This window comes from Eschrichtius robustus, chromosome 18 (genome assembly GCF_028021215.1).
Source record: "Eschrichtius robustus isolate mEscRob2 chromosome 18, mEscRob2.pri, whole genome shotgun sequence".
Taxonomy (NCBI): domain Eukaryota; kingdom Metazoa; phylum Chordata; class Mammalia; order Artiodactyla; family Eschrichtiidae; genus Eschrichtius; species Eschrichtius robustus.
Window position 1 is genome coordinate 31200692 of NC_090841.1, and position 144179 is coordinate 31344870.

General features: G+C 34.4%; 1 protein-coding gene across 1 annotated transcript; it reads left to right on the plus strand.

Annotated features, from left to right (window-relative positions):
• Window positions 1–16754: 16754 nt before the first annotated feature.
• On the plus strand, window positions 16755–117109 carry PCDH17 (protocadherin 17). The gene is made up of 4 exons (XM_068526837.1): window positions 16755–19325; window positions 51340–51398; window positions 51532–51704; window positions 116427–117109. The coding sequence occupies exons 1-4, from the start codon at window positions 16755–16757 to the stop codon at window positions 117107–117109; spliced, it is 3486 nt and encodes a 1161-aa protein (XP_068382938.1).
• Window positions 117110–144179: the final 27070 nt, after the last annotated feature.

Consider the following 144179-nt stretch of genomic DNA (forward strand, 5'->3'; position numbering starts at 1 on the left):
CAAAAGAGGAACAGGAACAATTAGCCCTGCTTTTGTGAGAGCCATTTGTAAATGTCTATTGATTTTTATAAATTTTTACTTGGAAATAATTTCAAACTTACAGAAATGTTGCAACAATAAAAGTAGTACAAAGAGCACCTATAAATCCTTTACTAGATTTACCTTTTGTAAATGTTTTGCCCCATTTGCTTTCTCTTTCTGTCTCTCTCATCTTCTTCTCTATATGGCACATGTATATAATCATATGCATCTATATAAGCATATCTGTATATACATATGACTCTGTGTATACACACATACTTTTTCTTTCTGAATCATTTGAAAGTAAGTTTTATATAGCATAGCCATTTACTTCTAAATATTTTAATGTATATTTTCTCAAAATAAGAATATTGCCTTACATAACCCCAAGTACAGTTATTGGCATGAAAACATGTAACATTGATACTTCTTTTATCTGATCGACTATGTGTATTCCAATTTTGTCATTTTATCCAGTAATGCCCTTTATAGCATTTTTAAAAAGAACAGGATTCTGTCTAGAATCAGGTATTACAATTAATTGTCATGTTTCTTTAGTCTGCTTTAATCTGAATTATTTCCAAAGCCTTTCTTTGTCTTTTATGACATTGACATTTGTGAAGACTATAGCTCCCTTAACTTTCTAGTACATTATATCTATTCATTATTAAAATATGTATTTCTTTGGACATAGCTAATTAACTTCTCATAAATTAATTTTATGTGAAAATATTTCCACATGTATAGAAAAATATATTAATAATTGTGTAAATTTCAATATTTTAAAATAAAACATAAGAAGAAATCTATATATCTATTAAGAGAGAATTAGTTATACACATGATTATGTGTCTACACAATGAAACCCTACATATTTATTCAAAAGCTTACGGTTTTAGTATGGAAAGATGTGCTTGATTTATCATTACTGGGAGAAAAATAAATTATATAAAATAGTGATTAGTACTGTAATTACATACACACCCTACCTATGTGGTATATCTTACCTATGTGGTAGGGTGTTGCTGCTTTTATAAATACTATCACTGAACCACATTTTGAAAAATTTTATATTACTATTATTTTGTACTAAATACTGTTTCATATCAAACACACAAATGTAGAATATTTTTCAAATTATATTTTAATTCTAATCTAAATAATTAAAACCTTTCTTACTAAAAAAAAATTAGAAATTTCACTATTCAGCAGTTTTCTGACATTAGATATCTATAAGAATTTTAGTGACATCTAAAAATACTATCATAACCTCAAATATTTTATGCATCATGGGATTTCTAATAGCAATTCTCTTTACAAATTCAGAAAAACTGTATCCACTAGTGTTTTGGAATATGTAAGGTTATTATTAATTAATTTAACTGAAAAAATTTGGCAACATGCCTAGTATATAGTCCAAATTACATGCTGAAGATAAATGTCTATGTGTTAAATATCCAAATAAAGTGTAGAAGTTATCTTTTGAATCAACTTGTAGACATTCCGCCGAGAAAGCCCCATGTAGAAATGCCCTCACATAATCAAGAAGCATGTCAATTTCCCCCCCCACACACACCAAAATCATGCAATAAGCAACAGAATATTGCTGCTAATTGGTATATGTTCTTCTTCTAAAAGTGAAAATTCTAACCTTTTACTTGACAGATGTTTGGGTAAAATGCCTGTAACATTCTGAGACCTTATCTGTGCTCTTTACAGTTGTGTTTATACTTCTACACATTCAGGAGCAAATAAATGAAAAAGTAAACAAAAGTAAAAATATGACCTAGTTAGCTATTTACCGATAAACATATAAATCAAAAGCCAGTTAATTTCAAATATGTAAAACATTTAGTATATTAATCAAATAAAATATCGACCTAGAAAGCACATTTCTAAACATTTGGAACATTTGAGAACAAATGGCATGTAGGATGGTCAAGAGATTAGTAATCGTAAATAAACAAAATTCTGTATTTTTAAAACAAATATAATTTTTTTAACATCTTTATTGGAGTATAATTGCCTTACAATGGTGTGTTGGTTTCTGCTTTATAACAAAGTGAATCAGCTATACATATACATATATCCCCATATCTCCTCCCTCTTCTGTCTCCCTCCCACCCTCCCTATCCCACCCCTCTAGGTGGTCACAAAGCACTGAGCTGATCTGCCTGTGCTATGCGGCTGCTTCCCACTAGCTAGCTATTTTACATTTGGCAGTGTATATATGTCCATGCCACTCTCTCACTTTGTCTCAGCTTACCCTTGCCCCCCCCCCCCATATCCTCAAGTCCATTATCTAGTAGGTCTGTGTCTTTATTCCCGTCTTGCCCTTAGGTTCTTCATGAGCATTTTTTTTTTTTTTTTTTTTAGATTCCATATATATGTGTTAGCATACGGTATTTTAAAACAAATATAATTCTTAAATGCTCACTATACCCGTTTTTGTTATAATTTAGCTACAAAATGGACTAATACTGTAATAGTTGTGACAACAGTTTTTTAGAGTTAGTAAAATCCTTCCCAAATATCATCTGGTCGTCAAAAATTTGGGAAGGAGGAACATCAGGTGTTTTACTAGTATTTCTGAGACGATAAAATTTAGTCTCTGGGAAGTTAACTGATTTGCCTACTGGACCAGATGAAAGCAAAATCTCCCAGTAACACTTTCAAGATCATTAATGATGCAGCCTATGCTGAACAGCCCACTCCTACACCACACCAAGGCTCTCAGAAACTTTTAGGCACATTTAAGACTGCCAATGATCCTATGTATTTTATTATTCACTTTGGTTATATTTATGAATGAATGTTTTGTTGAATAAATTTATTTATTAATGCTTTTGTTGAAAATGCTCACTAAGAGTACATCAAGCAACTAGCTTTGTTTAGTTCTTTTGTCATAGATATCTTAAACCCATCAAGATGAATGATAGGTGTACTTAATAGGGCAGAAATGAAGACAACTTTGAGTTTCAATAATTTAATCCACACATTTATAAGAAAAATAGTATTTTATTAATGTGGCACTCGTCTAATTGATTCATTAAAGAAACCTATCAAATATTGGACCTTACACATACAACAATATTGAGACATAACAATTAGGATGCCTTATCTGAAGACTAAAGTCACAAAAATAAAAGTGGAAGGTACTAATAAATCTTTCCCCTTTGAAATATTATGTTACAGCATAACAAGTCAATGGCTTCTTATTTCATGTACCTATAAATTAATTCTTCTCTTTAATGTTGACTGGTTTCCCAACAACACACTAAAATAAAATGCAATATTAGTCATGAACCTACCCCAAAGATCATGCTTTTCTACTTGAAGATAAATTATGAAGAATGTAACAATAGAAAACAAAAGAAAGTAATTACAAGCAATCAATTGCTTCTTGTGGAACTCCAGTGTTTTGGAAAACTGAGTGATCTCTGTAAGTAAAAGACTTGCCAGGTTGGAAGAAGAACAAAAGCAAACATGGAAATTAATATTGTGTATATGAGAGAGAATGAAGTGATTGAAATTAAGACACTGGTGAGGGGAAATAATACTACCAGGTTATTAATGCATTTTCTTTAACATAAATTATTATGTCTTCATAATAGAAAATTTATAAAATTGATGATAGTAAGAAGTCACCCACCACCCAACCACCCAGACAAAAATGCCTATCTCCCCATTTAATTTTATGTACAAATGTGTATATACAAGTTTTAAGAAAGTTGTAATATTATATATACTGCCTTATTAGATGCTGTTTAATGTAAGTTTTTGTGTTGTTCTATTTTATTACTTTTTCTTATACTAACTTTTGAGTAGAATGCTAACATACAGCTGTTCTGTAAATTATTTATCTAACCCCATTGTATAAATCCCTTTGGCAAAATGCTCTTCCCAAAGATGTTCACATCCTAATCCCTGGAATCTGAAAATATGTTACAGTATGTGAAAAAGGGGACTTCACAGGTGTAAATAAGGTTACAGACTTTAATTTGGGGAGGTTGTCTGAATTATTTGAGTGGACTCAATCTAACATGAGTCCTTAAAAGCAGAGGATTTTCTCCAGCTGGAGGCAAAAGAGATGCTGCAAAAGAGGAAGTCAGAGAGATTCAAAGCTTGAGAAGAAGCTGGCTTTGCTACTTTAAAGATGGAGAGGGCAATTTGACAAGGAATGCAGACAGTCTTAGGGAACTGAGAAAAACTCTTGGCTGACACTAGCAAGGAAATGGAGACCTCATTCTCACAGTCACACAGAAGTGCATTTGACCAACAACCCTAAATCATGGACAAAGGCCTTCACTTGTCTGCCTTTTTCACTATTACGATTCCAGAACCTAAAATGTACATCTCGTTTGCTAAATCAATGAATGAATTATATTTCTGCATTTGTAAATTGTTCTTTAATATCACTTCTACAATTTTTTTGGTCTCTTGTGAGATGACTTTTTTTTTTTTTTTTTGATTTGAAGGAGCCAGAAGTTCTGTATTAAATATGTAGTATTGTTAGAATGAGAAATTTAGAAGAAGAATCTATTTTGTAGGAGGAAAAAAAAATGCAACAAAGTGAGTTACTAGAAATAAAAAGAATTCATTTAGTAAAATCAGGAAAGCACTGTATTGTTTAGCTAAACTTACAGAAAGAGAAACAAAATAAGGAGAAGAAACATGCAGACTGTGGAAATTGCCCATTTACTCTGGTACAGGAGGGAAGAAGCAAGAATGCAGGACAGCGAGTATGAGTATATGGAGTCAAGGTTTTATTCAAGACTGAAGAGTCACTCCTGGTTACAGAGAGGAGTGTAGAATGAGTCTGTGTAATAAAAGGAAGTCATGAGGAGAGAAATGTATATCATTTGTAAAAACTTAAATTGCGTCCAAATGCTGAATAGCTTCTGGGATGCTGTAGAGCTGTGTTTTCTACTACCGTTTAGCTGCAATATTTGCCTACAAGTCAAGGAATTCTGTTTTCCATGCTGTATTGCTCCTCTTCCCATCAACTTGCTCTCCGAAAATGTCACTTATCCTAGAAATAGCAGAAGCCCACCCTTATGTTGACCAGTGGGTTTGGAACTTGAACAAATGTAGCAGCTGCTACTCATTTGCTCTCTTAGCCCACAGGGTGGAGCCCACCCAGAGCAGCATGGGAGAACATCACTTGGAGATAACACTTAACAATGTTTTTTCATCATCCTTGAAATTCAAAAATTAAAGGACTATTTCTGTATTGGCTTCTACATTTGGCTTGGTAGTCAATAACCTATTTTAATTAACAAAACTGGGTCTTTGTTTACCCCCAAACTTTTTCCCGCATATTTTTATGGTTATAGATCTTCCTTGTTTTCCCATTCTATTCTGTTCTCTCTTTTACAAGTTCTGTTATTTATTATTGTGTTCTGTTAATGGATACCCTGCACCTGTCATTGTATTTAGTTTTCTCTGATTTCATTTCTCTCCATGGGCCCCTTTCCTCTGAGTTACAGAAAAATATCTGATTTTTTTCATGTATTTCTCTACATTTTTTTCTGCAATATTATTTCTGCTGTTGACTGCACCTACTGTAGTTTTATATTTTGTGGTTGTGACTTGTCAAATTTTATACTATTTCCCTTTCATGGCTACCTCTTCAAGTTTCTTGGATTCACTATCCCCCAAAATATTTTTGAGAATATGAACTAAAATTTTGGAAAGACTTTCTGCATTAATTCCACTTCACAAGAGAATATATGCTTCCTGAATGTGGTCCTGAAACTGCCCTCCTCAGTACCTATCTTTCAGGATGATACACTTACCCTGTTCACCTTCAAAGACAGAGATGATTGAGGGTAAAGACAGTTTGCCCAAGAGAATGATCAGATCCCCAGATTTTGATCAGATCCAGACAAAAGTAAAGGCTCAGTCATCTGCTGCACGTCCCAGAACTACTGATAAAACAAAATATTCAACCACCCTCTCCTCACAGCCTACTCTTTTGGCTTCTTCTCTCCAGTGTATAAGATATTTATATTTTTCCTAAATCTCTTATTCCCAGGGAAGTGGCTCTGGGGAGCTAAAATTTGAGAAGTTTCTTTCCATCTAGTTCCATCTCAACTTTATCCATAAAACACTCCTCATTATTCAAATATGTCATCATTGCCCTTTCCACATGATGCACAATTTTCTTTATCTTTTCTTTATTTTTCTAATGAATTTTCAATGACGTTTTAGCAAGGTTTGAAGTAAGGGAGGGATAAGTGACATCTGCACATGTCACCAATTCACTTTGAAACTAATATTTCCAATTAAACAAGATTTTAGACTTGGATTAATCAGAAATATTTCTGTCTTTTAATGTATGTGTGAATTTCAAACAACGCACTTTGATTACCTTTTCTTGAGTGTTTTCATTCTTAACTGAAACTACTTGGAGTGACACACTATGCTGTCTGCAGTGCTCAAGAGTCTTCTAATCTGGAGTCCATGGAGCACAAGGAATTCCATGCGTTGCTTATGCGTAAATGCTCCCTTAAAAATTGTGTTCTATTTTCAGTGCATATTTTTATATACAAATGTACTGGAAATCAGTTCTAAAGCATTCAGCAAATTCTTGGAAGGGCCCATGACTCAACAGTCTAGTGACCACTTTTGGAATATTGTTAATTTATACTTGTTGAAATGGCTGTCATAAAATAAACTTTTAAATCCTCACTATGTACATGCCCTTCTCTGACTGCTTTTGCCTGTTCACAGAAACACTGCCTTTTACCTCTAACTAGACAGAATTATATGTCCATCTTTCACCAGTCAGAGTGACAAAGATCTCTATATCTCAATGGCCTTTTGGTTGCTAAACCTCAGTAGTAAAATGAAGAGGCTGTTCCCTAGGCAACCTTTTACTTCCCTGCTGCTTGTGAGATTCACTTGTATCAAAATAGTTATAATCAATTAAGCTTTCCACTGCAAATGAGGCTTCTGATCAAAGTACAGGAAGCTTTTGCTTTTAAAAAATGGATTTTTCAATTATTAAAATATATCTCATATAGTGCAGTGCATCACATAAATTCTTCTCACCTCTCTTAAAATTTTAATTTTAGCAGAGCAAAGTTGCTTTTGGCTCTTTTTCCAAAACAGAATTCAGTATTTGTACACAGTGAGTTTGCTAATCACATATATAAAATTCCTACAAGTGTTTGTGAAAATATTTGTACAAACCAAATTTATAGATCACCATCAAACTTATTGGAAAGGGGTTCTATAGCATTCAGCAGATTCTCAAAAGTATCCTTGTCACAAAAGAGTTTAAGTAACACTGTACCTTATTGATACACCTTCAGAATATTGTCAATTTATATTTGTATAAATGGCTGAACAGTGCAATAATTTTAAATTCTTTAATTTTTTATGCTTTTCTCTGGTTCCTATGCCTCAATCAAATCATTTAGAAAGAAAAATATATATATAATCTCAACTCATCTAATTATTATAGCCAATACATTCAAGAATTTAATCTGTACATTTTCTAAGATGAGTTGGCCAATATTTAAATGAGTACTCAAGCATTTAAATTCCTTTTGTTTAATACTATATTTATGGTTGTCACATAACAAACTTACACTGTGATAACCAATTTTAGTGAGAAATAAAGATATATTACTCATTTACTGCCAAAGTTGGATTTAAGTTGTTCAATGTTTAATTAAAATATTGCACATCATTATATTTCTATTTTAGTATTGGCAGTTTGTAAGTGACCATGGCCTTTTTTTTTCTCTCATCTTTTCTAGAAACAGTAAACACTGACTCAGAAAGATGTGGACACTCTCTGGGAATCTGATGTTAGAAATTAGGTTTCAGCAGCTCCAAAAATCAACCCAGCCATGGTAATTTTAAAGATGATTCATCCCAGTGATTCCTCTTACTTAACGTTTAACATGATTTCAGAAACACCACCTGAGTAAGAGCAGAAATAATTTTATTGGATGTGTACTTGTTTATGTATATTTAGGAGGGAAAAACTAAACAAAGGTGCTCTACCTAAAACAAAAGTCTGCTATTTCCAGGGTGACAGACAATAGCTCTTTAACAGTGCTTGATTTTCAATTGAACTGCTCCGAATATTTAAAAGATAAGAGGAAATAATATGCCTAGCTCACTGAAAAGAGGCATTTACATAAGTAGATCATAATTATCCAAGTAAGACCTTGTTGCTGAGACGTGGGAGGGTTAATGATTATGATGATAATTAAAATACAGAGGATTTGTATGGCACTTATTTGCTTTCTGAAGAGCTCAGTGTACTTCTCATATATTCTATTCTTCTCATTGATCTCTGTGCGACAGCTATACAACAAGATGTTTAAATACCTCAGAATAATGGAAGGAAATGTCTGACCTGTTATAACCATAAATGATTATAATCTTTTGGGTTTTGCCTCACCTGAAAGGCAGGACCTCCAATGACATAGCTTTTTGAAACATCACTTCAGGTCATCACAGCAAAACTGACTCTGAGGAAAGAGTGCCACCTACTGAATCAAATTGCCCGGGTTCCCTCCAAGGGCTGGTCTCTCAGTTTTAGAATTGTCCTAACATGCTTAACTATAAGAAGTAATGGGATTGCTGCACCATGCATGAAATACTTATTATTTTTGTTTCCAGCTTCAGTCAATTTATTTTAACAATCCACCCATCACATCTATAAATTAACCATTTCATTCAAAAACTTTCCATTTGTTTTGAAAACTAGTATACAAAGATTGAACAAATCTAACTTTGTTCTTTAATGAAGGGAATTTCCAAAATAAATACCTGTCTTTTTTATTGTCGAAGTGGCCACAAGGGGGAGCTAGCATGCAACTTCTTATGGGGCAGGAGAGTTGAGGTTTCATAATTAATTGAACCCTTTTATTCCTGGCTAAAGCAGGAGAAGATATAAATATGCCATTTGAAATTTATGAAACTCAAGATAATTTTTCTCAGAATTACATTTTTCACAATGCAATCCAACTCCCCCTTTTAATATATGCTAATACATTAGATACAATGTAACATTTTTTAGTCTGATAATTCCTGTTTCTGCATGGCCTAACTCTCAGGTACTATACACACAATTACACGCACACAGTTTGTTTAAACCACACCAAATAATTTTCAACTGTAAAACTTAAATATAAAAATTTTAGATTACCTCTTAAATTTGTCTCAATATTTTATTTTATTTTTTTAATTTTTAATTTTTTTTACTCTAGTACTTGGTATTTTTATTAGTTTATTTGTTTTTTGCTAAAAGACAACAAAAACCAAACAAATAGTGTATGCAATCAATTAAATTGTTGAAATCTTTAAGTGATTGCCTCACTGATTTTCCATCTTTGGAGACACATACACAAACACACACACAAAAATGAGATGAGAATTAGTGATAAGAAAAGTCTGGAACATATTATCCGGTGGGGGAAAAAATAATATGTTGCAAGCAGAACTATTTCTAGCATAACTTTCAATATTTTAAAATAAACATCCTGATATGTGTCCCAGTTCAAAAGTTGATCATTGGTGACTAATTTATGTTTCCTTCCGATTTACATATATTTATCATGCATAGCACCAGTTGGAAATTTAGTTTATTTACTGTGTGAATTTCAAATTAATAGAACTTCCATGTTTTTGTAGGGCTAATCCTGTATTTAATTTTCATTGTTCATTGGGAACTCACTTCCTATGTGTGGGAGGAGGGAACATGTATATGAACATGTTATATTGTAACATAACATACATATCATATAGAAGGGACTTGAAATATATCATTTCCTGATAAATATTTTTTAATAACAAGATTTAATAATTTTAATAAAAATGAGAAAAAATTAAAATTTAACTTAATATACTGTTTATTTATGGATATAGTTTACACTTTTTCTTAGTTGTTATATAGGAGAGATTTAGTTCTCAAAAATATTTTTAATTATAAACAATTTCCCCTGAAACTTAAAACTTATAGTTAATTTACATTACTTTATTAAAATTCATATTTATCATAAAGGGGAAAGATATGTTTTAGGGATTGTCCTGTTAGAAGTGTGAATTTGTCATTTGTTAAAAGGGAAATCTTTGATTAAAAGTCAGCAGGTGGCTAATAGCTGTGTGTTAGAAGTGAGCCTCAAATATCTCTGAAAGACAATGGGAACTAGAACTAGATGTGAATGAAACACTATCCTTCACCTGTGGATTTAAATATGATACGGCAACCTTTGATACATATTACATCTAAAACATTTAGCTGTTAAAGTTATTTTTGAAAAATTCTCTGTTAAATAAAAATATATGAAATCAAGTAGTGAAATAATGGTAAAGATGATGGAAAAGGAAATAGTGGAGAGAGAATTTTTCAGTCATATAAACAGTGTCTGTGTTGAAAATATCAGCAACAGAAATTTCTCTTAGGAACTGTATCTTATTGAATTCAAGAATACAACAAACAGGACAAGTTTTGGAAGAATGTTATAACTGCTACCATTTTGGCTACATACATAAACTCTTGGGGCTACATGCATAAACTCTTGGAACTACAACTACAGCTAGTCAATATGAATTTTAAAGAGTCTCTCAGAGGCCAAATTAAATACCTTATATAACAAAAAAGTCATAAAATAGCATTTTAAGATTATTAATGATATTCAATTATTGATTCAATGTAACAGCATTAATCAGCCTTTATCAGTCTATAAAAATAGACCTTAATACTTCTCTGTTTGAAGCTGTTCCAACATAATCAATTTATTTTAAAACTCACCTAGAGTAGCATAATATCTTATTAATGAAATAATGTTATGTTTGTATGAGTATTTCTCAGTACTTTTTCTCAATGAGTGTGCATATATTTATATTTTGATGGAATCACACAAGATTTTTGGATGTTCAATATATGTATAATAATAAAGGAATAATATAATTTTGGTTTAAGGTTGAGACTATCATTTATAATTACAACTCATGATTATCAACCAGTCTTTTCTTAGAAATATGAGATTCTAGGTATCGTGAGCTACACTCAACTCTGTGGTCCTCTGGATTCCTCAGCTAGAACTCTTATGTCCATAGCCTACTATGGTATAAAAACCAGTGGGATCTTTGAACTGTTTAACAATATTTATATCAACTCTTTTTTTAAAAAATTGAGCTCAATATTTTAAGAATAGTTAAAAAGAAATTACTCAAAAATGGTATCTTAAACAGAAAAATTGGGGAAAAATAGAATTTAAGAAAGGGTTACAAATTAGGAGTGATCACAGTTTTAAAAATTGTGTCTGGCTAAAGGGAAGTCAAACAATTGGAAGCTGATTTCATTTCCTTTAAAAGTGAAATAGGGATGAGACATAAAGATTAAAATTAATTATTGTGGGTACATGTCGATCTTTAACAACAGAACTCAATACTTCAAATTAATATATGAGTAAGGTATCTAATATGTAGTAGTAGTTCTGTTTTGCTCCCCTTGGCTGAAACTCTGGGGTATTCACCATAATCATGGTAGTTCTCTCTATATACACTAGGGGGAGGTGTTACAATTACTCTGGAGGGGTGGTGGGCAAATTGATATCTATGAGTATGTGTTTCATATCTCTCACTGGTCTCTTCTTAGACACTGTGGTTTTCCCCTCGTTTGCATAACAGCACTTCTAATTAAGAATAATCAATAAGCCATATTACCTTTTCCTTGGAAGTTTTCATCCTTTTGTTTTTGCTCTATTGTAAACCTCAAGTAAGGATATTTTATGACTTTCCTTGAATTAGTATGTATTGCAAAAATAAAAATCACAGATTTTTCATATTTAAAAAATAATGAGGGGCTTCCCTGGTGGCGCAGTGGTTAAGAATCTGCCTGCCAATGCAGGGGACACGGGTTCCAGCCTTCGTCCAGGAAGATACCATATGCCGCGGAGAAACTAAGTCTGTGTGCCACAACTACTGAGCCCGTGTGCCACAGTTACTGAAGCCCGAGGGCCTAGAGCCCGTGCTCTGCAAGAGAAGATACCCCAATGAGAAGTCCCAGCTCCCGCAACTAGAGAAAGCCCACACGCAGCAACAAAGACACAACACAGCCAAAAATAAATGTAAAAAATTTAAAAGTAATGATTAAAAATGAGTGTGTGTTCTCTACTCTTGATTTAAGTTAACAGCTGCTTTTAAAGCCTCTACACTTCAGATTTCAAGGTACATGCATTAGGACAGAGATACTAACCCCTGCCTGAGAAATGTAATGGTGAGGTTTCATGCGACAGTGCGGTTAGGCACCCACTCAGCAAAACAACCCAGGTGTCAACAAAGCTCTAGCTCCCCTGTTTAGCAAAAGTATGTGCATGACAAACTATTTAAAAAATATAAAGACATTTTAGGATTTGAAGGTCTGGCTGTAAAGAGCACCTCTTTGAATTTTTAAACTGTTAAAGAGAGTCTCTTAAGGGAGTGGTGAATTTTGGATCCAGATCACACTGCAAATTCAGACTGTAGGTTATCTCATTGAATCCTCTGGGAAATAAATAGCTCCTTTACCTGAATCTTTAAGCAATTATCCCAACAGCAATCATCAGAACTTTCTTGTAATTGGTCTGGATTCGATTTTCCTTGAATTTTGAATGATTTATGTTACAGACTTATACGTTAGTCATTCACAAGTTATAAATGGCAACTTTACTTCAGTATTTATGAATAGCGATCAATACTCTAGCAATCAAAACACTCACCTTTTCTATTTCAATACTTCAATTTTCTTTTGCGTTCTTTCCCAGAATGGCTGGATCACGAACAAAGCAGTCATCTCTTGTGGATGTTTGTGATAATAGTTTGGGGAGAAAGAATCTCTGAGATTAAGAACTGCAGAAGAAGAAGTAGATGAATCAGGAGTCTCTCTCTCTCTCTCTCTCTCTCTCTCTCTCTCTTTGTGTGTGTGTGTGTATGTGTGTGGTGGTAGTGGTGGTGGTATTACTTAGAAAGCATGAATCTTTTTTTTTTTTTTCTTTCTTTATTAAGGTGCGTTATCGGTATCTACCAAGTTAGAAAGCATGAATCTTAACAGATCTCCCACTGATCGGTCTTCATGGTTATGGTTCAGTTTCTACGCAAAGAAGCTTTGGCAGATGTGGTCATCAACACTTATTTGATCTTAAGGATATAACATTCAAATTTCCATATGGACCTTTGATAATAAGATCGAGGTAAACAAAACCCCTCGAAAACTATTATGAGTGCGTGTATGGATGTCCGCTTTACTTTGAATCTGGGCTGAGAATGCTGGCGACTGAAAACGGTAAAGCTCTGGTATTATTTAGCCAGATTTGAGTTTTAACAAGCTACAAAGCTTTAATTGACGGTAAGCCTTTCTCCTTAAAGGAGAGGCGCTTTTCCTCTGGGGAGACACGACCTCTCTTTCACTGGGCTTTTGCTTTCTTCTGAAACACTGTATAATCAAGTGACTTTCCTTGCCGCGGTGCCTGGGGACAGCTGATTTTTCTCCGAGGATAAAGAAAGTTACATATTGATTGCTGTTGCTCGCGGTGTGTTGGCAACAGCGCGGGGCAGAAGCGGGCGCGCTAGCACCCTCGCATTTACACACACTCACTGAAATACACAACACACACACCGCGCCTCAGAAACACACACACACCCCACATACATACACACACATCCCTCTGCACCTCATTTAGATGGGTCCATGCGCAGGCAGAAGATCTGCGCCTCCCTTGGTGTGAGTGAGTGTATGGTGCGCGGGCGCGCGCGCGCGCGCGTGTGTGTGTACAGAAACCCATCAGGAAGACCGCAGCTACCCTATTCTGCAAGCTCGCTGCGATTCCGGTTTCCCTGTACATCGGATAAAACAGTAAATAAATCGTTGCCAGACTTTTTTTTTTTTTTTTTTTTTTTTTAATTCTCTCTTTTCCAGAGGAAGACGGTGGAGGCGTTTCTCCCGGTACTTAAAGACTCGGGAGACCCTGCGGCGAGGCCCTGGGCGCAGCCGCCGCAGCACGCAAGGGGCTCGGCTAGCCCGGCTGCTCTCCCACCAAACTGATCTAATCAATGGCTCTGAAGCTCTGGGGCTCCGGGCTCCGCCCCCGCCAGTCTCTCCTCCGCCTTCCATTGGGCGCGGGCCGAGGAGGCAGAGCCTTGCTCCTCGCGCGGATTGGCTGGCAGGAAATCAGTATCAATGTTTAAGCGGCGGCGTGAGGTGAATAGACTCAGTCAGCAAGAGGCGCTGGGGAGAAAGCAGGGACTGCGAGCCCCGCAGATGCGGCAGCGCGGAGGGCGGCTGGGGAGACGTTACTACAACTGTTGAATTTTCACCTTTCATTTCCACCGATGCTTTGCTTGCGGAGATGGATATATTTGCTTTGAAATCCGTACGTCTTTCGCAGGCCGTGAGCTGATCGTGACAGGCACCAGATTGAAAGAGACCACCCGTGACAAAAAAGGAGGAAACCCCCCCAAAAAACAAAAAAAAACAAAAACCTCCACAACGGACTGCACAATTAACTACGCACACCGGTGCTGGACTTTGTTAATAGAGAACATTGAGAGGAAAATCGTGAAATATGATGCGGGGCTAAGCTGTGAACAGTCACTGTAATCCAGATTTTTTTTTTCTTTTTTCCCCCAAGACTCTGAAAGATTTGGGGGTTCCTTACGCCTAACAAAAAAAGGAAGGTTTTTTTTTTTTTTGGTCGTTGTTTTGTTTTGGTTTTGGTTTTGGTTTTGGTTTTGGTTTTTAAATAAATACACCTTGCAAGACAGACGCCTTGCTATCCAGAGCCTCGGACTCCGGCAGAAAGAGGTAGAGTAAAAGTGCTGCTGGATTCAGCTTCACCTCCCTCCTTTCCTCCCTCCCTTTCTCTCGCTTTTTCTTTTTCTCCAAAACATGAATCTGGCTTTTCTTTCTGTAGAGTGAGTCAGAGAAAGCGTTAGGAAGAAGCCACAACTAATGTCTGTGAAGGGAGGAACATGAGGCGAGAGTGAATACGATTCGTTCCGCTACTTCTGACTCATCCGGCAGATCGGAACACCTGCATTTCTGGATGTGTCATTCCCGTTTGTCGAGGCGCCTCAACAACCCGAAATAGTGTGTAGACAGACCCGTGCCTAGCATCCCCTGGGCGGTAGCTACCCGGGGAGGGCTCCCCCGGCTGGACCGCAGCGGCCGCAGCTCCTCGCCCGCTGCCCTCGCGAGTCGCCCAGAGAGACTGCGCGAGCGAGACTGCAGAATGCATCACGCCAAACCTTGATGCGTTCCTTTCATCCAGCTCACTCCTCCTACTATAGAAAAAATTTAAGAAAGAAAAAAAAAAGCCCGCACTTTATTCGCTTCAAATATTCACCACTTTTATTCCTCGCCAAGGTTTTCCTTTCTAGATGAAGAGGACTGGGAGGCAGGGCCATTGGAAGGAGATGCTGAATAGAAAGAAAAGAGAGGCACTTGACAGCCCAGCCCTGTGAATGCAGAGACTGTTTCCCTTCTAGCGAGAGACAGGGAGAGTGTGTGTGCGAGGACTGGGAGGGTGGCTCCCCCTTCTTTTTTATTCCGCCTCTCCCTTCCCCTTCAGATCTGCACATCCAACCATGAGTTGCCTGTTGATTTCCTTTCGCCTGGGAAGAAAAGCAAACTGGAATTAAACTGCATCGAGAGAAGTCCTTGCTCGTGGGGAGAGAATGGGATGGTAGCGGCGGCTACTGGCTCAGCGTAGAGAAATCACAGAGTGTGTTCTACCAACAGAGGCGGAGATACATCTATACATTTTTTCCCCTCCCAGTAGACCCAAACCGCAAATGCTGATCAGGCTGTGGCTTTCTTGACTTGGGGGAGAGCCTTTTCCGAGGAAGAGAGGGAGGAGCCTCGTGGAGGGAGGAAACTACAAATCGGGACACTAGTTCTTTGCGCTGCATTTCCTCCCCTCCCTTTGGCTGCTCGGAAAGGAGAGAGAGAGAGAGAGAGAGGAAAAAAATATATATATCCTTGGCTGGGAGATGCAGCCTGCCGCCACCGCTGTCTCAGCCAGCAATGCAAGATTAGATCTCTAAATGCAGCGAAACACCGCCTGAAAACAGACCAACTCGCGAAGCAAGCAGGCAATTCACAGGGCTCCGGCTATTTTGAAGCTTCAAAATATATCTGACTCTCTCTTCGTTGTTCCTCATTCCCAACAATTTCATCACAGGAGAGGAGAAACAAGTAAGGATTTCACTTTCTGATCTGCCTAGAGACACACCTCCCCGCTCCCTCCCCCACCCGATGTGAAGAGTATTCCGGAGGCAAAAAGCTGGAGTGGATTTGCAGCGCCCTAGCGGGAGCGAAGAAAACCTACGGATTCTTTAGCTCATTATCATCCTTCCCAAACGCGATTTCCTTTTTATCCCTGGTCTCATCGCTCAAGTTTCAGTCGCCCGAAGTCCGGGCGGGAGAGACAAAGCTCCGGGCTCGCCCCCAGCTGCAGGGAGCCGCCGCCTTGCTCAGTGCCCCTGCAGCTCTGCTGCACCGCTGCTTCTCGCCCAGTGCGGATGCTGTAGATCAACAGGTTCAGGGAACTTGAGGGGAATAAGGAGAGACCGCCGGGTGCCGCAGCCCGGGAGCGGAAGGAAGGAAGGATCCATAGACTTGTGGCTTGCGTCGGGGGCGCACGCTGCGCCTGGGCCCCAAGCTGGCGCGCGCCCATCCACTCGCCCCTCCAGTCCGGCTGCTCCTGCCAACACCCCACCGGTCTGGGATGTACCTTTCCATCTGTTGCTGTTTCCTCCTATGGGCCCCTGCCCTGACGCTCAAAAACCTGAACTACTCCGTGCCGGAGGAGCAAGGGGCCGGCACGGTGATCGGCAACATCGGCAAGGATGCTCGACTGCAGCCAGGGCTTCCGCCCGCAGAGCGAGGCGGCGGTGGCGGCGGGCGAAGCAAGTCGGGTAGCTACCGGGTGTTGGAGAACTCGGCGCCGCACCTGCTGGACGTGGAAGCCGACAGCGGACTCCTCTACACGAAGCAGCGCATCGACCGCGAGTCCCTGTGCCGCCACAACGCCAAGTGCCAGCTGTCCCTCGAGGTGTTTGCCAACGACAAGGAGATCTGCATGATCAAGGTAGAGATCCAGGACATCAACGACAATGCTCCCTCCTTCCCGTCGGACCAGATTGAGATGGACATCTCAGAGAACGCGGCCCCCGGCACCCGCTTCCCCCTCACCAGTGCGCATGACCCCGACGCGGGCGAGAACGGGCTCCGCACCTATCTGCTTACGCGCGACGACCACGGCCTCTTCGCGCTGGACGTCAAGTCCCGCGGCGACGGCACCAAGTTTCCAGAGCTGGTTATCCAGAAGGCACTGGACCGCGAGCAGCAGAACCACCACACGCTCGTGCTGACCGCTCTGGATGGCGGCGAGCCGCCGCGCTCGGCCACCGTGCAAATCAACGTGAAGGTGATTGACTCTAACGACAACAGCCCCGTCTTTGAGGCGCCCTCCTACCTGGTGGAGTTGCCCGAGAACGCCCCGCTGGGCACCGTGGTCATTGATCTGAATGCCACCGACGCCGACGAGGGTCCCAACGGCGAAGTGCTCTACTCTTTCAGCAGCTATGTGCCCGACCGCGTGCGGGAGCTCTTCTCCATCGACCCCAAGAGCGGCCTGATTCGTGTCAAGGGCAACCTAGACTATGAGGAGAATGGGATGCTGGAGATCGACGTGCAGGCTCGAGACCTGGGTCCCAACCCCATCCCGGCCCACTGCAAGGTCACTGTCAAGCTCATCGACCGCAACGACAACGCTCCGTCCATTGGTTTTGTCTCCGTGCGCCAGGGGGCGCTGAGCGAGGCCGCTCCGCCCGGCACCGTCATCGCTCTGGTGCGGGTCACTGACCGAGACTCGGGCAAGAACGGGCAGCTGCAGTGCAGGGTCCTGGGCGGAGGAGGGGCGGGCGGCGGCGGCGGCCTGGGCGGGCCGGGAGGTTCCGTGCCCTTCAAACTTGAGGAGAACTACGACAACTTCTACACGGTGGTGACTGACCGCCCGTTGGACCGCGAGACACAGGACGAGTACAACGTGACAATCGTGGCACGGGACGGGGGCTCGCCTCCACTCAACTCCACCAAGTCGTTCGCAGTCAAGATTCTGGACGAGAATGACAACCCGCCTCGCTTCACCAAGGGACTCTATGTGCTGCAGGTGCACGAGAACAACATCCCAGGAGAGTACCTGGGCTCGGTGCTTGCCCAGGACCCTGACCTGGGCCAAAACGGCACAGTGTCCTACTCCATCCTGCCCTCGCACATCGGCGACGTGTCCATCTACACCTATGTGTCTGTGAACCCCACCAACGGGGCCATCTACGCCCTGCGCTCCTTTAACTACGAGCAGACCAAGGCTTTTGAGTTCAAGGTGCTTGCTAAGGACTCCGGGGCGCCCGCGCACTTGGAGAGCAACGCCACTGTGAGGGTGACGGTGCTAGACGTGAATGACAACGCTCCGGTGATCGTGCTGCCAACGCTGCAGAACGACACGGCTGAACTGCAGGTGCCGCGCAACGCCGGGCTAGGCTACCTGGTGAGCACCGTACGCGCCCTTGACAGCGACTTCGGCGAGAGCGGGCGCCTCACCTACGAGATCGTAGACGGTAATGACGACCACCTGTTTGAAATCGATCCATCCAGCGGCGAGATCCGCACGCTGCACCCTTTCTGGGAGGACGTGACGCCGGTGGTGGAGCTGGTAGTGAAGGTGACTGACCACGGCAAGCCCACTCTGTCGGCGGTGGCCAAGCTCATCATCCGCTCGGTGAGCGGCTCTTTGCCCGAGGGGGTTCCCCGTGTGAACGGCGAACAGCGCCACTGGGACATGTCGCTGCCGCTCATAGTGACTCTGAGCACTATCTCCATCATCCTCCTAGCGGCCATGATCACCATCGCCGTCAAGTGCAAGCGCGAGAACAAGGAGATCCGCACTTACAACTGCCGCATCGCAGAGTACAGCCACCCGCAGCTGGGCGGGGGCAAGGGCAAGAAAAAGAAGATCAACAAAAATGATATCATGCTGGTACAGAGCGAGGTGGAAGAGAGGAACGCCATGAACGTCATGAACGTGGTGAGCAGCCCCTCCCTGGCTACCTCCCCCATGTACTTCGACTACCAGACCCGCCTGCCCCTCAGCTCGCCCCGGTCGGAGGTGATGTATCTCAAACCGTCCTCCAACAACCTGACTGTCCCTCAGGGGCACGCAGGCTGCCACACCAGCTTCACCGGACAAGGGACTAATGCGAGCGAGACGCCGGCCACTCGGATGTCCATAATTCAGGTAGGAGACTTTTAGCATAACTGGGACTTCACGTTTTGCTGGTTTTGGAGCTGTCCTGAAACCTTTGGAACAGGACTTAGCCAAACTGCTAGCAGCAGTGAGAAGGGAACTTCTTTAAATGAAAAGGATTTACACTTTTGCCACTGCGTGTACAACATATTCTATACATAACTCCTCCCATTTAAATAGTCAAAAATCCACAAGATGTAAATGTCTTACTTTTGCATTTTTAAAGTTTATTTTTATAGGTTTTAAAATGTTACCAGGGTTCAATATGTCATAGTTTATTTTACTTTATTTGTTGGTCTGCATTTCTCTCCAAAACAGATTACTAGAGAGAGAAAAAAATTGTTTCAGTTAATTGACTTTAACATTTTTTTATTTCATTAAAAAAAATATGATGGCAAAAGAAAGAAATGTATACCCCAATATTAAGAAGTAAATTACTTGAAGCACAACATAGCAACCGGTCAGAATTCCAGAGCCTGAATCAATTTGAGCTAAGGTTTCACTCCCCACCCCCGGAAAAATACCAGTTTTTATATTTAAAAAGTGTTTTATATTTAAAAGTGCTCATGAATCTCATTTATTCTTAACCTTATAGCTTAAGGTTTGGAAATGTGAATTATGCTCTAAAGATCTTTCAAAAGTTTGAAAAAATATAGGCTCTGGATAATGACTAGTATCTATCTATGAAAAGTTTATATTTATTTTGTCCTGTGATTTTTTCCTGGTCTTCTTCCTTGGAGTCATTGAGGGATGAACAGAGTACACTAGAGGGGTGTACTCACTCTGTGCTATTGAAAACAGGATGCAAAGTTGCACTAAAGGCACTTGTGCCAAAAAGAATTCAAGGATGCATTTAGTTTGCATACTGAGTATTTTCAGTATATCTAAGTGATATTTAATATATATTAGATAGTGTAATTTAAAGTTATTGGTATATGAAAAAAACTGACCCAGCATGGACGCTAGACTCTAACAACAGCAGGTGACTATGCTGTGTCTAGTTACTACCTAGTTTCTTTTTTTCACATGTTGAGTTGTGTTATGAAAAAAATGTAATTTTTGCTTATTATGAATGCATGTTGCTACAAGTTACTCTGGATGAGCAATACTTGAAATTCAAAATTGAGTTTAACTAAAAGTGACATTTTGGGAGGAAGATTAGTCTGGGGCAAATGAAAATAATTTGTTCACAGTTTTGTGCTTTGAAAAAGCAAATACTGTTTTTATTATTAAAACAGAGTAGTACAATTTCATAATCTTATACTTTTTAACATAAGTGTAACAAATACTAAAACTCAGCAGAACATTTTCTTATAATAGGGTAATGTCCTTGTAAAACAGACTCATACTTGACGTTACCGAATACTAGAGTATCCACTGTAGTATTAAATCCCACTTTTTACAGTGTTTACTACACACCAGTAATCATGATTTTTTGGAGGTCTATATAAAACTGAACAAGATATTCCTCCCATAAAAACTGTAGTTTCTATGAAAGTCTATGAGAGTGTAAAACTGGTATTTATGATAATTTCTTTAGAGGGATATATGTTAAAATATATATATAGATCTTTTGCAGTCATTTTATAAATATACATTTGTTATATACCTTTCTTATATTTTTACCATTGAAAGTTAAAAAGATATCACAGAGGGTTAATGCTTAATCTTCCACTTCAAGTACTATGAGTTGAATTCTAATTCAGGGTGCAGTAAAAATGAAGTTTGTGCAGTAGAATTCTCAGCAAGCCTGATTCCTGGTCAGATTAGTGAGGAACAATGTTGAATAGAAGTATCCAGGAGGTTTTGAGGGACAGGGGTCCCTATACAGTGTTTACACCATACTGTTCTTGAAGCTCGTCATTGCCCAAGGGATGGATGATGATGATTCCTCTCATTAGCAGTAAAACTTGAGCCAAAGCAAATCTCATACACACACACACACAAAGGGAGAGAGAGAGTTTAAACAGCAAACAAAGGAGACAAGCTTCCTTGCTATTCCCTTTCTTCTGGAATCTTAATTCATTCCATAAAGACACAGAAAATGTTTAAGTTCTTGAAATTGTTTCCATAGTGGCTCAGTTGCCCATATTGCTTCTGCCCTGGAAATATCCTCAATATAAAATGTTAAAACAAGCTCTTTTTTTTTTTTTTTCCTATTGAGTTTTTGTTGTCCTATAAGGGATGCCTTTTAAATTCCTAGTATGTTAATTTCCTTTTAAATGTGTCAGGTTTTTCTCAGTGCCTATTATGAAGAACAGAGTAAACTGACTACAGTGACCTTGCTGTCTTTCTTTTTTTTAAAACTAGTGTGCTGCAGTTTGTGCTGACGTGAGATGCCCAAATTAAAGTGTTCAGGGATCCCATATTCTTGTTTCAAGTGCATTTGTGTGTGTTTATTTAACACAGCCTGCTGAGGAAACACACTATTAATCTCATGTATATTTCTGAAGGAAGAATTTTAATTCACAGTGCAACTGGGCTGGCAGCTACTAGGTCTGGTTTATCTTTATTTTCCAGCATCTTGGGTGCTGTTTAGAATATTCTCAGTGTATTTCTATTGATGGAATGAAAATAATATCATAATTGTTTTGAGATAGAATGGTAAAGAGTGGTGATATGAAACAGGAACTTTAGGACTTAAAAGACTCATGTTACAGCTCAAATTCAAATTTCTCAAAAGATTTTGTGTGAATCGCAGGGTCTAAAATTTTAAGATTAAGATATATAGGTTTGGGGGCATAAGAGTATTTTTAATGAAAATGGATACAGAACAGTCATGTAAACTGGTGTAGAAACAGTGGTTCAGGAGAAAGTATTTTATGGCAGATTTTCTTCAAGTTTCTCAGCCCAAGTAAAGTCAGTCTGTGAAGTGTTTAAACAATTGACTAGTGATTAAAATATCCTCAGTAGTGTGAATCATAATATAGCATTGTTATAATGAGATATTTTATTTATTTTAAAGCTACAAAAGTGATTTGTGAAAAATAGGAACACAGATTTTGTGATAGGTAAGGCAAATACTACCAAATTTATAAAAGCACTCTTCATAGGAGCAATTTCCATGTGAATTATTCCATAGGTTAATATGAGAATCTGAAATCAAGTAGAGGTCATTACTAATTGTCATGAGTAACTTCTAATCGTGGTTTATCAAGAATTATTTGTCCCGGGGTAACTTTTCAACAGGTGTTTTCAATGAAGGTCATGCTGAGAAGAGGGAGGAGGCTGGGGACTTCTCACTGGTGGGAGAATTTCCAGTTTTGTTGGAACATCTGTATTTTCAGATTTTTTTTTTTTTTTGTAGCACGTAAAATGTAGTCATTTTAATATGCTGTCATACAAGAAAATATATTGAGCCAGCAGAATAAGATCTATTGAAATAAATTTTTAAAAGGAATACATTCTTACACAGTGTTTTACAGTTCAGTTTTAAAAGATTCACATTTTGGTTGACTTTAGATTTTTTATGCTTGAAGAGGAAATCCTTTTGATATACCTAGATGGCCTTTTCAATAAAAGCAAATTAAACACATGATAATACTTATAATCAATACAAATATATAAAAATGAGATTGAGGAATAGAGGGCTAAAGTAACATAGTGTAAACAATAAACTCAGTATTTTAGAATGAAAATGTGAAAGAAAGTCTTTCCTAGCAACATTAACCATTGTCTGCCTTGTTCCTACTTCTCTAATACAAGAGATTCTTGGCTTGGGACTCAGATGAGTTTTCAAGACCATGATCTTCAAAAATTCATGCTCTAGTATGTTAGTGATTTCAGTAACAAACACAAAGTGTGTGAACAATTTTTTCATTTACGATTTTAAAGAGTTTTTACCGTGTTATTCCAATATGGCACAGTTTGATTAATTACATGCATTTATTTACATAAACTTGATATACATCTCTATTTCTAGGGGTTTGGTGGGCTGAGAAGGAAGGGGATATCCTTTTCTTACTGCATGCCTCCAGCACTATCTTGTCCACTCTTCTTTTTTTAAAAAATTTTTAAAAAGATAGGATTAATTTCTACTTCAAATTAACATGAGTACACAATCATAAAACATATATTTCTGTTTTACCATATATTAAAAGTAGTACAAATAAAGTGGAGGTAAGTTTAACTAAAAAGATAACAATTAAAGTGGTTTGAGTTTCTTTGGAGAAGAGTTTAAAATCCAAATTATTATAATCATTCTTAATATATTATTTTTATTCTTAGTTTTGTGTGCACCTATGAAAATCTCAGCTGCAATGTAAATCTCTGTGCATTTCTCTATTTTATAATAATATGAAAACACAAAATGCATAACTTTTTTACTCTATGAGTTAGAAACCTGAGAATCTCATTTTTAATATTAGTTGATCTAACTACTCATGAGGTATTAACTTCTTTACAGATTAGTTTTTAGTTTTCAATACAATTCTCAAAATATTAGCTAGGTAGTACTTTATCATCCTTACAGTCTTATCCTTACATCTTTATCAGTCTTTTAAAAATGTAAGAGTAAGATGATTTTTAATTTTACTTAAGGTCTTTTAGTGAGTTCTATAATTTTACTTGAATTCTATGACTGAATTTTATAATATCAATAAATATTGTCATATAGAAATCTGCACGGATGACTTTGAAATTTTATTCTTGGCCTCATCATGTTATTTAAGGCTGTGTGCGATCATGAAAAATATCAGATCATAGAAAGGTATGCCCTAAAATTCCTATCTCAACTTCTTGAACATATTTTTTAGTCAAGAAAAAAAATGTACATGTTCTAAAACATTATCTATTGCCTGTAACTATATCGATCAAGCCACACCCAAAAAATAAAATAAAATAAAAACATATTTTCTAGAAACTTTTCTTTATAAAGTTGATATTATAATGCATATTATTCACTGTTTCATGGTACACAGATACACATTTACATATGAGGTTAAAATAAATGAATTATTCTTAAAATAATCCCAAATATCATCCCTTAAAGAACTAAGAAATATACATATTTTAAAAGAGAAACACCTTAAAAATCTCCAGATAAATATTTAATATTGTTGAAAAATACAGTGTTTGTACTTTATAATGTTTCACTACCATTGTCAGGTTTCAAATTTTACACTGTTATTGCTCCTTGTGCAATATAATGCAGTAAAATATATCTATAAATGATGTAAGTTAAGAAAGTATTAAAAAATTTTTAAGATTAATAAAGGTTTACATGCATTTACTGCAGTGAAGGTCATCTCTGCCCATATTTATGAAAATGTGAGGAATCAAACTTCCTGGCAAAATTAACATATGTGTATACGTATGTATATGTCTTTATATTTTCAGTATAATGCACATAAATACTCAAGCACAAATATTAGCCCATTTTTATACATTTTTAGTTCAAAGGTAGTTCTTCTCTTATTAAGGATGAACTCAAACCTTTATTTTTCTTTGAAAATATTTTAAAACTTGATGACTCACTGTTTTAAAGTTTCAAACATTTTGAAGTTCCTTAAAGTAGAGCTAGTTATTCCAGAGCAATTAAGGAACACCTGATCTTCAGTGGACAATAGGTTGGAGTTTATGTAGATTAAGAGAAAAAAAATTTCATGCAAGTTTCTGATTCTTTGGTGAGGATGGTGAGATGGCTGGAGGCACTGTGAGAATATATGCCAGGAGTCTGATGATGAAACAACAGGAAGAAGGTGAAGCCACTAGAACAGAGCTCATGCCAGTCTGGAAGTGAAGCTTAACACCCCTATGCTGAGAAGTCTTGCAATACACTCAATTCTTACAAATGCACCTACTAATTATGATATTAGTCATTGCTCCAGAATGTATTCCCTTCAGTGATGCTTCCGTTTAAGAAATCCCACAGGGCATTATCTTAAAGCCATATTTTAGTAAAGCCATTAGGGAAAGTTTTGGGTTTTTTTTTTTTTTTTCTATTGAATTCCTTCAATCAATGACTGTATATTTGTATATTTGAGAATAGTGTCAAGGTCATTTTGCCTATCAATTTGAAGATAGTGTGACTTCTGCCACCCACCTACAAAACACTTTTAAATCTTCATCAGACCTACACTTATCTATTGTCAACCTATTTTAGCAGAGGAGACGCTGACAAGAATTCCCTTCAGTGGCACACAGTATTTTACAGTTAGTCATAGCTTTCACCAGTAGCTTTGATGGTGATATATTGCTATCCTTCGGTCTCCTGAAATAAAGTATCTATAATAAAGGAGTCCTTAATGACATCAACATTCCCTACAGTGACTAAGCAGAAGCCTGCTCTCACCTCCTTGCTACTACAGAAGTATAAATTCAATATTTTTTAAGGTAAAGCAAAAAAAAAAAAATGTAACAAAATACAAATGCAAAGTTGCGGCAGTGTAGGTGGCATTTTTCACTTGTGTGCCCCATGGTCTTCCAGTGAGAGACTGTAAAATTGGTTTCAGACAGTGTTTGAGAAAATCTATTGATATACATGTGACACACTTCTATTTGTTCTGGTCCTAGTGACATTCTGATTACTGGTATTTGTAGGCTCTGCCCCGGATATATTCCAGGGAGCTTTATTGTAGTGAAATGACTCTTACAGTTCATTGAGCATCTAGCATAAATGTACTAAATATGATTGGCACGTTTGCATATATTTATGCAAAAAATAAGGCAGTTAAACAGCATAATTATGGGAAAACGAATCATGACAATAAAAGACCATTTAAGTTAACAAGCTTTGTGATCAAAGGATAAATACAGGTTGGATAAATTAGACTTTAGATGTAACTAATCTACATAAATAGACTTTGGTCTGATTAGGGGAATGGAATATATTAAAATAATTTAATGGTATTAGAAATGCATTTTATTTCAGACATTCTGAAATATTTAAAGACTTGAGTTATTTTCTTTATGTTTCTATTCAATGAAATGGTCATAAACCATATTTGTATTGAATGAAAAATGGACAAAGTAAAGATGACTATCATCTTTGTAAGCCCCTGTTTGGTAGAATACACCCTGTCCAAACAATATTTATTGTTTTTTAGACTTGTGATGTTTTTGATTGATTTTTAATTAGTGGCACATATTAAAGGGATCATTTAAAGGACAGTTTCTTGTTTACTTCCTTTATCAGCTAAAAGCAGCCTTTGTAAAATATGAAAGTGTGAGCATTAAAAGTCTATTTCAAGTTTTCAAAGCTATATATTCATAATTGTTTGGTAGATATATACTGTTTTTAAGAAACACTAGATACATGTTTGTAAATTATATTAATACTTAATGTAGATAATGACTTTATGTTCTCAAATTTTCTAATGCTATTTTGATGGCATATATATGTTTAAATAACAGATTTAACTTAGGTGACTCAACTAATTTCTTTCCAACAACTGTGGTGCTTAGGTATGTTTTCTTCAGCTTCATTTAGTGGTAACTTTTAAAAAATGTAATTTAAGCATAAGTCATCAGTTGGTATACTTCTTTACAATATTTCTACCTGAATCCTTAATAATCATTGTTAAGCAATGATTGGGTTGTACTTATACCCAGAATTTTTATGTCCTCCAATTCAATAAAACTCAAATTGAAATATATACATATATCCTAAATTTTGATATCTTTCTTTTATGATGCAGAAACACAACAAATATTTTATTGTAGGCAGACATGTTCACGGGGTCAAAATTTCATTTTTTATTTTTATAATCCAATTTTAGACAATCAATGTCTTAAAAAAATTCTTAAATTTTTATTTATTTGCAGTACGAACACTTGTATCAGTTTTGAAAACTAAAGTTATAGTTTTCACTCTCAAGATATATTAATTCCTTTTCTCTTCACAGACCCCAATATAAATACCTTTGCTGAAAGCTCTTCATTTCATTTATCACAGAATATTTTACCAGAATATACTGAGATTATTTTAGGACTGAATATTTGGTAGACTTTTGCTATTTTTCCACAACACCAGAGCAATTGCATATGCAGAGCTGATATTTATAAAGGCAATTCACCTATTATTACCATGAGAAGGATTATCTAACCACAGTGTAAAGTGACCAAAATGCGCTTTTACTGATGTCCCCATTTCAGTAGATGAGGTAACAGTAAGAAGTTAGAATGCTTGAGAAATAATATGTTTAAAATCTTAGCAAAACTTACTAGGAAAAAATGTTATCCTTTAGTATTTGGAAAAACAGGACTTAACTTTAAAAGGGGATATTTTCCATTTCAAACTTGATAATTGCTTAGTGATACATCTTTATATAAATATGAGGCACAAAAGTTTTCTGAAATTTTGAAATTTGAAAAATAATTTGCTTTGATTTCAATAGTTCTATCAGCAAAAGCCCAGAAGATTATCTAAATATTGGTGAATTCTATTACCGTGTCTTCTTGAGGCACAAAATTCTCTCTATTTTGCTTTGGCAGTTTTGCCTCTATTTTAAAATAGTTTATCCAAATTAACTTATTGCATTAAGAATGTGAATAAGAGGAGTTATAAGTCATGCAAAATGAAAGAGAAATCAACCATCTATCATCACTAACATTCCCATTAAGACAGAATTAAAGATTACATGCAAACTTGCCTTCACATAGTTTGAAGGCAAGACACTTGATTTCTTTATTTTTATTATTATTTTAGCTTTGCATGACCTTGTGTAACATTAATGAATTGTTTTTTCTTTTTATTTTAAGCCAACCTTTACTCTCTTATTTTAATCTTCATTGATTAAATGAGAAATTTCTGATTAATGAGAAATTTTGGAGATACAGTTGACTCTTACTTGGCATGGTATATGCATGGAATGCATTTGTAATTTTAGGAACTATGAAAATATGTTGGTGCTAATGCATGAACCTAAATGTAGATAAAGACACAGGATGACTGAGAGTAGATATTGTATGAAAAATAGGAAATATTTTAATACAACACATATATTGAAAAAATAGTTTATAACCTTGCACTTTTAGTGTTGGCAGATGCACGGATAGTAATTATTAGCTACATTTCCAGATCCTGAACTTCTAGGAAAGCTACTATTTATTCCTGGATAATAATAAAGCAGGAAATAAGAGAACTATCCTACTAAACAAATCCCACTCACAGGCAAGATAAGGGTTATTGACAAAAGCTTACTCTGCAGTGTGGCCCTGATATCAGATGTGCCAATACCAACAAATGAAGCAAAATGGCTAAGTTGGGAGAAACTAAATGACAGGGAATATATTTGAAACATTTTTTTTCTGATTTTGAGCGATAGACTTTCCATGATTTTTTTTTTTTTTTTATAATTAAGGCAATTACATAGTTATTTGGGTTAGAATGCATGCCCAGTTCCCTATCTCAAAACGCTATTTGTTACCACCTGTGGCTATTTCTATTTAAAAAAAAGAAACATAATTATTATGAGTCTCAGCAGTCTTAGAGTAAATTTTTGCAATTACAATGCTTGGGCAGATGTGTGAAAATGGCAGATTAATTCCTGCCAGGATCTTTCTGTTCCTCGTGCAGTTTTAGGTTTGGTGTTGCCTGCTTATTAGAGTGGCTCTGTTTGCTCTGGTTAAAGGTTATGTCAGTGTTTCCATAGTAAATCTCTAGAAATGAAGATCCACAAGTCAGCCATTAAATTTTGCCTTAGGTGAAAAGTTGACATGTAACGTCTCAGCAAAGGAGTAGATAATATTTTCCATCGCACTCCTCTGTTGTCTGGTTAAGTTTGAAGTAAATGGTAGTAGGACCATTTGACAGTGTTGAGAAAGCAGGACTTAGACTAGCAGGCAAAAAGAAAAGTGCACTCTTTTGAACTATAAAATAATATCTAGTCAACAGCAGTGGATGGAAGTATTTTAATTCTGTGCTTGATCCTAAAGCTACTTAATGCATAAGAATTTTAAGGAGCCACAATAAAAATATATTGAGGCTGGATGGCTAACGAGATTTAACATTCTATCAATTTCCATTCATTCCTTCTTTTGATTGTGATATGTTAACTCTATCCTTTTTTTTTTTTTTTTTTAATTGGGGTATAGTTGCTTTATAATGCTGTTAGTTTCTGCTGTACAACAAAGTGAATCAGCTATATGTATATATATGTCTCCTCCCTCTTGAACCTCCCTCCCCCCACCATCCCACCCATCTAGGTCACCACAGAGCACCAACCTGAGCTCCCTGCTCTATACAGCAGGTTCCCACTAGCTATCTGTTTTACACATGGTAGTGTATATATGTCAATCCCAATCTCCCAATTCATTCCACCCTCCCTTCCCCCTGCTGTGTCCACACGTCCGTTCTTTACATCTGCGTCCCTATTCTTAATAAAGATCTAATTGATCTACACACAAAATAATGTTATTAAGTCTGAACAGTTTTAAACCTCTGGGTCAGTGTTGTAACTCTTTATTAGTAAAGTTAATTTGTCACAAAGTGGTCTAGATAGGAGAATGCTTGAGGACAGTGACCACATCCACCTTGCTTGTCGTTATAGTTGAGAGAACCTAGCATGGTTTCTATTGCATAGTGGGCACTTAAAATATGAACTATTTGTAATGTCTTGTGATCACTGATCAGATATGAGCCAGAGCTTGGATTCAGAATTAGAAATTACTAAGGTCAAACCTAAGATATTACATACAGAAACATGCTGAAATAAGGATCTGTTGCTAAATAATTTATTTGAAGGTGGCCTATTTGATAATTTTTATTTATAGTTGTTACCTTTTTAATAACTACAATGAAAATTCCTATACATTTCTATTGATAATATTACCAATTCATGGAAAAAAACAAGTGATCAAGGTTCACAATTATGAACATCAATCTTTGCAGAGTGTGTTTATATTTATGTGTATATATGTAAATCCATATATATATCCATAAATATATTTACATTGTATCAAGAGAAATAGTGTTGGTAAGAGAGTATCTTTCATCTTTGTTCTGTTCCTTGGTATGGTTAATAAAATATTGAAACTATGCAATTCAGGTGTTACATTAAGGCTTTGAAAATCACACAGCTCTAGTAAATTAAGAAACTAATGTGATTCTGTTTTAATTAATTTTAAGATAATTATATTTATAGAGACTTCATAAAATATACACTTATTTTTTATATGAATTTTTAATGAAATTATAGATAAACCATAAATAGTAATTTTGATTACATTTATTTGTATTTGTTGACAAATAAATTTATTTGTATTTTTTATGATTTAATCACTTTTGTACCAGAAATTTGCCATTTGATGATGGGAAAAGAAAATCACCATGGGCAGTTATCAAATGTATGTAATAATACAAACTCAACTTACAAAACTTTTCTTGAAATTTCAGAATCTATCTTGCGTAGGTAATAGGAAATTTCAGTGCACATTTTGGGGAAACATAAACTACATGTTCATGTAAACAGTATTTTCCCATTTCAGTATTGTTATTTAAAATACATTCACAACCTGAAAAGTTGTTCAATCCATAATCATTAATTCAAGAATAAGTAATGAAATAATTTAAAGAGCTCTTCATTGAAATACTTTACTACTTTTAAGCTATTATAGGACTTAATTACTATTTATCTGAATTTTAAATTTTGATAGCAAAATTCAAGTCAAATAATAAGGAGGCTTGGTAGAATAAAGGCTTCAAGCAGAATGAGCTTTCAAACCATATTCAAAATTTAATTATCCTCATTTGCCAGAATAGCTGAGATTCAAAATGATGGGGAAAAAAAAAAACAATAGAAAGGAGCATAGAAATATAAATTTAAGAAGTTTAGGATTCATTGTCAATTATCATTTATAAAGAAGAGAAGAACTTTTGGAAAGATTAAACTAATAGTGTCAAATATTATGTAAGATTAGCCTACAAATAACAAGTTCTCAATGGAGACATATATATCCACAATTATCTAAACATTATAGTTCAAGTTCATCTGTAAATTCAACCTGGAATATTTGGCATTTTGGGGAAAGAAAGCCCATCAGCAGTCAGAGCTGCTCTCTCCAGAAGGAAAACCAGGGTGGGTCTTGGTTTCATGGCACTACAAGAGGCCTGTGTATCTGGGGAAGATATTCTTTTAGACATAATGGATCAGAAGCTGGACCTGTAATACTTCATAATCTGTCTGAATTTTAATTCTTTCTCAGAATGTGCTTGTTCATGAACTATCATACATGTGTTTTTCTGTTTTTGTTTCTGTTTTTTTTTTTAGAAAAAGAATACAGCTGAGAAATCTTCTGGAAAGGTGGCTTCCAGATAATGTTCGTAGAATGTGAATGTTTTGCAGATATACTAGTTTTCATGGGTTTAGTCTTCACATAAAACCGTATAATCTAAACACATGTATCATCTGCTTAAAGTTTTCAAAAGTTGTTTATATAGCTGAAAAGTATCATCAAAACACATAATTTGAGTGAAGCAGATGGAAAGGAATTATTATTTATGTCTTATACTGACCTGTTCTAATTCTTTTCTTCCTATCTTTGCCCTCTGGTCTGTTTTCTGTGATATCTATTCAGAAAATTTATTTTTACAGGGATACCTTAAGAACCTTGCACATTAGTATATAGCTTAAATATTTTAAAAGAATGTAGATATATATGTTGATGAGACCATGGTGGTATTTATCACCAGATTAATATTTAACTATAGAGTTTTCCCTCAGTATCTGTGGGGGATTTGTTCTAGGACCTCCGTGGATTCCAAAATCCAAAGATGCTCAAGTCCCTTATGTAAAATGGCATAGTATTTGCATATAACCTACACACATCCTCACATATACTTTAAATTATCTCTAGATTACTCACAATACCAAATGCAATGTAAATGCTATGTAAATAGTTCTAAATACAATGTAAATGCTAGGTAAATAGTTGCCAGCTTGCAGCAAATTAAAGTTTTGCTCTTTGGAACTTTCTGGAATTTTTTTTTTCCCCAAATACTTTCTGTCTGAGATTGGTTGAATCTGAGGATGTGTAACCTGAGGATACGGAGAGCTTGACTACATGCACATTTGGACTTGAGATTATATAGTTATTTTACATAGTGGAGCTATATGGGGTGGGTTCGATTTCAGATGGGTTGGATTGATAGTATTATGTTTAACATTATTAAAATGCATTTAATAGACAAGAAACATATTTATTTAGTTAAAACTAAAAAGCTTCTTGGATTTCCCTTAATCTAGACTTGAGTATATATTTTAAGAAGTAAATTATTGATGTTCTTTTTTGTGTAAAAACAATAAAATAAACCTCTGTACATGACTCCCTCTTTTTGTTCTTCAGGCAAGAGTGTTCTCTATTGAGATAGAGTAGAGAAAGTATCCTCCATCTGCCACTCCCGAAAATAGAATGCTTAGTTTTTTACTTCTGGATAAATCTTCTTCATATATTTATGCCTATGCAGGTCAGAGAAATAGACTAACATATCAGTTCATAACATAAGGAAGGGAAATCTATAGTTAAACTTCATCAACAAATTCATTAAAATTATTTTCATTTGAAATTTTCCATTAAGCCTCAGTGAACTTCAGCTTTATTTAAATACTCATCGTTTAACTAGAGAAATTAAATCTCCAAGGACACATCTGTTATTTAATGATATTATAGTTTGGGTTTTGTTTGGTGAAAGCGTGGGATGGTGATGGAAAGGCACTAGGGGTTGGAGAAGGAAAGGAGCTCTAATTCAATATCCCCAGGTAATATGATATAAATAATTGGAAAAAGGAGATATTATTTCAGTTGGTTAATTGTAATAAACCTATCTTGTTAGAGCATTAAGGTAGAATCAACATGTTGGGAAACAGATAAAAGGTGCATGAAAGCATTTAAAATTCAATCATTAGGTTTTATTACACCTATCTGCTCCCAGGAAATGTAATTGGAAATTTGATTCATTGACCTTTAGCTGCCATTTTGGATCACAGTTCCAAAGCCTAATGTTTTCAAGTTGGACATTTGAAGTTAATTTGATAGAACCATATTCAGTACATTTTTAACCCAATTATCTTTTTGAACAAAATTTCAAAAAATAAAATCAGGCTTAATGGGCTGGTGTGTATTTGACAAAGCATCAGCATAGTTATTTAATCCTGAATCTGGTTAAAGCAACTAATGTTCAACTTAAGGTTTCTATTAACTAGAAGGACTGGCGAACTTTTTACTGCTGTTTTATTCCCGAACTCCTGCTTCTCATTAATTATTCTCTGGATCTATATTACACTACGTTTATAGTTACAACATCCAATTACACGAAAATTACTTACCATGACATAAGAAAAAAAGCAGTATTTAGTATTACAGGTGATTATTCTTAATTTCAAAAATTTGGGCACTCCCCAACCCCTTTCACCAACATAAGTATGATACCACAGGACCCTCCTAAAATATTTCTTATGTCTTCACTCAGAAGGGTGATATATGACAAAATTATATGCCTAACAGGAGAAATACATTATGCAAATTGATCATGATTTCTTGTCAGCGTTTGTGTACTGCTCTGCTCACTGAAGTCCATGTAACTTGGAAAAGAATCGTGATTAGATGGGTGTTTCTTCAGCCTATGAGATCAGATTTCTGAAATGTTTATATAGTGATGAGCCAGATGTACACAGCTTAACCTTATAATCCCATTTCACAGCTTTTCCAAATACTTGGAAACTTGTTAAGTATGAAGCTGATTATTTTGGCAGCATAGTTCCATTAATAGGATTCGGATCTTCCTTATTTACAAGCCAGCACTGTTAAAATAATCTAGTATGTTAAATTAACATGGAAACTGAAAAAAGAATCCATTTAAGGGCTCGTTGACAGGGAAACTTTTCTCTAAAGCTTTTTAATGTTTTTTTTTTGTTTGTTTGTTTGTTTGTTTTTTTATTGACCATAATATTAGAACACACATGGTGCAGGTGAATGATGTAAAAGTTTTAGATACTATGCTACCACCACTTTGGTGTGAAGCAATTACTACTCGGATTTCTCATACTTCTATCGTAATCTTGATAAGCCATATAAGACCATGCATCTGCCCTTTACAAATATTCCTTTCAGCATTATCTCAGTTGCAAGGCCTTGCATGTCATTTGACATGTGAACTTATTTTAAATGCACTCATCCTTTTTTTTAATGAATAGAGGCAATACAGAATAATGTAATAATGTGTCATGATTTTCATTATGCTTATTTATAGGTTCTGCAGTAATAAATGGAGAGCATATTGTTATGCTTTCAGTTTGAGCTATTTATGCACCATGCTACTAGGTGCACCATTTCATATTTTTGATGTTCTGTCCTCTCAAGAAAAAGGGTATCAGGATCCTTAAATCAAATTAGACTGGGAAGAGTTTCATACTTTGTCTTTTTTATATTAAGTTCATAGTTTTATAAACTACCTGACTCTGCTTGAATAAACTCATGCTCCTTCAGAGAAAGGAAAAACCTATTTTTCAAACTATATATTACAACCTGATTCTCTGTTTTGTAAAGAAGGAAAAAGAAAACAGACTGTCAGTGAAGAGAACAATTCTTCTGCTTTTTTATCTTTTTTGGGAGAATTATCTACTTTGTGTTTTATATTTACACAAAAGTGTGTCTAATGGACCCAAAATACGGAGACATAATATTCTTAACATCTCTAATCATCTGGGAAAGGCAAATCAAAACCACAGTGAGATATTACCTCACACCCATCAGAATGGCTACAATCAAAAAGAACACAAATAACACATGTTGGCAAGAATGTGGGGAAAAGGGTACCCTTGTACACTGTTAATGGGAGTGTAAATTGTTGCAGCCACTGTGAAAAGCAGTATGGAGGTTTCTCAAAAAACTAAGACTATAATTACCCTATGACCCAGCAATTCCACTCCTGGGTATATATGTGAAAAAAACCCAAAAACACTAATTTGAAAATATATATGCACCCCAGTGTTAATAGCAGCATTATTTAAAATTGCCGAGATATGGAAGCAACCTAAGTGTTCATCAACAGATGAGTGGATAAAGATGTATTTTATATATATATACACACACATACAATGGAATACCACTCAGCCATAAAAAAATGAAATTTTGCCATTTTCAGCAACATGGATGGACTTGGAAGGCATTATGTTAAGTGAAATAAGTCAGAGAAAGATAAATACTGTATGATTCACATATATGTGGAACCTAAAAATTATAACAAACTAGTGAATATAACAAAAAAGAAGCAGACTCAGAGATAGAGAACAAACTAGTGGTTACCAGTGGTTGGGTGGGGGCAGGATAAAGGTGGGAGTACAATCTATTGGGTGTAAATAGGCTCAAGAATGTATTGTACAACATGGGGAATATGGCCAATATTTTGTAGTAACTGTAAATGGAAAGTGACCTTTAAAAATTGTATTTAAAAAAAAAACAAACCTTACAGCTCTAAAAGTAATCAAAAGGACTTGGAAAGAAAAGAAAGTCACTGTTTCTACCAGGAGAGGCACTTAACCATTCTTCATGGCCAAAGATACTGAAAATTAATTTCCATATTTATCTACACAAGTCTGAAAACAGATATTCTGAAAAGCTAAGGAACTGGCATTTGTCAAGGTAAACCGGAGAATATTTGTCCAGAAAACCCGGCATACCCAGAAATTATTCAGATAATGACATTAAATAAAGTTGTAAGAATAATTGTACATTTTAATAAACTATGCATGCAAATCCCTACCAAAAAACCCACATAGAATTAGGTAACCTCTAAAGAAGAGCTCTTCAAGGACAACTGATATGTAAATATGTATTGAATAATAAGATTTTTGGACCCTTATTTTTTGTGTGTGACATATTCCAAAGATGAAACTGCTTCACTGAGACTGTGCGTTTAGACCTGTGTGGTCATTGCTGGTCTAGTGTCTTTTGGATTTCAACTACTGTACCATCAAACTGGGAATTTGTAGTCAGCCTCCAGGGGTGGATTGGCTTCATTTGACCACCGGGCCAGTTACTCCCTTCCTGCTTGATTTTAAGCAAGTCAACAGTTTTCTTAGAAGAAGATACTTTACTCTTGAGAAAAACAGCTATTACAAAAGCCTGATATGCAGAAATTGTTTTATTCATTAAAATAATTTCAAGTTATTTTCCAGTATATGTGACTTTGAGTTTCTCTTTTCATTTTTTTTTATACTGACTATATTTTTTCCCTAATTTTAAGAAGAATTCTTACTTATTGCAAAAATTCCACTATAAAAGCCATACCTAAAACAGTGTCCAGTATATAGTTAGAACTCATTATATACTTGTGGACTGAAGGTAAAGTTGAATTTCAAAAGTTATAATTGCTTATAGTTTAGAACTCAGAGGTAGCTATTGCTAACTTTTTTGGTTCACATCCACAAGCCCTTCTCTAATTATGAAATCTAAAGGACTCCGGCCTGTACAGATTTAAGGCTATTTTAAATTTTTATTTATTCCACTTAGTGTTAATATCAATATTGTTTACCGCTGAAATATTAATATGTTTAATTTTGAGGTGTTATACCAGTCCCCGCTGGGATGAGTAATACGTGACATACACACACGCACGCACACACACATATAACTAGATTTTTACAATAAGTGGTTATACTACACAATACTGTAGCCAACTATATTTCAATTTTAAAAAGTGGTACATACAAAACATAATATATTAAAGCTGCTTTTTCCTCAAAATTATATAAATGTAGCATAGATATCTTTCTATGTCAATGATGTAGTTTCATATAAATAGTGGAATTCTTGGCCAATTAATGGATATATTATAGTTCATTTCATCAGTTACTCTCTGACTGACGGATTCTTTACACTGAGATTCTATTCCCAATGACTTGGTTTAAAAATAAAAAACAAACTTGCTTTTCAGTCCAGAGCAAGTTGCTTAACTTCTTTTTACTGTTTTCTTATTAGGTGTAATAATATTTGTTACTCATAGGGCTGTCATAAGTGTCAAGAATGAAATATGATTGTGCTTATAAGTAATATTGACGATGCTAAATTCTGAAGAAATATTAATATGGTATTATTATTTTCGTTAACAGCAAAAGACATAAAACATTCTGGAGCAGTTAAACTTTAGGGTGCTGATATGTAGACATATTCCCTGTAAAAACAAAATTTCAGTTGGCCTCAACGTTAGCATTTGTACAAGAGTATAGTTTTATCCCAGATTACTTATGCTTATAAAAAAGTAATTTTCCTGGAATGCAAATGTATTTTACTGTACATTTCTATTTTGATTTCTCGGAACCAGAAGTGATCACTTTTGCTTTAATGTTAAATAGACATTTTAAAATGTGACTGATTTTTGATAGACTATTTTGTGAAAATTGGTTTCTAGATGTCTAAACATTCCTAAACTACCAAAGTAAACTCTGAAGTGGATAGATGTTATTAAGTCTTCCTTAAGAACTGTGCTTTTTATGCAAGGAGACCCTGTAGGAAGAAAAACTCACACTAGGTAGAAACTGAAGAGAATTTTCCACAAAAGAACTGTTTTAGGGCAATGAATACTAGAAAGTTAGAGACATTTGACAGCGCCTGATTTCTTTTACACTTCTTTTCATGTGAGAAAATTGAAGCACAGAAATGTTACCGCAGCTTGCCAGGAATAGAGAACTAATGTCATCTGACTCAGAGTTTAGGGTTTTTACTCCCACACCAGTTGGGATATCATATTTGACATTCATTTCTATTGAGGTATCTATAGATTATGGGAACATCTTGTAGCATGAAAATTGCTGCAATAAAGTAATACAACTTAGTCCCTAGACTGCAGGTCAATTTAGAAGAAAATTCTTTAAGGTTTCCACATAGGTTTTCCACTCTGCTGGAGCCTATGTACAACATGTTGTCACAGGGTCTTTCAAATGAGAAACCATCAGTAGTGTCAAGATGTTCTGTAGCTTTTCCTATAGTATTTTCATTTGTAGTGAAAATACTTCCAAATTTTGGAGACTCCAGAAGCAGCCCTGGATTCTCAGATTTGATCACAGAACTGGCTTTGATTCTTTTATTCTAATCAAAATTGTCCAGTAGACGTCATTGCTTTTATTTGTGTTTAATTCAGACCTGCCCAGTTATAGGAATAAAGCCATTCAAGGGGCTGTGACCTGGTATTAGAACTCTGTAGGGAGTGTTGATTAACAAGCATGATTAGAATGAAAATAATCTGTAAAACACGACAGACAATGATAAATAGAATAAAATAGAAAGCAAAGGGCAATACATACAAAAGCAAGATGAATCATATAGCACTTGCAGGTTTTTTATTTGAAAGAGTGCAAAATGTTGAGTCAAAGTATCTCGTTCATATTACTTACTCATATTGGAACCTCCGGCTAGCCTTTCATGAATTCCACAGGCCTCAGCTTCTCCATCCATAAAATAGAAATAATTATAATGGCCCCATCCAGTGAGGCTGAAAGGAAATAATAGATTTGGAAGAGTTGAACTACTGTGACGACATCAACCTCTAAGATATGTAAGGAAGCACAGGAGACAGAGTTCTCAGAACTGAAGAGTTCTTTTCTCTGGGAATGAATTGGTTACTCTTATTCTAAGTGCACTCTAGAGGAACTTGTAATACAATTCAGGAAACTTCACGCATCTGAGTGCATTTTGTTTTAGGTGTTCCCATGATGGTACTGTTTCCGCAGTTTTAAGTTGTTTGGAATTGAATATAAACATGCTATAAATCACCTAAAACCTAAATCACTTAAAACTATAAATCGTTTTTTGATCAGGTACCTTCCAAGTGCATATTCTGTGAGGAAGTCTATGTCCTTCAGAGGATGAAAATGACGTGTTTTTTTTTCCTAAACCATGACCTAATTAAGCCTAGTGCATATGTAAAAATGCCTCATTACTATTTTATCTACAGGAGTGAGTAGAGTAAAAAAATATTAATTATATGGTTAAGAACTGAGACTTCATCTTTCTAAGTCAGGAACCTGCAACTTTTTTTTTTTTTTTTTTTTTTATGAAGGGCCAGAGAGTATATATTTTAAAGTTCAGGGGTTGTACGGTCTCTGTCACAACTACTCAACTTTGCTATTGAAGCATGAAAGCGGCCATAGACAACATATAAATGAAAGGGCATGGCTGAGTTCCAATAAAACTTTGTTTTCAAAAACAGAGAATGAGCCCCATAGCCAGCCAGGGTTCACCAACCAATTATGTAAGTCATTACTAACTGTTAATAATATTTCTTAATTTTTTCCATTTGAGTGTTTGCTAAAAAACTGCACTATGTAGACTTTAAATAGTTTCTAACAAAATCAAAATGATTATCTGTTATTTCAAAACCAGTTATTGGAGGAATGCTGGCTTATTGTCTCATGAAGTGATTCTCTAGATAGCATTGCTTCTTTCACTAGAGGTGAAAAATTCTTAGGATTAAAGTCTTCAAGCAAAGAAAGAACTGGGGATGCTTGAATTAGATATTAAGTGACAGTCTGATAAAGAGTAGAGATATTTCATTTCATTTTATGCTAATGTTTAAAAATATGTTAACATTAGTAAAGACACTTAACTTTATTTAATTTCAGGTATGAACGCCAACCTGAAATAGCTATTTCCACTGAATCATGCATTTTAAACGTGATACTCGTATTTCAGAGGGAAAATGAAAAATATTCTAGTAATCTAATGCTCACAAATTTGATTAATAATTAATTTTTCCTCTAATTTAGGAATTTCTTTTTCTTTTTCATATTCATTTCTGAGGACAACTCTTCCAAATTCCTTGTATGTTATCTCCTAAATTTTCATAACTGTGCTTTCAAATTACTCTTGTTTTTAAGCCAGAAATTCAAATCTAAAGGGTTATTTTTTTAATTTATAATTTTATGTAATTTTTATTTTTTGGAAAGGGTTAGTAAATTATCTTTGAACCTCATGCAAAAGGTTGGGGACTCAAAATTCCCCCAAAGTATATACTAGTTATTGTAAAATATGATGGCTGTTTATCTGGTTGGCTGAATCGTTACTTATAAAGAGTTAAAAATTCTCTACGCCTATCAAGATTTAGAGGAAGGAAAACATTAGAAAGCTGCTGATTTATTCAATTTCACCTTGAATTCCTCCTATTTTTTCTCCTATTAAGAATTGGAATGCACCTATATAGTTGATGACTTGGAAGGCTGATGCAAAATCAGATAAGAAACAGATCTTGTTGATAACTTTTTGTTGCATTTGCAAAATGTAATCATTATTTAAATAATAATTGACTATCTTCTGATCAACAATTTAATGTTTTGAGGAGCAAGACTGGTGAATTGTGTTTACCAAAATCAGTGCATTCATAAAGTTTTTGATTTTAGTGTATTGTAAAAAAATAAACTGATGAAATGGATAACAAGCATACAGTTTGATTTACTTTTTAAATTAGTTATTTGTCTTTTAGGAATTTCACATGATGATCGACTGAATGTAATACCTTAAATTTGCACTTTAAAAGTGAGTGTTCAGAAGTGCCTATTTTGGCAATTGGTAATATATGACTATAATGATGGTAATTATACAATTAAGCCTACTGTATACATTAGTATATTTGATAATAAATTACCATTATTACCTTTTTATGTTATTGACCAAAGGAAAAATCTAGTCATTAGAGTTAAATATAATATTAAGCATATTAAAATAATTTAACGTGAAAGTATAAAAAGAAAGGTAAAGTGCATAAAGAGCCATCTTGTTATTAGGGGTAATAGTAGTGCTATTTTGCTTAGTATGTAACAATAACTTTTAAGATCATTTCAAGGCAATTCACATTAATTTCTCATTAACTTATTTCTGAAAATATTGGTATGGATCATTATTTTTTCTCTATTTCTCAGAGAAGCAGTATATTAACTGACTGGTCCTGGCAGTCTCTGGCAAGTGTTATTGTTCTACAGTGAATTGGGTATATGACAAGCACCCCTATGAAAGTCAGCTGTAGTTTCTCTGTTTAAAAAAAAATGTGGACAGTAATAGTATTGTGTCTCCTAGGGCAATTGAGAAGAATGAATAATAAATATCAAAAATACCGCTTTGTAGATCCTAATGTAGGACAGCATACTTCAAATCTCCAAGTACAGAATAGACACAGTTATACCAGTTACGTGTATTTAGATTCAGTGAGGTATAGTTTCAAAGCATGTCCAAATTAGCTAAGTGAATTGGGCTAAAGACTGGCTTGAATCTAAATAATTCAATTTCTTAAAATTTCCATATGCTTATTAGCAAGTTTCTTAAAATTAATAAAATAAGATTTTAAGGAAATATATTTTGCCGAAGGGAGCATTCAAAAGAACGTGTCACTAATTTGTCTCCCTCTCTTTTCACTCTTTCTCTTCATATGTGGAGCATTCCAGAAGTTCAGGCTTGTAATGAATTTTTATTGGCAATGTATAATCTTTGAGTTGTTAGTCTTAGAGGCCCAACTGCAGAGAATGTAGTTTCAGATATTCCCTCCAGGGGGAAAATCCTTCTGCATTCTTAATAGAGATGGGAAAAGAACATGATAGGAGGAAAGCAGAGGAGAGTTTCCTAAGACTAAATGTCTGGCTAAGAGTTAGCAAGAAAACAGAAAAGAACTCCAAACTTCCCCCGCCACTTGGAAGAAAAAGGGAGGACTGGGGTATTGGATAGGGTTGAGATGGAGAGGCTTACCATACTGAAGAGAATGGATTAATTAAGGATGTTGAAATTAGCAGTTTTCTAGTAAGTGTGGATTATTTTCCTAAGATATCTGCTCATGGCATAATGTGCTGCTGTTGCTAGTGGGAAAATACAGCTAGCATTCAGTGGTGCCTCGGTGGCCTCTGGGCTCCAACCTTCAGCAAATATATAAAAAGAATGTGCAGCATTCGTTATTTTGTGTGCTTTTATAGATAACAAATAGCTCTCATCTTACCTTTTGAGTATTTCGATTTTCTTCTTTCTTGTCAAAGATGATTTTCTTTAAGATTCACAGATTACATAATTAAATTCTGGCACACCAGTTATTACTGAACTTATCAGTGCCATTTATAAAAGGGTTAATTTTAACATTTGCAAGAGGTTTTCAGATACATCCACATCACTTTAAAAATGCATCTAAGTCATCCGAATTGAGCAACAGACTTGAAATTCTCACTTAACAAGATATGGCTGTTCTTGTCCTCCCATTTTATTTATTTATTTATTTATTTATTTATTTATTTATTTATTTTTGGCTGTGTTGGGTCTTCGTTTCTGTGCGAGGGCTTTCTCTAGTTGCGGCAAGCGGGGGCCACTCTTCATCGCGATGCCCAGGCCTTTCACTATCGCCGCCTCTCCTGTTGCGGAGCACAGGCTTCCGACGCACAGGCTCAGTAATCATGGCTCACGGGCCCAGTTGCTCCGCGGCATGTGGGATCTTCCCGGACCAGGGCTCGAACCCGTGTCCTCTGCATTGGCAGGCGGATTCTCAACCACTGCGCCACCAGGGAAGCCCTTGTCCACCCATTTTTAACTTAATGTCAGTTTTTGCTAAATGTGGTAAGAATTTCTCACTTTTTTTCGTATACCTTTAGTAACATAAGTGTGGACCACACTATATCTGTATAAAATGTATTATTTTGAAAATCACTGACAAATACAGTTATTGCCATACCTCATGCACTTTAGAAATTTCAGAGCTATAGGTGCTGTCAGATAATTTTATAAGTGGTGGCTTAAAATGCTGTTGGTTACTTCAGCAATGTGGAAAGAACCGCACCATATATTCCGTTGAAGGCAGAGCTATCAGAAGCAATGTCACTATGAAAAAAGCTTAAAGTGAATTATTCACCTCTTAACACTCCCTTGTGTTCAGAGTGCTGCAAAGAGAATACTGTTATCAATGGGAAAAGCAGTGCCTTTGAATTAAGGGAAAAGTTCAACTTGTTTCATTTTGTTTGCAACCCAGTGGCATCAATATATGCAATCAATCTTCTCTCCCTAATTCAAAGGAATTTTCAAAATTTCACTCCCCTGTTCCTCTGGATTAGGAAAACACTGATCATCTAAGTATAACTGAAGCTATAATGATGTGATTCAACACCATAACTACACATCCGACCCAAAATTAGTCTGTGAGAAGTTTTATCTTAATGATGACTTCAAAGAGTCAAATATACACTTTCATTTTTCTTCAATAATTCCAATTCTAGATCAATACCTCTAGAATGAAAGCTTTCTTCGTATTTGTATTGCAACCTCTGGGAGAGCCTTTTTGTATTTGACATATCTGTCTGCTCTCTTATATATTACAAAGTTATAAACAGGATGTTGACTCAAATATATAAAGCTTATACAGATAAACATAAAGTAGAAATTTAATATTAAATATATAATTGTTGAGACAGATGCTTCTAGAACTTGGTGCAAAATGCTACATCTTTTGTTCCTCATTGTCTAATCTGTTGTCAGTCTTATTCATTGTATTTTTAATTTCAAATATTATAGTTTTCACTTTTAGAAGTTTCATTTTGTGTCTTTTGGGCCATCTATTTCTCACCTTTAGGCCCAAGATTAGGATACTGCAAGGGAGGTTCTTGGGGCGCAAAATTTGAGGCACTTACTCTCAGGGTCATGCTTTTACATTCCTGGTCATATTTCCAAAATTCTAATAGATTTTAAGGTCCTTATTGGTTAATTCTGTCATCTTTTTCATGTCTAGGTCTGTTTTGTTTTGTTTTAATAAATTTATTTATTTATTTATTATTTTTGGCTGTGTTGGGTCTTCGTTTCTGTGCGAGGGCTTTCTCCAGTTGCGGCGAGCAGGGGCCGCTCTTCATCGCGGTGCGCGGGCCTCTCACTATCGTGGCCTCTCTTGTTGCGGAGCACAGGCTCCAGACTCACAGGCTCAGCAGTTGTGGCTCACGGACTCAGTTGCTCCACGGCATGTGGGATCTTCCCAGACCAGGGCTCGAACCCGTGTCCCCTGCATTGGCAGGCGGATTCTCAACCACTGCACCACCAGGGAAGCCCTCTGGGTCTGTTTTTATTGATTGATGGGTTTTATTGATTGATGGGCTATACCCTGGGCATGGGTTATGTTTTCCTGGTTTACTGCATGCCTTGTAATTCTTGATTGAATATCAGATACTGTGAATTTTACATTGGTGAATACTAGATTTTTTATATTGTGCATGGTTTGAATTAAATGTGTGTTTGTGGAATGAATTTATCTGCTGAGTCTCTGTCCCAAAGGTCTCCTCTTAGATAAGGAAACAGATGTAGAAAAGCAAAATAATATCAAGAATGCCAGCAGTTTATAAACTACTGTCTTCTCTGTTTACACAACAATGATTCTGGAAATGCCAGAGCTGTTTGGTTTGTCAAAATTGTTCTCTCCATAGGAAATTTCCTGACTGTCTCATGACTCTGTAATGGGAAATATAAGGTAATCTTGTTAAATAAAACCGAGGTATTGTGCATATATTTTTCACAGTTATTGCACTAACCACAGATTGAATTCTAGAAACATTTACTTAAACAGTATCTATGATGGTGAAAAATAACTATAGAATCCAGTTTCCTAATGCTCACAATATTTTTCTCTGTTCCTTTTGCAGGGATACATTTGGAGAATAGTACTCTGATATTTTTCTTAGAAATTCTTTAGAAATGAGACTCAAAAAGATGAGGTCTTTGTTTTTGTCATCCCACAGTTATCTTTTTTTTAGAAATTCAAGTATTGTTTTACAATTTACCAGACTTTCATCCAGTTATTGTTATTTCATGATCATTACAGTGCTGCTTATAAGATTAAAAAAAAATTTAAAAGTGGGAATTCCCTGGTGGTCCAGTGGTTAGGACTCTGTGCTTCTACTGCAGGGGACCTGGGGTTTGATCCCTGGTTGGGGAACTAAGATCCCACAAGCTACGTGGTGCAGCCAAAAAATAAAAAAAAATTATTAAAAAGTAAAAAATTTTAAAGTTATAACAGGAATGGTATTTTATAACTAAGAAATTTTCATATATTATCTCATATAAAATATAAAACCACACAACTTAGATAATATTATCCTAATTTTACCATCAAAGTTGTAAAATTATTTTGACTCTTCTGTATACACTTTGGTGCATCTTAGATGGTAATAATTTCATATTCAATGTCTTTAGTCTTTACAAGGATATTCTATTCACTTACTTACAAATGTAGCATCGATTTCATGAGGTATTCTCCAAATTAAAAAAACTCACCATTTCTAAGGATGGTTCCCAGTTCTTCATGATATAGCCATATTTTTTCATGCATTGAAAGGAAAAGCTACTTCTTTGCAATAAATGCAGTCTGAAATCTTTATTTAAAGTATCTATTTTATGGCTGGGTAAATGAGAACTGCACACAAGAAAAACATCTTCGAAAAAATATGAAAATTGAGCTCAATAATTCATATTTAACATGACTGTCTTATAGAGTGTTGCTTGGGTTTGTTAGTATGGCTAAATAGAGCTTTATATCTCAAATCCATTTGTAATCTGTCCAAATGAATATGGGATTTCTACATAGTGTTTTGAAAGTTGGCTGTGTATAATTTTAAAAGACAAAGTTCAGAAATACTCTTTATTGAGACTAATGAAATAATTTGTAGTTTTATAATTCTCCGTGAGACAGAAAAATCCTCAGTGTATATGAGATGTAGATGATCACCTTATATATATGTTTGTAATTACTTTTCATTAGCATCCAGTAAAATGAACCTTTTTTGGAATGTAGAGTTCTGTGGTTTTTGTTTTTTGTTATTTTTTTCATATATAGCTTCATGAAACTAATACCACAATCAGGACAGTTCTATCACCGTAAAAAGCTTCCTCATGCTATATCTCTATAGTCAACCTTAACCCCTGGCATCCACTGATGTATTCTTTGTTATAATAATTTTTGCTTTTTTGAGAAATCTTATAAATGGAATCATACACTGTGCAATTTTTTTGAGACTGGCTTCTTTCACTCAACATAATGCTTCTGAGATTCATCCAAGTTGTTGCACCAATAGTTCATTTTTTTATTGTTAAATAGTTTTTCACTGTATGTATGTACCACAGTCTATCTGTTCACCTATTGAAAGATATCTGGGATGATTCCAGTTTTGGCAAAGAGATCTCTTGAAATATTCATGTACAAATCTCTGTGTGATTATAGTCTTCATTTATTTAAGGTAAATACCAAATTATTGGGTTAATTTTGGTCTTTTTTTATTTTTTATTTTTTTCTTATGAATGATACTTTTGGTATCATGTCTAAGAACTCTCCCTAACATTAGGTCACATAGATTTTCTGCAGGGTTTTCTTATAAAGTTTTATAGTTTTATGTTTTTCATTTAGATCTATGGTCAATTTTGAATTTTTAAGTTTTTGTTTTGTTTTGTTTTTATAAAGTGTTCATTTCTGTTGAATTGCCAAGGTTCATTTCTATTGAATTGCCTTCTGCAACTTTGTCAAAAATTAGTTGGCCATATTTCTGTCGGCTTCTGAACAGTCTTTCCTGTCCCACTGATCTATGTGTCTTTTCCACTGACAATACTACACTGTCTTGATTTATGTAGCTTCATAGTAATTCTCTAAATAGGGTAGTGTGATTCCTTCAAACTTAATCTTTTTCAGAATTATTTTGGCTATTACAGTTCTTTCTGTTTTAAGTTCTAGAGTCCTCTTGTCTATAGCTATAGAAAATCATGCAGTGAATATGAATGGAATTATGTTACATGTATAGATTATTTGAGGAACATTGATGTCTTTACCATGTTGAATTTTTCAATCCATAAACATGATATACCTCTCCATTTATTTAGGCCTTCTTTGATTTATTCCATCAGTTTCTGTAATGTTCAGTATACAGATTCTGTACTTATTTTTTTAAATTATCTATTTGCTTAAGTATTTGACTTTTAGGGACATATTATAGATGTATTGCTTTGGATATTTAAGTTTCCAACTAGTTCATTGCTAGTGTATAGAAATATGATTGATTTGTGTGTGGTGACCTTGAACATGGCAACATTGCTTAACTTATTTACTCATTCTGAGTTTTACTTGTTTGTTTTTGTTTGTCTTGATTCCTTCTTATTTTCTGTTTGAACAATACTATTATCTGAGAATACAACATTGTGAAAAAAATTTTTCCTCCTTTTCCAATTTGTATGTCCTTCACTTACTTTTCTTGCCTTATTGAACATATTAGGACTTTCAGTGCAGTGGTGAATAGAAGTGGTGAAGCTTTCAGTCTTTCGAGAGTGATGCTGGTTATACTCTTTTTTGATAGATGCTCTTTATGCAGTTGAAGAAGTTTCCTTCTATTCCTATTTGCTGAGAATTTTTATCATTAATAGATGTTGAGTTTTGTCAAATGCTGGATATATTTTAAAATTTTCTACTTTTACTATTCTAAGAGTAAAAAAATCTATTTTGACTCTTTTTGCTATCCATTTTCAGATCAACTTCTCTAGATACATGTAAGTGGTCATGTCAAATTAATCTACTTCCACAAATAGAGCTTTCCCAATTTCAGGCAACGTCGTTCAGCTTCAGTAGGTGCTTTCTTCTGGTCTTTTTCAGAGACACTCATTTTTAAAATCATGATGTTTTTAGAGTCCTAATAGATGAGCAAGTAGTAGAAGATGGCACATCTTAGGAATAGTTTATTATTGACTACTGCTGATAAAAATTATGATTTCAAGTATCATTTATACATTTACTACAATTTGCTGAGTACTAGAAGAGAAGGCATAAAGATAAATAAAGAAACCATTCATATCATACAGACTTTATCCACTTTGTGTGTTTGTTTACTTGATTACTTGTTTATTTGTTTATGTTCTCTGAACAAAGGAAAGAATATCTAAATTTTTATCTTCGTCCAAAAAATAACAAAAAAAAAAAATCAAGCTAGGAGGGCCATTCAGTTTTATAAGTTAGTTCAGATTTAAGTGATCATTATGAGCAAATGATCATTTAAAAAACAGCAAAACATTTGTCTTTTTATTTCTGAGTGAAATAGATTAAAAAGATTATCATATCCTACAGTTTATTTCAAAGTGTCTGCTTTAGAAATTTTTTTGTGACTAGCCGTCAATTCCAGGGATCCATTTTTTTAAATAATAAACAAATGATATGTTTTAAAAATAAAAGTTAATAGTTCCTGTGTTCAAGTTGTGTTTGAAGGGAAAACATTCTAATTTTATCCTTGTATGGAAAAGGATAAAATTTTCAAGAGTTATATTTTAATTACTCATATGAATATTTTAATTACTCATATAAATATTTTAATTACCCTGCTGAGACCTAAAAATCTACAAGTGTCTGACCTCAAATTTTACTTTCTTTCTAGACTTAATGGTTAAGAATTATAAATGTACAAGATAGAATTTGATTTTTAGAATACAGTATTGGAAAATAGCTGAAAGCCCTTATATTTCTAAATTAAATGATGCTGTAATACATTCAGCTTTTTTGTCTATTTTTTGTTTGTTTTTCTATGTAAATACTGTTATTTCATTTTAGATTATTTGAAATAAGTTTTCAGACATCCTTGGAGCCTGGATAATGAAATTGTTATTTTCTATATTAAAACCAGTGTGGTTTTTATAGTGAATTAGTCATATGTTTATTAAAGGCCAAATGGTTATTTCATTATGGTAATTATAAACAGACACAGCCTCTCACATTCCTACCTATTTTAATGGATGAATGCTGGCAGACATTATTAATAAACTCTTGATACTCTGCTACTGATTAAGTTGCAGACTTCTCAAATTATACTTTGTGAAATTGTATAATAATAAATCAACTTTCTTTAGCCTTTTTTTACCACCCTCCACCCTCATTTCTCCTCCTTTGTATATCCTTTTGTTTTTCTCTTCCTCCTCTCTTTCTATTTTTCCCTTGCCTTTCTCCCTGCCTTTCTTTCCTTTCCAAAATTCTTTTTTTCTAACTTCCTATTGTTTTTCTGCTTTCATCAGAACAATATTTGGTAGCATTACCATCGCCCAGTGCTCATCAAACACACTGATACATAGATAGAAGCATACATAGACACGTGTGCACACACACTCACATATAATTTAAAGCAGCTCTTCACTCAATAGGAACTTAAAGTATCTTATTTTATAAGAACTGCCTAGAAATTTGATATTATGCAAACATTTTTAGATACTGTCCCTATTAGGACAAGGGAAGAAAAGTTTTCCCAGTCGGTCTCCCTGTGTCTAACTGAATAGGGATCCACATCCTATGAGGTCCCACCTAATCAAAGCCATTAAAATCACAAGATTACTTATAATAGCCCTTATATTTTCTAACTAGAGTTTACACTTTCGCTTTACATTTTGCTCTCTCCTTAATACCCCGGATTCTGTTTTTCTGAAGTGTTCTAAGATACTCAGGCTTAGCTTTTAACTGACAGCAATAATGAGTTGATGCATGTTTTTGACCAATTCAAAAAATGAACTAGATGATTTTAAGTTTAAATGTGGAGTTTCTAAGTAATTTTAGTTTTTAAAATTGGCAAAACTCTTTTGCAAACATTTTTGCTTTTGGTGTTGGTTTCCATTATTACTTTTACTAGAAGATAAAGTTATCCTTAAAGATAGATAGTTTGTTATGGAAACAATTAAGGTGCTTCACAGAATCTGGAAATTAGTAAAAACATGTTAATAAAAAACGTCTGCTACCAACTCCTAGTTAAAGTGGGTTAGAAGTAAGAAATTAATCTACCTTGTTTACCTTCATCTTTGCATTTATTTTGACAAAGGTCATTTGAACAACAGCAAGTAAAGATTATAGATTAAGAAATTTGTGAGGGTTTTTCCTTTCCTCCAACTTATAAAAGACAGTGAAACTTAGATAGTAGTTTAAGCTATTCCTTTTAACATGTTTTATCCAATAATAGTTTAAAAAGCAAAATAATTTAAATTATTACATGGGATAAAAAAAGAGTCCTGTTAGTTTAAATTAGCCTTATTTATAAGGAAAATACATACTGCTCTACATTAAACCTTACCTTGGTCCCTCTGCTTCATGAATTGCATGCTCCTGTGTCACTGATAGTTGCATGCTGGATGATCTTGTAGGAACCCATAGTTGCTTCAGAGCACAATGGTGTGATATGAAGTGAGGCAGAAAACAGGAGAACCTTTGTCGCTGAGTCAGCTGCAAGAAGAAGTAACGTGTATGAATGTACAGTATAGGGAAACCTATGAAAGATCTACTCTCTTTCTCCCAAAAGACTCTGTTCTACGGTACAAGGAGAATTCAGTTCTATTTGGCAGACCTCCACATCAGTTTGGAAGCAACAAAAACAAACACAAAAACAAGCCTCGTTTCTCAGTGTCTTTACTCCCAATGTTTTAAGTAACATTTTAATTCTTATTTTTCTTTCACTTTGTTTTTAATAACCAGGAAGTAACACCCCTTTCCCTTTTATTGAGTACAATTTCCATAGTAGGGATGAAGATAAGGATGTACTACAGAGATGAGTCTGACCATAGGTGCCATGTCTGTATTTGTTACTGGTAAAATTTGAAGGAAAGGTCTTATATCCCTTAATTGAGGAGTTGATGACTTTAAATGATGTTATATCAAGAAGGGCAAAGAATCCCAGCAGATGATGTAATTATGCTTAAAAATGAGTATTATTAAATAATTCACGCTTTTAATATAGAGAAATTAGGTCATTTTTCCACTCCTCCCACAAATATTCAATCTTGATATCTAAGTAATGAAACAGCACAGACAGTGTTATCCATCCTGGTACGAACGGAGAATGCCAGTTATGACAGGCTCATTGTTTACTTTAACAGGTAATTTGTGGACCAGAATCATTTAATTGTTCTGAGTACATAATTACATGTCAGCAATTTCCAATTTAATTAAAATGTACAAATTTGAAGATTAAGGGAATATTTGAATTATTAATCATTTTTCCACTAGGAAATCTTGTTGCTCTGCAGGAGATTTGTCCAGTGTACAACTATACGTATTTTTTTTCCTTCTCTTTCGCAGACAGACAATTTTCCCGCAGAGCCCAATTACATGGGCAGCAGGCAGCAGTTTGTTCAAAGGTAAGGCCTATTAAATAACTTTCTCAGCTTCCCTATTTGCATTCATGTCAAAATTGCTTTGCTAGAGATTACACTTCAGATTCAAACTCGTAGAGACAACACTTTCTCTTCTTTTTCTTTATATGTATTTCAGTAGCTCCACGTTTAAGGACCCAGAAAGAGCCAGCCTGAGAGACAGTGGGCACGGGGACAGTGATCAGGCTGACAGTGACCAAGACACTAACAAAGGCTCCTGCTGTGACATGTCTGTTAGGGAGGCACTCAAGATGAAAACTACTTCAACTAAAAGCCAGCCACTTGAACAAGGTGAGTGAAGTCTTCCAATGCTTACAAAGTGTAAAGCTTAAGCCATCATTAGAAACCTCATAGTACTAGAGTTGTAGTTTATCACCTTGGAATGGACCATTGACGATATAGCAAAAGAAGCAGCAAATTCTGAGGTTGCCCCAGACAAAAAGCAATTATTCAATACCTCAGTAACCACAGAAAAAGGAAGGCCATGGATTTTGGTCTGTAATCTTCTTAAGATGAGAACTTGGCCAAAGTCACTAGATTGTACTTATCTTTATGAACATTTTCCAGCCTTTGCTATTTTGCATTTTATTAAAGGAATATATAGCATATGTTAGCTAGATATGCACATTTTAATATACTAATATACAGATTAAGATGAATAAATTCAACGCTTTTAGGTGAAATGAAAACTCAATTGGAACTGTATAGCTCTTATCAGTGTTGGTGTATTTTTAGTGTGGATTTTAGCTTCAAGATAGTTTTTCAAGAGTCAAATAATAGCTAAGTCAGAGTTCTGGCTCCTTTTGATTTATGTCTAAGTCTTTCTGGATATCAAATAAACATGAACTTGTTTACCCTGATAGAGTTAAAAAAGAAATACTTCTTCATAAATACATATGTTTTTTTCTAAAAGTCTATATTAAATTTATTAGTTTGATATGCCTTTTTTAATTAATTTTGTTATTTTTATTGTTTCAAACACAATAGAATATTTACTAATGATTTACCCAAAGAGAATTAAGCTACTCTTACGTGTGAGACTTAGATGTTGTGAATAAGCTTTTTTTATGTCCAATCATAAGAAATGAAAAGAACTGTTGTATAAATTGAATTTCAGAATTACAAATGCATATTATATTAGTTAATATTAGTTTTCAAAATATTAATAGTATTTAAATATGTTTAATATTTATTTAAGTTTTTATGAGAGACTACGTTTAAGATATATGGACATATTCATTTATTCTTCTAAGTCATTTAATGATTGGTGATTCATAGAAAATAAATTTTTGCCTCTAGTGCAGTCAGTCCTATCACATATACATCAGCAGATAGAAAGCTTTTTAATTTCTCTATTCATGTTGAAATTTGAGTTCAAACACGCACACACATACATTCAATACAGAAATAAATTCATATATATATACATATATATAAAAGTTTCTGCACTAAATATAATTATGCTGGCTTTATTTTAAGGATAACCTCACAAAAGCCTTCTTTTCTAAGTAATAAGTGTTAGATATGTCTTAGCAACTTTTTGCGTAACAATGCAATATTGTTTTAAAAATTATTTTAAACAAAAGCTATTTGAATACTTATCTAATATTCACAGTTCCTGCACATCTGAATGTTTACTTGAAGTGACTTAAGTGGTCTTGATGGATTTGACTATGCAATATTATAATATATGAATATTTTAGGCACATTTTAAGTAATGCGTTGTTGGATCTTGATATGTGAATGCATAGCCTAACAGACTAATCTATGTATGTGATAAAGTGATTTACAGGTAATTCACTGGCCACTATTTGTAAAGCTGCATAGAGTAAGTAAAGAGTTTGCATTTATTGTCCTATTTCATGAGAAACTTTGTTAATTAAAAAAGCCTGCTTCTCACTATTAACTTTTAAATTCCTTTCCATCCACTGACTGAGCAATGTATTTGATAGGAATGAAAAAAGACCCCTATAGAAAAGTGAAATATATGTCTGAAAATGTAGTTTATACTGAAAAGCTGTTTTTTCTCCTATTTTGATATCAAAAAGTAATATCATAGAAAGGTGGCTATTGTTCTTAAAAGAAAATGTGGTCAACACATATTTTAATTAATATTACACATAAAATAATAGCTAGTCTATGAGTGAGAATGCCAATAGATATATCTCCTGTAAAACAAGTAGTTTCCACATATCCTTATTAACAAACATGAGAAAGTTATGAATCTGAAAGCCATACTTAGAAGGTAATCTCTGAATTTATAGGAGAGAGACTGACTTCTACTTTAAAACATGATTTTGAAGGAGTATTTCATTGATTGATAGACAGATTTGATTCATTAATTCATTTATTTAATAAATATCTATTAAATGCTTTCAATATGTAAGGAAAGTTAGATTCTTCAAGAACATCAAAAATAAATTTGACATGAAGCCTGCCTTCAAGAAACTGTATGTAACTAGTTGAGGTGGGAGACCTTTCTCTGTTTGGCTCTCTCTCTCATATCTCCTCTCTCATCTACCTTTATCTGCCATCTATCTCCCTATCTACCTCCAATCTGTCTTTCTCTCTCCATCATCTAGATAATCTTTTTGTCTCCCTCCATCCCTCTCTCTCTCTCTCTCTCTCTTTCTTTCTCTTTCTTCTATGCATATTATGCATACATCTATCTATCTACCTATCTAGATTCAGAGGAGGAGACTAGTATTTATTGAGTTTTTACTACTTACCATAAACTGTGCCAACTTCATTTCAACATTAGCATATTTAACCTGCAAACTCTAAAATAGTTATCATTTTTATCTTACGTGTAAGAAAACCGAGCTTAGGGGAAATTTACTAACCTGCCAAGCAGGTTGGAATTTTATCTTAGGTCTAGATATGACCAAAATTTGTGTCTCTTCTGTACAACTTTATCTCCAAATGGGAGAATTTGCTCAAATATACTTTCTGATTCATTGCTATGACTAGATATCAAACAAACATTGAAGGGTAAGTTAAAACTTGAGTTCATGTATGCGAACCTTGAGGGAAAACATCAAAATAGGTTATATGCATTGAATTATTCAGTGGTTAAAACATAATATCCTATTTAGTTTTCACTGCACTTATAGATAGGTGACTACTGTTCCTCTCACATTTAATAGTTGTTAAGAAATTTTCTCAGTGTTCTGTGCTGTAAGTAGTGAAGTCAGCATTCGAAATAAAATAGCATGCCTTCAGGGTCTGCCCTCTTAATCATCACTTTATACTATTCACATAATGAATGGTTTACTCAGAAAAGAAAAAAAAAATAAGTGTTTGAAGAAGCAATCAGCCATTGTCTTGGTCAATGTCCTCTTAATTTATTTGAAAAGCATCATGAGAGCCAATGCCATATTAGTTTAATGCACACCTACAAAGAATAATTTTCTTTACAGATGAAAGAAGATGACAGCCATATTCAAACAATTATCTCATGTCCAAGTTTCATATGTTAAACCCTAATTTTTAATGCCTTTAAAAATCTCCTAAAAAACAAAAACAAATTTCCTTTAAAACAAAGGCTAAACAAAAAGAAACCTGTTATCAGTCTTTTGCTTGTCCTAAAAACTTATAGTAGTACCTTAATAGTTTTCAATTAAAAACTCAGTAGCATAATTATATTTTATATTTTTATATTAGTTTAGTTGGCTACTTTCCCTGTTTAAATTATCTCTATTAAGAAAAATAATGTTCTATTTCTAAATTAAAATACTTCTTTAACTTAGAAATTAAAATCAATTTTAAAAATAGTCTTCATATTTTCAATGGAACTTTCTATGCTAATAATAATTTTCCTTTGCAAATAACTTAGTCCATTTGAGATTTTATTTTATTAGCTTAATTTTTACTGTTTTTCTTCTCTTTTGTGCTGTTAGATTTTTTCCATTTATTCTATTCCTGATATTTGTGTATTTTTGCTACCATCAGTTTAAGCATCCCAAATATACAGCACTAGTATGTGTTGCCCATTGTTTTAGAAAAAATATTTGAAAGGATTCAGTAGTTAAGTGAAGGTGTGATGTAGTGCACTACAGCTGAAGATAACTCTAAGGATTTTATGTTAATAAAACCTATAATAGAAAGAGGTTATTTTAGCTTCTCTTAGTGTGATTAAAAAAAATCTCAAAGAATGTACTTAGCTTTTTTTCTATTTGAGTTCAGTTTTGTGCTCTGCCTCTCTGTTTGTCAATTAGATTTTTCCCTATACATTCCCCATCAAATATTAAAGGTAGGTAGGTAGGTTAGTGGGTAGATAGAGAGAGAGAGAGGGAGGGAGAGAGGGAGATAATAGGTAAAACAATCCATATATTTTGGAGTGTGTATGGTGCCATAGTAGCAAATTCCTTAGAAAGGTATATATATATATATATATATATATATATATATATATATATATATATATATATATATATAATATTATATTATATAATATATATATTTCTATTTAATACGTCATTATTTATCAGAAAATGACACAGAAAATTGACCAAAATACATTTTATCTTATTCTGCTGATTTTATATTTTGGAATGACAAAACCTAATTTATATCAAGAACTAATAAAAATAAATAATGTTACTTCTGTAAAGAATAGTCACATACAGTTTTATGCAGAACAAAACTCTTTCAAAAGTTTTTGCGGGTAACTTACTCTTTATACCTCAGAATACTATTTATACTTTGACTTCTTTATTTCTATCCATCAGAAGCCCTGTAGAGTATTTTGGTTGTTAGCAATAAGTGTTTTGCTTTTCTTTTAAAAGACGTAATAAGCTTTCCCCAAAATTCAGTAGTCTCTGTTGATTCCCAAATAATAAATGTGCAGTCTTTATAAATGCAGACTGGCAATTTTCTGAGCTTGTTATTGATAGCTGAGTGACTGTTCTCAATTTTCCAAGGATAACCAGTCTTCTGATATCTTTATAATTAACTGAAACCAAGTCTTTGAATTGAACTCTGAAGCTAGTGGAGTAGCATTGTACATCGTGAGTACTGACAGCCTGTGCTAGAGATTGCAGTGGAAGCATCATCAACACAGGATGTAATGCCCCGTGGGGGCCAGATGTTGGTCCCTTCCCTGGTGACTGGATTCCAGGACATTTCTGAGCCTCAGGAGTTGCTCCAATCAAATTCTTTTTCATTTTTCATCTTATTTAATTGCCTTATAATTTATTTTATTCTATTCAATTCTGTGCCTCCCCCGTTCTCTCTACTGCTAGAAAAATCTGACTTCTTAAATTCCATTCTGGATTCAAAACATTTCACAATGGAATCCCTGATTAAAATCTAATAAAATATAATCAATAGAAAGTTGAGAATAATGGAAATAACAAATAAGCTAGGTTTGCTCCAGTGAATTCAGTTTTAAAACTAAATTGTGTTCTTAAGGGTTACCTTCCCTCTTCCCAGAGGACATTCTAGAAAACTACAAAAACTAAAGCTAAAGAATTATTTTTTGCTGTCGTTCCTTTTTTTATTTAAGTCAGTGTTTGAATTTTGCTTGTGGGCTCCATATTCAAAATAGGATTAGGCTAGTTGGAACAACTTTAGTATTTGTTATAGGATTTCAGAGTTTGTCAAGGCTCTGAGCCCCACTTCTTCTAATTTTCCTCCCTAATTCACTGCATAATGACTGCAATTTCACCATATTTCTAATTATGTCTGGAAAGGAAACAGTTTAATGTTTGTACAACCTATACTTTACCATGAAGGAGATATTTATGAAAGCAGTAGTAGGGAAATGGGAGAATGGAAGTTGAGGTCCTTGTCCACGGAAGTGAGGGTGGAGCCATACGTTCAGGATTTGGGAGGAGGTTATTGAGACAGAGGGTTGGGATGCTGAACACAAACTTGACCTACCTTGCAATTTCCCCTAGAACTGACCCTGAATAGAAAAGTACTAGCATAGTACTTTTATATTCTCAAGCTTCTGTTCTGTTTTCTCTTCTGCATTATGGTTACTGCAGTCTGAACCTTCCAATCAAGCAGTGTCTTTTCCCAGGCCTACCCGTAACAGGCAACAGCAAATCCACTTCTGCGGAAGCAAGAACATGAAGGTGGTGACTGTGTCCATCTTCTCAGCAGCCATCTGGCGATCTCTGAAAATAATTTTTTAAAGAAATGTTGCTATAAACTTATTAATAGGAAATTTGTCTTAGGAAGGAAATGGAAAATTACCGCCATATATTGGGGGTGGGAAGGAACTTTGAATATTTAATGCCAGAGAGGAATCATTTACAAATTTTTAGAGGCACTGCTGCTTTATGATTTGCATACGTGGTATTTAAGAAATTGTATTATTTGCCAATAATTCATATTATTTTCAAGTCCTGTAAGTTCTTATTAGGCTGCATCTATCCAAGAGCAGGGTAATATCAATTTTTTCACCTCCCTGTGCTATCTTTTAGGGCCTTCCCAATTCATCTGGCCTTACATTTTACTAGACAAAATATTTCTCAAACTGTGAGCAGTTTCACTTTGTTTTTGCTTACCAGGCTTTGCAACTGTCCCATAGTTCACCTAACTTTAAAAGTTTCAATGACATCTCTTTTTCTCGTGTGCAAACATCTGCTTCCAGAATCCAGCATCTGGTATCATGAAAATAGATTTTATCACCCTCACATTTGTTGCTCATCGTAAAGCCTCTCTAACAAGTGTTGCATGATTTACTATAGACTCACTGTGATTTTGAGATTCTCTTGCTTTTAGTAAGCACAGCAATGACTTTTCCTGAAACATTCCAATTGGGAAATGTTGGAACAGTATTTCCCAAACTTTTGACACTCATTTTGCCTTATACATGGGGCAGGGGAACCCTCCCCAGCCTTAGAATTACACACTCTCTCAAATATTACCAACCAACCAGAGGATTTTACTTTTTGTATTTTTTATAATATAAATAATGACAATTTTTTTCATTTTTATAAATAAAATTCTATACTAATATTACATACATTTTTATGAAAGCAGGAGTGTGTCCATAAATTCTAAAAATATAAAATAGTTATCATCTCATCTGTTAACTAAGAACTGTAAGAAAATAATGTTATTAGGTCTAAAACTTCTCCCAGCAATTTCCTGTTATTTCACTTTAATAGCATATCTAATATTGCAGGTTCTCTATTCTTTTGAAAGCCATATTACAAAATATTAGGGTAAGAATCCTTGAAGTATAATTCCCATATTGTGTAGATAAGAAAACAGATTAAGTGATTTCCATAGGGTCTTCAAGTTAGTGACAGAGGTAGCACTAGTTCCAGGTTTATAATTTTCTATCTAGAGCCCTTTCCATCCTTCTGTGTAATTTCTGTGACACATTGAGACCTCGAAGTCTCTGAACAGGTACTTCAGATTTGTCGTCACACTTCTTTTCCTTATTAATTTGAAGATGTCACCTGCCAAGCTTCAGAGCTTCATTCTTGATTCTTTCATATATATTGAATAAATATTTCACATATTCATTTATTTAATATATATTGAATAAAAGCTCCAAAAGGTCAATTAAATGTATCATTCCAGAAGTTAGACACTGACACTACTGGATTATTTGTCACTAAGCACTGGGATGTAAATATTTCTTCAATCTGGACACAGCACCTATACCTCTGCTACCTGTGGGTCCTTGATACTTTCTTAGAGTGCTGAGGAATGGTGGTGCCAAGAGAGATTTTTCAGTCATTCATTCATTTATTCAATCACTTAATTTTTCTTCTAATAAATGACTGTGCCCGGGATACAAAGATGCACTAAAGCACAGGCTGGGTCCTCAAGAAGCTCACACTGTATTAAGTGAGTTTGACATACAAACCATGAGTTTTGTGCAGTGAGAGAGAGATATGTCCTGATTATTAATGGAGTCAGGAGAATGGAAACCTGGCCCAGATTTGGAGGCTCAAAGAACATTCCTGGAGAAGAACACATCTGAGCTGACTCTTCAAAAAATGTTTGGCTTACTTGGCAGAGTGAAGTTGGGAGAGGGAAGATGATGGGCACTTTCAGAAACATAGGTGAAAGGAAGCAGTGCATGGCAAGCTGTTGTTAGAGACACGTGAGTAGTGATGTGTGAGAGTGGGAATGGCAGGTAGACACTGGGGAGGTAAGTAGAAGCCCAATGATGGGACCACTGAGAGGCAGCCCTTGGAGGTTCAGGAGGTGGCAGTTCAAACTTTCATTTTAAAGGGATGATTTTTATGACAAGGTCTTGGGAGATGGGAATACAATTAGGAAGCTGGGCAAGTAATACATGGCAAGGCAAAATGAGGCCTACAGTGGTGAAGAGGTAGTAGGAATGGAACAAAGTGAAAGATTAAAAACTTCTTTTAGTACACACCACTACTTTTATGATTCTAATGAATTGCTTAGAAAAAAATCATTTGATGCCCAAGTAAATGGAATAGCACTTGAATTATTTAATGCATTTTAATGCATTTAAGTAAGTTTTTATGTAATATATACCACATATATTAAATTAACACATAAATATTTGAAACTTTTAGCATTTTCTCTAAATGACCAATGCTTATTTCTATATAGGAATCGATTTAATAAAGAAATTTACCATTCAAGGATGCTGGGGAAAAAACAAACAAACAAGCACAAAACTTCAGTTAACCAGATCTTTGAGAAAACTTTCAGAAAGCAGTAAGGTAGTATAAAATTTGCTGTGATAAACATTAGGATTGTGATTTGGATAACTGAGTTCAGTTTACTAAATGGTAAAAACAGGGTGAGGTCATCATGGGGAAAGCATTTGGGAAGTAAAAAGAGTTTAGATGAGTAACAGAAGAGCCAACTGAAAGTTAGTTTTGTAATGGGAGGAGAGGTGGGGGGTATAAACATAGAAGCCATTGATATGGGATCATACTTAAAGTAAACTGATGACAGGGATTATTGGGAGAAAAGAGAATAGAGTACAGGACAGAATCCTTCAGAACACAACAGTAAGAAGTTGGAAAGGAGAAAAGTTCAACAATTGTTCAAACTGCATGAGACATAATCAGTATGTTGTGTGACAATCCAAAATCTGGAGACCATCTAGATGAAGTATTTGACTGAAGCCAAGAGTTTTTAGATTTCATTTCCAGACAACATAATTGAGAGCCAAATTAAATCAATTCATTAAATCAATCTGGACAACTCTGTTTTTATTTAAAACAAAATGATACTGAGCTTGGTTCTGTTTTATGGTTCACAAACTAGTTCTGAGGACAGTCCCAAATATGTAATCTGGCATCACTGGCATTAAATGTATGACTTCCAGATCTCACTACTTCAAAAAAAGGAACATTTACTTGGAATCATATTCTTTTGTTTTAAATAAATCTATTTATTTATTTTTGGTTGCATTGGGTCTTCGTTGCTGTACGCGGGCTTTCTCTAGTTGCGGTGAGAAGGGGCTACTCTTTGTTGCGGTGAGCGGGCTTCTCATTGCATTGACTTCTCTTGTTGTGGAGCATGGGCTCTAGGTGTGTGGGCTTCAGCAGTTGTGGCTCGCGGGCTCTAGAGCACAGGCTCAGTAGTTGTGTCACATGGGTTTAGTTACTCCGCGGCATGTGGGATCTTCCCGGACCAGGGCTCGAACCCGTGTCCCCTGCATTGGCAGGTGGATTCTTAACCACTGCACCACCAGGAAAGTTCAGCAATGTGATTTTCATTGGTGAATTGCAGTGCAAATTATTTCCTCTTATGTCAAAACTCTGTTTATGAATAAGAGAAAGAAAGGGGGAAAAAGTAGCTAAAGAAGGTGGTATTACAGATGGAAAATGCTTTAATTATTCAAGGTAGCTGAGTATCAATATACTAAGGTAAATGATCCACCTAGAGGAATTATTGAAGGATTGGATGAGATAGATGTTATTCCAGTATAATGGGGATGCTAGCTTTAAAGTAAAGATAAACTTTTTCTATAAAGGAAAGAAAGGAGAAATAAATTTGAAAAGATAAACAGTGATGTGGAGGCAAAGGGAAAATAATTGTAGGTGATTCTGATCTTCTCTATAAAATGGAAAGCAAATTTCATCAATCTCATTATTTCACAAAAAACACATATTACATAAATGACACTCAGATTCACGAAAAGCCAGAGGAGCTCATACAATTGCCAAGATAATCTATTGCAAGATGAACACCTGTAAAAAACAGATACGGCTATTATTTCATATTTATATTTGTTAAAAAAATAAGAAATAGGAACATATAATGTATCAAACCAAATACATTAACATATTTAAATTAACTCCTCTTTTACTTTTCAATTTTATAGCTCCCAAGGAGTCTTTAAAACTGATGTTTTGATGTGTAGGCCTATAGTATAGATGTTTTCTAGAATTAAATTTTTTTCAGATTTTAGAAAGGTGATGTATTGCATATACCATGTATTATGTAACATCCCCACTGGGAGGTGTACCAGTACTCACAATGAAACACATGATCAGTTTTGTAGTGAAAAGTCTAAATATCCACATTAAATGGAATAAATGAATAATATAGATAGCCCATGTCAGTTCAAGTCAATTTTACCACCGAATGAGTAGCAAAATAACTTCCAGACCTGAAACTTTTTTGGATTTCAAAATGGACAAGAAATTTAAAATTTTTACTTAATTTGCATATTGGAGCTTTTCCTTCCTTAAATTCTTGACAGTTAGTTATACTGATGATGATCCCAGTAGTAACATGATGAAAAAAAAAAAAAATTATCTACCAACAAGAGAAATGATTTAATCTAGTTTCCTATTAAGTCATAATAGAAATCTGCAGTGGGGGATGTCTTAAATCAAATATAGACAAAAATATTCTATCACCCCTGTAATCATTTTAATGTGATACATATTTACTTCGGGAAGATCACTCAAATGTTTCATCCTGGAACATTTAAATGTTTAATCATGTCATAAGAACATTTTGAGTAGTACTTTTAGGATTTGCAGACAGGTAACAAATGCACTCCCACCTCTGATACACGGTATATTTTTGAAACAAAATATATATTTCATGGAGATTGATTCGTCTGCCCTGGATTTTATTTTCTTTGAGGTTTTGAATATTCATACTGAGGGATGAAATTTTGTTTCATTTTTGTCCCGGGCCATTTCCTTCCTAATTTTAATGACTATGTTTATTACATAATGTCCTTTATATAGACATCTGACCTTTTTCCCCTCCAGGCTAACATTTTTAAAGATATTTAAAAGAAGGATGGCAAGAAAACTTCAGAAAATTTTAATACATGCAGAATGACTTCCTGATGTACATAGGTATTACTCCACACTGTTAGAAAACAATAGAAAGTACTTTGAATCTTAAGTAAATATATGTGATAATTTTTTTTTTTTTTTTTTTTTTTTTACTCATGGAGTGTATTGTGACTCTTGCTCAGGAGTGACTCTCATTACCATTAAAATATGAATAAATTAATTCAGTGCATATTATTTCAGTACCTATGTATATGACTCTGCCTTCAAGGTGTTTGGTTTTTGAAACTGTCATTCCTCTATCCATCTAGCTATAGTTCCATTTGTTAAATACTGTAATATATGTAATAAATAAAAATAAAATTCTGCTAGAGAAATGAATAAAGAATTACTTCATGAATTAGATGTGCCTTTAATAGGGTCTTGAAGGTAGAGTAGGACTTACAGGACACAGATGAATTGAGTATTTGAATCTGGGATAATAGCATGATCCAAGATCATGCTAGAGATATGACAAGTCATAGCATGATCCAGGAGTGACAAATAAGTATGGATATTTTTATTGGAGTATGACGTGCAGAGTTATAATGGAGAGAAATTGGACCAAATAAATGGACTAGGGTCTGATTATGAAATACCTTAAATGCCATACTAAGAAGTTTGAATCCGATTATATAGACCATTAAAAACTTTATTTTGAGTAGAGTTAACTGATCAGAATTTTGTTTTAGAAGATTCAATTAATAATATACCAGAGGAGCGCTGGAAATCAAAGGAGCCCAACGGCCAAGACTGATCATTCATCAAATTTCAAAAGGGCAGTGGCATGTTTAATATTTTCTAATTTTTGTATATTATAATGTAATTTAATTGCTGAGCCCAAGAGTTTTTATTGAAATCATTCTGAGCAATAAATGTAACTCAAAAGAAAGATTACTCAGTTCAAAGTACCATCTATTTGTATTTGTCAAGTATGATCAATGTTGATTTTTCTCTTTCATTTTTATTTACAGCAGAGCTGAAAACCCTACCTTAAATATGAATCCTAATGAAACCCTTAAAAGATTATAAATATATAACAAACTGTGTGGAATCATTCAATCGGATAACAAAAGAACAGCTAATAGTTACAGGCAATTAAAAAGAAAAAAAAAAAAAAATTGAACAGCTACTTTATGTCAAGTACCGCACCAAGCACCTTTAAGCAAGTTTGTCCTCATGGCAAGCTGAGGAGATGGCTATTATCTTTAATAGATGAAAAACCTGAGCATAAAAAACTGATGTAACTTGCCCGTAGTCTAGGCCCTCAGCGGTGTAGCAGTTGTCTGCCTGATGCCATGACTGTGCTCTCTTCATTCTAGTTCCATTTCCTTATTTACAGTCTTCAATACCACTGTGCAAAGGAGAGTTCACAGGGAAGTTATACTAATATTTCTAAATTGAAAGTAGGGTTGAAATTAGAGTTGAATGTGATTATTTATGCCTAAGTGAATAGAGTTATGAACAGTTCTTCAGTACCATATATAGTCATCTCATTGCCATTATTTTATTATTATTATCTTTGTGACTTCCTCTGCAGCAGTATCTAATACTGAGACTATTGTTTTTTGATCCTTATATAGATGATTTGCCTTTACCCCAAATAACCTTTATTTCATTACTATATATTGTGCAGTTAACCTAGGCACTGGACAGAAGGCACAAAACTTGCCATGCTAACATGTTGATACCAATTGGAAAATACTTTAATTTCTATATACTTCTAAAAGTCACCTTCATATGTGAGGGTCATTTTATTAAAGTGTAATCACTGTTAAACACAGAATAGAACAAGATAGTTCTAGATATATGTTCTATCTCCCCATTCATTTCCATTAAGTTTGATAAAAAGGTACTTTTGCTATTTTTGAGTAATAAATAAAATACATTTTGTTTTTTAAATGCTGTCTGTATTAAGCTCTAACATTAGTTTACTTTTAAACCTATGACAGACTACTTAGAGTTATGTTATATACACAAATTTAATCCCACTTTATTCATAATCTACATTTTGTAATACACTGTAGTCCATATGTATTCTTAAGAAATGTCACAGTTCTCCAAGTATTTGATCAAATTTTTTGTTCAATTAAAATGGAGCAAAAAAAAAACTTGAAAAAATTCCATTTACCTCATTTTTTTCCACCCCAAAACTGCCAACACATTTTTTTTTTCTACTTTCTCAAGCCCTCCCAACCAGCCCTTCTAATTCCAGTTATTGGTACCACCATCTACCTAGTCACTGCAGTCAGAAACAAAGGAACTCCTCTTATTTCCCTTCTCTTCCTCATCCCAGCATGTGCCATTAAGTCCTATTGTTACCACGAGCCAAGTCTACTTCTTTGGTTCACCTCTAATGTATTCCCCCATCAGAGGTTACCTCTTTTTCACACCACCATACCTTCCCAGGAGAGGTGGTCACCTGCTTCCCTTGCTGTCTTGTTTGAGATGTAAGTTCAAACATTTCACGTCAATTAAAACTCTTTAATGGCTTCCACAGAGTACTTGAAAAAAAAAAATAAATTAGACTTTTAACCTTGGCCAGTAAACCCTCCCCTTTTGTCAGTCTCCTACTAGCACACTATACACCAGCCATGGAAGTCTTCTTGCAGTTTCTTCTTTTCTTACTCAAGAAAGAGGTTTCTAGTGTGGAAAGCTTTCTTTGCATTAACTTGTCTCCCTCAGGAATCTGCATGCTCCATGTGCGATGGAGATACTTTTATTCTCCAATGTATTCCCAATGTTTGGTTTAAAAAAAAGGGTTATCAAGGATTAAAACTACAGATTAAGAAGAAGATTTTAGGGAACTTGAAGTCATTGGATAAATGTTAAAGGATCTTGATCTGATAAATAACATGATATTGAATTAATCTTTAGAGAAGCCAGTTCTACTATAGTTAGAAACAAATCCAACAGTTAATGACTTCCAGTAATTGAATTATGCACATTTAAATTGAATCATCTCATTTACCATGCACAATTTTAAATAATTTTATAAGATAGGCATTGCCATTTCCATTTTGAACAGAAGAAATGACCAATCTAAGGGCATCGAACTTTTATGTGGCCGAGCCAAAATTTTAGCCTAGGGATCTGACTCTAATTTCATTGGTCTTTTCATTTTTTCACAGTAGCAATGGCCACATGAGAAGTAACAAAGTTGTAACCAGTCTAAGTGATAGTGAAAATAAGAGGGAGTCATTGGGATGAAAATACTTGGAGAATAAACATCTTAACATCTGGGTAAGGAGTAAGAGACAGTCATCAAATTTTTCAATGTTAAAAACTTCCATCTTGTCTTAACAATATGGTTGGGCTATTTAATAGTATTGGCTGGCTAAAGCAGCGTGCAAAGTACATGGTGCAATAGGAATGGGTGAAAAGAGAATTGAAAAAAGTGAGTACAATCTATTTGAAACATATGATTGCTGTATTTGAAATATGTGACTGCAGGCACTCAAAATATACTGTAATATTGAGGGAAAGATGGGTAAATTAGGGTTAGTTTTTGAGTGTCCATTATTAATATCGTACTATATATACAAAAATTAGAGCAAGTAGATAAACTGACATGTTAAGGAAGATAGTAAAGCAAATTGCTACTTTGAAACACAGGAGATAAATCAGTAAAATGAAAGCTTATCTTGTGAGTAAATTCAACAACAGAACCTTAGATGAGGCAGGTAAAGATTCCACAGGGCTCAGAAGTGTCCTTCATATTATTGGGCCCAGAGTTACATTTGCAATAAAATAATTAGATTTGAATCCCAGCAAATAGTGTTCATTTATTTGTGAAATACTGATACTGTTGGCCACACACATGTACTGATTTTTAAAATTGTCAATTTATATAAGTCCATCTAAAGTAATAGAGGTATGATAAAAATAATAATGAAAATGAAAGCTTTTCCAAAAGTGATAATAGACAATACCGAGTAAAGGAATAACTGAAAGTACGCATACATTGAATAGTTACTAAAAAGAAGGATAAGTGTACTACTTCAGGGCATGACGTAAGATCCCCTTGAGTTTATACTTTAAGAAGAACATATATTTAAAATAATAAAGATTAAAGAACCAACACTCCAGAAGCCAAAACTTTCCAGATTTCTTCCTTGAATTTTACTGAGAACACCAGTGCTATGTTTTTGCTCCCTCTTTTCTTCTATAACATATTGAGATTTAAAAAAAAACTAGGCTACATAAAACTCCAGAGGTTAGGAAATACATCTCCTACTAGATTTGTTTTTGTGAGACATAACTCTGACTTTCTATATTTTGATTATTAAATTTATTTATTTTCTGTTTTATACCCACACATATTTATATGAAAACATACATGAGTTTATATATTTGTATATATATTTTCAAAATTTGAATGACAAAAGCTTAATTTTTTTAAAAATTACACTTAACCTATATCCACTAGAATATCATTAACTTCTCCAATGTATTGTAATTGTGCCTGGAAATTGCACCAGGTTACCAGAGACTTGTCCTTGAAATTACAAAATGTATCAACAATATATAATAATGCATTTTCACATAGATTTATTAGCACAAGATTATTCAAAACCCATTAACAACCTAATTATTTCTGTGTTCACATGACAATATTTTATTAACCATCCTTTAAAAACTTTTGAATGTTGAAAAGAATAAAAGAAGCAGCTTTTTAAAAAGCCATAATCCAAGTTATTTGTTTTTAGGTTATGAGTAATATGTTCTTATGAATAGAGGTCACCTATTTCGCCTAATTTGCTTTTGGAATTGTGTATGAGTATAAATATGTACATTCATTTCAGTATATTTATTACTTACATATCATCAGTTCATTTGAACGCTCGATACATTTGTTAATACCATCAATGTTTGAGTGATTTGCTATCATTTTCTTCAGATGTAACCACTTTTTCTCTGATATCAATTCAATAATGTTAAACTACTCAATTTTTCTTTAGTAATACAGCACAGTCATTAACTCTGTCTGGAGGAGAACCTATGTGCCTCACGAATTACTTTAAAAAGAATTCAGATTTCTATTTTGATTCAAAGACATACTGAAATTCAAATGAGTCAATAGTATGTTGCCATATAAATCCTTATTAACATCTTCAAGGATAAGTGGATATGATAGACAGTAATTAGTATGTTATCTATAATTTGCTTCTAATTTATTTAAGGGAGAGTAAAAGTAGTTTGTTCCCTTAGAACTGTTAAGCACCCCTTTATAATTGTGTTTATGCTCTTAATGTGCAATATCTATTAAAAATATTTGACAAGGCTGAAAAATCTACCTAGTAATAATTATACTGATATATAAAGCATTACTGATGATTCAAAGTGGCATATATATTTTCTACCCTCTTAAATATAGTTTACATGAAAGGATTCAATATTTATTTGTGCCAGACATTGTACATGGCACTAGGGAAAGAAATTATTCACAAAACAAACCTATGGCTAGGGAAAGAAATTATTCACAAAACAGACCTAAGTCCTGATCTTTTGTTGTTTACCTCAGTAGATGTTTGTGTTATTCAAAGCTCTTGGAGCATCTAATTTCACTTTTTGTTAATGAAGCATACAAACAAAAGTGTTTTGTTAGTCTGAAAACACACCTTAGATCTACCATATGAAAATAAATGAATATGTGAAAGTAAATTTTAAAAATTAGGTGAGATAAAAATGTACCTTATCTACAGCTGTGGAAGTTGTAGGATGGAATTTTTATTCCCTTCAAACAGATAAAAATATTGAGGAATGATATCCTGCATGGAATCCTTGAACAGAAAAATGACATGAGCTAAAAACTAAGGAAATGTGAATAAAGTATGGGCTTTATTGTATCAATATTGGTTCATTAATTGTGACAAATGTACTATATGAATGTAAGATGTTAAAAATAGGCCAGCTGGGTGTGAGATATAGGGAACTCTCTGTAGTGTCTTCTCACTTTTTCTGTAAATCTAAAACTGATCAAAATTTTGAAGTTTATTTTAAAAATTAATAACTTTGGAAGAAAAAAATTGAGGATACCAAATTGTGCAGAACTTTAGATGTTAACTCAAGTATTTGAGCACATTTAATGATCAGTAGGAAGCCAAATATGTGGGCAGGAGCCTAACGTAATTAATGTAGCCATTTAGGGACACCTTTTTCTACGACTGCACAAATTGTAGGAAGGGAGCGGTGGCTTCCAGGAGACCAATCTGATTCAGTAATTTCCCTATAGAGTGATAAAGGCAGAATTCATGTGGTGGTCAGTGTGAATGGAAAGATAAAGATTTGACACACTACAAATTGTAATTAACAGTATTTGGCAGTTTATTGGATATGAAACCTATCAGAGAAACAAAGTCTGGGTGATTTAGAGGAGCGATATATAATAATAATAATCTATAATAATCTATAATAAACTGACTATAGAATAAGAAAGTAATATGTAGTTTAGACTTAGAAACTACAGTTGCTGGTGTTGTATTAGATAGGGTAAAAGAAGATATATTTGAGTTCCCAAGGTTAAAGGAAAGTTTAATCATTTCCTCCAGGAATGTCTTATGGTTAAATAATCTGAAATCTCTTGAGCAACGAACAAGGAATGTTTGGAGGTTTTGAGCGCAGAATGTCACTGTGGTCTGTTTCACAACCTTTTTTTGTCATGATAATGATTGTGCTTTTATTTTAAATGTTAACATTTTCTCAAAAGCACATAGTGAACCGTAACCTCTTAATGGATAAACTAAGAATTAGGAGTAAAATAGGAAAATTTCCAGCTGCCAGATATCTCTTAATCAGTAATCTCTATTATGTATTCAGAATATTAATTAATGGTTATAATAGAAGTCTAAGCATGGCACATTGCTCCAATTCCAAATTCATTTGACAAAATGAAATTTTAGGTGGTTAACTTTTATTTTATTCTCATTTACATTTCTACCCTTGAACATTGAAAGTAATTTTATGTTCTGTATTTCATAAGTGGAAAATAAATTACTTCTGAAACTTTTACAGAAGGGTAAATGGTTGGAATTATCAAATTTGAAAGTGACCCACAAAACACCAGTAATGACTTGAGAGGGAGCACTGAAACATATTCCCATTATGTGGAACGGTCCCCTTGATGTCAGTGGAGGTTCCTAGAATGTTTTTGTAGGCCTTTTGAAGTCTTCAAATTAGAAATAACTGTTTGATTAAACACAATCTCAATTGGATTTAAATTTGCATTTTATAGACTTGACTGACTCTTTAGGGTCATTCTTATTGAAAGAAACCAAGTCTTCATTAGCAAAACTTCTAAAATTGTTTCATCGAAAGAATAGGTATGCAGTAACTCTCTGGGTGGGGGAGGGGGCTCACATTCATTGTTGATGTGTATTGTGCTTTTCATTTGGATTCAGTAAAGTGTGACATAATTTTATGATTAAAATGGATAAAAGATGTATACATTTGACTGCTAATTTGACCATGAATACCTGAAAAGAATAATGGGATTTTTGTCCACACAAGAGGATGGGTTACAGACTCTCTTGTGAGGCACTGTTCCCTTATATACCACCATTGGTATGTCTAAGGCTGAATCTGTGGAGGGAACTCCCTCAGGGGAGGGAATCCTGGAGCATGATACATTATTTTCCCTAATCAGGTTAAATATAATCAGGATGGTTAGAATCCCGTGAGAGTATTTGGTCAGGATACACTGTGTAGAGAGAGATTGTTCATTTAGATCACTTAGAGTGCAGTGGGGTACAGACAGCTTTGGAAATTTTTCCTCTGCTGAAAAAGCTTAGTCCATTCACTCCTCGACCCCCTTTCCATTTTCTCCAAAACCTTTAGGGTCGTGGGCTTCTCTTTTTGCACAGTTAGGTAATTAGTGCATTTTTTTTCTCTTTTTTTAAAATTTATTTTTTATTGAAGTATAGTTGATTTACAATGTTGTGTTTAATTTCTGCTGTACAGCAAAGTGATTCAGTTATACATATATATGTATTTCATATTCTTTTCTATTATGGTTTATTATAGGATATTGAATATAGTTCCCTGTGCTATACAGTAGGACCTGTTGTTTATCGATTCTATATATATTAGTTTGAATCTGCTATTCCCAAACTTACAATCCATCCCTCCCCCATTCCCCCTCCTTCTTAGCAACCAAGTCTTTTCTCTATGTCTGTGAGTCTGCTTCTGTTTCATAAATAAGTTCATTTTTGTCATATTTTAGATTCCACATATAAGTAATATCATATGGTGTTTGCCTTTCTCTGTCTGACTTATTTCACTTAGTATGATAATCTCTAGTTCCATCCATGTTGCTGCAAATGACATTATTTCATTCTTTTTTATGGCTGAGTAGTATTCCATTGTATATATGTACCACATCATCTTTATCCATTTATCTGTCAATGGACATTTAGGTTGCTTCCATGTCTTGGCTATTGTAAATAGTACTGCTATGAACATAAGGGTGCATGTATCTTTTTGAATTATAGTTTTGTCTGGATATATGCCCAGGAGTGGGATTGCAGGATCATATGGGGATTAGAGTTCTCTTCTACATTTTCACAGGGCAGGGACCAGGGTGAGGTCAGTGAGTCAGTTGCCTGAGGCATAGAATTCAAGGGGGCATCAAAATTCTCAGAAATCCAGGTAAACTATATTCGAATGGAATACTCTTCAAAAATCAAAATTCAATGCACAAACCATGATGAACAAAATATCAAAATTTTAGAGGTCAATGCCATGCTGAGGCATCTTAGAGCCTGAGGTTAAAGGAAAAAATGTGCTCCTTTTAATAGACACAAACTCATCAGTAGTATTTTCAAAATATACCTTTTACTTATTTAAATTTTTATTGAGAGAATTACCATATTTGATCATTTCTCCTGTCCAAGGGATAATTTTGAATAATTTTGAATTAGCTTAAGCTTATGTAAAATTATAATAAATTAGGTTTGGGTATAAATAAAACACTTAAATTAAAAATAATATTGTGAATTTTAATACACCAACTTTTCAATTTTTCATTATTTTTTCAACTACTTTAATGTTCTGGGAAAATTCACCATTTAAAAAATACACAAGATCGTGTATATTGGGGTACACAAGTTTTCCTTTCCTTTTGCCTCAGGCTTCAATATGGTTCATATTGAATATGGCTGATACTGCTTTTTCACTTACTTAGTTCAGAATTTTATATTAGTTAACTATTCTTTTTTTCTGAATTTTATTTTATTTTTTCATACAGCAGGTTCTTATTAGTTATCTATTTTATACATATTAAGCAGTTAGTGCATTTAAAAGTTCTTTGGGAAAAGTGTTTTTATACAACAAGTATAATAAAGTTTCCATTTTTGTACTAATCAACACATAATAACACAATTTTTATTTATCTATTTTTTTGGTCAGGGAAGAGCAAGGTTAGTGACTATTATATGTGAGGCTGATCTTTCTCTTTAATTCAAAATTTTCTTTTGCTTTTTGCAAATACTACTGACATTTAATTATCGGTTACAGTTGCCTAAATATTTGCAGAAATGCTGTATATTATATAAAGTTGCTTTAATATATCATCAAATACACAGAAGACTTGAAACTTTCTACAACTTCATAATGGATGTTAGATCAGGAATCAGTGCACTCAGTTCTAGTATTGGTTCAGTAGTAATACCAGTTGCATATCTGTGTCTTTGGCTCTGACCTTAACTTGCTGGTTCTTAAATGCCTTATCTGTAAATGGAAGGACCAAACCAGATTATCTCTAATATACCTTACCACCCTATAATGTTCTATTATACACAGACATAAGGAAACTGAAAATTTTTGCCACTGTAAGACTGATTTTGCAGCCTCTACTTGAATTCTGATGATTATTTTCTCAGTATAGAAATACAATTAATTTTACATAGGTAATAGCAATAAGAATTCATTAGTGAGGGAATTTATTTGTACCATCCCAAATTTTCATCAACCCTGTTGTTGCTAAATGATAAGGATGATGACATATTAATAAATATTTCTGAGCAATAAGGTTCATTTACGTAACATGTTTTTATTGAGTATCTAGAATAAGCCAGGCACATTGTAGAAAGAGTAGACAGGAGTCCTCATGGAGAATATGGCTTTCTAGCCACCATGTGAAAAAAATGGGGCAGTAGAGCCATGAAGGAAATGAGGAAGTACAGCCAGGTAGCTCTCTGGAGAAGAGTTCCAAGCAGAGAGAATGACCAGTGCAGTTCCTGCTAGTCTGGCGTATTGAATAAAAAGCACAAATCCAACATGGCTGGGGCAGAGGAGGTGAGATTGAGGCAAAGGAGGTGTCAGATAAGGAAGAGAGAAGGTGGTAGATGGACAGTATTAGAACCATAATGGAGAGGACACAATTCCTGCTTATTTATCTTACTGATGATGCTTATGATCTGTTTATTGAAAGAATCATCAAAATAGGGTTCTCTTATAGTCAAATACAAAATTTTGTGGGAATTATAGATTATAATCAAACTTGCCTGGAGATAACCTTTGCAAACATATTTGCATAGTTTCTCGTTAGGTGTCTTTGAATGTATCTATCTCTATTTCTGTCTATATCTGTATCTATACCTATATCCCTTAACATCTAGCAATATATATTGAACAAACCCCTGATCACTTAATCTCTTCAAAAGAAGTAGTCTGATTCACCTCAGCATTTAAACTCAAATTCAAAACTCTGGTTGAACAATTCTTTATTGAAGCATAATTCTATTTTGGGAAAATTGTATATAATACACATACACACATGTTTTATAAATATTTTGATAAATAATGCACTATTCCAATGATCTCACGGGCAACATACTGTTGAAGATATCTTTTACAATAATATCATTTATTATTTTCCTAAGAAGTGATCCTAGGAGCAAATTATTGTTTCAGAGAATATAAATGTTTTTTAAAGTTCTTGATAAAAAATAAAACTTTATAGGATTTAAAATAAAATTAATAAGCTATAGATTTCTCAAATTTTTCACATGCAAAACCTGTCCATTTTCCATGATATCCATAAAGGAAATATTCTGAAGGAAATATAACTAGTTTTTCATATCTCATATTTAACTAGGTTTCAGGAATCATGTATGAAAAAATAATTATTTTAATTTTTAGACCAGCATCTTAACCATATTCCTGCTGGGTTTTTATTATATTGTTGGTATTATTTGGGCAAAAATGTTTTCACAAATTAGTTTTAAGAATTATTATAATATCAGCTTAGTGTAATAGAGTTTAGGGGATTGTGTTCAAAGGTTCTTTATCCAATTAGAATGTAAAGAGATCATTGAATGAAATAAGAGACTTTAATTTTTAGATACTGCAGTTTAGAAAACCTAAAATTGTTACCATAATATTCATGAAGGAATATACCTTGTTTTATCAAATTATGCAACTGAAACTGAATGAAAAAAGTGAAGATGACTAAAATCATTAATTTTTAGTAGGTGAGAAATATATTTAGTCTGTATCTACGATCAGAGAATTTGACTTCTGAGTAAAACTGAAAATACTCATTGGTAGACTAAAAAATGATTCAATGCATGAGCCATAATACAAATCCTTATAATACATATCCAAATAGTATCATTTATGCGTGATGATGTGTAAATTGTGAAGTCTTTACCTCTTACCAGCTACAGTCTTCAAAATAATCTAACAAGAGCATGTTCGCTAATTGCAATACTCTTACTAGCTATATTGTATGTCCTTCATTACACGTATAGTATAACTATATAATCTTTGAAAATGGTGTCCCTTGTGATTTTTAAATGCAGTATCAGTATTTTGGCAGAATCATTTTGTAGGCAGTTAAGTTCAATGCATTTGAGTTAAAAACTACATCTTCTGAAAAAATGTCTGCAATACACTTTTAATTTTCATCTTCTCTTTCTTATTGGAGTTATAATAAATTAATTATTCTTTGGTGACTATTTGCCAAATCATTAATCAAAAATGTTTCTCAAATTAAATACTGAGAAATTATGGGCAAATATTTAAATATTTCAGCAAAATTCTATTAAATTAATAAAATAGAAAGAAAATGAAACAAACATTTTGTTCATTTGAAATGAACTTCATTCACTCATTGATTCATAACCATTTTAATAGCACTTAGTGACAGAATTTAATGGGACGTTCATACTATTTACTATCCAATATGCCTCATTTTTTTAGGATGAAAGGGATATTTAAATGCACTTTTAATACTATACTGAGAAGATTTTTCAGGACAAATACGAATTTATGGTCAGCCTAATATACAGGAATTTTTTAAAAATAATGGGATAAAAAGTGATTGTGTAGGAAAATCAAAATATAAGTAGAATAGAGAGATAAAAAATTGAGAAGTAAAAATTAGAGTATTGTTCTATTTGGCTCCTCTATGATTATTTTTTAAATGTTGAAGTTTTCAACATTTGCATTTTAATTTTTAATAAGAATACTAGCTTTTTTGTTACTCATAGATGTAGAATGTGTACACATCAATTAAAAGTTTAATAGCTTTATGAAAAGCTTTACACATTTCCCTATGTATTTAGAAGTGAAAATGGGTGGTTTGAAAGGGAATCCGTGAGAGAAAAATTATTTAGAATTTAATTAATAGATAAAATGGCATGTCTAGAATAATTTTAGCTGCTACCAAAATGAAAGTATATTGTCCTTACATATTTTGCCTTTGCCTAAATCAATACACATATTAATACTATGCCAACTAATAAGGGTAATTTATTTTTGAATTAAAGGCAAACCTTTATTTGAATGCATATGAGACTTTCTTTGAATATATACTAGAGCTTAAATTTTAATACAAATAAACCAATTTAAGGTGACTTATGGTTTAATAAATGCCAGTGAGAACAGGAAGTTAAAAGGCTTATAAAATTCAGGAAGATAATTTCAACTTGATAATATCTCATGATGAAGACTGATAAAATTTCCTCTTATCATTTTGATTCATCCTCTATTTTATTGTATCCAGACATTGATATTTAGCATTTTCATGCTTTGAATAACAGTTTTATGCTTATTGCTGAATTGTCTGCAATTTTATGGATAAATAAATGAGAGATCCTCCCTTTCTCTGTCATGCCCAGGAAGCATGCTGGCACTTTCATTTCCATACATCAATTGAATGTTGCTTTAACTAGCTGCTCTCTTGGTTTATCAACAATTAAATTTATTTGTATTAGTTTACTTTTACTTTTTACTATTTTAGTATTGTAATATCTTTTGAGGTTAACTAGGCTGATATTTGGTAATCTTATTTACATTGAAATAAGACGTTCAAAGCGTTTTATTAAAATGAGTTAAAATAAACCATGAACTGGTTCAGCTACTTCTAGAGTAACTTAAATATAATATTTTATTTAATATAAAAGAATTACTTCTGGGAATTCTAAAATGATGTATGTATTTCATATCTGTTTGGAACATCTCTAAAAATAGCAGTATTAGATGAAATAATCTAGAATGGAGGGAAAGAACACAGGTTAACTTGTATTTTAGCATTCACTTATTTTAGATTATTACTTTTCTATTTTGTTTTCTTTTTAGACCCCTTTTCAAAGAGGAGGAAAAAAAACCTTTAATTTTTTCCAACTGAGATTATAAAAGTAAATCTCACTTTCAAAATGACTATTTCAATTTTAAAAATATATATACATATATATATATGTATATATATAAACATATATTTGGCAGTAAGGTGATCTGTATGATGCAGTCTGAATTTATATGAACTTATTTTACAGTCAAATTATTTTATGTTCATTTCTCTCATAAATAAACAGATATACTTTTAAGAACTTTAAGGATTTCTTCAGCTGAAGAAATAGTGTCATTCAAATTTATTAGCTTTCCCATAACCAAAAAGAAATCCATGATGCAGCTTGAATTGAGGCTACAGTTCCAGACGCTTCATCTCAAGGGATGTGCCTGTTGTCAGCACTTCCACTTTAAGATATTTCCACAATTTTCAGGTACCAAGAAAGCTAGTGCTCTTAAAGTAGTAGAGGTGAACACTGGAATATAGATCGACATTTTTTTCTATTTCAATATGATAACTTATTGCTAACTGAAATAATATTTAAAGTAATTTTTTTCAAAAAGGAAACATACATTCACTCTCATATTTTCTCAAATAGTATTCAAATTTCAAGATTCAGACCTACTAAAAATTTTGCATTGCTTTTTCATATTTTATTTTTTAAAGTTTCAGCATATTACTAGAGGAATTGCAGGTAGATCAGAGTGGATTCTGTGTATTTTATTCAACAATAGTGAATGAAATCAAATTGCTCAAAAGCACTTGGATTTATTACTTTAAATATTATGGTGAGGAACACAATAATTCAACATTGGTAATTGCTTTATTTTAAAAATTTCAGCTACACAGAAAAATATTTTAAGAAGGGTTAAACTATTATATGGAACTTTACTCCAGTCAAATGGTACTTTTCTCAATTATATAAGGTATTTTATGCTGCCTTTCTCACATTTTGTGATCTCTTATTGTCTTTGGAAAGTGTACATGTCAGAGAAAAACTAACGCAGTTTCATATATCCCTGATTTATAGAAGAAAACCTAAAAAACTATTAAGTTTTTGCAGTTTTATATCCAATATTCTTTTATAACAATTCAAGCCATGTCTTCAGAGACCAATTAAAGTCAAAATAGTCTGTAAGAATACTTCCAATTTATAAACTGTAGATACATAAATTTTAGAGATCATATTGCAGCATTCAGTGATTTCTTTTTAGGCAATCTACATAAAGAATGGCATATCAGGGAGGTCCAGATAATTGATCACAACAGGTCTTGGATATTTTATAGCCAAATTTTAAGGTTTTTTTTCCAGATCAAGGTAGATGCAAAATGAAATCAATCCTACCTTGATGTGGCGAAAGTTGACTCAATTATTAAGATGGGAATGCTAGAAGTAGGTAAGCCAGTCCAAGTACATAAGTCATATGCTATGTTTTCTCAGCAAAAGATGTTTGTTGTTAAAAATGCCTGAGGGAGAAGGGTTATCTCTGCAATAGATTTTAGGGCACAATCTAATTGCTACATTATAATAGCTACCTTCTTATCTGTAGAATTATGTCAGCAATGCCTTGCATCCTTACCATAGAGAGCAATTGTTAGAATACAATAAATAATGAATATGAAAATGTTTTGATGAGAATGAAGGACTTTCTTCCTGTTCAGTCTTGCTCTTACATGCCAGGATTTCTCCTATGAAAAGTGTATGTACAGTATTAGGAAAAAGTGTTATGAAGCATTAGCTAACTCAGAATTTAGAAGCAAATTTTTTTTTTTTTAAACACTATTTTATTTATTTTATTTATTTATGGCTGTGTTGGGTCTTCGTTTCTGTGCGAGGGCTTTCCCCAGTTGTGGCAAGTGGGGGCCACTCTTCATCGCGGTGCGCGGGGCCTCTCATTATCGCGGCCTCTCTTGTTGCGGAGCACAGGCTCCAGACGCGCAGGCTCAGTAATTGTGGCTCACGGGCCCAGTCGCTCCGCGGCATGTGGGATCTTCCCAGACCAGGGTTCGAACCCGTGTCCCCTGCATTAGCAGGCAGATTCTCAACCACTGCGCCACCAGGGAAGCCCAGAAGCAAATTTTTAACCTTCCAAAATGAAATCTGTGCGAATTCATTTATTGTTGAATAAACACACTTAATACTAGTTTCAGTCCCTAAAATAAAATCTATAATGATAAATTTATATTTTTACATGTCCTGAAATGAAATCTCTCCTCTTGAGATCAGCGTTTGATTATTTAAAAAAAATTAACCTTTTTAAAAAAATTTTTCTGCAAACTGAAAAACAGTAACAATATATAGTAGTATAATTGCTCCATTTTAATAGAGTCTATTTTTTCCCCAGTCCTCAGAGAGCTCCTATGTAGGCCGTTGCCAGATGTATCATTCTAGAGTATATTAATCAAGGATCTGAATCAAGATGGCAACCCCTGTGTGTTGAAAGAGCTGGGTCAGCATGTTTCTGTAATTCCCTGATGTGGAATAGAAAGATATTGGCCTTTTGTGCTATATAGACTTTAGTGTTTTCTATTTTATTAACCACTTGATTACTGCTAAGTGTACCTGCTAAGTAGGACACACTTTTTTTTCCAGTAAGTGAAAGTCTTATTGTACGGTTGAATATAATTTTTAGAAAAGTTTCCCACTGGCTGCAAAGAAGTGAAATAAACTATGTTTTTCCTTTCCAAATACATTAAAATCAAGTGTATGAAAAGGAAGGGAAAGTTGAGTTGCCTTTTATCTATTATAGAATATCTGGTATAAAACAATGGCTCCAAGTATGTTGATAATTTACATCTTAAAAAATTAACTAACTCATAACAAAGAGGGATACAATCGGGTTTAGTTTGTTTGTAAATCATTGCCTCTTATTTAGCAATTCTAGCCTAATTCCTAGAATCTGACACGCTGCCAGAAGCACGGCTTTTATGTAAAAACATACAAGATAAGGTTGAGATTACAAATAGAAGAAAAGGAAGAAAGAAAGAAAGAAAGAAAGAAAGAAAGAAAGAAAGAAAGAAAGAAAGAAAGAAAGAAAGAAAGAAAGAAAGAAAGAAAGAAGAAAGAAAGGAAGGAAGGAAGGAAGGAAGGAAGGAAGGAAGGAAGGAAGGAAGGAAGAAAGAAAGAAAGAAAGAAAGAAAAGAAAGAAAGAAAGAAAGGAGGGAGGGAGGGAAAGGAAGGGAAAATATTGGTTTCTAAAAGTAAATTATGTCTTCAGGGGAAATTGTATTTACTACAATTATTTTGATGAAAATAACCTATTTTTAAGTTATAGTCTGCTGATTATTATTTTTCCCATCAAAGTAATCTTCTCTGCAGTATGGTTAATTTTGGATAGAAAAATGAGGTTAAATTTAAGAATTATGGACCAGTGCATTGGGATACATATCTGCCATTTACCACCTTCTCTACTTTGTATCCAACCCTTTACATATATCAACACTGTCCTCCCAGATAAAAACCTCTGTAATTTAAATGTAAATCTCAGGTTACCAAAGAAGAGATTATGGCTCAGCAATTATTCTTGTACTTAAGTCTGCTCAAGATATCTGTTTTGTTTCATGAAGAAATAGACATGAAACAGAAAGCCTGGGTTCTGGCTTATTTTTGCCACTTGTCCCTTTAACTCTAGATTTCAGGACTGTCTTCTGAAATTCAGAACTAATAACAACTGCCCCAACTTCTTTAAAGATGAAGTTTAATGTATTGATGTATGTAAACACAGTTTAAACTCTATACATATATGATGTTATTATAACAACTGTTCTTAGCAAGAAATAGGAATAGATTGTTGATCTTTATATTTTATTTGTAATTATTATTTTGGTTTTCCAGACCTCTTAGCATTTTATGAAAATACTATCTTGATTCTAGAATACAAAAAGAAGACCACAGATTTTATAAAATTATTTAAATCTTCAGTTTTAGAGGGCCAGATTCTCCCTACTTTATACATCGTCAAAACAGTAAGTTTGCAATTTTATATAAACTAATTGTATTTAGTCCTAAAATTTTAAGAAAGAAACCATAAAAACTGAAGAGAGAAACATATGAAAATAGAATATCAACAGAAAATGTCAATGTTACTATAAATTGATTATTTTAACAAAAGAAAATACACATATATACCTTTTGCAAACAAAAACATGAAAATAATTGGACTGTTTTTAATTGCCTAAGAAATAATTATTTGCACTCTATCTTAAACTGTATCCACCAAAATACACTACATATTTCAAAGCATTAATAGTGACATTTAAATTTATTTTTCTCATTTACACTGGGTAATGGAAGTTAGCAGTTCTCTATTCCAAGCAAAGTATAAGATGTTACACATTTTGAGTATTAACAATAAAGATTAGATAGGAATTGTAAATTGAAATTCGTGATAAGGAAAAAAAAAATTCCTTCTAAATGGCAGTGAAACTGCTAAAGTTTTTCTATGTTGTTAGTATGAGAAAGGAATCAAATATGAAGGTTGGCAGTGTTTTTACCTATTTAAATTCCTCCCACATTCACAGTTGATTGACACTCTCAACAAACTGATAATTGCCCACTTTATTTGTTTAAATAATTCTTAATTTTTTTGGATTTTAAAGTAGACTTGAAGAAATCATTAGGAAATACTTGCATCAAGTGTAATCATTTGTGTGTGATATTTTATCATTTATTTATCTATTTATTATTAAAATTCTACTTTTTTAGAGCAATAATTTGATTTTTTTTTTTTTTTTTTTTTTTTTTTTTTTTTTAAGGTGGGAGAATCCATCTCTTAGGAGACAGTCTTCCATTTTTTTAGGCACCTGCTTACATTTTCGGATGGTTCTCTCCCCATTGAGCTGTATGTACTTATTTTTATTCAGTGAAAACCCCATGAATACAGGCTGGTTTTCCACTCTTTCTAGAAGGTGATGGCTATACAGAGTAGTCCTTATTTATTCATGAAATAAATGATTTTTATGCATATTAGCCATATTGCAGAACTGCAATTTAGCAAAATTTTGCATGAGTGTTTTGTGTTAGAAATCGAAGATACTTTTTTTATTCCTGAAGATGCTAGTTTTTCAACCTATCTTTATTTTTTTTTTTAAGATTGATTGATTGATTGATTACTATGTTGGGTCTTCGTTTCTGTGCTAGGGCTTTCTCTAGTTGCGGCAAGTGGAGGCCACTCTTCATCGCGGTGCACGGGCCTCTCACTATCGCGGCCTCTCTTGTTGCGGAGCACAGGCTCCAGACGCGCAGGCTCAGTAGTTGTGGCTCACGGGCCTAGTTGCTCCGCGGCATGTGGGATCTTCCCAGACCAGGACTCGAACCCGTGTTCCCTGCATTAGCAGGCAGATTCTCAACCACTGCACCACCAGGGAAGCCCTAACCTATCTTTTTAGATTTATGTTAGTTAACATGTTTAACATCGAATATATACAACTTATATAGAAAAAATGCAAAGATCTTGCCAAACAAGTAAAATAGGGAAAATCATGTTAAAAAGCTAGTTGTCTCATATATCTAACATGAATAGCTCTGTTATCTTCTATGCTATATATTTAGGTTTATTATAACATGTTTCTACCAAAAGTGAACTATGAAAAAGTTGTCACCAAATTACAAGGTGATAAGAATGATTGCCAAAAAAAAAAAAAAAAAAAAAGAATGATTGCCTTTATATCCTCTTACAGAGTATCAAAAGTCAAATATTCTAGAATGTTGTTTTTTTAAAAAAAATCGTATAATACTAATAATGAAATGAAACACAGAGTCTATTTGTTTAGCATCCTCATCCTATACCTCAAAACAAAAGTGATTTTTTTTTAAGTCTACAAAGAGAGTTGGAAAAGGGGTCAGAATCAACATAGAATCAAGACTCCAAGTCTGGGGTACTTCAGATTAAATGAATTTAAAATATCTTTTGTTATGTGTAATCAAATAGATAATAATTCTACTTTGGATTTTCATCATTCTTTTAAATATATTAAAATATAGTTTAGTATTCCATATATTCTTCAGTTTCTTCCATGGATAAATGAGTCATAGCAATGGAGCATCTAAATTCAATGACACTAAAAACCCGTAATCTTGGTAAAGCAGTAAAATGTATATTTTGGGGTGACAGTGTATAGAAAGATTTCATCAGGTGGATTTTTACCTTGACCTGATGTATTTTGTGACATCATAGACCAATAAAATGTTCTGAATTGATTGAATTATTGCATTTCTTATATAAAAATTGGAGAGACTATATAGAGGGATACATATAAAAAGAGGAGAGGGTTTTTTGTTTATTTTATGTACCTTTTAATAACAGAAGACCCTTTGTTCATATGCTTATTTTCAGTACCATTACTGGGAGATAGATACTTGTGGGAACAAACTTTTCTTTTTGACCCGATAGAGAAATTGAGGCTACAGAGCATATAGATGTATAGAGTCACAGTTTTGAAGTAAAATCAAGGTTCAAATATTGGTCTTTAGTGGATTATAAATATCATACTGCTTTAATCTTCCTGATAAATTGATGCTGATTACAGGGTTCTGGTAATTATTCCTGTCCATGTTATTGAAAATAACCAACAGCATATTATGTTTTCCACAATTTCAATTAGTAATTTTGAGCGCTATGTAGTGAATTGAATTTATCTGTTTTACAGAAATCATTGAATAACGTGACCCTCTTGAAAAATATTACATATTCTCTTTCATTCTGAAGCTGATTCTTTTAGGTCATAGAGAGAAAATTATCAGAGATGTTGCCTTGCAGAAATGCCTTGAACACTGCCAAAGCCGGCTTTCAGAGCTCAAGAACTCAAATAAGCGGCCACCTTCATGTTGTAGAGCATATATTTCTGAGGAAAAACAGTGATCTTTGGCACCTTGTAGAAAATCAGTATGAAATATGCCAGCTAACCATTTTATGCTGACAATCGAAAGGCAAAAAGAATAATTAGAAAAGCCTTGACATCTTTTTTCCCCCACTCTGATTCATTTCTATGTAAACAGAGTTCCATTTTGACAATTGTTTAGCTCAAGGCACAGATTTGAAGTATTAGAGATAATGGCAGGTTTATTAGATTAACTTTTGCTGGGATCTTTTAGTGTCCTAGATAATTACTGTCCATGGTACATCTGAATGGTTTCAGCTTGTATAATTGTAATGTGTGCATTCCCTTGCAGGCATTGATGCTGTGTCAAAAGAGATATTAGAGGTCTATATTTAGTTATGTTTCATTGATTTGTATTTTTAAGGTTTGTGTCTGTGTGTGTGTGTGTGTGTGTGTGTGGAATAATTCATATCTCTGGTTTGTTTCTTCCCCAAATTAATAAAAAAGGGTGAAAGTTTCTTCCTATTAATTTTCTGAATTTTTAAGAAACTATTCTCTTAGCTATCTATCTAATTTTAATTATTGATCTGTTATTCTTTGATTACTCAAGTGAGCACCATCAGAATTCCTTCATCAGATTTGCACATTATAGTTCTCCCTTTGTTTTGTATGATTAATCGACACCGTCTCTTTGCATACTTGCATTTTTATTCTGGATCTAATGCCTTTTTATCCTTCTTTTATTTTTATATGTTGTTCTTTACTAGCTGCCTTCTCTATTAGATATTTTACAAGATATGTTTTTATTACTACTTTTTTATAAATTTTAATTTGATTTAAAGCTTTTTGATTAGTTTAATATTTTATACGGATTTTTTCAAACGTTCCCCTGTTTTTGTTCATGGTGGTGCCTATTGTTTCTCACAAAAGCAATAAAGATTTTTCTACTGCGTTTTTCTGTGTACATGGATGAAACATATTTTAATGCAGTCAATAAATGTACAATTATTTTCCAATTTTAAAAGATAAAGATTCATATTATTATCTAGACAAAATGTTGATTACAGATCCCAAATAAAATTTTTGTCATATTTTTAAATAACCTTCTTGGAACAAATCAAAGGATTCTAAACTTGTCCTTTCTTTACTTTCTGGGTAGGTTATCATATGCCACGGTTTACTCAAAAGAATCTCTGTCTATACCTGTTGTCCAGGCATAATTATTAATAGTGGACTCTATCACTTTCAGAGATACCCTAATGTGGAAAAAGAACTGTACTTGGGGTCAGGAGAATAATTTTTGTTTTGCCACTACCTATTCTGGACCTCAGTTTTCTTGCCTGGAAAATGAAGACATTTTTTTGAATGATCTCTAGCATTCCTCTCATTCCTAAAATATAAATTGTCACACATAATTACATCTCCTTTGAGATTTAAACTGCGCAAAGATTGTGTATACATATAAACAATAGTTGCAACGAAAGAAGCTAAGATGAATATGCTTGATTTAAGAGATGGCCTGATTGTAGGAGTGAATATTTGCTTTCTTTTGCTTAGAGTTATGTTGATATTGCCCAAGTACCTTTGGAAAATATAAAATAAATTTATTAATGTAACTATCATTCTGTATGTGAGCAGTCAGTCATACACATGGAAACCTGAACTAGATCCAAGGAAAAGTTCAGGCCAAGCAATTCTATAAACAGAGTTCTTTCCACAATGTTCAATTAAGAGTTAATGAGATGTAATTTTCTTGTGTCACCATTTCTTTGAATGTCAATAAACCATAAGTAAACAATGAATAGAAGATCAAACTAAAAGTAAACCTCCCTCATTATTTAATTCCAGTATTAAAAATCTAGTGGAAAAGAATTGTTAAAATGGAATTTAGTTTACTAAAAATATCAAAGAAAGCAAAAGCTAGCATCACTTTTTCTGTAGTTTATTAAATTACCTTGTCACAGGATTGCTTTATCTCTTTTGACTCCCTGATTTTTGTCATGTAAATTGTAAAAGTGGAGGGTGGGGGGGAAAAAACCTTGTATTGTAGACATGGGACATTCATTCTAACCTCCAGAAGGTCTGCTTCTAATTTGCATGTGGCCCATGTCAAATCCTTCACCTTTCTGGTATTTCTCAGATGTTTCCATTAAAGGATCTCTAAAGGCAGAGGACAGTAAAGGCAGAGGACAGTGAATGTATAATTATGAGTCATCGAATGACTGCTAGGGGTGTTTGATTCTCATGTTCTAATTTTAAAATACCTGTAATTTTGCTCTCTGGTTTACGATAATATTTGCTTTACAGAGAAGTAATGATTTAAATTACTTTGCATCTATTAATATTTTCCTTCAGGAACATGAATCTTGCCTATTTTTGGTTTTGCGTATCTTGAACACACTTTTTTGTTAGAGAAGCATAGAGATACATGATCAACAGCTCTGGAATTCTGATTACATCATTACAAAAATCATCTAGAGAGAAAGAATAGTGTGCATTTATGACCATTTCACCTCAATTGTAAATTAATATCACCGTCACAAAATTATGTGTTTTACTTATTATATGCTTAAATTTAGGGTGTTATATTGAGTGTATTAAAGACAAAAGCAACAATAACTATATGTTTTGCTTTGTGATGCTAAAACAGAGTCCCCAAATGAGTAGCTTTTACTTGAAAGAGGCTCTGCATTCAAACTGAGGTGTACAAATTGTATTGTACTTTCTTTGACTTGCCAATCCTGCCGTAGCGTTATAACCTAATCGTAGCATTCATTGAGTGGTTTTCGTGAACTAAGTGTTTTGCATGCATCTGCTCATTTAATCCCCACAATAACCCTATGAAGATATTTCCATTTTACAGATGAGGGAGTGAAAGAATATAGAAGTTAAGAGATTTGACCTGGAACACATGTAGTAAGTCCTCAGATCCAGCTATAGGCTTTGCCAAATTCAAGTTCTGCCCTTCCTTAATGGTCCAGCTGCCAAACACGATTTATACTTGTAAGAATCCAGCTCTAGAGATTGAAATCTTCAAGTCCCCTAGGGATGGTATGACTGTTCTCTCTTAGCCTCCGTTATGCTCTCTGAGTACTGAATGCGCTCAGCGGTATATATGCAGCTGCGTGTAGCAAGACAGGTTGTCTCTGACTTATAAATGACCTGGGACAAAGTGAGAGAGTGGCATGGACATATATACACTACCAAACGTAAAATAGATGGCTAGTGGGAAGCAGCCGCATAGCACAGGGAGATCAGCTCTGTGCTTTGTGACCACCTAGAGGGGTGGGGTATGGAGGGAGGGAGGGAGGGAGACGCAAGAGGGAAGAGATATGGGGACATATGTATATGTATATCTGATTCACTTTGTTATAAAAGCAGAAACTAACACACCATTGTAAAACAATTATACTCCAATAAAGATGTTTAAAAAAAAAAATGACCCACATACACGGAAGAACACTCTCCATTCCTCATTGTCTTTGCCACACCCTGAACCCCTGCTTCTGACTGCATTCAGAAAGTGGGGAAAGGAAACAGGCACAACTAGGGCTGCTGGCAGACTCTCATGTGACATTGCTTTTCTGTGTCTCTGCAGAACTATGTATGCAAGTGTGTGCAGGTGCACATGTGTATTTGTGTGTTCTGAATTGATTTGTTTTTATATCACCAGTTTACTTTTATTAAAAATTCACAATTGAGACATTTAAACTAGTTTTATAAGTGTTCTCATTTTTGTAAAGATGTAACCTCTTTGGCCAGGAAGCTGTTAAACAGTTAAGCAAAAGTGTCTTATTTTTTCGTAAATTTTGAGAGAATTAGAAGTTTATTAAGTCACATGAATTTGGATATAATTTAATTGTATTGCTTTTAGGTATAACATACATGAGGTATGAACTGCTTGGCATGAAAGGAATTCTCTTGAGGAAGGAAAATTCTATAGGTAATTTGCGGGCATAGTGAACTTACGGGAAGAGTAAATTGGCCAAGGTGATATTTCCCAATTGGGAAAATAAAGGAAGTTTAATAAATTTAGGGACGAGAGAAAGAGTGTTCAGTGGAGGAAAGATAAGGAGGGAGAGTAAAGGAGATTGGAATAAAACCAACTCGTTTCATATATCTTCATGGAATCACTTCTGTGTATAGGAAGGAGGGAAATAGCTGTTCTTCCTCCACTTCCTATTATATTTTATTGTTCCCTATTGCTAGAACTTCAAATTAAAGCCAGAGTTAGCATTCATAGTACTATAGTTCAGCCACCCTGTGACTTTAGTAGGTTTTTGTAAACTAAACTAAAAATCTATTTTATTATGACTTTTTAACATAGTAAAATACATTTTGAATTCCCAAAGTGAGAATAATGAATAAGCTTTCAGAACATAACTCATTTGCAATTGTGGAATATATATATATATATATATATATATATATATATATATATATATATATATATATATATATATATATATATATATATAAAAGCTCAGTATTTTCTACTGCATGGATATTCAGTAGTGATGTTTGCTTTCTGTCATAAGAATGCTGACTTATCTTTTTCTTTTTAATGTCATTGTTATTGTTTTTGAGTTAGGGAAATTCACAGAGAAATTTTCAGATAAGATTTATTCTGCTTTAGTTGGATATTTTAATACTCTTAGATACCTGTCCTCTGATTTCAAGACTAAATGGATGAGAATTCAGCCATGTAGGTTTGTGGTCTCTGAGATTTAATCACAACCCAGCCTGTACTTGTCAGTGTGCCATTTTGTTTTATCATCAAAGTAATATGAATTAAATGATTTCCCTTTTCCCTTTAGCCATCGTCAAGGATAATGATGATTATCTGGCCATTATGCCTTCCTGACTTTTTGGTAGGCATTACAGATTACAAAATCTACTCACTAAAGCAGTCCAGTAGTCAGCAGAAATTTTGTAGGAAACCCAAAGTGTATTGAGCATTTTCCCCCTTTGATTATAGTTCTGATAATATAAGTCTGTTTCTAAAAACTAATTTTGCATTATATTTCCATGTCAGTATAAAGATTGAGAGCCAAATATCAGGAAAAAATAATAATTTAATAGCTGTTTACTATTGTAAAGCCTGGTTCGGTAACTCAAATTCCTACTAAGAGCCCACTGAAACCTAAAATGTAGTCATGGTACTTGGAAGACATTATTTGAAACAAAGTGACAGGGAGTAATTTGCTATGCTACAAAAAAAGCATGTATTGATTTTTCATTGAAAGAAACTGAAATAACATGGCAGAAAGATTCTACAGTGAACAATATCACAAACTGATGTGATACTTTCTTGCATTGTGTGTAAGATACTGATGTCACTTTTTACACATCCTTAGATTCAGTGACTTTGAGAGATATTATATAACTTGGATGGATTGATACTTAGGCTTTACACTTGCAAAGCGCAGATAAATACCCAATAACTAACACATATATGCTCGTGTATATGTATATACATATTTATATGTATATATATAAAATGTGTCATTTTTTAAAAATTCTTTGTTAGTTCCACAACAGACCAGTTGAAAAATTTACTCAGTTTCTTTCTAGAACTATGACTTTTAGTCTTCACCCCTTCTAAAACATTTATTTTATTTCATGAAGTAGAATGCTGCTATGGACTGAATGTTTGTATCCCCCCCCAAAATTCCTGTGTTGAAACCTAATCCCCAATGTGATGGTATTTGGAGGTGGGACCTTTAGGAGGTGTTAGGTCTTGAGGATAGAGCCCTCGTGAATGGGATTAGTGCTCTTATAATGGAGGCCCACTTCCTCCATGTGAGGACACAGGGGAAAAACAGCTTTCCATGAACCAGAAGGTGGGTCCTCTCCAGACTCTGAATCTGCAGGTACCTTGATCTTGGACCTTTTCTAAGCTTCCAGAACTGTGATAAATAAATTTCTGTTGTTTATAAGCTCCCAGTTTGTAGCAGTTTGTTGTAGCAGCCCAAACAGACTAAGACAAATGCCTTATAAAAATGATTTATTTATTTATATTTTAAAATTCTCCTTCTTTTTAAAAATTTCTTTTGGCTGCTCCATGCACCTTGCGGGACCTTAGTTTCCTGACCAGGGATGGAACCTGGCCCCATGGCAGTGAAAGTGCCAAGTCCCAACCACTGGACTGCCTGGGAATTCCCTAAAAAATGATTTAATATTAATATATTGGAACATAAAGCCCTAAAGAAACACAGTATGCATGTGTGTACTGTGTTAAAAAGAAATGCCTTTGCTAATAATGCATATACCTATTGCTAATGTACAGTATATTTTAGTGAAATTCAATATCATATTTCTTAAAGGAAATATATTTCTGCCTTCTTTTTTCTAGCTAGATGAAAAATGCAGTCAAATGCCTTTTGATAAGTGTATAAAAATTGAATATTTTAATGTTTATATATTCATTTCCCAAAGAAGTAGAAAAATACATTAATATATGGCTTGAGAGAATGTTGAGTATCTGTGGATTTGAATCACCTATTCATGCTATCCATAGTAAGTTTCTCACTAAAAATATGCATGGTTTTGAAGCTACATTTACAAATATGGAGATATATTTTCTTGTAAGAGACTATTTTTTCATTGTTAATCCAATTATTCATGCACATATGTGCACATACGTACAGTCACACATTTTGTTTAATAGTCCTCTAGTATACATAGAAATTTTAAGCAAAGTTGCCATGCAGATGGTATTAAAATGTGATTATTATACATATAAATTAAAAGTAATGCAAATTGAGATGAGAAATTCTAGAAATCTTAGGAAATAAGCACAAAGAACTACTATTTTGAAAGAATTTAAAAAAAAATATTCTGTTTCAAAGTTTTTGGTAAGATTTGGAACAATCTTACATACACACACACACACACACACACACACATTTTTCCTGGGTGATTTCAATTTAGTCTTATACTCCTGGCGTCAATTTTATTGACTTATGCACTTATCTCTTATGCTAAATTTAGTTTATTTATGAGCCATAATATTGAAGACATTTTAATTTATTAATATCAATCTTGTTCTACTTTTCTGGGATCTACATTTTAATTTGTCCCATTGTCATTCTCGACAGCTATCTGGGTACTTTATATTTTTGTTTGTTTTTTTGATGGTATGTATTAGTTCCCTAGGGTTCTTGTAACAAAATATACTAACTGGGTGGCTTACAACAGCAGAAATTAATTCTTTTACAGTTCTGGAGAGCAGAGTCCAACATCAAGCTGTCAGCAGGGCCGTGCGGTCTTACAGCTCTAGAGCAGGGACCTTTCTTGACTCTTCCTAGCTTCTTGTGGTTGCCGGCAGTCCAAGACACATCACTCCCATGTCTGCCTCCATGGTCATATGGTGTTCTCCTTGTATGACTGTCTCTGTGTCTCCTTTTTTCTTCCTATAAGGACACTATCACTGGATCAGGGTCATCTTAAGTAATTATATCTGCAAAGATTCTATTTTTAAATAAAATTACATTCTGAGTTTCTAGGTGGACATGAATTTTGGGGGGATGATAATTTAACCCAGTCTACCCTCTGGCCCCCAGTTCATGTCCATCCCACTTACAAAATCCATTCACCCCCTTTCAACATCATCCCAATGTCTTAACCCTTTCCAGCATGAACTCTAAGTCTCAAATCTCTTCTAGATGTCAACTCAAGTAGTCCCAAATCTCAGCATCTAAATCAGGCATGGCATGGTCCATCCCGGAGCAGGATTCCTCTCTTTTCACAGACCTATCAAACTAGAAAACAAGTTATCTGCTTCTAAAATACAATGGTGGAAGAGGCACAACCTAGACATTCTCCTTCTGCAGGAGAAAATAGCAGGAATAAGGGGTTACTAGTCTAAAGGAAGTTGGGGGCACAGCAGAGCAATTTCCATTAGGTTTCAAGGCCTTAATTGTGTCTTGATGCTCTGTCCTTTAAGCCTTTCTGACCCTCCTCACAGTAGCCCACACTTCCTGGTCCCTGCATCTGTGACTGTGTTCTTGGAGTCATTGTCCCTTCATTTCATCCCATATCTGTCCCTTTCAGTTCAATTTGGCAATGTTTCTATTAGAATGAAATTCTCAAAAATTTTGTTCATCTCCTGTGGATGTTGAGGGGATCCATGCCATTTGATAAGCATCCACAGATTCTTCCTTGATAATCCCATCCCATCTCTAATCCTGACTTCTCTTGAGATGGTTGATTTGATCCATAAACCATATACCAAATCTCTGTAGCAAATGACTGTCCACCCTTGTCCTTATTTCCAGAGCATGCTATTGGATAGGCAGCGAATTTTCTAAATCACGTGGCGATTCCTTTTTGCTTAAAATTTAATTCCTCAGTTAATCTTTTTCCTTTCACACTTTACTGTAACCAGCAAGGAGAAACCAGGCCACACCTACTATACTTTGCTTGGAAATCTCTTCAGCTAAATATCCAAGTTCATTGATTCTACTTTGCACATAATAATTTGGCCAGGTTTTCTGCCACTTATAACAAGGATTGCCTTTCAGAGTCCAATAACATTTCCGTCTGAGCTCTCACAAGAAGCAACTGTACTGTTTATATTCCTATCTACATTCTGTTCGTGATAACCATATACGTATCCTCTAAGATGATAGATGCTTTCTCTAGAGCTCTCCTGGCTTCTTTCTGAGCTCTCAGCAAAATCACCTTTAATGCCCATATTTCTTCCAATAGTTTCCTTAAGGTAATCTAGGCTTTTTAAAATACACACGTCTCAAAACTCTCCCATCTTCTATCCATCACCCAATTCCAAAGTCACTTTCACATCTTTAGGTATTTGTTACAGTAACACCTTACTTCTGGTACCAGAATCAGAAGTGGTTTCCTAAAGCTGCCATAACAAAACTAATAAACAAAGTGGCTTAAAATAATAGAAATTTATTCTCTCCCATTTCTGGAGGCCAGAAATCTAAAATCAAGGTGTCAACAGGGTCATGCCCTCTGATGGCTCTAGGGGAGGACTTTTTCTTGTCTCTAGCTAGTTTTTGTGGTCGCCAGCTATCATAGACACAGTACTTCAACCTTAACTTCCACTTTCACATGGTGTTACCCCTGTGTGACTATCTCTGTATCTCTTTTTTCTCTTATAAGGACACCAGATTTTGGAGTAGAGCCCACTATAATCCAGTATGGCCTCATCTTAAGTAATTACATTTGCAAGGACCATATTTCCAAGGTCATATGTTCTGGGTGAACATGAATATTTGAGGGACAATTTCCAACCTAGTGCACAACCTATAGCTGTTTTTTCTCCAATTTGGATGAACTGTATTTTTATGAATAAAAAAAAACCTACACCTTATATGTAGGTTATATGACTTTGGTTATACTATCTCAATAATATAGGATATATTTTGAATATACCGGAAAAATGTTAGATATTGATTTCTGAGTTTAGATTATTGTCAAGTGAATGTAAAAAGCCTTTTACATAGTAAATTGGTCAGAGGATAGCAAAAAGTTCAGTTTCTTGTAGGACTGAAAATTTAAGAGAATCATGTCAAATGCATAAAAGACAAATGAATCTGGTAACAAAATAAGAATAAATGAAGGCTGTAGACTAACTTTTTCTCATATGTCTTCAGCAAGAACCAGATTGTCTCTTCAGAATTTTAAATTGAATATAGTAACAAGATGACTTACAGATTAATTATTTTCTTTCCCCTAAACAAATATTCTGTGTGTTCTGTGTTCTCTTTACTGTGTTAAATATCACAATAGGCATTATTTAAACATGTGCAAGAGGCAGACTTATTTTCAGGTGTTTCCATCTGTTGTGGGAATATACTTTAAAAATAGGAGAGAAACATACACAAATTAAACACGAAGCCAGGGGAAAAAAAGAAAAAAAATGAAACATTGGCAGGGCAACAGTGTGAAAAAAATGTTTGAGCTGCATGTTATTAACAACTCAACCTGTTTTACATTGGAATTCTACATAATTACATTCCAGGGGAGGGGCAAATGACAGATGTTGAATAAAGGCTAAAAATAAGAAAATGAGAGTACTTAGAAAATAAAGCAACGTTTGCTCACCAACAGGCATTTTTTTGGCAGAACTTTTAGAAAGCAATCGGTTTCAAATATTCACTGCATATTTCAATAACATTAATACCAGCAAAATGTTCTTTTTTTAGTGTAAGAAATTGATCAATTATACACTTCCATAATATACCTAATTTAATTTAAGGTTCAGAAAAAGCAAAACAAAACCAAAAAAATGCTGCATTTCCTTAATGTCATATTAAATAACTTCTTTTATGCTGTGTGGAAAAAGAGCAGAAATTGTTATAGAAATATATATAATTATCATTAATACTGTCAGTGCACTTTTAAAAATTGAATGATTATAGGCAACTGAGTAAAGCATTAAATAAATTACAAATAGTATGTTGTTTTCAAGTTCCAGACAATATACATTGTGTAACTAACATGAAGGAAAAAAATGCAGTAAAAAAATTATTAAAGCCTTGCTCTCTTGCGAGTTTAATTTTGGTCCTGCTTGTTTACATCTTCTGCTCACTATTGAAGAAAAGTATTTTATTTAGGAAAAATGAATCCATCATCATCATGAGATTATTTTCCTCATTGACCTAGGCATTCATATAGTTAATTTGCATTGTTTCTATCTCATCTAAACTGAAATACTCCAAAAAAAAGTAATCTTCTTCCAATAAGACTAAGTCTTTTTATCTGGAGAAATGCCAAAAACCATATGTTTAGGGATTGATCAATCTAAAGAATTTTAATATAAAATTTGAAATCAATAGAGAAGGATTCATCATTCAGTTGGCCCTATTTTCCCACTTGGTTTTTCTATTTGTTAATTTAAAATATTTTATTTTTCAAGCATTCCTGACTTTGCTTTCCTTTGCTATCCTCACCCTACACACCATCATAAGTAGACTTCAGTCTGTTGATCCGCTTCCTCCAGGTGAGCAATTTCTTCAACTGCTAGCTTTCTTCTCTTTGATCTGAAGTTTATTTGTTAGATGATGACACTCAGAGGACTATACACACATACATTTTATATATATACATATATACATATACGTATATAAACATATATATATGTACACATATATATCTATGCAGAACTTGTAAACTTTATTTTTAAGGGAAAATAGCATAGTAAATAAGTATTGATAATTTATCCTATTATATCTGCATTGGTACTGTTAGTATAACAGAAAAAGCTGTGAAATATTAAGGGTTCAAAAGAGAATCTAAATGTTTATTTATATTGGTTTTTTCATATTTATTATTGAGTTTAAGTGGCTCAATTCTTAATTATTTAATATAAAAAATCTACCACTTGCATTAATTTCACTTAGGGGATTGTGTAGGAAATGCTAAGGAAGAAATAGATGGAACGAAAAGTGGGCTGGGACAGGAAAGCGGAATTGATTTTTTTTTCTTGGATGTTGTGGGTATAGAGCAAACTGCTTCACTGTTCAACAGCCTAAAGAACTGTGTTTCACCTGAGAAACTGGGTCCCCAAATTCTTTTTTCCTTTTGGACAGGCAATTATACTTTGTATTAGATAAGTGTTATTTTGCAGAAATATTTTAAAGGCTGCTTTACACATTACTTTGTAAAATCTTTGCACATCACCCTAATATAGATTCACATATATATGTATATATATTTATACACATATATATTGCTGTGCTTGAAAAATATACAGGTAGGTTATAGCAATCTAGCAATCACTGTTATATTTATTTATGTAGCTTTACTCATGCCAGAAAAAGAAGAGGTAGCATTATTTTTGTATGGAAATGAATGGAGTTTGGAGAGAAAATAAAAGCAAAGACCTTAGATACATAGAATCAAAAACTTTATATTTGTTCCTGATTTTGGAGGGTAAGCTGGGAAGTTTGACAATGAGGGCATGCACACACACACATGTACACACACACACACACCTGTATACAATCTTTATTACTCTTACATAGTTGTGATTCCACGTTCATTAAATTATAATCAGTTGGGAAAAAGTTTTATTTTTCAATTCTATAAAAATCAAATCAACATTTATCCCCATAGAACATTTTAGCTTTTATAATGTAAATTTCTATCCATTATTTTGTGTATTCTTAAAATTTTCTCTCTCTTAATCTGAGATCCATTTTCTGTTCATGTGCACGTGTGTGTGTATTCATGTGCTCCCTGTGTGTGTGTATATATATGTACACACCTGAGCTTTATTATGGCCAGCTTGCAACTTGAAACACAGAGCCATCTGGGCGTTGTGACTGAGCACCAGGAAAACCAGTAGGTATGGTGAGGTGGATTAAGCCTTTTTTGTTTAATATCCACTAAATAGATTTTTGCCCTTAGGCTAGGCTCCTTCTATTCATTTCCATCTGGTACAAGAATGACGTGTTTTTTCATCATGTGTACAAAGGGTGCATGCATAAGTGTATGCATGCTTGCTTTTTAGTTGTATTTCTTTGTTGATATTTATCTGGCATATTGGAGTTACCTTACTATTTCAAACTTGTATAGTTTTTTAAAGTATCAAGCTAGTGAAGCTAGTGAATATTTTCCATTAGCATATATGCTGTCATAGAATTCTTCAATTTAGAACTCAGTTATTGGACCTTACTGGATGTGATCTTTTTCTATTTATATACATATATATATTTCCTTGATTATTATTATAATAGAATTATTATATATAATATAATCATTGTATATGTATGTTATAAAATAATCAGAATAACTATATCTTTCTGTTTAAATCACTATCTCCAAAATATGTGGTTTCTATAGCTACAGTTGTTACGTTTATGGTTCAGTGAGTTAATGTTAGACTGTGTACTTTTAAAATAAGTGCTTAATCTCACAACACATCATTTGTATTTGGAATTTTATGTAAAATTATGTACAGATATATATGTTTTCAATAATAAAAGAACCACCCAACAGATAGGAAGGTTCTATTTTCCAAGTACTTCTTAGTAGTTTTTCCAGTATGCAGTAGTACTTACCACAATGACCATAATTACAGTAATTAGCTAGGTAATTTTCTTCTGTGATCATGTATATTTTTATCAATTCAATGAATAAACATTAAAATAAATATTTTATTAGAAATTTGCCAAGTCAAATAGTTAAATTTAATTTTAATTTAGCATGGAACTTGTATTTTATTTTATTTTATTTTATTTTTTTTAACATCTTTATTGGAGTATAATTGCTTTACAATGGTGTGTTAGTTTCTGCTTTATAACAAAGTGAATCAGTTATACATATACAATATGTTCCCATATCTCTTCCCTCTTGCATCTCCCTCCCTCTCACCCTCTCTATCCCACCCCTCTAGGTGGTCACAAAGCACAGAGCTGATCTCCCTGTGCTATGCGGCTGCTTCCCAGTAGCTATCTATTTTACGTTTGGTAGTGTATATATGTCCATGCCACTCTCTCACTTTGTCACATCTTACCCTTCCCCCTCCCCATATCCTCAAGTCCATTCTCTAGTAGGTCTGTGTCTTTATTCCCGTCTTACCACTAGGTTCTTCATGACCTTTTTTATTTTCCCTTAGATTCCATATATATGTGTTAGCATACTGTATTTGTTTTTCTCTTTCTGTCTTACTTCACTTTGTATGACAGACTCTAACTCCATCCACCTCACTACAAATAACTCCATTTCGTTTCTTTTTATGGCTGAGTAATATTCCATTGTATATATGTGCCACATCTTCTTTATCCATTCATCCGATGATGGGCACTTAGGTTGCTTCCATGTCCTTGCTATTGTAAATAGAGCTGCAATGAACATTTTGGTACATGACTCTTTTTGAATTATGGTTTTCTCAGGGTATATGGCCAGTAGTGGGATTGCTGGGTTGTATGGTAGTTCTATTTTTAGTTTTTTAAGGAAACTCCATACTGTTCTCCATAGTGGAACTTGGATTTTAATACTAGATAATCTTAGATCAAGGAACACACTCATCTGAACCTCAAAAATTAAGTCACCTAAAAATTTAAGGTTAGAGTTATACTTTCTCAAATTCAAGTTTTCTCTCCTTCAGGCAGACAAGTTATAATCCCAACTATGTGTCCAGTAACAGGTTCTGCATTCTCCAACTGACTTAAATCCTACAGTGCTCTAAACGAATTTTAGAATTCAATTACAAGATTGCTGCCATTTTCCTAAAGATTACAAAGAAATTTGCTGTGAAAGAATGTGTACAAATTTGACTTGCTTTTTTTTTTTTTTTATGATAGTATTGTCTAGCAAATATCTTTGGGTCAGATTAAAAAGGCCCAAAGTAGTCCAGATTATGACTATTTTCATTATGATCATGGAACTGTTAAGCAGCTACTCAAAAATGACTTTTACAGCACAAAGGATCACTTCTTTCTGAGACTGAGCATACATATTTTTAAAGGGAAAAACTCAAACAGAACATGCCTGAATTAGAAAAGACCGTCTCGATGAATTCTCCCTGTTATGTCAATATGGATTTTCTTTTAGATTAGTTTAGATTACAAGTCTGAAAATTAAATAAATTCTCAAACACTTATGTTTATTTCCCTGTTGTTATTACTCATGGGAGATGCACTTTACTTTTATTATCTGTTCTTTGCTTTGGGTATGGTTATCAGAGCTCAGAAAGTGCTCTCCAAGATAAGAAAGTATTTAAAACACCACTGTAGACACATTTTGATGTTTATACTGCATTATGTATGGATAGACTTCATATTCTTTTAAAACACCTTTTTATCTTTGCTCTGATTCAAGGATAGCCTTCTCCAATAGTGTTTTGACCCTCGGTTACATTACATAGCAGGGTGATCCAGAAGGCCTCACATCCTCTCCTTCTATATGTGAGTTTCACGGCCTTTTTTCCCCAATTTCTTCTATACTTCAGTGTGTTTAATGATTACAAAATATTAAACCTGTTAGTAGAAAAATAGCTTGTCATTGCCAGTAAAACCCATTACAACGTACATTTCTGTGTATTTACTCTAGAACATGGATATTGAGTTTATTGATTTTGCTTAAATTTTCATTCTTGAGATGACCCACTCTTACAGGGTAAAAAACACCAGCTTCTGATAAAATTACAGCACAGTAAAGGTAATAAGGACCGAATGGTTTTTGAGAAGTAATTTCGAAAACAAGTTTATTTAAAATGTCAATTAAAATGTCACTCTCTCGTTTCCTACTATTCATATATTTTTGAACTGTAATAATAGTAGCAACAATATGCTATGGTAAGATTTGTTTTAGTAAGATAAAGGCCAAATTGTTTTTGTTCAAACAGCCTATATTTTATTCTAAAGTAACCTTTGGGACACTATCAATTTTAATACTTCTCTCAGAAAAGTTTCATTTCACAGGAGGCATTTTTGGTGAAAACACATATTTATTATCATTTGTGTATGTGCGTAGATGCACACTGAAGATATTTAGATTCAGTTTATTTTTTAATTTTTTTAACATCTTTATTGGAGTATAAGTGCTTTACAATGGTGTGTTAGTTTCTGCTTTATAGCAAAGTGAATCACCTATACATATACATATACCCTCCTAGCTCCTCCGTCTTGCGTCTACCTCCCGTCCTCCCTATCCCACCCCTCTAGGTGGTCGCAAAGCACAAAGCTGATGTCCCTGTGCTATGCGGCTGCTTCCCACTACCTATCTATTTTACGTTTGGTAGTGTATATATGCCCATGCCACTCTTTCATTTTGTCCCAGCTTACCCTTCCCCCTCCCTGTGTCCTCAAGTCCATTCTTTTTTTTTTTTTTTTTTTAATAAGAGGAATTTTCCCATTCACTTTTTTTTTTTTAATTATTTATGTTTATTTATTTATTTGTATATGGCTGTGCTGGGTCTTCGTTTCTGTGTGAGGGCTTTCTCCAGTTGTGGCAAGTGGGGGCCACTCTTCATCGCGATGCGCGGGCCTCTCACTATCACAGCCTCTCCCGTTGCGGAGCACAGGCTCCAGACGCGCAGGCTCAGTAACTGTGGCTCACGGGCCCAGCTGCTCTGCGGCATGTGGGATCTTCCCAGACCAGGGCTCGAACCCGTGTCCCCTGCATTGGCAGGCAGATTTTCAACCACTGCGCCACCAGGGAAGCCCCTCAAGTCCATTCTTTACGTCTGAGTCTTTATTCCTGTCTTGCCCCTAGGTTCTTCAGAACCAATTTTTTTTTTTTTTTTTTTTTTTTTTTTAGATTCCATATATATGTGTTAGCATATGGTATTTGTTTTTCTCTTTCTGACTTACTTCACTCCGTATGACAAGCTCTAGGTCCATCCACCTCACTACAAATAACTCAATTTCATTTCTTTTTATGGCTGAGTAATAATATTCCATTGAATATATGTACCACTTCTTCTTTAACCATTCATCTGTCGATTGGCACTAAGGTTGCTTCCATGTCCTGGCTATTGTAAATAGAGCTGAAATAAACATTGTGGTACATGACTCTTTTTGAATTATGGTTTTCTCAGGGAATATGCCCAGTAGTGGGATTGCTGGGTGGTATTGTAGTTCTATTTTTAGTTTTTTAAGGAACCTCCATACTGTTCTCCACAGTGGCTGTATCAATTTACATTCCCACCAACAGTGCAAGAGGGTTCCCTTTTCTCCACATCCTCTCCAGCATTTATTGTTTGTAGATTTTTTGATGATGGCCATTCTGAATGGTGTGAGATGATACCTCACTGTAGTTTCAATTTGCACTTCTCTAATGATTAGTGATGTTGAGCATTCTTTCACGTGTTTACTACTGGAAATCTGTATATCTTCTTTGGAGAAATGTCTATTTAGGTCTTCTGCCCATTTTTGGATTGGGTTGTTTGCTTTTTTTAAATATTGAGCTGCATGAGCTGCTTGTAAATTTTGGAGATTAATCTTTTGTCAGTTGCTTCATTTGCAAATATCTTCTCCCATTCTGAGGGTTGTCTTTTCATCTTGTTTAGGTTTTCCTTTGCTGTGCAAAAGCTTTTAAGTTTCATTAGGTCTCATTTGTTTACTTTTGTTTTTCTTTCCATTTCTCTAGGAGGTGGGTCAAAAAGGATCTTGCTGTGATGTATGTTATAGTGTGTTCTGCCTATGTTTTCCTCTAAGAGTTTTGTACTGTCTGACCTTACATTTAGATATTTAATCCATTTTGAGTTTATTTTTGTGTATGGTGTTAGGGAGTGTTCTAATTTCATTCTTTTACCTGTAGCTGTCCAGTTTCCCCAGCACCACTTATTGAAGAGGCTGTCTTTTCGCCCTTGTGTATTCTTGCCTCTTTTATCAAAAATAAGGTGACCATATGTGCATGGGTCTTTCCATCCTGTTCCACTGACCTATATTTCTGTTTTTGGGCCAATACCATACTGTCTTGATTACTGTAGCTTTGTCGTATAGTCTGAAATCCAGGAGCCTGATTCCTACAGCTCCATTTTTCTTTCTCAAGATTGTTTTGGCTTTTGGGGGTCTTTTGTGTTTCCATACAAATTGTGAAATTTTTTGTTCTAGTTTTTTGAAAACTGCCATTGGTAGTTTGATAGGGATTGCACTGAATCTGTAGATTGCTTTGGGTAGTATAGTCATTTTCATAAAGTTGATTCTTCCAATCCAAGAACATGGTATATCTCTCCATCTGTTTGTATCATCTTTAATTTCATCAGTGTCTTATAGTTTTCTCCATATAGGTCTTTTGTCTCCTTAGGTAGGTTTATTCCTAGGTATTTTATTCTTTTGGTTGCAATAGTAAATGGGAATGTTTCTTTAATTTCTCTTTCAGATTTTTCATCATTAGTGTATAGGAATGCAAGAGATTTCTGTGCATTAATTTTGTATTCTGCTACTTTACTAAATTCATTGATTAGCTCTAGTAGTTTTCTGGTAGCATCTTTAGGATTCTCTATGGATAGTATCATGTCATCTGCAAACAGTGACAGCTTTACTTCTTCTTTTCCAATTTGGATTCCTTTTATTTCTTGTTCTTGTCTGATTGCTGTGGCTAAAACTTGCAAAACTATGTTGAATAACAGTGGTGAGAGTGGACAACCTTGTCTTGTTCCTGATCTTAGAGAAATGGTTTCCGTTTTGCACGATTGAGAATGATGTTGGCTGTGGTTTTGTCATATGTGGCCTTTATTATGTTGAGGTAAGTTCCCTCTATGCCTTCTTTCTGAAGCGTTTTTATCATAAATGGGTGCTGAATTTTGTTGAATCCTTTTTCTTCATCTATTGAGATGATCATATGGTTTTTCTCCTTCAATTTGTTAATATGGTTTATCACCTTGATTGATTTGCGTATACTGAAGAATTCTTGCATTCCTGGGATAAATCTCACTTGATCATGGTGTATGATCCTTTTAATGTGCTGTTGGATTCTGTTTGCTAGTATTTTGTTGAGGATTTTTGCATCTATGTTCATCAGTGATATTGGCCTGTGATTTTGTTTCTTTTTAACATCTTTGTCTGGTTTTCGTATCAGGGCGGTGTTGGCCTCATAGAATGAGTTTGGGAGTGTTCCTCTCTCTGCTATATTTTGGAAGAGTTTGAAAAGGATAGGTGTTAGCTCTTCTCTAAATCTTTGATAGAATTCGCCTGTGAAACCATCTGGTGCTTTTGTTCATTGGAAGATTTGTAATCACAGTCTTAATTAAAGTGCTTGTAATTGGTCTGCTTATATTTTCTATTTCTTCCTGGTTCAGTCTCGGACACTTGTGCTTTTCTAAGAATTTGTCCATTTCTTCCAGGTTGTCCATTTTTTTGACATATAGTTGCTTGTAGTAGTCTCTTACGATCCTTTTTATTTTTGCAGTGTCAGTTGTTACTTCTTTTTCATTTCTAATTCTATTGATTTGAGTATTCTGCCTTTTTTTCTTGATGAGTCTGGCTAATGGTTTATCCGTTCTATTTATCTTCTGTTGGTGTGTTTAATAGAGTCTCAGAGGTCTCTAAGGTTGTCCTCAATTTTTTTCATTCTTTTTTCTTTATTCTTCTCTGTGGTAGTTATTTCCACTATTTTATCTTCCAGGTACTTATCCGTTCTTCTGCCTCAGTTATTCTGCTATTAATTCCTTCTAGAGAATTTTTAATTTCATTTATTGTGTTGTGCATTATTGTTTGTTTGCTCTTTAGTTCTTCCAGGTCCTTGTAAAACGTTTCTTGTATTTTCTGCATTCTAATTCCATGATTTTGAATCATCTTTACTATCATTACTCTGAATTCTTTTTCAGGTAGACTGCCTATTTCCTCTTCATTTGTTTGGCCTGGTGGATTTTTCCCTTTCTCCTTCATCTGCTATGTGTTTCTCTGTCTTCTCATTTTGCTTAACTTACTGTGTTTGGGGTCTCCTTTTCACAGACTGCACGTTCGTATTTCCCGTTGTTTTTGGTGTCTGCCCCCAGTGGCTAAGGTTGGTTCAGTGGCTTGTGTAGGCTACCTGGTGGAGGGGACTGTGCCTGAGTTCTCGTGAATGAGGCTGGATCTTGTCTTTCTAGTGTGCAGGACCCCAACTGGTGGTGTGTTTTGGGTCATCCGTGACCTTATTATGATATTAGGTGGCCTCTCTGCTAATGGATGGGGTTGTGTTCCTGTCTTGCTGTTTGGCATAGGGTGTCCAGCACTGTAGCTCGCTGATCATTCAGTTGAGCTGGGTCTTAGCGTTTAGATTGAGATCTCTGAGAGAGCTTTCGCCACTTGATATTACATGGAGCCGGGAGGTCTCTGGTGCATCAATGTCCTGAACTCAGCTCTCCCCCCTCAGAGGCACAGGCCTGACACCAAGACCCTGTCAGTCACACAGCTCAGAAAAAAGTGGAGAAAAAAAGAAATCATAATATAATATAAAATAAAGTTTTTAAAACAAGAAATTTTAAAAATATTATTAAATATTAAAAAATTAAAAAGTAATAAATAAAGGAAAAAAGAAAGAGGTGAGCAGCCAAACCAAAAGAACAAATCCACCAATGATAACATGCGCTAAAAACTGTAGTAAGAAAAATAAAATAAAATAAAATAAAATGGACAGACAGAACCCTAAGGCAAATGGTGAAAGCAAAGCTATACAGACAAAATCACACAAAGAAGCAAACACATACACACTCAGAAAAAGAGAAAAAGGAAAAAAAAAAAATATATATATATATATATATACATTAAAAAAAAAGGAAGAGAGCAACCAAATCAATAAACAAATCTACCAATCATAATAAACTCTAAATACTAAACTAAGATAAACATAAGACCAGAAACAAATTAGATATAGAAAGCAAACCCCAAGTCTACAGTTGCTCCCACAGTCCACAGCCTCAATTTTGGGATGATTTGTTGTCTATTCAGGTATTCCAGAGATGCTGGGTACATCAAGTTGATTGTGAAGATTTTATCCACTGCTCCTGAGGCTGCTGGGAGAAATTTCCCTTTCTCTCCTTTGGTCACACAGCTCCTGGGGTTCAGCTTTGTATTTGGTCCCTCCTCTGCATGTATGTCACTTGAGGGCATCTGTTCTTCACTCAGACACAATGGGGTTAAAGGAGCAGCTGATTAGGGGACTCTGGCTCACTCAGGCTGGAGGGAGGGAGGGGTACGTAATGAGGGGCGAGCCTGCGGAGGCAGAGGCAGGCGTGATGTTGCAACTGCCTGAGGCACTCTGTGTGTTCTCCTGGTGAAGTTGTCCCTGGATCATGGCACTCTGGCAGTGGTGGGATGCACATGCTCCAAGGAGGGGAGTTGTGGATAGTGTCCTATGCTTTCAAACAGGCTTCCTGGTGGCTGCAGCAGCAGCCTTAGCATTTCATGTCTGTCTCTGGTGTCCACACTGATAGCCGTGGCTTGTGCCAGTCCCTGGAGCTCATTTAGGTGGTGCTCTGAATCCCCTCTCCTTGGACACCCCGGAACAATGGTCTCTTGTCTCTTAGGCAGTTCCAGACTTTTTCTCGGACTCCGTCCCGGCTAGCTGTGGCGCACTAGCCCACTTCAGGCTGTGTTCATGCAACCAACCCCAATCCTCTCCTGGGATCTGACCTCTGAAGCCTGAGCCTCAGCTCCCAGCCCCCACCCGGCCTGGAGGGTGGGTAGACAAGGCTCTCAGGCTGGTGAGTGCTGGTCGGCACTGATCCTCTGTGCGGGAATTTCTCTGCTTTGCCCTCTGCACCCCTGTTGCTGTGCTCTCCTCCGTGTTTTGGAAGATTCCCGCCCCCCCATCCCCCACTGCCCCCACCCCCCACCCTTGTCTCTGTCAATGAAGGGGCTCCCTAGTGTGTGGAAACTTTTCCTCCTTCACAGCTCCCTCCCCAAGGTGCAGGTCCCATCCCTATTCTTTTGTCTGTGTTTTTCCTTTTTTCTTTTGCCCTACCCAGGTACGTGGGGAGTTGCCTTTTGGGAAGTCTTAGGTCTTCTGCCAGCGTTCAGTAGTTGTTCTATAGGAATTGTTCCACATGTAGATGTATTTCTGATGTATCTGTGAAGAGGAAGGTGATCTCCACGTCTTACTCCTCCACCATCTTGAAGGTCTCCCCCCTACACTGGTCATTTTGGGAATCACTATTGTCATCTGGCTTTGGGAGAGGGGAAAGGGAGTGTCAGAACTACATCTCTGCCATTTACTTTCAGTCTCAAAGTAACTGAACATCGTGGGCTATTTGCTTAACAGTATATTGGCCCCTCTATATTTCTACCTCCCCTCCATGAATCATGTGGATAAATTTGTAAAACACAAAGCAGACCTTGGGAAAACAAGCATATTTCTTCAGACTCAGCTCCCACCCTCATCTATACTCTAGTACAATAATCCAGGTCATTTTAGAAGTGAATAAATGCAGAATATACCCACAGCCTTTCTAACTCTCCTTGGCATGCCCTTGGTTTTTTGCCCAGAGAAGTCTTCAAAGAGATCTCCTTCTAGAATACTAGATCAGAAGGGGTGCCAATGTCCTCCATTAAATATCCTCTACTCTTCTCCTTCTCCCAATCTTTGGTCCCTAAGGATGAGATGGGAACAGTATAGTCACACTTAACTCCATCACCCTTAATGCTCCACAACACTTGGGCTACAAGCTTCATATTTCATTAAGCAATGACTTTCAGACATTTTCTAATTGATGTCGATATATGGTAAACCAGAACTTGTGTGTGTGTGTGTGTGTGTGTGTCTGCGTGTGTGTGTGTGTTATCAAATTGAAACAAAGCTCTTATAAGCAATCTTGCCTTTACTCTCTATTTTTCTACCTTTGTCTATTTCACTTAAAAAAAATTTAGTTACAACCAGAAAATTGATTTCAAGATCTATTGATGAGTCTCTACCATGGTTTAGAAAATCACATCATCCTACTACCATAGAGCAAGAAGGTTCATAGTTTAGCTCTAATTAGAACAAACTCTACCGTATAATAGACCAGCAGATTTAGATCTTGGTTTGTATATGAGGTTTAAGGAAATTTTAAAAAATCATTCTTAAAAATCCTCAACACCTGGCTTTCACAGATATTATCTTGCTAAAAGAGGGAAAATAAAAGTATTAAGATCCAGCTTGAGACTCAAAATATCTATCCCAAGTCAGAGGTCTACAAACTTTTTCTTAAAGGTCCAGATGGTAATTATTTTAGGCTTTGTAGGCCATACAATCTCTTTTGCAGAGATTCACTTCTGCCCTTCTATCATAAACATAGCCATAGACAATATGTAAAAAAATGACTGACTGTGGCCCCGTGTTCTAATAAAACTTCATTTAACAAAATAGGTGGTAATTTATCTATTATTGTTCTAAATAAAAGTATCTTATTTTTTCTCTCATAACAGTATATTCTCCAGGAGTTGTTGCACACGTAGATGTATTTCTGATGTATTTGTGGGGAGGAAGGTGATCCCCACGTCTTACTCCTCCACCATCTTGAAGGTCTCTCCTCAGTTTATTTTTTAATTATTGTAATATAAGTAATTTTTGTAAGAATTATTTATGGAAAAGTATAGTTTCATATATTTTTCCCACAGCTTTAAATCTTGAAAGAAAACATCTTTTGTATTACTTATTTCTTTAAAAAAATTACATTTTTAAAAATACTCATCTGAGCAAGGCACCCATCTGTTCTTTTGGAACCATGTCCATCAAATTTAAGGTAACTTAACTGAAACTTTAGATCTATCTCTAGAGTAGAGTTCTATGAAGTTAATGAATAGATTTTGGAGACCAGAACATCATTAAAATATAATAATATTAAAATCTTTTTTAAAAATCCATCTTCTGGGACTCCGAAATCCTATTGGCAAGCATTGATTAGTAAATAATAAGTAAGAGAGGATTAGTTGCATCTGAATTAACTCTGTTTTCTGAGAATGCTAAAAATGATACTGATTCTGTTTACTTGTCTCTAGCAATTGAAAACAAACAAGTGCTAGAAACAGGGTGAACAGTAGGATTTAAACTAGTAAATAGAAATACATCCCAACAGAGATCAGATAGCAGGCAGGAGAGAAAAACTAGTAAGACGATCTTGCTTCCTTCTTACAAAGATTTCAGCTTAATAGGCATGTTTTCATTGACCTTCCTTAAGAATTACCACTTTGCTAGGAGAATGACTTGAATTTTAGATGTATTCACCCATGTCATCAAAAATGGTGTCATTATTAGAGATGGGGTTAGCTTACACAGGCGATAAAAGCACAAGGAAAACATCTCCTCCATAGTAGTATGTTTAAATAGTTTTGGGTCTGAAACTCACAGTATTATTTAAGTCGCTAGAATTTTAAATTTGTCCTTGTAAACCAAACAGTTTTTACTAACTACTGCATGCCAGAGCATAGGTTTCTCACTGCATACAAATCAGGCTTTTTTGGAAGCTGCATTAACCCTTTCAAGAATCTAAAATTACAAGGACTTATTAATTAATTCATATGTTGATGGTAGCTGTCAGATAAAGCATAAAATACAGAGGCAACTACCTTAAAACAAAAGAGAGAAACTGGCACATTTGACCCAACAATGCAGTAGAATCAAAAAAAAAAAAAAAAAAAAAGGCCAAAAGGAGAAACCTAGGAGAGATGAAAGAAACTTAATAGTTGCTGAGGTGTAGGTTTTTCAGAATACTCACTGTTTTCATAATTTAAAATTATAAAGAGATGATTATTTACACATAGATTTTAATTTCAATAACAGTGTCCCTGGTTTACAAAATTCCCTTAAGGGGAAAATATTCTGACCTCCATGTTTCAGTGGATATATGTCAAGTAGGATTTATTTATTTTATTGAAAATGGTACCCTCAATAATAAATAGAGAACTTCAGAATTTTATATAAATATGGTATTTAACAGACAGATCTGATGTTACTTTAAATACTGTGTATCTCATAGCAAAAGAGAGCTATTATGTATAATTTTGTTTAGGCCCTGGGATCATTCTGAAAACTGACGCTACACTCTCATAAATGAATTGAGTAATTTGTAAGGGGTGGTCATTCTTATTATAGATTACCAATAGTATTTGATATCATTTAAATTTCATCTTCCTTTATATCAATGGTAGCATTCTGTTCAAATTCAGAAGTGTGACTATTGAGTGTATTCTCAAGGAATAGAGCATGTAAGAATATACCAGGACCTCAGAGTCTTGATCCTCCAGGGGCATAAGGAACTTGATGAGGCAAACAGATTAAAAAATAAGAGTCAGGGAGCAACGCTAGAGTATATAATGCAATTGGAAAATTTTGGAATAATCTTTGTCCAAAATAGAAATGAGTATTTTGGAGAACATTTTCAGGAATTTTCATTAATTATTTATTCTTCTTGAGATCCAGAATAAATTTTGAAAGGTTTCTGAGATTCAACATCTATCTACCTTATTTGTGACCATGTTCCTTGCCTTGTAGGAGTGTTTATTACTTCTCTTCTAGATACATATAACGATCTTTTTTCTTCCAGACCTTCCCTCTTCTGGCCTTCTAGAATCCTTTAATCTTTCTGATACGTGATCATATGCAATCTTATGGTTGGTTAATAATAATAGCAAATTTGAGAAAGCAGGAAGGGAGATAACGTAGATATAGGAAGAAAAAAATAGTTTTCTAATGCAGAACTATAAAATTCAGGATTTATATTGTTAATATACAATATCAGTTGAATCAACATACATTAAGTCTTTCTTTAGTTTAGGAGAAGTGGAGTGAGATGCAAGCAGAATGGGGTAGGACTGGAATTGGAATGATGGTGCCAGAGCCATAACAGGTCCTTTGTGCTCTGTTGGAGATAATCCTGGTCGGAGCCAAAACGCTAGATACCTGTAACAGAAGTAATGCTGATTTGAATACTACTTGCTCTGTGGCCAAGCAGTTTTTTAGGCTCATAAATGTTGTGCAATACTGCTCAGTCAAGCTCCTAAGTATTTCAAGAATCTTCTGATATGTACAATAAATTGCTCAAATACCCATATTAGTGTTCCATTACCCATTAAACTAAATTCGGTCTTTTATTCAGAGCCTTTCCATTTTCTTTTACATTCTAGCCAGTTTTTCCCATGTTACTTTATTTTTAGGCATTGCAATATACGTCTTTTGACCTACAAATCTGCTCTCTTATCACCCTGTGAAACACATTTCTGTGTGGTAATCATTTCACTTTCTAATCTCTTTACCTAGATCACCCTATCCCTGCTCTCCACTGTCTGTTGAAACCCTGATCATCTCTTGAATTGCAAATCAAGCACCACTTCTTCTAAAAAGCCTTTCACAATATTACTTTCTACACTTTTCTCTGTATTTCTGTTGTTTGACATTCATATAACATAGTTCAAAATGTAACTAATCATGAATTATTTCTCCTATGGTGGTTTCAAATCAAGTTTCTAGTTTCTAATGAAACTGTAAATTCCTTGGTAAAGAAATACAGCCTTCCAGACTGGAGAATTTTAGAGGTGGGTAAACATGGGTTCATTTACCACAAACCTTTACTTGACACAGCACCTGTTCCACAACATTCTTTCGAAGATGCCTTTGCTTGAAAACTTCCAATTCACAAAGTTGATGTTTAGTTCATTCTTACCTTATGAATGATTGAGTATAATTCCTTTAACTGCTGACACATCTACTACTCCCAATGAATTTGAGCTGTCTTTACTCTGGTGGGACATTTGAGTTATATTGTTTTTCCTTGAGAGGTTATGTCAGAGTCCTTTTCTCAAAAAAACAAAAATAAAAACAGAAACAAAAACTTGTTCCATTTAGTATAGAATTGAGTTTCAGAGCCAGTTCTTCTGAGGGTACCTGTTAAGAAAGAGATGGCCCTATTTATCTGTGCCTTCACTTCTAAGCATCTGCTACTGCCCCAGGTGATGGCTGCACCTACAGTATGAGATTGGGGAAGGGTGGCAGCTAAATTTTGAATGTTAATTTCAGAACACTGTGCCACAGGACACAATTATATTTGTGCCATAGGTTCCCAATGCATGGTTTAGATTCTCACTTTTTCTTTTTTTTTTTCTGGTGCTTCCATATCAGATTTCCTTATATCCTTTTGCTTTCATTCCTTAACATATGTTTCCATTTAATTTCATTTTTCTTCATCTCAGAGCATTATCTGTGGTTGTCAGTACTTATGCCAGAAAATTCATTCTGGTAGACCTATTATTATGTCCAAAGGGTCACAAACACTTGAAACCATCCCCGAAGGTGTGCAGGTGCACTGAATAGTAAGTGCAAATGCTCCCAGCACTCCAAATACCCAGCTGCAATTGGATTCAGTTGAATGTGATATAGGCCAGTGGTTTCTGGTGTCTGAATGAAGTTGTGGCGATACATTCAGAAGCGTTGTGTGATGTAGTTGCGCGCCAAAGGATTGGTATTTCAAAGCTGCCATGGTTTGACTACCTGATAGCATTATAATAACCTCCTCTTCAAAATGTGCTCTCTGCCTATTAAAAGCAGATAGAATGGCATTTCACAGCTGAGGTAAATTCTGGAAGCCAGATCAGCAGTACATACACCTAAAAATATATACATTTCTCTCATAGTATTTTTATTACATGAACTATGTTTCTAAATTCTGACTTCTTATGACCAATTATTAGGAAATATTTTAAGTTCCTGGAGTCCAGTAGCCAATGTTTTATCATTATATCACTGCCAACACGTGAACAAGCATCCTCATGAAATGAGCAAATGAGCATATTGTAACAAGTTACGTGATCTTACATTAAAAAATATAAGAAGCAAAAACATATCCCACATCTGTGTATTTGTATATCAGTTATTTGATTAGTAGAACAGCCTAGATCACTGTGCACAAGTGAGAAGCATGGGAAATACAAGGCAATAGATGAAAGATCACTTGGCTAAATAAAGTGATTGTACTCTGATGCCACATTTCCCCTTACCCTTCTCTTTTCTTCCCTGAATAAGGGATACACCAAGATTATTAAAAATTGTGCTAAAATTAAGCCTAGCTGTCATATGAATACTAGCAGAAGAAAAAGCGTGTGATAAAATTATAATATTAGGATACTTGTTTCTTTTTTTTTTCCCCGACACAGAGAAAGACGTTTTGAGACAACTTTCCTATGCTGTCTCTAGAAGTAATATTGAAAGTGAAGTTTTTACCCCCTCATAGTCAGATAGAGTGAAATCAGAAGGTTTATTTTTAACTAATATGCTAGTAAATGAGAAATAGAAATCAAAAATGGGAATAATTTGAATGAATATAGATTGTTAAAGTGTCATTTATATGGAATGACTCACCCTATCATCATAACAAGTGTAGGGGGTTTATAGGATGGTAAAGGGAAGTAAGTGAATAATCATCAACATTGCCAAAAAAGGAGAGAACTGTTTATGGAAGAAAACTGTCAGTTTGCAGGATGTTATGAATTATGTCAATTTAATGAAAGAAACATTTTATTAGAGGTTTGTTGGACTGTATTCTGATGAGATTTCTATTTTAGTATTGGTGTTTTTATCTCTGATATGTTAGAATATATTTGGATTAATTGTAATTTGCTGTGCTCATAGGGAAGTGTGTGTACATGTGTAAAATTGTGTGTTTGTGTGTGCACTGAAGAAAGAAAAAGGCAGTGAAGCAAGCTGTGGTTACATCATTAAAACCTTTCAGTAGAAAACTGGTATACACGAGCTGTCAGTCTAAGGTCTTGGCTTGTCATTGTTTACTGGTAGATAATCTGTGATGGGCGTCAACTTTAAGTTCTGTAGAGTTAATCTCCAGAACATTTGGGCCAGCCATAAATATAGATGAGTGCCAGCTCTCTGCTTTCCCAGACAGCTAATTAGGTGTTATGAAAGCTTACATTAGTGAAAGAAGGTAAAGTAGAAATACAAAAGAAAAGTGAGAACAAATAAAAAATGAACTTCATTTATAGAGCTATCTACTTGGAAACAACTCCAATTTTAAGGTGCTGTTAGAAACAGGAGCAACCACCACACTAACAGAAGAGGACTATTCCTATTTAAAGCTATTTACAGAGCTGAAATAAAACCATTTTGTTGACAGTCAAAAAGCACAGAAAACTCTCTCAAATAGCCTTCCCCACAGCCACAGCAATTTAGAATTTCCTCACTAATGTTCTGATTAATGGATTTTGGTTTTCAGATTTCTATGACACAGACATTTATTTCTTCATTATAAAAATTAAATCAGATGCATATCTGAAACTCTTATTCTAGAAATAATATGCATGTTTTCAGATGTACAGATATGTGGGCTCTGGAGGAAACAGGCAATGAAACTAAGGGGAGGAAATCCTTTTATGTTTTCTAATATTTCCCTAAGTGTTAACAAATTAGTTTCTAAGTATCTCTCTTTGGGTTATGTGGTATAGTACTTTGAAGACAGGGAAAATAAGCTTATCTTTTGATTTGTGATAAATTCCTTCCTGAGAGTGAGACAGATTGTAGTAAAGAGATAGATTTACTCTAAAGAAATTTCGTGACCTGGCTCCTCAAACCAGCTCCTCGAACTGTGTTTCCTCTGCAGTGAACAGTTCCGAGTCACAACACGCAAGGGTTTTCCCCTGACTTTTACCAAAATAACTATGTTCAATAGAGGCCCCTTAATCTTTGTTAATCTTTGATGGTTTAAATAGTGTTTTGACTTCAAATTTTAATCTTCTACATTGTAATTATTGGCACCTCTTACCCATCTTGAAATGGCTGTGTACTCTTCATGATGCAGTGACATTACAAGGTTAAAATCACATTGTGGACATTAAGTTCTGGTAACCTTTGTGGAAGACCGCTAAAATCCAATAATTTGGGAACAGATAATTTGATGTTTTACCTAAATATTTTTTTCCTCATATATATGTAACTTTCACAATGCCTGTTCCTTTGAAGGTATATTTTGGCAAAAAATGTTTGCTTGCCTAATATCTTTAAGTTATTAAGCAGTTTAATCTAGGTTAGAAAAAGAGAGAGAGCTTTCAGATTTGTAGGCTAATATGAATTTGCAGATTTCATACATCTTTATGTCTAAATCAACTTGAATTATATAAAATTCTAAAATCAGTAGTCAAGTTGTTTATCCAGTCAGAGGTTTCACACTCATAGTTGAAGAGCACAGGGAAAGATTAAAAGGTTGTTTATTGGTGATTTTAAATAAAAAGATTTATACATACATGTAAATTATATACAAGGTTTCATATTTATAAATATATATATATATATATATATATATATATATATATATATATATATATATATATATATGTTGTATGTCTATCTGCTATCTTTATATTACAAGTATATAACTCTCCTGTGTGTTTTATTCATTCATCTGTATTTCTCTTATGGTAGTTACTGATTTTTAATTTTCAGGAATGCATTGGACATGCATTTGAGTTTTTAAATTTTGTTTGGACTATTTCCTGGAGAAACCTCAATTTTATTACACACATGCAAATAAAGATCTATACGTGTGTGTGTGTGTGTGTGTGTGTGTGCATGTATAGTTTATGGTGGCAGCTGAACTGCAAGTACTTACAGTAATTTGAGTGACTATATCTTTTGAAAAAGATCATATAAATTAAGATGCAAAGTTGAACTAATTAAGATGACTGTGTTTAGATCCCTCCCCTTGGGAGCTTGTATAATAGTCAGATGTGACTATAGTAGTATAGAAAATGATTCTTAATGTTAAACAAGTATTTAAATTTCTGATTGTCACATGATCCTTCAGGGAATTATACACTTAAAAGATTAGACACTGTAAACCTTCTCTATAGACAGAACTGCCCAGATTTCTAGCTGTCGGACTTCAGAGTTGTTTTCACTTTGCAATATAAATATGCCTATCTCTCAGTTTCTCTCATCTATATACCATTTGGATTATCCCATCTTTCTTGGCAAGGGGTGCATTCTGTGAAATGGTTATCATGTTATACTAAGGAAAGGACAAAAATGAGGGTAAATAATTTCTTTGTAATCCCAGATTGGTCCAGAAGAAAAAATGAATCTTGGATCAAGCATCTCTAAATTTGTTTTCTGTCCAGGATCCCTAAATTTGTTTTTTGATACAAATATCTAATCTATGAAAATAGTGGCTGTCTGTGTAATTTGCTTCTTTTTCATTTTCATAGTTCATAATTCAACATATCTGTTCTGGGATTCGTTTTCCCTAAGGTACAGAAAGAAGCTATTATCTACCTTTATAGTCCTAGGGCTTGAGAAAATCCTCCACACTATTATTCTATATTATACACACTTAGTTTATTGAGTGGATTTTTAAAAATATAATAGAAGGTGTGCATAGCAGAAATCCTCCCAATACGACTCCCTTTCCCTTAAGCCCCCCTCCCTCACTCCTCCCTCACTCCTTCGCTCTCTCCCCTCACTTTGGTTTCTTTCTTCCCTCTCTTTTTCTTTCATTTTTTCCAATTTGTCTATTTTTTTGGTCTAGCTAGTCATTCATTATGTACTACCTATGTCTCTTTTATGTGTCTACCTAGTCATCTATTTATTTATGTAACTTCAGAAATAATTCTACTCTCTCAAAAATTCTTATTTGACCCTTGGCAGTTGTAGTTCATTTTATGTTCTTAGTTTCTGCAGCTTGTACAAAAGGGTCCATTTGATTTTCTTCACTGTCTGTGAACTGCTGCTGTCAAAATTACAGTCTAATCACAAGGTGAACAGCATATAATGTGTTGTAATCAATACTCAAAATTTGCTCCCTAGGATGTGACATGAAGTGAAGTAAAAAAAGCTGTAGAGTTTCAGTAGTGAAGTGCAAACAATCATTTTATGTTGATGGTTTCAAAGTCAAGGTCGAGTTATACTTTCATAAATCTGCATTATTCTGTCCTGTTCACTCTATTCTTAAATTCATATTGAATTCATTCAAAGCTGGGCTATCGAAATTGCTGAAATTGAGGCCAGTCAATATTGAAAATAAAATTATGTTAGTGTCTTTCAAAGAGAGTGTATGAGTTGTAAATGAAGTTTTTAAAAATCACAAACCTAAAAGATACAAAAATATTACCAAGTGAAACAGATAGTAAAGTTTTCTACTGTATTTTTGAAGGATAAAATTAGTTGAATGAAATGATATGTATTATTTTTTTCTGACACAGGCATAATATTGAAGATTCACTTTCAGAATAGGTAATGAAAACAGATACCTGATATTAAATTTTTCTGATATCCTGTTGTTTAAATTCTGCTCTACTTTAAATCTGCACAGGGAGGCCTCTAGAAAATTTTAAATGCCTAGCTTCTTCTGCTTCTCTTTGTGTCCATCTGTCTGACAACCTTTCAAATCATAGACAGTATTTGAGTCTGTGAGTATATAGTTAAGTTTGAGACTACATTTCAGCATTCTTGCCTGCATTACATAATAAACTTAACATATTTTATTCACTCCTAGGCAAATATATGTTTAAAAGAAAGACAAAATTAAAATAGAGACAAGCCACCTAGATACTTCTTTTTAACATTTCAAGTGTGAATAATGATACATGTTATGAAATACCGCAGAATTTTTGTTCTGTCAAAACACCATTTTGATTCTTTTCTAAGAGAGTTTAGTTTCATAGGAAATTATTCTATCCTAAAACCTTTTGAGATAAATTAAGGTGTGGTTTATTTTTTTTTTTTTTCTTTTTGGATAAGGATTTTTTTGTGTGTTTGAAGTACAAACTCAGATTTTGTATATGACTTTAAAAAGTAATTGTATAAATTTATCAGTGCTATTAAATTTGCTGCTTTTTCCCTTGCACACAGGACACTATACATTACGGAGATCCTCTCACATCAATTAAATGGCAATCCCAAGGGTTCCCAAATGAGCAGGGAATTCTATTCCCATCACATAGAGTTAAACTGTAAATATCCTCTCCTGAAAAAAAGGTCCCTGATTTAAAAAGGATCATTAAACATAAGGAAGACAACGCTTTGTAGATGAAAGGGACAACTGGGAAGATGTAGTTCAAAGTTATCTTTTAAAATATTGAGTTCATGGACATATGCAGCTGTTGTCATAATGAAGGAATTTTCTTTCATATTTTCTTGTTCAGCATCTTTGAAATAGTGATCGTTAAACAGTACTTTATTTAGATTATCTACATGCTTATCACAAAAGAGAGAAGCAAAAATTCTCACAGAAATCATTATCATTTAGAATTGAAATCATGATTTGTCATTCATTCTGAACTATATCTGTTGACAAAATACATTTTCACCTACTTACACCAAAAACAAAAAGCTGAAGTGAAGAAAACTGATTACATGATCCATACGCAAATCTACTACAATAGGAATGTGCAGTTTTTGTCAAGCTTATTCATAACATGCTCGGATAGAAAATTCCATTTGCTACTCTTCAGTAGGAAAAGCAGGCTTTAAAGGAAAACTTTATTTCATGACTGTCACCAAAATAACAATTACAAGCAAAATAAGGATAAAACATAAAAAAAAAAAAAATAGCAGCTTAAGACTTGTTATGGAAGTTTGTGATTCAGTTTTTACGCTGTTATTTGATTTGAAAAATTAAACCTGTTAATCCTTTTTGAAGTTCCCTGTTTCCAGGATGGGTTATACAGAACAAAGACTAACTGATATCCCCAGGAGATTAGTTTACAGTGATACTCTACTCTACTGAGAATGATTCTCCAGTGGCCACTTTTTAGTTCTTCCCAGGCTATGGGAATTCGTTAATACCTAGAGAATAGACTTAAATAAAACCATTGTCTCAACCAGCAGGTTTATGCAACCATCCTGAAATGTTTTAATTATTGTTTTCTTTTCCTTTTTAATTTAGAGACCAGAGGTCAAGCAAACCCAGGGAGAGCTGATCTCAGCCTTTGTAGAACTGTAAAGGCAACCCTAATGATTGGATTTGCTGTCCTTTCTTTTGTTTTGCAGAACCGGAAGAGTGTGTTAATTGCACAGATGAATGCCGAGTGCTTGGTCATTCTGACAGGTGTTGGATGCCACAGTTCCCTGCAACCAATCAGGCTGAAAATGCAGATTACCGCACAAATCTCTTTGTACCCACAGTTGAAGCTAATGTTGAGACTGAGACTTACGAAACTGTGAATCCCACTGGGAAAAAGACTTTTTGTACATTTGGAAAAGACAAGCGAGAGCACACGATTCTCATCGCCAATGTGAAACCTTATTTAAAAGCCAAACGTGCCCTGAGCCCTCTCCTCCAAGAGGTCCCCTCAGCATCAAGCAGCCCAACCAAGGCATGCATAGAGCCTTGCACCTCAACGAAAGTCTCCCTGGATGGTTGCGAAGCAAAGCCAGGAGCTCTGGCCGAGGCGAGCAACCAGTACTTGCCCACTGACAGTCAGTATCTGTCCCCCAGCAAGCAACCGAGAGACCCTCCCTTCCTGGCTTCTGAGCAGATGGCAAGGGTCTTCGCAGATGTGCATTCGAGAGCCAGCCGGGATTCCAGTGAGATGGGCGCTGTCCTGGAGCAGCTTGACCACTCCAACAGGGATCTGGCCAGAGAGCCGGTGGATGCAGAGGAAGTCGTGAGAGAAATCGACAAGCTTCTGCAGGACTGCCGGGGAAATGACCCTGTGGCTGTGAGAAAGTGAAAAAAAAAAAAAAAAAAAGCATTGGCATTTTCTTGTCTCTTCTGTTGATTTAAAAATGACTCCTCCTGGTGAAAACCCCATTTTACAGGGATAAAGAAAGACTGATGCTGCTTTAAGGCTTTTAGTGAACATCTGAAGTGCCCACAAGTATGTTCTTTACACTGCTGTTTCTTTTTCAGAAATAACAATGGCTTTGTCTTGACCAAACTTATATTAGGACAGAATTAACGATGTTCAAAGAGGAAAGAAAAACAGAGAAGAAAAAGGAGAGAAGAAAAAGGAGGATGAGGAGGCGAGTTACCTTGTGACAATCTGTTAGGAAGGTATGCAGTGTGAGAATGGAAGCTTTTTTCTCATTTCCCTAAGACTGTCCTCCGTGATTTATTCTGACGTAACTGTTTACCTATAAACCCCATACAAAGCAGGGTCATAATTTGTGATCTGTGGTAGAATTTCTAGCAGTCACCACAGGCTTCTACTGAAAGTCCTGAAAAGACCTTGCAGTAGTCCAAGCTACACCAAACATTAACACATATTTGTGGTAAACGTTTCTGTATAAAGTTACCTGCCACACGTACAAACACAGAAAACATTCCATATCATTAGTCAAAAAAATATTAAAAACTGAGTCATCTGTAAAACACCTCATGTCGTATAAAAGTTAAATGTAAAAAGGTATAGTCCATTTTGTCCTGCACACACATAGACTAATTCACTTCATGAAAGGAGAAGAAAATTTAAAGGTTTAAAATGCCTCTTTAGCATTTTAGTGTCCAACAAACATATAAATAATGATGGATATGTTTTAAATTTGACCTAGAAAAGTTCTGAAAAATAGTTACCATTGAGTGATGATATTCAGAGACAGTTAACATGAATGATATGTTTTATTCATTTGTGGACACTAAAATAGCTCAGGAAAGCGAAAATGTCTTAGACATACACAAATCACATGACCATTTAAATGCGCAAATGTAAGAAGATTCAATGTGTTTACATCAAATGACATATTTTTATTGATTTATTGCAGATTCAGTGCATATGAGCCAAATTGTTGAGTGTATAAGAGCTATATTGTGTATTTTATTAAATTAATATATAGTTGTGTTGCAAAAATATTTGGGCTTATATTGTAAATGGCAAGTGTTGCCTTGGTAGCTGTCGAACTCTATGAGTTTTGTTTTTTCCTGTTTCCATTTCCCCATGGAGTGTTGGAAGCAGTGCCTCAGAGCAAAGTCTCTTGTTTAATGTAGAGTCTACCAAGTACTACAGTACATAATCTGTTCAAAATGTGTTTGAGTGAGCTGATGGAGCTAACTGAAAGGTCAAAAAATACATCCGTCAGTCATGGTTATGTGCAAGTCCTTCGTGGAAGCTTTTATTAAAGTCATGCTAAATCACAAGAATTACATTTGTACCAATACCTGAAACTTCTTCATGTTTTTTCAATAGCATACAGCTGCTGCCTATGTAGATATCATATTGTTGATTGGTTCTCAAAAGTATCTTAAGTGGTTCAAGATGTGTGTTCCCATTATATTTCAAAACCATGCAAAATGCTTTAATGCATGTGTGGTACCAGCACTGGTTACTTGCATTGTGTAGTGTTTTACAAGAAGTCTGGGTCTTAACAAAAAGTTTGCCTTTTTTTCAGTGCTCTTCTGCCTCTTTTTATTGGTGTCCCTTGAGAACAATACACCTTCTATTCCTTCATTTTGTTGCACCTTTCCTTGTGACATTTAGCATGTTTCAAACTTACTTCCATATGAGGCTAGGAAACCTCAAATTTCAGGAATTGGGGAAAAATAAAATTAACACTTGCAGAAGTAGCAGTAGATGGGAAAATGCCTTGATTGACATTTTCTTTCAGCGTTTAAAAATTTTTGCATTTTACAGCTTCATGACAAACAGTTTCCAGCCCATACCTTAGAAAATGTGGTGCTGAGTTAAAGGCTGTTTGTGCACGGGAGCAGAAAAATGCATTATTTGCAAACTGGTGGAGAATTCTGTGCCTTCTTTCCTGGCCACCAAGCCAGTGTAGAAACAACATAAATGTCATAAAATCCTTATATTAAAAATAAAAACAAAACAAAAACAAACACTGAAGTGAATTCAGCTTTGTAATTTTAAACCTCAAAAAATCCAACTGAAAATATTTCCATCAAATGCTGTCAAGATTTTAGACTGTACCTTGTTTGCAAAACTGCTTTGAAAGGGAAGAATGGACAACTCCCATCAGCCTTATTCTCTTGAGAACTGTATTTGGTTCCCAGTAACAGCCTTTCCAAAGCTCTACTCTTGGTTTTTATTATTTGTAAATGTTTAAGTCAGAAAAGAAGGGATCTTGTACATGTGAAACCTAATTGACTCTCTATATTTTGGACAATTTATGTATATGAAATGTGTTGTCTCTGTTATATGATGTTATTTTTTGCCAGGAGACTACAGGTTTATTTAGCTTGATAGCTGAAATTTGATGGAAAACTGATTTCCATTTAGTCTTACCAAGTGTTGCCTCTCTCTTACTAGACAGATAGCCAAGTAGTAAAATCTAAGGCAGTATGTAAATGAAATCAACAAAGAGAGTAGGATTTATTTTTAAAACGTTCTTAATGCTGAGTAACCGGTTGTTCAATTTATTATATGCGTCTGAAGACATTAAAACACTATCAGATTGTAAGAATTGGTTGTGCCAATGTGTGAGGGATTACCTTTAGGGTCTCTGTCACCAGTGATTTACTAGTGTTAGCTGTTTAACACATTATCTGTATTTAGTAGTGATTATTTATTTACAAGTTGGTGGTAATTCAGCAGTCAAGACTCTAAGCTTTTATAGTTGAGTTGAGGGAATCTTGCTTTTATTCATTTGGCTGGCAACTGCCTTTACCACAGACCTCTGGTGCTCAGCTTCCATGGAAGTCTATGAGATACCAAAATTACTCCTTTGGGGAGCAACTTGCTCTAAGGGGTGATGCATGATCAAACAGTGATATTTCAAGGGGCTTTTATCACAATTCAGAATGTGAAAAAATTATCTTAATTCACATCCTCCAATTACTAACCCCTCAAAAAAATCCCACACATTCAAAATGAATAATAATATTGAATACTTTGTCTTTTAGGTCCTTAAATAACTGAAGTCAAGCACAGAAAAAGAATTTATAGAAATTTTCATAAGAAAGTTAAAGTTCTAAAAATTGTTTACTGATGAACTAAAAAAAAAATCAGTAACAAAACAATTTTTTCATTAAATGTTAATGATGAAAGATCTCTTCATCAAAATTAAAAGTAGTGAGAATCAGTTAGTTATACCTATACCAAAGTAAACATTAAAGAGACATATCATGCAATTTCAAAGAATGCTTTCATATTATTTCTTAACATGACATACTTATCCTTACTGCAGGCAATATGCAAATATTGGCTCCCTACTCCATAAATTAATTGAATTCCTGTTTGGAAAATTGACTTTTTTTTTTTTTTTTTTTTCTAAATTAGCTGAGATCTTGTAAAACATGACTTCCCTTTAAAGGATCTAGGTACTGCTCAATTTAAAAAATGACACCATAAAAAAAGTCATGTAGTAATAGAGCAGTATGTTTTATTACCACCAGGTTAAAAGCTGTTTGTTGCCTAATTGACTAGAAGTTGCTGAGGTCAACAAGTAGACTGAGGTTTGGCATAATATATGCCCACTCATTACTGCCTAATTATATTCTTTTGACAACACACAGCGTTTATCGGTGCACTAATTCAAATGAGAGTTTTGGCTATCAAGATGTGTTGATTCGAAACATAATTGAATGAGACCTGAATAAAGTCTGACTTTCCTGGTCCCAGTGTTTTGCAGGTTGGCTATTCCCATGTATCAGCCCCATCACTCCATAAGGTTCTTAGCTGCACCAAGTGATTGGTGAACAAGAATAACAACAACAAAGCAGCATACATTGTATGGATTTATCTCAACGTTATTGTTTAATGGCTGTGTTTAATGTGACCTACCTGGAAAATGAGGACTCCGAATAAAAAGCTATTACTAATAGTGGCGTTGCCTTCCCTTGAATTCATTAATACACTGCGTACCTCAGGGACCCTGATCATAATTATTTTGGAAAGCAACTGTGGCATCACAACTGTTTGTGCTCTAGTTCTTTATTTACCAGTAAAATAAACTTTTGGAAAAATTTATTTAACAATATTGTCACTAGGTCCTCAGTGGGAATGAGTTACCTGGCTTTCAGATCGCTTAGATAAGTTGGTTAGTCAGATAATTACCATGGAGTCATAGCCTAATGATACTAGTGGCTTTTCATATTTATGATTGGTTTGAAGATAATTTGGTACAAGATCCTAAACGACTTCAGAAAAATAATTTTTAAAAAGACCTCTCATAAGCTTACATGACTAATGAAACCACATTTTGTAAATGGCATTTTAAAGTAAGTACATGTTTATTGTGGCATCTTACAATAATAAGCCTCTCTTTCTACCCATTCAACAAACGTTTATTGAATTCCTACTGTGTATTTTCCCTGGGCTATTATGCCCAGGAGTAAACAAGGAATGGTGCCTGGGTCACAGTCTGGAGGGAGAAACAAAGAGGTAAGTTCTAATACACATTACTCTTGCTTGTTTGCATTTTCCCTCAGCTACTCCACACATCCCATATCTCTGCCATCTCACACTCAGTGAGCTGCATCTCCTAAATTACAAACCAACATAATATTCTGCCCCTGTCGATCTTTTTTCTTTTAATTTTACTTTTCTTCTGACAACATAAATCAAGAAGAGTGCATTGCTTTTCCATATTTAAGAAGATCTTTATGGTTTAGACTTATTGGGATATACTAAATGGCTTATCTATTCTTTATTTTGCTCATTTATTTGTTAACATGTCTTTCTTTTTCATTGAGCACCACTGAGGTGTCAGGTGGCGTTCAAGGATCCCAAGGGACAAAGAACTAAGCCAATTACATTTTATCCCCAGAGAATTTATAGCTTGTGCCTAGGTGATATATGCTAACATAGAAATTGACCTTATATTGCCTGGATACTGTTACCTTTTTATAACAAAAATAATTTAACTTTTAAGAAGAGAAAAACCATATGCCTACCATGACATTCATTGCTTTCAAGTGTGAGAATCAAACAAGCTGTTAATTGACTCACCTGAACCATCTGACCAGGGCTGAGAGATTAGGGAGTCATGCAAATGAACAACCCTACCTGGCCAGGCTGCAATGAGGATGAAGTCGTGAGTAGAACATGTATCACAGGCTTACTCCATGTCAGTGAGCTATTAAATCCCCTCAAATTTGGTATTTTTAAAAATAGATATGCTCAAAAATACAATTATTTGACAATCACAGAGAACAGTCATTTGTAGGATATGAAGAGAACAGATTCTCAAACATCACTCTAGCATCAATACAGCACAGAGAAATAGATCATTAAGTTGATGGACCATCTTCAAACTCTTTATTAGATCATTTTGGAGATGGTTGCACATGGTTCACCAAGGAAATATATCATTTTCTGTTCATGTTAGACATTAATAATTCTGGATAATCCACTGTACACTAGGGATTAAATTCTCAATATTTATAAAAGAGGGTGCAACTTCTTTCATTGTTCCCCCTTTTTAATATTTCAGAAAGTTATCAAAAAGTAACTTCGTTTTTTCAAACTATTTTAGATGTTAATGAGTATCTTACGTACAAAGATTGATTAAAGGAGGGAAAATTTTAGTGAGATTTTATAAATTTTGTGTCACACAGGCTGACCTCCCCCATTAGATGGAATAAGTGTTCTATTTTTGGTCTTACAAATGAAACATTTCACTTTGAGAGGAACAGCTTATAAGTGATCTATAGCATCCTAATGAACTATATTTTGATTATGATATATATTTCAAAATCTAGTTTCCTGAAGTTACAATACTCAGTCAAATTACTCCATAATACTTTTCAAAGATTGTCAAAAAACAAACAGAACCAAGTTTGGATCCCTCTTTTTGTTCAACTTACACAGATTATCATGATATTTTGTATAAAATATTGGTGTTCAACACTACTTATATAAAAATTGTTCTTATTTCCCTAAGGGTTTATAGCATCAGGCAGGCCAAATAAAAGAATAATTACACAAGCCTAAATTAATACTGATAAATTCTCTTTATAGAGAATTTTCCAATTCCCAGAGAACTTTCACAAATTTACAAGGCATTACAGAATTAAGGATTCTGAAGCTCAAGGAGGTCAATGGACTTATCCAAGAGCAATGAGCTTGGAAGCCTTAAGCCCACACTTGAACTTAATGACCAGTTCTTCTATTTGTTCCAGATTTTGTGAATTCTGCAATCTTGCCCTATCTAATATCTTGCCTCTCTAATATATTAAATGTATCATCCCTAAAACATTAAATTATGTCAGTAATGTGCCTTCCCCTTTAAATTGACTGTCACATCATATAATTTAGATCCCCTCTATGTTAATAGTTCATAACAACATTAAATAATTTGAAAATAGAGAATAGGGATTGTAGTCTCCAAGAAAAAGAAAAGACATCACAAGAATTGAGCCTCTCTTAAGATTGTCCTCAATTTTTTACTGTCATTTATAAAAATGTTTCACAGCATTGATGGTATGATCTCCAAAATATTCTGAAACAATATTATGGAAGATTTGTTTTTCCATGAATTTGGTATATTCTCACCTGGAAGAAATCCATAGACTTAATTTAATTCCTTTATATTATGAAATTTTGTATATATTAAATTAATAAGATTATTAATTGGCTTCTTAGAAATAATTACATAAACTCTAATAATATTGAAAGGACATTTAAATATTACATTCGTATATATATATGGATTCATATGCACATATAGAGGTGTGAGAGTCAAATCATTTCAAAAGCCAGTATCACAGAATAAAAGACAGAATTTGAGTAGTAACAATGTGGCTAAGGGATGAAAAACATGTTGTTTTATTTATGACTTACCTCATCCTCATCTGATAAAATATTATACCACTGCCATCTTCAATGATCTGATGAAAAAGAGAGAGAGCAATTGCTATCATTTTCAGGCTGGTTAACCAAAAGTGAAGTGTTCTGATCCTTCCTGAATTTTGCTTACTCATACATTTTTAAATATCTCTCTTTCCAATATACAGAAAACCAACCTGACTTTCAAGAGGTCCAGAAATAAATTTTAATGTAACTTTAGCACTATTTTATGTTTTGAAAATTTAACTTCAAATAGATGATATGAGATATTCATTCATTCATTTTACTGATCGGCTGAATATCTCAACACTATCTCTTTAGCAATATTAAATCATATTTTGATATTATTCCTCCTTACTTTTGCAGTTGAAAGACAATGTCTTCAATACAATAATTTGCTTTGACGTAAGATTTTTGAATTTTTATTTTATTCTTTCCATTATAAATCAGATTTTTACATATATCTTTATAACATTAATTTTTATAATATTATCTACTGTCTTGCATGTGACTAGTCTCTTATTCTCATCTTAATTTCATAATTTTATCTCAACATCAACTATTATATAGTCTTTCTCATCTATTTGTTTTTCCATTAGATATGTTCATATAGATATCAGTATATAAGTATTTTCCATGTGTCTTCATATTTATGGATCAATTATGGAGGTAGTGATGTTTCACCCAATAGTCTCATCAAAATGTTCTAACTGCTTTTATTAACCTATAGGAAAATTAGCCATTTTTTAGATGTAACCTACATGGAGCGTTAAAATTGACAAAATGCATAATAGAATGTAACAGTATAAACAGTGGTAAATAAGTTAGGATGCAGGGTCTTAGTTAAAATCTTTATGCAAGAGTGCCTAGCTACTTCATTGAAAAGTTGAAAAAGTGAAAGAAAGTGAATTATCTTACTCTATTATTAGTAATTCCTATCTGTTAAGAAATTCTCATTTTAAAAGCTCATCATGTGAAATGTTTGGCTTTGACTGAAGATAAGAAAAGACCCTTACTTCTGAGATGTGCTTATGATTTCTCAATCTGCCTTTTTTCCGCAAACACCTCGAAAATTCAACTATTGTACATATTTCATCATTTCTTTCATTTTGGATAACTACTAAAATTTAATCTGTGTTCATAATGCAAAGGAGAAAAGGAAATAAATGAATGGGTCAGAAGTGGCCTCTCTGGTGATTTTCCTTCCCGAGAATGTGACATTTCAATTCAATTCAACATTAATTTATGGAGCATGTATAGTGTTTTTGAATACAATGGAGCATACAGATATTAACAAAATGCAGTCTCTGTCTCTATAAAATTTAAAATATACTGGGAAATGAAGTTATTTACACAAACACAGTTTGTAGTTGGTACTATGAAAGAAGTACAAGTTGCAGTGGGTAAAAAATGAGAGTGAAAGAGAGAGAGAGCAAGTACTTTCAGCAAAGGAAGTGAGAGGTGGGGAGGGAATCAGTGACAGCTTCTTGGAGAAGGCAGCATTTGAATTGAGCATTTAAGGTGGGACAGGATTTTGGCAGCAGAGATGTACAGGAAATGCATTCTGGAAGGAGAGAGAGACAGTGTGTGCAAAAACATTTAAATAAAGTCAAAGTATTTTCGGATTAGAAAACTAGAAAGGATTGGGAAGGTGGGTTAGGTCAAGATGGGGATTGTACTGAATGCTGAGTTTATGACGTGTCATGTGAATTTTATTCCAAGGAAGAAGAAACTTGAGGATACCTGAATTAGGCTCACCAGCTGGGAGAGCTCTGTGAAAGGCTTGCCAAGCTGAATGTGAATTCGGAAAATAACACTAGGACAGCTTGCTGCTGCCTGGTGATCCATTCTTTATAAGATGCTGCCTAATAGCACCTTGTTCTTGGGTTGGGTCCAACCATCTAGGGGCAATGCCAACTTTGCTGAATCTTGCAATTCTCAGCTTCAAGCCCTCAGCATAGTATTTATGTGTATGTTTCCAACTTCCCAGAAATAATTCTTCCTTTGAAATCTGTAATCATGTTTGAAGCTTTAGGAGGCAAAGAGAGACAAAAGAGAAAGGCGAAGACCAAGAGCATGGATGATTTTCATCCCATGGAAAAGTGGCTTTTTAACATTCCCAGATTTTCCAGTCTGGTATCTGTGTGAATTCTGTTAGGCAGAATAATTCTATTTCTAAATATTTTTGTCTGAGTCCACTCATCCAGGGCCCTCCAGGCTGATATAGGTGTACTATCTTAATGCTTCTATAATGTTCCATGCATATCAGAGAGGAGATTTAAATTATTGATTATTTAGGCACTGAAATAAGGAATAGTGGCCTTAGATTAGTGGTTCCCAACTGGCGGCAGTTGTGCCCCCCAGGGATATTTGGCAGTATATAGAGGCAATTTGGGTTGTTAAGAGGTGGGGGAGTTGGGTTGCTACTGGCATCTGTAGCAACTAAACATCCTGCAGTGCACAATACAGTGCTCCCCCCAACTAACAAAGATTTATTTTGTCAAAAATATCACTAATGTCCAGGTTGAGAAATTCTGCCTTAGAAAGGAGGTGTTTAGGGAAAGAGCAGTGAACAACATTAGGTTTTGGGTAATGGACATTGACCATTAAATGGATTGACATGTTTTCTTCCTGAGTTTTGAGAGGAGTTCTGGAAATTCTCCTAAATTACTTAGCATAAGGACTTATTTCCAATTTCTTGTGGGTATATTCTGCTCTGGAGATTGGCAGGCCAGTGTCTCTTGCAGGAGTATTATCTCATACTCTAATTGGTACCAGTAACACATATATTGGAAGAATCTCCATGGAATGGAAAGGTGTTGCTTGGGATGGCTGTTTACTCCTTCTGAAGCAGTTGAAAGCTGATTTCCTAAGAAGGGAAGGTAAAACAAAATTCCCCAGCTGTAAAGGGAGGGAAGAGTCTGCCTCTGGGACTATCTCAGTGGAATAAGAGGTCAAATGATATGATCAATTTATCTTTCAACCTCAAGTCACCTGTCCTTAATGTGTATGTGAAATCTGTCACTCCCATGACATTAGGACTTTGTGGGGCCAGGTATTAAAAAACGTGATGGTGGTAGGAGGTGTCAGATCAAGGAATAGCAATGTTTAAACAGAAGCTAGGTGACCATGAATATGTCTGGATGCTGTAGAATGAATGCCTCTATTGATTTCTTAAACATCTTTCTACCCGAATCTTTCAGAGTAATATGTGGAATGCCAAAAAATTTCAGATTGACTTTCTAAATGAGGTGAGGGGAAGGTGAGTGCAAATGGTTTCTTAAAAGTTTTATTTCTCTTGACACATATTCTGTTTTACCATCTGTAAGGCAGGGTGGGTGGTTCCAATGCACATTTCATGAATTTGAACTTGAAATGACTCTGGTTTAAAAATAATAATGGTAATGTATTAAAAGGGTGACAGGAACTCCAGTGGCAAAGTTGAAAGTCTGCACATTGACAGGATAATTAATATAAACAGTAGTTACCATAGCCAATCCACAGTTGAGATTTTATTTGGTACAACTTGGTTAAATATGCACTAAGTGTGTTAAAACTAAAGTTAGTATACACTGTAGTGAATGCTAGTGTTACTAACAAGCACTTGAGGGGTGAAAGAGAAAACCATAGCCTCAACCTCTGAGGTGTTCTTTCCAGTGAGACTCAGTCACCCCCCAGCACATACAGAAACTTGCTGGGTTTTATTTATGCTGGAATCTTTCTAAATTAAAAAGCAATATAATCACTGAAATACCATTACTGTTCAAGTTAATTTACCTTCTAATGGTTTATTTGCATAGTGGAATTTGCATTTTATTTCACAGCAAATGTTATGACTCCACCTGCCCTATTTTAGATGAAATAACAAAACAAGAGAGAAATAGAAACAGTTAAAGAAAAGAATGAATATAAGAAACTTCTCACCCACCCATCCTCACTTAGCAATACCGAACCCAGCAGTCCGGAGAGCATGAAAGACCCCGATGCTTTCGACCCTCATGACTAGTGCACTGACTTTCTGTTTCGATCTTCTCTCTTCCTTTGTCTTTACAGTGCTTGCAGTTCAATAAAGACAATTTCCACAGGTGATATTGAGCCCTACAAAGTTCATTGTGAGGGTATATTCATTTTGGGAAATGTAAAAGACAAGTGAGACATAGAATGTCTTACCAACCTTCAACATCACTCCTGCTTTTCTGACTGATATTGGCCTCAGACAGATGGGGGTGCTAATTGTAGATCACAACCTAATGTAACAAAGCACTGCTTTCTGACCTCCTTCTGTGATCAAGAGCATGAAACTTGGCGATATACTTTCCTTTTTCATTGAAGCACATGCATCATTATATACATGCATTTTCTTTGGGGGCTTCAAGGTTCAAATCCTAGGGTGACAGCTGCTATTTTAAAGGTGACTTATTACAGTCATTTAGAGAGTCCCCTAACAGATGGATAGGACTTTGTTTCCCAGGAAACACTGACAGGTTACAAGTCACAACGGTTTTTAATCATTTCAACCAACTTATACACATCTGTCAATCACCCTATTTGGTAAAGTTAATAATGCAGCAATCTGAGGTTGCAAGAGGATGCATTTTGCATCCATCAAAATGTGTGCAAGAGTAACTTCTAAAGTAATTGTAAGGAATAAATGAGATAAGACATAAAAAGCTTAGAAGCATTTTGGACACGTAGAAAACTCTCAATGAATGCTATCCATTATTGCAAATGGACTCATCTGAGCAATACAAATCTATCTACCCATAGCCACAATACATCATTGCAAAATCTTGTTGAAGGTCATTGTCAGACAGACAATTCTAAGCACAACAAAGCACAACAAAGCAACAATAATAACAAAACCATTCAAAGGTTTACTCAGTTTATTGTAGTTTCCCAGTCATCACCAACAACTGTTCCTTGCACAGTAATAGCTGATAAGTCATTTAAGCACTTACCACTATTTTACCAGAAACTGGGATGCCTTTACCTTGTTTGCTGCTAGCTTGTAAAAGTATGTAATCCATGGTCAAATGCTTCTCAGTAAAGTTAAACAAGTGGCAGCTGGCACCATACAGCTCTGTTATAATGAAAACATGAGGTGGCTGCCATTACACAGTCCTGCACTAATGAGAACAGTAGGAGTCTAGCATTACAATGGTCTAATGAAAACAGGAAATGGCTGGCATTAAATTGGTATAATAAAAACAGGGGGTGGCTAGCATTACACTGGTGGAATAAATAAATTAAGAGATGTCAGACCTCCCCAATCTCATCTCCATTATATATGACCACGGTACCCACAATTTAGACTAGATCCATTCAAAGTCACCAGTGTTGGATGAAAACAAGATTTTTTCATACTGTGCTTCAAAAGTTTCTTTTATTTCAATTTGTGTTTCCCTTAGGCCAAAGCAAGCATGATGTAAAATAACAATATAATTTACACTAAACTCTTTTTTTCCCCTAAATTCAAAAAAAAAAAAAAAAAAAGAAAACAACATTATTTCCAACTCCAGAAGAAGATTGGCTGGAATAAGAGCCAGCAATTCAAAAAGAGTTTCTAATTTGGTCCTTGCCTTTTCCTCTCCTTTCTCTGTTAAGTATCCAATGGTGACTAAATACTCAGAGTGGCATAAAACAAACTAAAAAGGAACACAGAAAGGAAATAAAATGCTGCAGAGAAAAAAATTAAGCACAAAATCAATCGTTTAACTAATGGACTTTTTTTCTCTGAAAAAAAGGTCAACGTTTCTCATATATTGTTTTTTTTTTTTAAACTTATTAGTATAGACTTTTGTGTATACTTCTCAGACAATAGATTTACAAGAATATTATATTTTATTGTAACTCACAGAGCCAGCTGTATCTGATTCACCGTGGTCTTTTTAATCTGGCTGAAAACAGCGCAAGTTGGCACAGTTCAAGGTCAAGGTCAGTACATTAATCTCTCTATCACTCAGTAGCTCCAACTCCCATTTAAAAAAAACAAAAAAACAAAAAAAAACTACATCAGTAACTTTATTTTTTTTACATTAAAATTTTATTTATTTATTTATTTATTTACAAATGACTTCAAACAAGAACAATGCTAAAACTACTTCCATGGAAAGGGTCATGTTTCTGAAGGCTTATATACACTGACAGCTTTATTTTTCCAACGTAGAAAACAGACAGGAACATTCTGGTGAGGTCACCAGATGACAAAACAGCAGTATGATTCAAATAAGGTGAAAATACTGATAATCAAATAAAACTTTTTAATCCAGTTTTACACACTGACATTTAATTTTTTGTGCTCCACAGTTTTTATTAGTCTTCTCTAAGATGATTGAATTAGCTTAATGAACAAATCCACATTCATGAATACATTTCTGTCTAATACATACTAAAGAAGAAAGTGGAAGGGGAAAACAATCTTATGCTATTCCTATCACATTTTTACATTTGTGTAAGATTAAATCTCTCTTCTTGAATGTGCTTTCTTAAGAAATGACCAAAATTGAGATTAGTAAATTTTGAATAAGGAATCATGGACAAAACCTCAATTAAAATTCCTTATTCATTTTTTTTCAAAGAGGTAGAATTTATTAGCCTAAAAGAAGTGATTTCTCTTACATGTTTAAAGCCAGAATTAAATTTATGATGGGTTGAACGCTAATATATATGTTGCACAAAATCTGTTGCTGGGCTTGCATGGGATTCACAGACATGGCTTAATCGAGACACAAAGTGATGTGTGCCGTGCATTCAAAATTAGCATCTGGCCCAGGGCCACTCAATTTGGCATACTAAGAACTGATTCTATCCTCTGCCAAGTTTCTGCAGGGACTAGACTCAATGAATTCTGAATCACAGCCTCTAATTTTCCCTTCAACAGACTCTCTTTGAATTGTGGGACCAGAGAAACTTGCAAGTGAACATAAAAATTAAATGTGAAATATAGAACTCTCCAAAGAAAAATATTCTTGATAAAAGATAGATATAGAACATGAAATATTTCCAATTACTCACTTGTAATGTGGACCACTTACTAGCCAGCTCACCCTCCATTCAATGTATTTGTTTCTTACACAAACAGAGAGCACGCTATAGGCTGCCCATTCTGCCAAACTCCAAAGAAATACTTGAGAGCTTATGAATTTGGCATATCATAAATTTACTTGACAGGTCTCATCATATAGTAGGCCGTATTTTTATTAGCCAACTTTGTGGAATAAATGGCACTTTGCCTTAATATCAAACTAACTGATTCTGTCATGGTTGACATCTTTATTACATTATTAAATACATCAGTCAATACCAGCTGGTGTAATTGAGTCTTGTTATGTAACTCAGATAGTTGTTAAAACTATGGATCTTTTATCAAAGTCAAGTCAACATGCAGAAAAGACTATTGTTGTAATGGAATTTTAGAAAAATATGTATCATTATTGCAAGTATTTCCAATTTAAAATAGTGAATTGACCTTTCCTCGGATTATGCTCAGAATCATCTGTAATTGTGTTCCACTGAAAGCACTGTGTTAAACATTTGATTATAGTGATTTTAGCTTTGTGCAGCACATGTAATCCATGAAACCAAGCACCTGGAAATTACAAGGGGAATCACAAATGTCTGAAGTGGCAACTGTGAGAAGAACTTGAAAAGACATGTTTAGAATTGAAAAGGGGGAGAGGATAAAAACAATTGGGGAAGAACAATTTATTAGAAGAAAAAGAAATCACTCTATATTTTGAATTCTTAAAAAAATAGCTCCAAAGAAAGCTCAGTAAGTTTTCTTGGAGATCAATAAAATTATTTTTAAATAAGTAGAAAAGATGCTAAAGGAGAGAAAATTCAAGGAAAAAAATTGTAAGTGTTTAGCTTTCTTTCAAAGCTCATTAAAACAACTTTTAATGCCTATCTAAAATAATGGCATAGGATTAAGTTAAATTTCCACAGGCAAAGTGAGCATTATTTTTTAAAAAATCAGTATCTAATCTGCATAAAACAACTTAATTTCTAATTCCCGCCGAATCCTGAAACCTAACACCTGTTGTATTGTGTTTTTCATAAGAAAGTAAAATATTCTTACGTCTTATCCAGAAAGAACAAAATTCCCATGGGAAATTTCTTGTATTTTTAGCATATCTGAACTTTTAGGATTCCACAGGAAGAAATCTTGGTAATAGCCCACACTGGAGAAATTTATATGTGACTCATTTTAAATAAAAATGAAATGTTAAATGAAAGATTCTTTAACCCAAATATAAAATGTAATATAACCATGAAATTTCAATAGCATTTTACAAAAGTATATCAAGTATAAAAAAACCCTGAAAACTTAAAATATAATTTATGTTTAAGAGATACACATATTTTTAGTAATAATTTTATTCAATAAAAGTAGTCCTTTTAATTTCATTTAAGACCAAATTGTCCTTAAAAAAAAAAAGTCTCAATGTACACATGCCTACAAGGCCAGCCCCAAGATTTAAAAAAAAATGACCACCTAAGAAAACAAATAGTCCCAGAAATATTCCTCTTTAATTCTTACAGTGCTCTCATCTCCACCAACCAGAAAACATTTAGGTATTATTGAACACTGGGGGAGGGGAGTAGAAGGGGTGTCAAAATAAAATCAGAGCTCCACACCTTACCGGACAAAAACGGACCCTGCATGTTATCGCACTTTTAAATATCCACAATAAACTCAACTGAATACTTTGAAAACCTAAGAGTCATATACTATCTCTTATACTATCTCAAAACCATATACTATCTCTTATTAAACATTACATTCTTTTGCTCTTTTCCTTTATTTCATTTCAGTATCTTGGCTTAGGTTTTTCTCAGGAAACTATGTCAGTTCAATTCTCATTACTGTTTCATTTCAGAGATCTTAATAAATAATAGCTAAATTTGACATGAAGTTCATAACATAATATTAAGTACTTGAGAACTTAATGTATCTACATGAGGAAGATCAATTGGGGGTATAGATGGTACCTGGATCTCCCAGTGAGTAGTCTATGCCCATGTTCAGAACATCAGCAAAGCAGTGGTATAAAATTAAAAATAAGCTCTAAAGTGATTGTCATATTTGATATTTTTAAATAATCAAATTGATTATGGGGAGAATAAAATAAGTACTGGATCTCACAAATATGTTCTGTTTTCATAATATGTTTATTTTGAAATATATATGGAGTGCAATATTTAACTTTATATGACAATTCCATACAATATATATTTCTATCTATCTATCTTTCTATCTATCATCTATCTATCTATATCCTATTGGTTCTCTTTCTCTAGAGAACCCTAACTAATGCAAGTGGTGTACCATAATATTGTCAGTGCTTGGAGCCAATTTGCTTAACAGTAGGTTTGGTTTAAGACAGTCAAGGACCGTGTTGAGAAATGTAACCTGAATTAATTTCATGCCCAAGGCATGTATACATTGATTCTCCCAAATGTCTTCATCAAAAGGGTTGCCACAGAAAATAATAACTACCTCGCTATTCTCGAGGTTAAGTAGCAGTCTGTACAGTGAACAAAGGGATAGAGAAATTGGTGGGAAGAATGGAGTTCTAGCAAATGCCCCCAAAATTGTGACTGGTTTAGGAAAATATACTGATAGGAAATTTTATACTAGAATGACTGATTGCTGTCAAAATTATCATCAGCCCATAGAATGATTTCTTGGCAAGTATGGTATAGGGAAAGATTTCTCAATATCTCCTTGGAGCACCTCTACTTCCTTAAAGGAAAACATATCCAAAAGTCCTCAATTATTAACAAATTATTTGTATTATTATGTTAGTTAACTGTGTACAAAATTAAATATAAACTAAATATGAATTCCGTACATTGATCATTTTTAACTGAAAAAAAAAAGAAATTACAAATTACATACAAACAGGAATACAAATCCTATATAATTCAAATTAACCAAAATTAATTTAAGATGGTAAATGATTGTGTTTTGTTGAAACTAAATTGCTGCTAGAAACATGAGTATGAACATGGCACAACGCTCTGTTTGGGGACTGACTGCAGGTGGTTGCAAGTTTGGCATTGTTAAACTCCTGTGCATCTTATAATAACACAAATCTCCTACCACTTATCTCTTTTTGACCTTTTATAAAACATTAATTAGTACACATACCCTGATGTCTTTTGAATGAATGCTTCATTTACATATTAATTCTGTCTCTATTCTTTTCTCTTTAGCCTACTGCAATAAATTAAGTGTTGATAGGTCTTAATTTAATAACTAAAATTTTCTATGATTTTAAAAATGAAAGCTTATACTTTGAAAGCTCTGGTAGAAAATGTTGTGGCACTCAAAGATATGTCTGCATATTTCAGAGAACATATGGGCACCATTTGAGAGAAACTATTATAGAAGAATATTTTATTGTGGTCATTTGTTATCCTGGGATATTTTTTTTTCTCCAAAATAATTTTTTTCCTTATCCCATTCCCCATATTTTTTTTCTCCAGAATGTAAGCATTAAATTGTGAGATACACCAGAATGCACCATAGAAATATCATGAGACATATGATCTGGCTTCAGAAATGTATTTGATTTTATGACTCTAAATAAGTGTCTGCCCTGACCCACAGCTGAGTTGAAAAAAAGCAAATCAATGCCATCCAGGGAACCTCCACAACATGAGATCATGGTTAGGTGGAGTGATAATCTTCCAAATGAAGAAAGGTCAATGAGATAGGGCACTGCTTAACAAGTCTTTAAATTTCTCCATTTTGGCAAAGTTCCCAACAAGGAAGCAAGAAGTGGCATTGAAGTGTCTCATTCTCACTTTGATGAGCCCTTAAAATGTAATTTACTGTTGCTCTCAATTACTATACATTCCACAAGTGTTGACTACTTTTGACTTACAACAGCCTCACAGTAAAATGATGATGAATAAACATAATGAAGTGTTCTGTTTTAACAGAAATCTAGTGTTAAAGCAAAATAAGATATTTAGACATATATATTATATAGACATATTTAGACTGAATGACTTCCACTTGAAGTTTTAATAAACACCAAAACAATTTGCTAAAACTAGAGTGAAAGAGTTATTCCACGAAGACAGATATTTTTCCAAGGGAATAAGTGATTTTCTTCAAAAGGAAGTGATAATTTGGTTTGTTTTCCCAATGTGTTATTTGTACTAATTATCTAGATTCTAGAAGGTCTTACTTCATATTACCAGGAAACTTGGTAACTAGCAATGAATTCAAATGTCTTCAGTATGGCAAGCATTGCCCAATTACACTTTAATTGAAAGTACTTTTTCTTAAGTTATGTCATATGTGTCACATATGTCTCATGATATATGTGTGTGTATATATATATGGCTGTTTAAGGTCTACATGGTGGCTAAAAGCAAAACAACAAAACAAAGCAAAAACTAAAAAACATTGGCAGGGAAGACGATACATATGGATGTGGGTGGCAGTGTTTGAACAACAGATCTGGCTGTCCCTAAGGGAACGTTTCAGGAAAAAAAAATATTTATACCAAACTAGTTCTTTTTGTTACATTTAGTGAGGGTTTCTACCAAATATTTGTACGCTATCAAAATTATAACCTTTGGCTTGTGCCCTTGGATTTCATTTGTGAGATAGAATTTTGGATGGTGCCTTGTTCTCTCTTTGCCTTACACATTTTAAATTTTGTTTTCTTGTATAGAATTAGTTTTAAAAGATTGTGTTGCATTATTTATGTATGTTGCACAGCATGCATGTCTATATACATTTATTTCATCAGTCCCAACATGGGCTAGAAGCAAATAAGGAGAATGAATATATTTGCAATTCATTATGTGATAAGTCTTAAAATACTCACTTCTTTTCCTTTATTCTCATCCAAAAGTTTCTCTACTTCGAATTTGAGATATGCTTAATTAGAGATCACTTATTAAGAGCACAGGCTTTGAAATCAGAAATATATATGTGCAAATCAACTTCAAACTCTTGTAATCCAGGTGAACTTGAGAAATTTATATATTATCTGAGTTACATTTACTTATTTGTACAATTATGCCTAATTCATTAGGTTATTGTGAAGATAAAAGTGATTATGTTTATGATATAATGTATATACAACAGTGTCTGGCTCATATTAATTTGTTTTTAAATGTTAGTGCTGATTTTTAAGAACTAATTTTATTATTCATTACTTCAAAGTGTAAGACATTTATTTGGCTTTGAAATAAAAATGCTAGTTCCTGTGTAAATAAAAAGATAACTAATACAAGAGGGTCTTAAATACATGAGTGAATATGGAAGTTCTAAGGAAGGTGAAAACAGACATATACTTTGTCCAATTGATTTAATATATTTTATCTATTTAATTTTAAAAATAAATACTTTTTTTATATATTATTATCACTATCTCCTTTTTAATGCATTAGAAAACTGAAGCCTGGACACATTCCGTGCAGGATTTTAACCAAGATCTAGGTTTGAAATACATACCTTCTCACCAATATGTTGTTTCATCTGGGTGAATTCCACTCAAGGGGCTGGGGAATGCCTTCATGTTTTGAAGGATATACAGGCATACCTCATTTTATTGTGCTTTTCTTCATTGCACTTTGCAACTATTGTGGGTTTTGTTTTTTGTTTTTTGGGTTTTTTTTACAAATTGAAGGCTTGTTTTAACCCTTCATCAAGCAAGTCTATTGGTGCCATTTTTCCAACAGCATTTGCTCACTTCGTGTGTATCATTGTCACATTTGGTAATTCTCAAAATATTTCAAACCCTCCACCAGCAAAAATATTGACTCGTTAAAGGCTCAGATGATGATGATTAGTATTTTAACAATAAAGTATTTTTTAATTAAGGTCTGAATATATTTTTTAGACATAATGCTATTGCACTCTTAATAGACTACAGCACAGTGTAAATATAGCTTTTTCATGCACTGGGAGACTAAAATGTTTGTGTGGCTTGCTTATTGCGATATTCACTTTATTGAGGTGTTCTGGAACCGAACCACAATATATCCAAGGCGTGCCTGTACCATTCAAACTAGAGCATCATGAAATTAAATGGGTAGGAAGATGGAAGAGAATTTAAGGATAAGGGAACATCAAGAGCAAAGGCACATATGGCTGATATTTCATACATCATTTGGGTATTGGGAGGTACATCCATATGATTGGAATATGGAATGGGGAAGAATGAACTAGAATGTGATATCCAAAATGTACTAGATTTCGAGTACCTTGAACGCTATGAGTTTGTACTTCTTACCAAAGATTATAATGAAAGGTTTTTGAAACTGCCGATCAGAAACATAATGTATAATAGAGTAAAAAATAGAATGAATTGATGAGCAAATTGTCCTGATAGGAAATTATAATAACCTGAACTGTTCTTTACAGATATCAACATACATTCTCAAATCTCACAATGTTGCTTCCAACTTCATGAGAAAATTGAAGCAATCAAAAGAGAAAATAACATATGCACCCACATCCTCTGCCTCCTTCAATCAGTGTCACCATAGATGAGACCTCTGTTCTCCCAAGCAAATCAGTTTCTCCCTTTCTGCACCAACTTCCATCCTCTCAGGTTCTGCACTCCAGGCAATTCTTGTCACTTCTTCTGAATTCTCAATAGTTGGCTCTCTGTTGAGCATTGCAATTAGCAAACAAATGTGTTGTTATTTATAAACACACACACACACACACACACACACACATTTCTCTTGACCCACTTGCCCCACCTGCTACTGCATATTTTGTGGTGTTATTTTCCCATTTACAATGGAAGTCCTTGAACAAGTTTTCTGTACTCTTATCTTCAAATCTTCTCCTCCTGTTCTCTCCAAAGTCCAATCCAATTAGGCTTTTGCTCCCTTCTCTCATTCTTGTGACACTGCTCTTATCAAGGTTGCTGAAACCAAGGCTGACTTCCAGGCTGTTGAAGACAATAGTCAATTGCATGACCAACTTTTCAAGGAGTTGATCACTCCTTTCTCATTAATATATTTCTTTACTTGGATTCCAGGACTCTCTTGGTTTTGTTTCTGACATGGATTGATTCTTCAGTATCCTGAGTCTCCCTTTTCTTCATAACCTCTTAATTTTGGAGCATCCAAGAATTCAGTCTTTGCATCACTTATATTCTCTACCTATATGCATTCCTTTTGTAGTCTCTGCTGGTCTCATGGCTTTAATCAATGTGCAAATGATTCCTAAATTTATATTTCTAGTCTAGACCTCTTTTTCTAAATTCCAATTCCATATGTCCAATTCCTTCCTTGATAAATACACTTGCTATGTCTAACTCAACATCTCAAAAAACTGAACTCTGATCTTCACAATTAAAATAAAATGAAACAAACAAAAGAAAAGAAACCATTTGCAACCTTCTGTATCTCAGTTGATGCCAACTCTATCCTTCCAGTTGCTCAGGCCCTAACTACAGAGGCCTCCTTTAATTTTTTTTTTCTTTCAAATCCATTTAAATTGTCAGGTAACCTGTTGGCACTTTTTTCAAAGTAGGCATAAACCTTCCACTCTCCATGGCTTCCACTAAACTACCCAAGTCTAAGACACCATTGTTTCTAACCCAAATTACTTTATAATCTCCTCACATGTCTTTCTGCTTCTAGCTTTGCCCTTTTAAGTGATTGTTCTCAACCTAAATGCAGAGTGATCCTTTGAAATCATAATCTGCAAATAATTCTCCATGTCACTTAGAGAAAAAAACAAAGACCTTATAAGGGCTTACAAGGTGAGTGTGCTCTTTACTGCCTTTCTTTTACACACTACTGTACCTTCCCCTTCCTCTGTTTTCAGGTACATTGGACTCTTTCTTCTGGACATCAATTTGGTTAACACCCTCACTTATTTAAAGTCTTGGCTTAGTCTTGGCTTATATATTTGTTTTTCAAAATTTTTTAAATTTGAAATGGGAAGAAAAAGAACAGACAGTAAGAAAGCTGGATATGAGAAATAAGGGGGCCAAACAATGTAAGCAAGTCACGACCTGGAGTTACTAACTAGGCACCCAAATTCCCATGCACTGTGAAAGCACCTCTTGTGTTTATTTTATGAATAAAAAAATGTTTCCTTTTTCTTTACAGAAACCAATAACCTTGGGAACTTTCATACAAAGACAAAAAGGCTGTAATTTCTGCTTCATAAATGTATTGTCAAGAAACAGTGAGTTGAGTAAGAAAACAACCTGGTAAATAAAAACACTTTATCATTTAACAAAATACCTGTATTATTCACTTTCCCTAAAAATAAATCTTTTGAAGGAATTTGGAAGAATATGAAGGAAGTATACTAATGCCACTAAAGTGGTGATTTAAAAATAAATATTAGGTGTTAAAGCTTTCTATGGTATTGAGAATAATTAGTATTTTTGTATCAGCTTTCATAGCATTTGAAGTTTATAAAATGATTTTGCACACATATATTTGTTGGAATAGAAAGAATAGACATGATGCTGTATGTGCTTAGAGCTTAGTAATCTTATAATATGAAATGTGTGCCCTTATAACCCTTCAGCTATATATGTATCTCTTCCCTGGAACTTCTATTTCTCTAATAGTATGATATAACATAAAGTAGCAATTGCTGAGTAAAGGTTTACTATGTATTATTAGGTACAGTTTTAAGTGCTTTTTTGTTTTCAGTTATTTATTCCTTACAATATTCCTGTGTAGTTATGTGTTATTATTACTTTAATTGTATCAATGAGTAAAACTAAAGTTCAGAGTTTCCATAACTTGCACAAGGATACACAAAAAAGAGGGAATATATGTATACATGTAGCTGACACAACATTGTAAAACAAGTATACCTCAATTAAAACAAAAAATAATAACAGCTAACACTTCTGTAACTCTTAACAAAAACAGAAAAACAAAAAAAAAAAAAAAGAAAAAAAAGAAAAAAAATAGTAAGGACAAAAACACAGTTCGCATCTACCCAGTGAAACTGTGGTGGTCATCCTCTTAATTCCTGTATATCACTACCTCTATGAAAAGAGAGGTGATATAAAATTGGCTTCATGATAACCAATTTAGACTAATAGGTAAGTGAAAGGAGAAATAATAAATAACATGACATTTTTTGTCATTTGGAACAGATTCTGATTAGATTCTTTGCTTGAAGAGACAAAACTGGAGAAGAGGCACAAAGCTTGAGAATTAAGTAAAGGAACTCAAGGATGGCATAACTGAGCCCTCTGAACTCAAGGTGGAGAGCTGCAATGCCTGTACCACCTTTTAAACTCGTAATGTGAATGACCATTGTGTCATGTACACAAAAAAGTGTACTGTGGTCATTCCGCATCAAAAGACTAAACTTGTTTGACCTCGCAGGCCTGAGGACCTTGAAGGCAGCCTCTAGATAACTGGAGGAGGCAGCAGCCATTTTGCTTCATGCGGCAGCAGGAGGAAAACAAGACTACACAGTTAAGGGGAGCCTTTCAAATTTCTTTACTTCTCACAACCTCCTTATTTTGCATTTGAAAGTTTGAGAGTTGTGTTACTTTAAGATTAGTTGTAAATAGGATGGGAAATACTCTATTTTATCTTTCACTGAGATGAATAGCACACGTAAGTGTTCACTAAGGGTCAATTAACATTTTTCTGTCTTTTAATATTATGTCCCGAATATAGAAAGCCAATCTGAATAGTTCAGAATTATCGGGCTACCTTTCTTCAATAACAGAATGTGTTTGCTACTTATGATTTTGCAATAATTACTGCATCTCCACTTTGCCTATGTAGACACAGCCAGCATTAATTTTATGGGGTGTGAAATCAAGCAAACTGGAACTAATTGAAGTGTTAGTCAACACTGTACTCAAATTGAATAAAGCAAGATTAATATGACTTAGGTAATAATTGAAATACACATCTCATTCCAGATAATCTCATTTTCAAAGTAATCAATGTGTTTTATGTCATAAGAATGAGCAAGTATCTTTATGTGTGTATGTATCTATCCATCTCTCTATAGATATGCCTACATATGTGTGTAAACATATTATCTAAGAATCTGACTGCACCATAAGCTTACAGCATTATAAAGAAATAGTATAGCTTAATGTTAAATATGAGTCAGACAGATTTGGGTACAAACTGACTTTTGGCAGTTCATTGCAAGCAAAATAAAGATAGTAATACCTATTTCAGAGTTTAAATAATTACTAAAGCTTCTAATACAATGCCAGGACAGAATATGAACTCAACAAATGGTGCCACATTAAGAAAACAGAGCAGTGACTCAGTCCAATAAAACATGTAAACCTATATCGATAAAAATATATTCAGTTACTCTACCTGTCACAGCTCCTTTCCTCACTTCCTTGCCAGGATATAATCAGGCCAATCTAGTTGTTCTTGATAGGGGACAATTTTGCCTCCCAAGTGACTTTTGGCAATGTCATTTTGCCAAAATGAATGGCTGCTACTTCCATCCAGTGGGTAGAGGCCAGAGATGCTGCTAAATATGCTACAATGCATAGGACAGCTGCACCCAGCAAGTAATCATCTGCTCCAGAATGTCAGTACTGCAGACATTGGGAGACCCTGGACTAATCTCATAGTATTTGGAATTTATAATGATCATATTGAATCAACAATTCAATATTTATTGAGCGTCCACCATATGTCAGATTAAGTATTATTAATACAGTGTTTGGAAGGCGAGGCCCTTTTCTTCATGGTGATTACAGTGTAGTCTGTATGCTGTCCTTTTCCTGTCCCTCTCCTATCCTCAAATGTTCTTTCTCTCAGGGCATAGTCACCTTTTCAGAACTTCTGGGAAGCCATCTGTGACGTTTCCAATCTTCACTTATCTTCTCTTTTCCAAATGTCAACACAACTAGTAGTCTGTGTCATATATTTTAGTACTTACTTGCAATCATGGATTGTTCACTAATTGTTTTATGTACACGAGTGTTATCTCTACAAAAAAAAATCTTAATTAGTAATCACAGCTATTTTCCAAAATCCTTATTTATTGATTAATTTACATAACAAGTATGAATTCTCCATTCATGCTCTTAGATGTGCAAAAATCTAACATTTTAAAATCTATCTGAAGTAAATTTTTATAGTGAGTCATTTTGTCTGGTAATGGAAAACTTAATGTCATCAATTCAGGATAAATTCAATTGCTTGAGAGTTTCCCCAGTTGTTTCAGGATAAATTTGATCAATGGCAGCTCTTATACCTTCCAAACTTCTCCCTAGTAAGCCGTCTAGCTTCTGGAATATTTATGTGACCTGGGAGGGGAGGGGCAGGGTGGGTGCAGATGTCTGATCAACTCATGATTTCCTCCTCTCAGCTAAAATAATATAGTCTGCTAGTTCAGGCCACATTCAGGCATAAGAAAGAGGGGCTTTTCTTATTCCCCATCAAGGAGCAGAGGGAGTCCATGAGGCTGCCCTATACCTGCCTTCTCTTATACTCTACCCTCTGTGCCATGGTTGACCCTTCTCCATGGTAGGTGGACATGTGATCTCTTCTCCAGGACACTTCCCAGCATGTACCTACATTGTTTTACTTTTCTCTTTAATTCTATCTCTATTTGAAATGATTTTCACAGGGCCTGGAGTGTCTTATGTGTGTGTGTGTGGCAGAGGAGAGAAAAGGAGATTGGTAGCAAATATTTGTTCTGCCTATTTTCTAGCCTTTCCCTACACCTGGAATGCCACTTCTGAAACCTATGTCTTTTTCTACACCTAAAATGCTATTTTTGAAGTCTAAAGTCCAAACATAATCACTTGAGGGTCTGCTTTAATGCCTGTTCCTAAGCAATGGAGAGAGCCCAGAGTAATCAGAAGTACAGGAAAAATCAGATCTACAAACCCTCCACAAAGCCCCTTGCAGCATATGGTCACAATGAACCAACTTTACTATGCCTCCTCTTACTGTCATCGCCCCTCCCCAATTACTCATGCAATTTGTTTCTGGGTTTCACCTTTGGAGGTTTCTGTATGCCTGGAAATTTGTTTGTCTTCCTCTCTGTAGACACCCTCTTCCTTCAAAATTGGCTTTAATGCACATTCCTATATGCAGGAAATTACACACAAGTTATTCCATTTCTAATGAAAACAATTGCTAATTTTGTGAAAGCCTTAATTTATTTTCTTTTTTTTCTCAAATTGTACATTTCTAAAGTCAGAGCTCTTTGTCTAATTGCACAGTGGCAGTTAGCACACTGTAGGAATACAATAATCAATAGCATTTATGGTTATATATGTAATATATACAAGCATTTATACTTCTAATATCATCAGTTATGTGAAATAAAAAAGCACTTGAATTAATTTAATACACAAATTTAATACAGCTTGGGCGATGTCATAGTTTCTTTGTAAATATCCAGTTCAAAAATAAAGCTGAATATAGAAGAAGATTCATGATAACACCGGTTCTCTTATTTGAATATGTACGTTATGGGTATTCCATATTTTGCATCCTCACTGCATCCATTTAATGGTGTCATAAATATTTGAATACTAATCTGAATCTGTTCATCCCTTTGTACAAGCGATTTCATTTTCCTTTGCTTCCTGGGATAGTACCAACTGCCTGTCTTTGCACCTCCAAACAAAAGCAATTCAATCTCCCACAATTTTTCACCTGATGCTAGTCATAAACAGCCAGAAAAATGGAATCTTCCTGTTAATGTCATCATTTGCATAGCTGTTAGTATTCCAGTGCATCATTGCATCAGAGAATGAGAGAAAAGTAACATTGTCTTTTATTCAATCAAGAAACAGTGTCAAATGCCTGATGTCCATACCTAAACTTTTAATCGTAGTTTCCTTTCATATGGGACTGTACTGTGAGGTGCAAAGCATTATCTTTCAATAAAAACAAAGAAGGCTTACACTGTGTGGGAGAAATCCACAACAGAACTACCTTTGAATACAAGAATGGAAATTATGTGCATGTTTCTCCAGGGAAACTTTGGTCTTGCACACTCCTGAAATCAAATATTTCTATGAGTGTTCACTGAGGATGTGATTGCCTGTTTTACTGCTAGATTAGGTCAATGCTGGCACTGCAATCTGGT

Excerpts from the sequence above, each read along its gene's own strand:
- PCDH17 (XM_068526837.1), top strand. The coding sequence starts at position 16,755 with ATGTACCTTTCCATCTGTTGCTGTTTCCTCCTATGGGCCCCTGCCCTG. Across the intron at positions 19,326-51,339 it reads CTCGGATGTCCATAATTCAG|ACAGACAATTTTCCCGCAGA; the intron begins GTAGGAGACTTT and ends TCTCTTTCGCAG. Across the intron at positions 51,399-51,531 it reads AGGCAGCAGTTTGTTCAAAG|TAGCTCCACGTTTAAGGACC; the intron begins GTAAGGCCTATT and ends TATGTATTTCAG.